Here is a 144,179-nt window from a genome sequence, read left to right on the forward strand (position 1 = left end):
TAGCTGGTAGCCCAGGTACCGTGTCTCAGTGAGGGTCCACTCGCACTTCTGGATGTTAAGTGTCAAGCTGGCGGGTGCAGTCTTCTTCAGGGCATCCTCAAGATGCTTCAGGTGGTCCTCCCAGCTGGTGCTGAAGATGACCACATCTTCCAGATAGGCTGCACAATGCTTCTTGCATCCCCTCAGTACACAGTCAATTAGCCATTGGAAGGTCCCTGGGGCTCCATGCAGCCTGAACGGCATGACAGTGAAATGAAAGAGTCTAAGGGGAGTGCTGAATACAGTGTACTCGCGAGAGTCCTTTGCTAGCGGGATCCGCCAATAACCTTTGCAGAGGTGAAGTGTTGTTATAAACATGGCATGGCCCAAACTTTCCAGTAGCTCATCGATCCATGACATGGGGTTGGCATCGAACTTGGAGAATGCATTGATTTTTCAGATCTCAATGCAACTCAGGGACCCATCAAGTCTTTGCACTTTTCCCACCCGACACTAAGTAAAACACTTTGCACTAACATGCTGTTGTGCCTTTCCACCTGTTTTTTTTTCAACTGGTGACCCTTGTTGGGTAAGCTTACCCACACCTGATAGAAGGGTATGACAACACCTTAAGGTCTCTGCACTTTAATACTGCTTATGTCCTTACCATTAACTCTACATGTTTCAACAAATTTTGACACCCCATAGTCCATTACCTGATGCTTGTCATTTGTCCACACTCCCAGGACAATGATTTCATTTTCTAATGCAGCATTTAATCCTTTTAAGATACTGTATGTCGCATAAGTTTGAAACCTCAGATCCATCCCAGCCTTTGAGATCAACCTCCCCAAGTTCATTCCTTGAACTCTTGAGCCACTGATAACCAGGTCTCACCCTCCAACTGTCCCTTCTCCCATAGCCCTTGAACCTCCTTCAAACATCCCATTGCTTTTCCCAAAGCTTTGTGTATCTGATTATATCTTCTCTTCCCAATAACTGATGCTCCTCCTAACCTCTCTAAGGTCATAGCCCATACCATCATCTACTTTCTTTCTGTATGTCAAGCTTTATATTTAACACAAGCCTCTGACCCGGTATTCTCCAAATGACTACAATAGACAGCCCAATTTCCTTATCTCTACCCCATCCTTACCTCTTCACTTTCTTATATCCAGTCTTATGTCTGTTCCTTGTACCCTAGATTTCTCATTTAGATACCACAACTCCCACCCTCAACCCTCAGTTGCTACTGTTCTTACAAACCTCTCAGCTGCAATGCACATCTGGGAGAATACCTTGAGCATACTGGAGTTCTTGGTCACATTCTCAGAAGTACACTTAAGAACAGGGAACTGTGGACCCGTCTTTGCATCAACTGCACACTATGATTACAATAACAGCCACCATTATTCCTTCTCACCAGTAATAAACCATAGCTCCAGCATCTTATTAACTGTGGTATTTGAATTAACTGGAGTTGGACGTGGCTTCTGTTCATTAAGATTTTTTTTGGATGGTCTTCTTTAATGACAACAGTAGATGCCACAGAAAAACACCAGTGCATGTGTGTATTATGGTCAGACTTGGTGGCTGGACATTGCAGCATGACACAGCCGTGACTAAATGCGAAAAAAGCAAGAAAATCTGAGAAACATGATAACTTGTCAAATAAAATAAAACATGGTGAAATTATATTAATATATGCTGTCTAAAGAAATCCCCCGCCATTAATTGCCATTTTAGTTCTAAATCTCAAGCTCCAGACCTCTGTCATGAAGAAGGATGAGGACAGCAGGTGCATTGACCAGCATCTCCTGCAGGCTGCCTCCATGTCATACATCATCTAGACTCAGGGAATTTTAACCCTATTCATTCATCATCACTGAGCCCAAATTCTGGAACTCAGCACTCAAGAACAATTAAGTAAGGAAAATAAATGCTGGTCTAGTCAACATTGTCAAGAATTCTGGAAAAAGAAACGAAATAAAAAATGAAACAAAATCCATATTTATATACACATTTGTAGAAGTGTAAATGTTTGTGGCTTTCTGCTGTTGTAACCCATCCTACTTCAAGGTTATCGGTCCAGAGGTACTCTTCTGCATGTCACTGTTATAATGTGTGGTTAATTGAGTTACTGTTGCCTTTCCATCAGCTTGAACCAGTCTGGCCATTCTCCTCTGACCTCTCTCATTAACAAGGCATTTTTTGCCCACAGAACTGCCACTCACTGGATGTTTTTTTTATTTGTTTTTGCACCATTCTCTGTAAATCCTAGAGACCGTTGTGCATGAAAATACCAGAAGATAGATCAGCAGTTTGACATACTCAACACCGCCCCCCTCCCCCATCTGGCACCAACAATCATTCCACGGTCAAAGTCATTTAGTGTAGTAGCAAAGAAATAGATTCAAAATCAAGCAAAACAATTGCCACCTGCCTGTGACCGTACAGACTTGTGATTATCGCATGGCTTGAACGCCGCTCCAAAGAGTTGAATCCTTATTTCAATCCATTATTGGCAATTAGCAAACATACAATTAAGCATTATTGAGCATTATCTCAGCAGTCAGCAATAATATGACCCATTCTGATGCTTGGTCTGAACAACAACTGAACCTCTTGACCATGTCTGTGTGCTTTTATGCCTTGTGTTGCTGCCACACATTCAGCTGATTAGATAATTGCATTAATGACTAGATGTACAGGTGTACCTATTAGAGTGTATATTAGCATAAATTCATGTGTATTTTTATGAATGAATGATGGGAGATACATTGTTTGATATTGGTGATACATGATTCACTACTAACATAAGATTAGAAAAAAAAACAGAAAGAATACATATTTTGACAATGGTTTGTAAAACATGCAATTCATGAAAAATATAGTACTGTCACAATTACGCCTGTGCTCCTGATAATTTTTTTTAAAATCTGTTTTTAAGTGTATTTACAGTTTTGGGGGTTTGAATGTCCTGATTTATATTCTCTATATTGTGTTTGGGTTGGTCTGGATTTTTTTTTGTTGCGGGGCTTGGGGAGGATACTAATTTTACATGTCTTCAATTTGGGTACTTTCTCAATTATCTTTTTTGTATTATATTATTATTGTATGTTTATTTTTGCACTGTATTAATTTTCTTCATTTTGATTTGGGTTTTTTTTCCCTATCTGTAGCGATGTAGAAAATGCAAAAAAAAACTAATAAAAATATAAATTTAAAATGCTTTCTGAAATTTTGGCATAGGTCTTTGTCTTTGGGGACTTGTAACCTGTGGAAAGTGCTTTCTATTTTAAGTGCAGTTAGCTGCAGGCATTAAATTTAAGGAATTAAATCAGGTGACTTATGTAGGTGAAGTCAGGCAGACAGCATGGATTTTAGAATGCCGACTGACCAAGCAGATGTAAGACTGAAATATTGATGTACCACACAATGGCTGAGAACTCCAGTAAGTGTTGGGTTCTTTGATACAGAATTTTAATACCAATTTGCGTTCAGCACAATTAGAATTCCTATAAGCTTTTGTGTTAGTTTAAAAATCACCATGATAGAAGGCGACAGCATTACGACAAACCTGAAATTAATTAATTAAGATCAGAGATCAAAAAGCATGCATAAAATGCTGAATAGCTGAGCCACTTTACCCCAGTTTAACCAGTAAGCAGTTCAGTATTTTCCAAATAGCTTTTTATAGCATTTATAATTGTATTCTTTGTAGCTTTTGGTGATAAAGCATACTTTCAAAGTTACTAATGATATTTTAACAGGCACACTGGGAATGCGCTCTCAGATTTCTCAAACCTGTTTCGTCTGCTTTGTTCAGTATCGTGAATGGTTCCAATTCCTCTTTAGGGCGGCCTTTCAATTACAGCTCAGTCTTGTTGCAAAGCTCGACTCCTTTCCATCCATATTGTAATTGCAGCACCAATACCTGCATATACTGCATAGTCAAAGTTCAAAATAAGTTTCTTATCAACGCATGTATGCTATTCACAAATTTGAGATTTGTCTCCTTACCGGAAGTCACAAAACAAAGAGACCCAATAGAACCTAGTAAAAGAAAATTGTCAAACTCCTAATCTACAGAAAAAAAAACCAAATCATGCAAAGAATAAAAGTAAGCAAGTCTTTATCTACCTTCCAGATTATATTGTTATAAAATCATTACAGAATTATTTCAGAGTATTATTAAACAAAAGCTTTCTATTCAAAACTTTCTTCTTCAACTCAAAGTTATACAATAAATTTGAAATTGTGGTTGTCAGGGCATACACGGAACAAAGAGAAATAGGAACTGTAGAAAAGATGCATAGTAAGGAGAATTGTAAAATGGAATAAAAAAGCAGAAGTTGGAAACCTGAAATAAAAATCAAAAATGCTGGAAGCACTCTCATTCCTGATGTGCCTTTGACCTAAGCTTTGACCGTGCTCTCTCCGGTCCTGTTCACCCTGTACACATCAGACTTCCAATATAACTCGGAATCCTGCCATGTGCAGAAGTTCGCTGACGACACGGCCATAGTGGGGTGTGTCAGGAATGGACAGGAGGAGGAGTATAGGAAACTGATACAGGACTTTGTGATATGGTGCAACTTAAACTACCTGCGTCTCAATATCACCAAGACCAAGGAGATGGTGGTGGACTTTAGGAGATCTAGGCCTCATATGGAGCCAGTGATCATTAATGGAGAATGTGTGGAGCAGGTTAAGACCTACAAGTATCTGGGAGTACAGTTAGATGAGAAGCTAGACTGGACTGCCAACACAGATGCCTTGTGCAGGAAGGCACAGAGTCAACTGTACTTCCTTAGAAGGTTGGCATCATTCAATGTCTGTAGTGAGATGCTGAAGATGTTCTATAGGTCAGTTGTGGAGAGCTCCCTCTTCTTTGTGGTGGCGTGTTGGGGAGGCAGCATTAAGAAGAGGGACGCCTCACGTCTTAATAAGCTGGTAAGGAAGGCGGGCTCTGTCGTGTGCAAAGTACTGGAGAGTATAACATCGGTAGCTGAGCGAAGGGCGCTGAGTAGGCTACGGTCAATTATGGAAAACCCAGAACATCCTCTACATAGCACCATCCAGAGACAGAGAAGCAGTTTCAGCGACAGGTTGCTATCGATGCAATGCTCCTCAGACAGGATGAAGAGGTCAATACTCCCCAATGCCATTAGGCTTTACAATTCAACCGCCAGGAGTAAGATATGTTAAAGTGCCGGGGTTGATTGTATTTAATGTATTTAAGTAAACTACTTAAGAACTTTTTAAAAGCTATTATTAATGCTTTTTGAGAGAGTGATTTAGATGCATATCATATTTTTACTGAGTTAAGTATTGTATGTAATTAGTTTTGCTACAACAAGTGTATGGGACATTGGAAAAAATGTTGAATTTCCCCATGGGGATGAATAAAGTATCTATCTATCTATCTATCAGATGCTGCTTGACCTGTAATCTTTCTTTGGGGGTGACAATTTGTATTCTCTGTTTTTTGGTGCATTCCTGGAAAGTGGAGCCTCGGGTGGTGATAGAGGCAGGTAGAATAAAGGCATTCAAGAAGCTCTTTGAAAGCATGTGTATGCAGAGAGTAGAGGGAAATAGACCTTATGCAGAAAAAAAAGGATTGGGTGTCATTATTTTACTTCACTCAGCACAACAACATGGACCAAATGGCCTGATACTGTGCTGCATTCTTTTATATTTTCATACTGGAAATTATGGGAGTAGTCCAAGCTCTCTAGCTTGGGAGCTTAAAATGTTTTCAGCTTACAAATCCTAGTGCCAATACAAAACCTAGCTGTATAAATTTTGCTTTGAGCTACCTCCCTAAGAAATTCAGAATTTCTGAACCAATGTGCAAATTCCGGTCATATATGTACAGTATTTTTCAAAAATGCACTCTGATCTTGGCCTCCTTGTGAAGCCCGGAGGTAGAGAGAAACATTGCTGCAATGCTCCAGCACCTGCATTATGGAATCTGCTGAAACAACCTACAACAGTTTGGACCTGGTGTCAGAAAAGGCTTTGTAGAGAAAGAAACAGGGTTAATTTTTTTCAGGACAATGATCTTCTTTCAGAATTATAGATAAAAAAAAACTTTAAATTACAGATGTAATGCCCTGGTTAAGATTTTCACTGCTATGCTGCAGGTATTTCATTTTAGCAGTTCTGTAAGAGCGGTCTGTTCTGCTTGGAGCCTGTTTTGGTTTGAGCTAAGATAAGGGGCTTTGCTGTTCAATTTAGGAATGTGGTGTCAGCCAATCAGGATAGTGGAATTGGGAAAAGCTTCTGGTGAATGCTGGGCGGAGAGGTTTTTGGAATGACGCTGGTGTGGCTTGAGGTCTTTTTTGGCGGGAGCTGGGGAAAGGCAGGAGGGAAGATAGCAGAGAATGCCGTTCCTGTTGCACAGAGTTCTTAGTACAGATGAATGGCTTCAAGGAGGAAGGACGAATTCTCCTGTGGGAGATCCTGTTTGTTTGAGACGGATTTCGAGTTACATTTGGAAGGTGATGTGTGCTTTCACACAGGCCGAGGGCCATTGTGAGACTTACAGACAACTTGAAGATGTTGAAGGTCTGTGGATCACTTCCCCAAGATCTGTGTGCTTAGAACTGCTAGTTCAAAGTTCTGTAATTGAAAATTACTTTTTTTTTGTTTTCCTGAGAGTCAACTGTGACAATGTCCTTTGTTCTGATATTTTGCATCATTAGATATTCAGTACGGCAATTCCTTTGCAATTATTTTCCATGTAGTAATGCACACATTAATGTCAACTTTTTGTCCAGCCCTTCTTTTGGAGCATTGAGAATCACTATTGGTAATGAGCACCTCTTTAATGTGTATGATTAGAATGCCCTGGCTTCAAGGAGGAAGGAGCAATACTCCCGTGGGGAGCCTGCTTATTTGAGGTGGATTTCAAGGAATGTTCGGAAGGTGGTGTGTATTTTCACGCAGACTGTGAGCCCAGCGCGTGAGTTAAAGACAACTTCAAGATGAGCTCTAACCTACGTCCACATATGAACTGGGTTAACTGTAACGGGCCCCTCTAATTTTTCTTTTCCTTTTCCTGCTAACTGTTTGACAAAGCTGAGATCTGTAAATATACTTTCCTTATATACAGAGTACGACCTGTTATTTCTTGCCGATGGCTCATTGCATGGGGGTAGTACTTACACAGTCTTCTCACAGTTCACGGTTTGGGTGGCTGAGACGTCCCTATTTTGGTGGGACCTGGGTCATACGGAGCCTAGATATATGGATTTGAGTAAGATAATTTTTTCACTACTGAGTTCAGTGGCTGTCAACGAGGGGCGAACGGCATGCATTGCTAGAGAAACCCGGTAAAAAGGAGTTTCATGATATTTCTCTGACCACTGTTAGAAAAATACTTTATTTTGAAAAGTTAATACATCCACTGAAATGATTTTTGAATGTTCCCCACTGTTCTGCTATTATCCCCCCCCTTTGAAAAATTCTCCTCAGGTACGTTCCCCCTCGATTCTGCATTGAACTTGGGTCTTTTTCACGATTCTTCATTGTCTTTTTTCATGTTGAACCTAGCTGCATTAAAGTTAATAATTCCTTAGCAGGTCCCTAGATTTAATTCCAATATTCCCTACTAAATCTTTCAACAGACTGTGTGACAATGAGTTGATACATTATACTATTAAATAGCGAGCTTCAGTGTAGTAAATTAGGCCTTTGGGGCCCAACAGCCATATTCCTTTCCTCCTTTCAAACTCGTTGGCATCCCCAAGGGACATAAGGCTCTCTTATACACAAAGAAAAGAAACTTCTGCATTCTCAAAAAAATAATGCTGAATGTTAAATGTCAAAGCACAGCTGCTGGGCATAGATAGGTGACCTACAAGGATAATTGCCTTTGCATATATCTGTAGGTTTGATGCCTTTTAAAGAATTTGGAAATCCTTTGAATGGAAACTGACATTTAATCTGACGTTGAATATTTTCAGCACACAAAATTAGCAGATTTTAAATGCCCTAATTTACATCATTTATGCATGTGGAAAACTCTTTTACAAGCATGTACCTTACATAGGTTTGAAAGTTGGTATATTATTATGTTTGGTAGGCATCTTTATAAGACTAGTAGAAGTAAATGTTCAAAATTTTATAAAACTAACAAGGGCTCTTCATCCTCTGCCATTTCTGCTGTCTCTATTGCAAATGAATACATCTTACTCCTTTCCCTATTGTGAAGATACAATTCCTTCTGCAGAAGCCTGATCCCTCTCACATTAAACACGGGCAATGAAACCTTCCTGCCAATGGACCTTTCTCAGCTGAAGAATCAGTGCTTGCCCAAGAATGTTTGGAAGATGCTCTGAAAGCAGAATGTACTCTGGGTGGAAAATTTTAATGTTCATCATCAAGACTGGTTTGACTAAATTGTGTGAGTCTAGAAGAACTGGGTCTGTGGCAGGTAATGATTAAGCATTGAGGAGGAAGAAATCTACTTGATCCCATTCTCTTCAATGTACTTTTTGCAGGTGCATCTGTCCATGAGGTGCTATTAATTGTCAACAACAGCACAAATATGCTCCACTACAACCTGTAACTTAATGGTTTATCATATTCTTCACACATCGCTACCAAGCCAACAGAATAATCCTTGTTTAATGAGGGACATACTGAGAGCAATATTGGACATGCCTCATTATAATCAGGTGCCAGCCAAGTGACTATGTTCATGCTAAGGAGTAAGGAGTAGGCAGTCAACAGAACTAAACAATTTAACAATCAATGGATTAGATCAAGAAGTCCACCACACCTGGTCATCATTTTGTGGTGAACAAATGAAATAATATGAGGAGATGCTCCAGAAATATTCCACTCCTTGATAACGATGGGGTTCATAATGTCAGTGTTAAAGATGAGGATGAAACATTCACAACCATAGTCACCCAGAACTCTTATCACCAAAGCTAATCTTCATCCAGTTTGCCCCGTTCCACATGATATCAGGAATCAGGTGAGAGTATTGGGTACAGCAAAGGTCTGGGAGCAGGTGACATCTTAGTTGTTGTACTAAGAATATGCAGCCCAGTTCTTCCTTGGGTAAACTGTCCCAGAATAGTTAGTTGGCTATGTCTAGATATAACCTATTCATAAAATGCAAGACAAATTCAATACAGCATTTCTTGCTCAGTCAGTCTACTCTCAGTCAATGTTCTACCACCAGCACATAATGGCTGCATATGCGCCCTCTAAAAACACATTGCATTTACTTAACTAGACTACTCCAGCCGCATCTTGCAAACCTGCAACCTGTGAAAACTAAGGAGGATCAGGGTACATCTCCTGTAGATTCTCCTGAAGACAGGACAGCTTCCTGTCTTGGAAATGGCTATTCATTATTGCTGTATCTAGGCACAGGAACTCTGTATCTAGCTTCAATGTGGGAATACTTTTACCAGGACACTATTGAGTCAAGAACGGCAATTAGGGATGGTCAATGGCCTTGCCAATGAGGACCGGGTTATGAAAAGTGAACCAACTAAATGAAAACAAAAAAAAAGATCCAACTATTTCCTGTACATCTCAGGGCACCAAAGACTCCATCAAAGTGAATAAGCAATTCTTCAGTTCTCTTAGTTTAATGTAAGATATTTGCTCTTTGTGATGCACTCTAGTACATTTAGAGAGCAAATGTATAATGGCCGATTGTATTGTCTTCAAATATGACCCTAACTAAACTTCTGGCCTAATGGCATTTTAGCCATCTACATGGTTACTGTAGAATTCCATGGGAGCTCTGGATTCAATACTTTGTTCATCATTTAAAAAACTTCTCTTCTTCTGGATATCAACGATTAATTTATATTAATGAGATTTTAGAGGACTAGCAACTGGCCTCATTGGGACACATATGATTCTGAGAAGGATTGACATTGTAGTTACCAAAAGGTTCTTTGATTCCAATGGTGAGCACAGTGTTAGTCTCAGTTCAAGGATTTGGTCTTAGGTCTGAGGTGATGGGCAATTTATTTTTCCAAGGATTGTAAAACTTTGGAGCTCTGTCCCTTAGAGAATGGTGAATCCTCAAAGTTTCAATATACTCCAGAGTGAAATCAATCCATATTTCGATAGCTGAGGGACTAAAGATTTTGGGGATTAGCCAGGCAGATGAGCCACACATGCATCTGTCATGATCTCCTTTAGCGGTGGAACAGATGATGGTCTAGTTCTGTCGCAAATTCTGAAGTCTGTATGTTCTTGTAATTCAACAATTTTATTTGCTTAAAGTGGAGGAACTAAGTATTAATAACAACTCTGCAGGCAACTTTTATCTTTTTGTATCCTATTACCATTCCTTTTTGCTTATTTCATCACCTCTTTTAATAGCTCTGATCAAACCCGCGAAAGGCAATCTCATTTATTCTCCTCCCCTGCCTTGCTTTGAAACAGGCACATTTCCAACTTTTTGTATTTCTGATGATAGGTCGTCAGCTTGAAATGCTAAGTACTTTTCTGTCTCCATGGGTGTCCTGTGATGAGCTAAGCAGATCCAGTGTTTTTCTTTTTTCTTCAGAAATGCATTGAGCTAATTCCCCGTTGGATCATAGGAATGTAACTCCCTTGGTGGTTTTAATCATGCAAAGTGGTAACTCAATGTGAAAGAGACTAACAAAACCACACATTAAGTGAAATTTTACAGCTCATAACTTTGTTTCCAGGCTTTAGAACGGCTCATAAGTTGTTTGGACTATTGACAGCTTTTGTGAACCCAGAAGAGAAAGTGGAAGAAGAGGCAAAAATGGGAAGAGATGAGATAATGATTGTTCGAGATAATTTTGGAGTTATGAAATTATGGATTATATAATTATGGATTGATTAATCTTTAGGAAATAAAACCTGTGCACAATTTAGCTTTCTACAGATACTTTGTGGCTAGTGAACCCTGTCAATGGATGATATGGACATTCTTCCACACAGTAACAAAAGGGATATATCCTGAGAGTCTAGAGTTTGTACTCAAAGCCTGTCTTTGTATTGAAGAATTACAGGAGGTACCTAATAAAGTGGCCCCTGAGTGTATTTCACACAAAATGCTGGTAGAACGCAGCAGGCCAAGAAGCACTGTCGACGTTTCGGGCTAAGACCCTTTGTCCTGACGAAGGGCTGAAACGTCGACAGAGCTTCTTCCTATAGATGCTGCCTGGCCTGCTGCGTTCCACCAGCATTTTGTGTGTGTTGCTTGAATTTCCAGCATCTGCAGATTTCCTCATAACTGAGTGTATTTCTGTATGTTTGTGGTCTTCTGCTGTTGTAGCCCATCCACTTCAAGGTCGATATGTTGTGCATTCAGAGATGCTCTTCTGCACTCCACTGTTGTAACACGTGGTTACTTGAGTTACTCTCCCCTTCCTGTCAGCTTCAACCATTCTCCTCTGCTCTCTCTCTCATTAACAACACATTTTCTCCCACAAAATTGCTGCTTGCTGGATGTTTTTAATTTATTTTTCACACCATTCTTTGTAAACTAGACACAGTTATGCATAGAAATCCCAGGATATTAGCAGTTTCTGAGATACTCAAACCAGCCTATCTGGCACCAAAAATATTCCACGGTCAAAATGATTTAGATTAAGTTTCTTCTCATTCTGCATTTTGGTCTGAACAACAAATGAACTTCTTGACCATGCCTGCATGCTTTTATGTATTGAGTTGCTGCCACGACTGGCTGATTAGATATTTGCATTACAAAGGTTTTAAAGGTTTCAAAGGTACATTTAATGTCAGAGAAATATATACAATATACATCCTGAAATGCTTTTTCTTCACAACCATCCATGAAAACAGAGGGGTGCCCCAAAGAATGAACGACAGTCAAATGCTAGAACTCCAAAGTACCCCCCAGCTCCCCCCTCCCAAGTGTAAGCGGCAGCAAGCAATAATCCCCCCCTTCCCCCCACCGGCAAAAAAAAGCAGCATCGGCTACCGAGCACTCAAGCATGTGAAAGCAACAGTAAAGTCACAGACTGGCAGTTAGCCCGAAGACTGCATTGTTCGCCCAGCATTTGACACACCACACGCTCTCTCCTTAATAAGGGAGAAAGAGGTCTCTCCATTTTCACAACGAGTGAGGAGACATAACAAACAACTCGCTGGTTTACAATGTTAAAAGTCCAGCACATCGCTTTTATTGAGCTCAGTGCCCAAAGGTCACGAGTCTCTGCGCACATAGCCGCAGATATTCTGACTCCCCCGACGACACACGGGTCTCCTGTCGTGATACCGACCTTCAATCCACCCGTCTACAGAGCCCCGGGATCCTAGGCTTCCAAAGCCAAGTCGAATACTTAGGCCGAGCCCTTGGTGTGTCAAACAATGGCCAGTTATGAAACCCCAAGAGTGGGTCCGATTCCCGCAAAAAACTGTAGTCAGTATGTAACTCCAGGTCAGGATCTTCAAAAGGACCCTGAAAGGGAAAAATCGAGATATTAAAGATGTAAATAGAGCTGTTTCGAAGATGCGAGCAAAGGAAGCGCCGTTTTGTGCCATTATCGAGTAAATGTACAGGTGTAGCTAATACTGTGACCATGGAGTGTATGAACCATTGTGCCAGGTGGGTGAAATTCTCTTTGATTTGTTTGGAGTCTTTTTTCTGAAAGTTTACTGTGTAAATGAATACTTTTATATTTCCCAGTTAGAGCTTCTGTGTAGTTCAGTTTTAGATAGTCAGAACACTGGGGCTTAGCCAGGATTCACTGTGGTCGCATTCATCTGTTTTAATGCTCACTTGGACTCATTACTGTGCACATGCCTTGTTTAATTGAATTTAAGGAAAGGATTTATGTACACTTGGAGGGGTGGGGATTGATCTGGAGTAGTCATCTCTCCTGCAGCTTGTGTTAACAGCTTGTGCCTTGGAAGTTATAAGTGTGGGCTAATCATTGTGTCAGATAGTGAGCCCCTTCTTCAGGGTGGACAGTAGCACCAGCAAGTGACACTGAATCAGATGCATCTGCCCTTTAAATTGGGTTGAATGATATTCAACATAAGGACTGCAAAGTTAATGTGCATGAAGGAAACTAGTCAAAGAAATTCATGTGTCCAGTACAGAAGTTATGACTGGTCAATAAAAACGGACCATGCTTTGTGAATGCCCTAAGGAAAAAGAGAAGAAGTCATGGTCTTCTTAAGAATTCTCTTGGGCATGCAATTATTTGGATTCTGAGGTGGCTGATGAAGCAAAGAAAAGACCCACAGCTTCTGCCGTGGACTCTCAGGAAAGGTAGAGTGGGACAGGTGAGTGGGCAGTTTTGAAACAAAGAGCAATGAACCTGGTCATGTCATCTTGATGTGGTAAAAAGAACACCATATATTACCATATAACAATTACAGCATGGAAACAGCCCATCTCGGCCCTTCTAGTCCGTGCCGAACGCTTACTCTCGCCAATCCCACCGACCTGCACTCAGCCCATAACCTTTCTGTCCATATACCTATCCAATTTTTTTTAGGGTTCTCTCACCTCTTATCCTCCTGCTCTTCACATACTTATAGAATGCCTTAATCCTGTCTGTCAAGGCCTTCTCGTGGCCCCTTCTGGCTCTCCTAATTTCTTTCTTAAGCTCCTTTCTGCTAGCATTATAATCTAGGTTGACTTGGTATTGAAATCAGATGGAAGAGAGCACGGATTTGATAAGTTAGTATAGCTCACCGACAATCAACTCAGAATGACCATCTGCAGTGAATGTGGGGCTTCCTATCCACTTTGTGTAAATGAGGCATATTGATGGCCACATATTCAATGTAAACATGTCTTCAGTTGAACAGAAAGTTGTTTTTTTACTGACCTAATAAAGTCATAAATCAAGATTTTTTCAATGTTGCTGTTATCCAAATAAATTTCAGGATCAAGCTAGTGAGGCAGAAAAGAAAGTATGACAATACATCATATTTCAGAAATGTGCCAGCAATCAGTGGGTGTATATTATGTTCAGATTCTAAAGTGAAAATTATTCACAACATATGTATTCTGCTATTATAATTGCAATTAGCAAAAACTGTTACAGTTGTAATTTGATTTCAGCAGTGTAAGCCATCAGCAATCCAATCATTTCACTTCAGCTACAGTCTATCGGATTGTTTAGTTTAAATCTGACAGCTCCATCACGTATATTGTTCTTCTGGGATTCACCGGCAGATGTTCTTTTCCTTGGCACGTATAACTTAACTCCAGGATGAGTAGGGAGCATTTATGATAGCAGAGAGCACGAAGTTTAACAGCTTGATTCATTCCAATCTATCCATGCCTAGGGGTGCACTATTACATCGGCACTTACTGGAATTGATAAAGATTAGCTTTATTTGTCACCGGTGCAGTGAAATGTGTCATTTGCATCAATGACCAACATATTCTGAGGATTTGCAGAAGGCTGCCTGTAAGAGTCACTGTGCTTGTGGCACCAGTGTGGTAAACCCACAATTTATTAACCCTAACTTGTACAGCTTTGAGAATGTAGGAGGAAACCAGAAGACCCTGTGCCATGAAGCCACTTGATGAACATACCACCTTTTTACAGATAGTGGTGGGAACTAATTAATGTAGCAATACAGCACAGAGTAGACCCCATGACCTCACAACCCCAATTAACCCTAACCTTATCACAGGACAATTTAAAATGGCCAATACCTGCCCAGTATGTCTTTGAACTGTGGGAGGAAACTGAAGCGGCCAGGGAAGATGTACAGCAACTCCTTACAGAATGGTGCTGGGATTGAACTCTGAGCTTTGGAACACCACAAGCTATAATAGTGTCATCCTCACCACTCCGCTACCATGATGCCAAGGGTATTGAACCCTGATCTTCCAATCACTGGCTCCATAGAGTGTTATGCTGACTAATATGCCTCCATGCTGTCCACACAGAGTACATGCTACACACAGAGCCCTAAGTTCTACTTTTGGGAAGTATATAACTTTGGATGAACATTTATAATTTATAACATTTATAAAAAGAGGATGACAAAAGGGCAGAATACATGGAGAGCGGTTGAATTCACTCTGTTTTGATGCACTGAACCATTACATTGATATCTGGTGTCTATTGCTTTCTCTGCAGTAACTAATGAATAGAGCAAAATGGATCTTAAAAGGCAGTTGAGGTGTCCTGCACCTAAAACCATGAAATGAAACAGGACATGCTGGATTCTCAATGAGCCCAGGCAATGTTGCTGCTCTATATTGGTAACACAGTTCTAATCAGTGGGTGGGAAATGATTGAATCTGGAATTATGCAAAGTTACTCTTTCTCCTAAGTTTTTGAGTTTTGACGAGTCCAGGAAGGTAGCGGAGATAATAGATGTTACAATCCAGGCAATGAAAGTGCTAAGTCAAAACCTCCCTGCACACGGATGATATTGGCACCTTCTTCCTGGAACCACTGTTGGTCTGCAAGTTGTAGTACATCAGTGACATGTTTGAATTTGTCCCTAGGGCGGGGCTTGTCTCAGCACAAGTGAGGATTTTGTTTGACAGCTGAACTAACCATTCCTTTGTATCCTTCAGGGGATATCCAGCTCCAGGTGCCAGTAACATGGCTGAGAAGAACCAGATAGGTACCAGGTACTTGGTGAAGCATGTTGCCATTGTGAAACAGAATCTGAAAGAGCGCCAATGCCAATCTCTATCCATTGTGGGAAAGAACCTGTTCCTCAAGAGCCAGGTGCTATCAAAATGGTAATGGGCCATTCTCGTGTCCTGCAATACAGCCTCCATCCAATCCATTCTCCAGGTCCTTCAGAATCTTGCTGTTTTGTTCTGTGTTCGAGCACCCTTAGTCTCTTGTGTCTCCATTCCCCAGATGATCTGGACATTAAAGGTATGTGCACAAATTTCTAGATTAAGGATGGGGTGGAGGCGAGGTTGGGTTGGGGTGGGGATACATTTTCTGTGTGGCTGCATCAAGCTGTGCAAAGAACCAGGGCACACAAATGCCAAGTACTCACTGCCAGCATCCTATTGTCCTCGCTCTTTGTGTAGGCTCGGTCAGACCATATTGCCACAAAACCTACCTTCTCTCCACTGCGCCATACTCCACGGACTTTGTAGAAATATTCTGCAAAATAACACTCTTGACCTTAAGTCAATCACATAGTGGCACCCACAAAAGTTCCCAGAGGCTCTACAGTAAAAGGAGATTGTGAATCCTATTGAATTGTTTCCTGATTTTACTGCAAAGATTATATATATCGCTACAGTCTTCAAGCAAGCATCTCAGCCATGTCTGGCTGGTGGTGAGAAGGTTTATCAGATCACTCCTGAACATCTGTGTCTCAGCACTGCAGCATCCTACCCTCAAGGTGGCTGGGTTGGAGAGGTAACTGTCAACCAGCTATATCTCAAAAGCTCATTTTCTGAGAAAATTTGGAAAGAGATAAAACTCTCTCTCTCTCAAAGCACATTGAAAATAGCTGTGGAAGACCACGTTCTGTGTTCCATGAGCATGCACTGAGACAAACACCAGCTGTTTCTGGGCTGTTATTGTCGTCACCACAAAGGGCTTCCTAATCTGGGGTCCATGGCATAAAAATGGTTGGGAACCCCTGCTGCAGGGGGAAGAGCCACAGTTTAAAGGTCTCTCCAAATTGCACACTTAAGGACAGGAAAGAAAAAAATCTCACAATGTATTCTCAAGGAAGGATGCAAAATAAAATTGTTCAGTCGAGATAATCTGCAGATGCTGGAAATCCAAGCAACATGCACAAAAAGTTGGAGGAACTTAGCACACCAGGCAGCATCCATGGACAGAAGTAAACAGTCGAAGTTTTGGGCCGAAACCTTTCATCAGGGCTGGAAAAAAAAAGATGAGAAGTTAGAGGAAGAAAGTAGAGAGAGGGAAGGAAGTAGTAGGTGAGAACCGGGAGAGGGGGATGGGTGAAGTAAAGAGCTGGAAGCTGATTGGTGAAACAGATAAAGGACTGGAGAAGGGTGAACCTAATTGGAGAGGGGAGAAGACCATGGAAGAAAGGGAAGGGGAGGAGCACCAGAGGGAGATGATGGGCAGGTAAGGAGATAAGGTGAGAAAGGGAAATGGGAATGGGAGAATGGTGAAGGGTTGGGGGAGCATTAGCAAAGCTTGCGAAATTGACATTCATGCCATCCGGTTGGAGGCTACCCAGATGGAATATAAGGTGTTGTTCCTCCAAGTTGAGTGTGGATTCATTGTGGCAGCAGAGGAGGCCAGACACTGGCAATGGGAAGTAGAATTAAAATGGGTGGCCACTGGGAGATCCTGCTTTTTCTGGTAGGTGCTCGGCGAAGCGCTTTCCCAAGTTATGTCAGGTCTCACCGATATGCAGGAGGCCACACCGGAAGCACTGGATGTAGCAGATGAACCCAACAGACTCACAGGTGAGTGTCGCCTCACCTGGAAGGACTGTTTGGGACCCACCCATTTCAATTCTTCTGATTCCCACTCTGACATGTCAGTCCAAGTTCTCCTCTACTGTTGCAATGAGGCCACACTCAAGTTGGAGGAGCAACACGTTATATTCTGTCTGGGTAGCGTCCAACCTGAAGGCATGAACATTGATTTTCCGAACTTCCAGATTTGCTATATGTGCCCGCAGAAATAGAATTTCAGGGTTGTATGTGGTGACAAGTACATCAACTTCCCAGCTCTTTACTGCACCCTTCCCCCTCTCCTGGTTTCACCTATCGTCTACCACCTTGTATTTCTTCCTCCCCTCTCCTAACCCAACTTCTTGCTCTAATTTCTCATCTTCCAGTCCTGATGAAGGGTCTCGGCCCGAAACATCAGCTGTTTATTCATTTCCATAGATGCTACCTGACATGCTGAGTTTCTCCAGCAGTTTGTGTGTACGTTGCTTTGGATTTCCAGCATCGGCAGAATCTCTTGTGTTTAAAATTGATCTGTTGTTGATGTTAAATAAGTAGACTGATGAGGCTTAAATTGAAAATGACCTAACAATTCTGGTTTATTTAATTTAAATACAGTTATTAACAAGTTTAACAGTTTTGAAATAAACGTATTATAACCTGAAGAAATTAATCAAAGTAATTAACAGAAAATAAAATTTTTGGTTTTTTTTTCCATTTCAAATTCTTCTTGTATTCGGAAAAAAAATCCAAATGGCTCATCATTTAGAAGAGAAAAGCCATACCTATAGGCCAGCTGGTCAGCTCGAGACATTGTTGGTAGAGAGTTTTGTGCTCTGTTTCACAATGCGTATCAATTTGACATGACTGCAATCTGACGTTGAGAAAGATTGTTATGCATTGGCATGTATATTCCACTGCTACCCAGTAGATTTACAATGTTAAGACAAAGGTTCATTACAGTTTTGAGTACAGACTTAATGTTATGTGACTTCTTTAAATGTATGTGTCAATCACAGTAATAACTATGAACCTGCACTTTGAAACTGTTTATAAAATGTCCTGAAGATACTTAGAATTATTGTTATCAACTCCCTCTAGTGGGTAGCCGATGACAAAATAAAATGGCTTCCCAAATATACACACTCAATGACAAATTGCTGTATGTCAGTGTCTCTTACCTGATACTCCTGACAATGATTGATGAAATGATAATAGTTTTCTCATTAAAGTTTGATACATAATGATAGTGTCTCATCAGAATTAATTTAGAGAATATGATACATCAGAAAAGAACACTAAATGTGAAACTATTTACAGTTAAGTGATATGTAAATTGCCGATGGAGGTCAGGGACTGGAAGATGACATACCCCAAAAGCAAATAGAGAAATGGTTTACAAATCTGGTTGTCAAGAATGCAATAAAATCTGCATTTGATGATTATATTAATGTTATGTTGGATAAATTGTTAATAAACTAAATAATTCTTTTGAAATGTATACAGTTTTCCTTGATTAGGCCATTTGGCCCATCAAGTCTGCACCAGCATTTCATCATGGCTGATCCAATTTTCCTTTCAGCCCCAATCTCCTGCCTTCTCCTGATATCTCTTCATGCCCTGACCAATCAAGAATCTATCAACCTCTGCCTTAAGTATACATAAAGACTTTGCTTCCACAGCTGCCTGGGGCAAAGAATTCCACAGATTCAAAACCCTCTGGCTAAAGAAATTCCTCACCTCTGTTCTAAAAAGATGCCCCTCCATTCTGAGGCTATGTCCTCTGGTCTTAGACTCTCCCACCCTAGGAAACATCCTCTCCACGGCCACTCTTTCACCATTTTATAGGTTTCAATGAGATCACCACTGATTCTTCGGAATTCCAGTAAATACAGACCAGAGCCATCAAATGCTCTGCATATGACTAGACATTCAATTCTGGAATCATTTTTGTGAAGCTATTTTGAACCCTCTCCAGTTTCAGCACATCCTTTCTAAGATACGGGGCCCAAACCTGCTCACAATACTCCAAGTGAGGACTCACCAGTGTTTTATAAAGTCTCAACATTACATCCCTGCTTTTATATTCTAGTCCTCTTGAAATGAATGCTCATATTGCATTTGCCTTCCTTACCATAGGCTCAACCTGCAAATTAACATTTAGGGAATCCTGCACAAGGACTCCCAAGTCCATTTGCACCTCAGTTTTTTTTTTGTATTTTCTCTCCATTTAGAAAATAGTGAACCCTTTCAATTATTCTAGCAAAGTGCATGACTATATAGTTCCCGATGCTGTATTCCATCTGCCACTTCCTTGTCCATTCTCCTAATCTCTCTAAGTCCTTGTGTAGCCTCTCTACTTCCTCACAACTATCTGCCCTTTCATCTTTCTTCATATCCTCTGCAAATTTTGCAACAAAGCCAACAATTCCATCATCCAAATCAATGACATTTAATGTAAAAAGAATCAGTTTCAACACAGACCCCTGTGGAACATCAGTTGTGATTGGCAGCCATCTGAAAAGGCTCCTTTTGTTACCACTCCTTGCCTCCTGCCAATCAGCCACTACTTTATGCATGCTAGAATCTTTCCTGAAATACCATGGGTTTGTAGCTTGTTAGGCACCCTCATGTGTGATACCTTGGCCAAGGCCTTCTAAAAATCCAACACACAACATCAACTGATTCCCTTTTGTTTATCCTGTTATTTATTTCATCAAAGAATTCCAACAGATTTGTCAGGCAAGATTTTCCCTTGAGGAAACCATGCTGACTACAGCCTATTTTATCATGTGCCTTCAAGTACCCTGAGACCTCATCTTTAATAATGGACTCCGACATTTTCCTCATCACTGAAGGCAAACTAACTGGCCTATAGTTTTGTTTCTTCTGCCTCTCTCCCTTCTTGAAGAATAGAGTAACATTTGCAATTTACAAATCTTCTGGAACCATTCCAGAATCTAGTGATTCTTGGAAGATCATTAACAATGCCTCCACAATCTTTCCAACCACCTCTTTCAGAACCCAGGTGTGTACGGAATCTGGTTTAGGTGACTTATCTACCTTCAGAATTTTCAGTTTCCTAAGAACATTCTCTCTACTTATGGTAACTTCACACACTTCATGACCCCTGACACCTGGGACTTGCACCATACAGCTAGTGTCTTCCACAGTGAAGATGGGCCCAAAATACTTTTTCAGTTCATCCATCACTTAGTTTTCCCCCATTACTATCTTTCCAGCATCGTTTTTCAGTGGTCCAATATCAACTCTCACCTCTCTTTTACACTTTATGTATCTGAACAAACTTTAGGTATCCTCTTTAATATTATTGGCTAGCTTACTTTCATATTCCATCTTTTCCTTCTTAATGTCTTTTTAGTTGCCTTATGTTGGTTTTAAAAGCTTTCCAATCCATTAACTTCTCACTATTTTTTGCTGTATTATGTACCCTCTTTTATGTTGGCTTTGACTTCTCTTGTTAGTAACGGTTGTGTCAACTTACCTTTTCTGGAATAAAGTACTGGAGGAGCTGACCTAGCACAACTGAAAGTTGTCCCATGGTTCTGAAGAGCCTTGGTATGTCTTGGATTTCTGCTTAAGCAGATAAGAAGTCCAACGTGACCTAAAGGGCTGGGTTAATCAGACCTAACAATTCGAGTGTCGGGGAAATGTGGTAGTACGTATACAAGCACAACAACGTATCTTAAGCCTAATTTATTATCAGAAATTAAATAGCACAAATAAACCACATAAAATATTACGTAGCAAATCACAAGGATTTCTGGGCTCCCAATTCCTTCAGCACTCAATTGTTGCTGTTAGGGGAATTCCAAATTCCGACTCACTTGTGAAACTACTCCTGGGTCCAAAGTGCCCACTTTGTTTTTCAGCCCCAGTTGAAATCTAATGAAAATCTTCAAAAGCAGGTAAATACTTGGATAGGTTTCACAAATTCAGTCATCACGAGGCAGACAGACTCTTTGATATTTTGTTCTCATGCCTTCTTGCCCAAGCACACAACATTCCTTGGACTTACATTAAAGTTTACCTTAAAGTTTACCCTAATCCAGACAGACATTGGCATTTTAATGGTTACTTTTTGCTATTTTGTTCATTCATGTCCAGGCACATTACATTCCTTGGGCTTTCAAAATTCATCACAGCCTACGTACAAGCAATAAGCCTGAATCCACACAGACATTCTCAGTGTTTAACAGACTTAGAGTTTCAGAAAGAGTTCAGTTGTCATTGAACTGACAGACATTCATTCAATGTATTTATAAGATCTAACGTGAATGGAACAGAGTAGCTGAGGTTAGATGCTGGCACTATTGATTTTTGCACTCCATGTAAAGTGGAACAGACTTTGAGTATCATAAAACATAGAACAATAGCAAGTAGACTTTAAGTGTCATATCCTGAGAACCTACCTCTTGAACACAATGCTCTATGGTAATATACTACTATCAAAATTTTAACTTTAAAGAGTAACTTTAAACTTTAAATGCATTTCTTTAAAACACCTTCAAATATTAATGAATAATTAATAAATTCAAATGAAATGAAATACCTTAAGTACTTGCGTGTACTTCCTGTAGCATCTGCAATCTTATTCATACAGTTAACAGCCATTATGCGAATCTGAAGAACTGAATGTGAAGAGCATCTGAACCCTCTCTTTTGTGAGTCACTGCTCCACTATTACGGACAATGGTGAGTTCAATAACAGATTGCGAGACAGCATTTCCCAACATTTGATGAGATTATGATGTTCTAATATTTTTTTTCTCTCATTGATACCATTGGTGATATAAAGCTACATCTTGAAAACTTTAATAGCTCCAACACTTCTCCCCCCATGCAGAAATATTTATTGCTTATCAGAGTAGACTATAAAGTCTTACTGAATGAATGAATGAATAAACTGGATCAAATACATCAGCATCTGCTGACAATCCAAATATATATATTTTATAATTTCAGTAATTTAATTTTGAAAACCAAAGCTGTTCTGTTTCAGATAATGACTCATTTCCTTGGTACCTGGCAGTAATAGTAGTTCCACAAACAGGTCTGTAAACTGTGGCTCAGCATGGAATACAAATGTCATTCCATTTCTGAATGTTTTCCCGGGGGTGTAGTATGCTGGATAATTGAATATCAGGGATACTGTGCTCATAAGGGAACTTGCCCACTTTTACATCCATTAATTTTAAAGGACAGGTTTTAAGACATGTACCTATAAAAACTAGCTACAGAGACGTACCAGAATTCCGGAATAAAAATAGAAATACTTCTGCAAATGTTAACTGGCTGAACATCTGTGGAGTGAGAAAATGTTTCAAATCAAATGCTCAGTTGAGATGAAGTCATTGATCTAAGAAAATAAATCTCTTCCTCATTTAGCCAATAATACCTGATCCTCTGAATATAGCCGGTACTTTTTTTTTGTTTTCAGTGTAAACTACTTATTGGAGTGACTTCCTCTCCAACTACATTATTCTTCAGGGAGAAAGGCATATGGAGGTTGGAGTGTTAAGAGAGGAATACAGGGTTATTCTGGAGCACATCTGTATCAGGAAGGAGTAGATGTTTGAAATATTGGTGCACATTAGGATGGGTAAATCACCAGGCCAAGTCGGGATCTATCCCAAAATACTGAAAGAAGCAAGGGAGCATATGGCTAGATATCTGATAGGGATGTTTCCGTCATTGTTAACCATGAGTGAAGTTCCAGGGGTCTGAGGGTGTAGCAAATGCTGTTCTCTTCTTAAAGGATACTAGAGATACATTTGGAAACCACATGCTACTGAGCTTGTGTGAATGGTAGGGTCAATATTGGAAAAGATTCTAAGATACAGGATTTATGTTTTCTTTGGAAAGGCAGGTGGAGATTAGAAGGAGTCAGCATGGCTTGATGCAGAGGAAATCAAGCCTCAAGAATCTGGTTAAGAATTTGGAGGAGGTAAGCAAAGAAATTTATGAAGGCAGGGTGATAGATGACTATATGGTCCCTAGTAAGGCTTTTGCCAAAGCCTTACGTGGTAGGCTGGCCAGAATATTAAGGAATAAGGTGTCTAGTTTGTGTGGTGAATTGGACCCAAGGTTGGCTGGGTTTAGGACACAATGGTGGATGGATACATATCTGATGGGAGATCTGTAACAGGTGGTGTATCACAAGGAGTGCTGTTGGAACTTTGCATAATACTGTGGATTTGGGTTAATTGGGACACATCGGGACTAGTACATTTTGGCCCAATTAAGCAGTGATAGTGGCCACAATTAGCAAAAGTTTCATGGAAATTGTTAAAAAGTATAAAAAGACAAACTAACAAATTATGTCATTAAATGAAATACAGAGCAACTTAGAAAACTACAAATAGTACTACAGTACTATAAATCTCTGTATCAACTCCTAATAGTTATCAATGGTGTTTACATTGTCGTGTCCTTTTGATTGACCGTAAATGAACAAACTCATGCAGACACCTTGTACAACTAATGAACTGCCTTCATGCAATGCTATCGAAATGTCATCCTTCAAATCTTTATTTTCATTATAATATTCATGATGATTGTCAATACCTTCAAATTCTTTGTAGTTCCTAACTTGCTGAAGTATTGAAATTGTTCTGCTTTCAATCCCAACCATTTCAGGCATCTCCAAGCTTGAATGCTGAAACCGCATTCAGCTGATCAGTTCTGAATTGTCTTACTGCTTCTTATTTCTCGTCAACCATCAGTGACAAAAATCACTGATTTTTGAACACATACACAAGCAACTGACTCTACGTAAAAAACTGCTTGCTCTAAGCACGGTGTAGCGTCTAACGGCGATACAAGTTCATGTAACTGATGCTATTTGGAACCTGTTTGGCTACAGCTGCCTGTCCCAATTAAGCAGCATAGTGTCCCATATAAACAAAGGGAATCCCAGCAATTTTTTGGATTAGTTTTTGCTCTTTAAGTGTTGCCTCAAAATGAGTGGCTGCCCCGATTTACTGATGGCCCAATTAAATGGAATCCACTGCATATACAAAATACTTGGATGAGAATATATGGGGTGTGACAAGTAAGTCTGCAGTGAATACAGCATTTAAAAACAATGTAAGAAATATATTAGTTGGAAAGTTAGACTAAATGGCGGCAGATGAAACTTAATCCAGACAAGTGCAAAGTGATACATGTTGGACGGTCATTATTGGGTAGGACACGTAGAATAAATGGCAGAGATCTTAGGAGTGTTGATATACAGAGATCTTGAAGTACAAGTCCATAGTTCTCTCAAAGCAGCATCACAGGTGAATAGGGCAGTAATAAAGACCATTTCATATGCAGATACAATGAGTATTAGAGTTGGGATGTCACCTTTAAGTTCTAACATTGGTTAGACAATAGTGAGAGGGTAAATGAGATTCACCAGGATGTTGTCTGGAATGGAAGACTGTACTCATAATGAGAGATTATAAGTTGAAATAATGAGAGATTTTGTTGGGTTTGCTCTCGCTTGAATATAGGAGGCTGAGCAGTGACCTTATAGAGAATGACAAAATTTTAAGGGTCATAGATAAGATAGATAATCAAAATGTTTTTCTGTAAGTGCAGGGGACCCTAAAACTAGAGAGCACAGGTTTAACATAAGAGGAGAACAATTTAAAAGAGATCTGAGGCATAGTTTTTTCAGTCAAAGAGTGGTGAATATTTGAAACAAGCTGCCAGAGGAGATGGTGGAGGTAGGCACTATTACAACATTTAAAATACATTTGGACATATAGTTAGATATAAAAGGACAATAGGCAATAGACAATAAACAATAGGTGAAGAAGTAGACCATTCGGCCCTTAGAGCCTGCACCGCCATTCTGAGATCATGGCTACTATCAATACCCGGTTCCTGCCTTGTCCCCATATCCCTTGATTCCCCTATCCATAAGACACCTATCTAGCTCCTTCTTGAAAGCATCCAGAGAATTGGCCTCCACTGCCTTCCGAGGCAGTGCATTCCACACCCCCACAACTCTCTGGGAGAAGAAGTTTTTCCTTAACTCTGTCCTAAATGACCTACCCCTTATTCTCAAACCATGCCCTCTGGTACTGGACTCTCCCAGCATCTGGAACATATTTCCTGCCTCTATCTTGTCCAATCCCTTAATAATCTTATATGTTGCAATCAGATCCCCTCTCAATCTCCTTAATTCCAGCGTGTACAAGCCCAGTCTCTCTAACCTCTCTGTGTAAGACAGTCCGGACATCCCAGGAATTAACCTCGTGAATCTACGCTGCACTTCCTCTATAGCCAGGATGTCCTTCCTTAACCCTGGAGACCAAAACTGTACACAATACTCCAGGTGTGGTCTCACCAGGGGCCTGTACAAATGCAAAAGAATTTCCTTGTTCTTGTACTCAATTCCCTTTGTAATAAAGGCCAACATTCCATTAGCCTTCTTCACTGCCTGCTGCACTTGCTCATTCACCTTCAATGACTGATGAACAAGGACTCCTAGATCTCTTTGTATTTCTCCCTTACCTAACTCTACACCATTCAGATAATAATCTGCCTTCCTGTTCTTACTTCCAAAGTGGATAACCTCATACTTATTCACATTAAACATCATCTGCCAAGTATCTGCCCACTCACTCAGCCTATCCAAGTCACCCTGAATTCTCCTAACATCCTCATCACATGTCACACTGCCACCCAGCTTAGTATCATCAGCAAATTTGCTGATGTTATTCTCAATGCCTTCATCTAAATCGTTAACGTAAATGGTAAACAGCTGTGGTCCCAATACCGAGCCCTGCGGCACCCCACTAGTCACTACCTGCCATTCCGAGAAACACCCATTCACCGCTACCCTTTGCTTTCTATTTGCCAACCAGTTTTCTATCCATGTCAATGTCTTCCCCCCAATGCCATGAGCTCTGATTTTACCCACCAATCTCCTATGTGGGACCTTATCAAATGCCTTCTGAAAATCGAGGTACACTACATCCACTGGATCTCCCTTGTCTAACTTCCTGGTTACATCCTCGAAAAACTCCAATAGATTAGTCAAGCATGATTTGCCCTTGGTAAATCCATACTGGCTCGGCCCAATCCTATCACTGCTATCTAGATATGCCACTATTTCATCTTTAATAATGGGCTCTAGCATCTTCCCCACTACTGATGTTAGGCTGACAGGATGATAGTTCTCTGTTTTCTCCCTCCCTCCTTTCTTAAAAAGTGGGATAACATTAGCTATTCTCCAATCCTCAGGAACTGATCCTGAATCTCAGGAACATTGGAAAATGATTACCAATGCATCCGCAATTTCCAGGGCCAACTCCTTTAGTACCCTAGGATGCAGACCATCTGGACCCGGGGATTTGTCAGCCTTCAGTCCCATCAGTCTACTCATCACCATTTCCTTCCTACTGTCAATCTATTTCATTTCCTCTGTTACCCTATGTCCTTGGCCCATCCATACATCTGGGAGATTGCTTGTGTCTTCCCTAGTGAAGACAGATCTAAAGTACTTATTAAATTCTTCTGCCATTTCTCTGTTTCCCATAACAATTTCACCCAATTCATTCTTCAAGGGCCCAACATTGTTCTTAACTATCTTCTTTCTCTTCACATACCTAAAAAAGCTTTTGCTATCCTCCTTTATATTCTTGGCTAGCTTGCGTTCGTACCTCATTTTTTCTCCCCATATTGCCTTTTTAGTTAAGTTCTGTTGTTCCTTAAAAATTTCCCAATCATCTGCCCTCCCATTCACCTTAGCTCTGTCATACTTCCTTTTTTAATGCTATGCAATCTCTGACTTCCTTTGTCAACCACTGTGGCCCCTTTCCCCCCTTTGAATCCTTCCTTCTCCGGGGGATGAACTGATTTTGCACCTTGTGCATTATTCCCAAGAATACCTGCCATTGCTGTTCCACTGTCTTTTCTGCTAGGATATCTGTCCAGTTAACTTTGGCCAGCTCCTCCCTCATGGCTTTATAGTCTCCTTTGTTCAACTGCAACACTGACACCTCTGATCTGCTCTTGTCCTTCTCAAATTGCAGATAAAAACTTATCATATTATGGTCACTACCTCCTAATGGCTCCTTTACTTCAAGATCGCTTATCAAATCCTGTTCATTACACAAGACTAAATCCAGAATAGCCTTGTCCCTGGTCGGTTCTCGTACAAGCTGTTCCAAGAATGCATCCTGTAGGCACTCTACAAACTCCCTATCCTGGGGTCCAGCACCAACCTGATTCTACCAATTCACCTGCATATTGAAATCCCCCATAACTACTGCGACATTACCTTTGCCACATGCCAATGTTAACTCCCTATTCAACTTGCACCCAATATCCATGCTACTGTTTGGTGGCTGGTAGACAACACCCATTAGGGTCTTTTTGCCCTTACTGTTCCTCAGTTCTATCCACACAGACTCTACTTCTCCTGATCCTATGTCCCCCCTTGCAAAGGACTGAATCTCATTCCTCACCAACAGGGCCACCCTACCCCCTCTGCTCACATTTCTGTCCCTACGATAGCACGTATACCCTTGTACATTCATTTCCCAGGTCTGATCTCCCTGCAGCCATGTCTCCGTTATCCCAACAACATCATAGTTACCCATTCGCACCTGAGCTTCAAGCTCATCCGACTTATTTCTGACACTTCGTGCATTCAGATATAGAATTTTTAGCCCATTTCTCCTCTCTTTGTTTAAATCGCTGCCTATTGTGCTTAACCCAGCTTCCCAAACTTCCATCGGGCTATACGCCCCTTGAATTTTGTTGTCCTTCCTACATTTACTTATTCTTTCTGCACATTTAACTCCATGTTCCATCAGACCATCCCTCTGTACATGTGTCCTCCTTATCACTTGTTCTGCCTCACCTTTCTCTACTACACACTTAATATTCCAGAACCGTGTAGTCCCCACCTGTCCTTTATTCTTCATCTTGCTATCCTCTCTTGCATTCTGGATCCCTGCCCCCTACAAAATTTAGTTTAAACCCCCCCGAGAAGCACTAGCGAACTTTCCTGCAAGAATGTTAGTACCGCTCCAGTTCAGGTGTAAACCGTCCCGTCGGAACAGATCTCACCTTCCCTGGAACAAAGCCCAATTATCTAAAAACCTGAAGCCCTCCCTCCTGCACCATCCTCTCAGCCACGTATTAATCTGTATAATCCTTCTGTTCCTTGCCTCACTCGCACGTGGCACAGGTAACAATCCTGAGATTGTTACCCTGGAGGTCCTGCCCTTCAGCTTCGCACCTAACTCCCTGAACTCACTATGCAGGACCTCCTCACTCATCCTACCCACGTCGTTGGTCCCTACATGGACCACAACATCTGGGTTCTTGCCCTCCCTCTCGAGAATAACCTGCACCCGATCTGAGATGTCCCGGACCCCTGCACCAGGGAGGCAACATACCATCCGAGACTCCCGATCTTCCCCACAAAATCTCCTATCCGCCCCCCTGACTATAGAATCCCCTAACACTACCACTCTCTTCTCTTCCCTCCTCCCCTTCCTAGTCAAGGGTCCATCCTCAGTGCCAGGAGTAGAGGGAGAAGGGCCTAATGTGGGAAAATGGGACTGTATAGATAGACAGTACAGTCAACATGGATGAGCTGGGCTATAGGATCCCATTTCTGTGCAGTACATTTCTGCAATTCTATTTTCAAAAGTTCAGAGTTCAAAATAAATTTCGTAATCAAAATATCAAAATACAACCCTGAGATTTGTATTCTTGCAGGTGAGCACAAAACGAAGAGGCTCAATAGAATCCATGAAAAACCACACATGACAAAGACCAACAAATATCTACTGTACAAAAGAGGACAATTCATGCAAAAATTTAAAAATAAACCACTATGCTGTATAGAATGTAAACTGCAGAATTCTCAAAAGTGAGTCTCGAGGCTGTGAAGCCAGTCCAGAAGCCCTGGGTGCAGGGCAACAACTGCTCCAGAGCCTGCCAGTGACTCCTGCACCTCTTGCCAGATGGTAGTAGTGAGAAGAGAGGAAGATGAGTCAAACACGAGCAGATGAGACGGGCTCAGATGGGGGATGTTGGCTGGCCCAGAGCAATGGGCTAAATACCAGTTCATTTTTTGCTGCTGGGCCTCAGCACTTAAACCTGGCTCAGCACTTTAATTGGCATGAATTAGCGAGGCTGAACACTGGTTCATTTTCCACTCTCGGGCCTTGGTGCTTTAAACTGGCTCAGTGCTTTATTTGCACTTGGGCAGACCAATGTGCATGGGCATAGATTCTAAAAAGTGACCTTATGATCTGTTGGACCATGAATGGGAATTGAGAGTATAATTAGATTGCTGGCATTTTCAATACTTAATGGGCTGCAGCTGTATGACCATGATAAAAATAGGAAGAGCTGGATATTTTCAGGTTCTGATTAACCTGAACCATTAACTCACTTGAGCCTTCACTTGTGCTTCCCTCCCTGCTGTCTGTTTTCAACATTGCATTTATTTCAAATTTCTAGCAATTCCATTTTTTTAAAACTTTTACATCAGTTACATCAGTGAGCTAATACCTGTAAACAGAGATATTAAGCCCAACAATTACAGAGGAGATTTTCATAATTGTGCTTTACTACACTCATGAGTCTTTGTGTATGATAATTAACCAATATATTAGTTGATTATTTACACTCTTTCTCACAGCTACAACAATTAGTGAGGAACATAGTCATATAATACAATGGGATGTACAGTAGATCAATTGGAAATATGGGTGGAGAAGTGTCAGGTGGAAGTTAGTCCAGAAAAATGCAAGCCTTTGCAGTTAGGGAGGTCAAATACAAAAGGAGAATATATAATTCAGAGAAGGATTCTTGGGAACATTGGCATACAATTCAATAGCTCTTTGAAAGTGTAATACTACTGGATAAGGTGGTAAAAGAAACATGGCTCGTGCCTTCATTAGCTGGGACATGAAGTATAAAGTACGGAAAACCATGTTGTAGCTGTGAAAAAGAATGTAGAGGTGTGCCTTTTTCTCATAGAACCATTGAACCATAGAACATTACAGCACAGAAACAGGCCCCTCAGCCCTTCTTGGCTGTGCCAAACCATTTTTCTGCCTAGTCCCACTGACCTGCACCTGGACCATATCCCTCCATACACCTCTCATCCATGTACCCGTCCAAGTTTTTCTTAAATGTTAAAAGTGAGCCCGCATTTACCACTTCATCTGGCAGCTCATTCCACACTCCCACCACTCTCTGGGTGAAGAAGTCCCCCTTAATGTTCCCTTTAAACTTTCCCCCCTTCACCCTTAATCCATGTCCTCTGTGTTATTTCTCCCCTAGCCTCAGTGGAAAAAGCCTGCTTGCATTCACTCTATCTATACCATGTTTTGCAAAGCTTTCTTTCAAAACACAGCAGCTGCCATGTGTACGATCAAACAGGTATAAGTAAAAGTACAACTCTATCTATTGTTTTACTCTGGTCATGAGTGGGAGTCAGTCTTCAGTCCTTAAAATATATAATAAATAGAAAGCAGTAATCTGCTTGAAGTTAAAAACATAGCTGTGCAAACAAGCCCATGATGGACAAGAAGTAAGATGTAGCTCACTGTACCTGATTTTTTTTTTTGCTCAGAGTGCAGTATAAGACAATTGGTTATTTAATTTAGCTTGTTTCAACATTGATAAAGCTAAGTTACTTAGTTCAAGGAAGCTTGCAGACCAGATGGATTATCAATTAGCATAATAAGTAATTGTTGTTTTTATAGTTGGGAGTTCGATCTACTCAAGGAAGTTAGCTTTACAGCACTAAGTGTCTAGTATGTCTCCAGAAAAGTTTTTAGACCTTTTGTGTTAAGAGGGTATTTAGGAAATGCCACAAATTTGTGAAGTCATTCAAGTGGGAGAGAAACTGTATAAATCTAGAAAGCAGTTCAGGTTTATTGAACTGGGATAAGGAATATTAAGAAACATGGAAGAAACACAGAGTGAACTAAAATCCATTCCTATGCTTCATTTTCTGCAATGGATGACTTGTTTAGCTGCATCATTGGTATGTCTTTTTAGTTTATAGGAATTCTATCTGTGCATCGGACATCCTTTGTCCTTCGTGATTTAGAAATACTTTGTGTTTGAGAATGCTTTGCAAGTTGAAAATGTTTAAGATAGAAAACTTCTGTGAGTTTTAAATGTGGTTGAAGAATATTGTTGAATTTAAACTGGTATCACTGAATATAAATGAACTATGTTTTAAACTGCTTTGTTAGCTGAAAGTACCTTCTCCTTCATATGGAGAGGGGACCCATTGCTAGAATAGTGGGTATAGCAGCTAAACTCACCATGAAGAATAAACGTGAGGTGAACTAGACTCTGAAAATTGGATAACTACAGTATAGTCTCCCTATAATCAGAGTACTTGTGGCTTAACCCAGGCAACCTGTTCATATTCTATATCTTCACAGTATGGTCCAGGTCAATTTTGACCCAGCCCAAGAATACCCTAGTAACAAGTGTCTATACCAAATTTGGAACCACAGATCTATTTAGAATTTATAAATAGCCTATCTGACATTAATAAATGAGTAATTAATCCTTAATTAATGTTTCAGAGATCTAAAATCCATTTCAATACATATGAGTCAAATTTGACTCACCAATACATCCTCAATGTACAAAAATTTGTAGCACCTGTACAAAAGTATAACATTTTTAAATATTTTTATTTTTGTGCATTTTGGCTCTCTTTAGGAAAAGTCATCACATTTTGGCTAAAAAAAAATGGCATTTAGGGTGTTTTTACTGCCGTCAAATGTCAAAACGGGTCAAATTTGACCCGAACAGTATGTAACGGTTAAGGCCTTCATTTGAGTTTATAACTTTGTGGTCAGCAAACCCAGTGGCATCACAGTGGTGCCCCACATGGTCATCTTATACCAAAAGTATTATTTTAAAAGGAACTGTTAATTAGCAGTTGCTAAACTCAGAGATCTCTTGACAAATGCCGTGGCACCTCACCTAGAACTATAAAATGGTTGATAGCCTGGTTTTCAGTAGTTGCGCAGGCAAATGCTGGTTGACATTACGAAAGTGTTAATAATACTCCAACTGTTCCTCAAATTGAACATGATGAATATTTTATTCTTCAAGTTGGAGACTGAAATGGTTAAGGCATAGGATAAAGAGTAGGATACAGATTAGACAGACCAAACCACACTATATGACCATCTCAGACCATCACCATTACTATTTGATCCCAACAATGCAGCAATAATTTGTGTCCGGAAACAACAAATTGCCCCCTTTACTTAGAAAGAAACCAAGCAACCGGGTGGGGACCGCCTGCTTATGTGATCGAACCTGCTGACCATACCTTACTCCCGATGCATGGGGATATGGTGTATTCCTATCAGGCACTCATGAGGTAGCGCCCACATCCGTAAACTCCAGAGGTGCTAACGAAGCCTGGAGAACAGATGCTTGGCAACATGCAGCAGATTGTACTAAAAGGATTGACTATAGCCAGTAAACGAAGAATACAGGGATAGGTTTCTGGCAGATTCCCAGTACAAACTTCCCATAAAGTTTTTGGACCTATAACTGTTTAGAGTTTGAACCACACCTCCATTTGATGTTGAAGGAATTCTGAAGGGGCCAATCATGCTCCCAAACATATTCATCAATTCTTATTAATGTTATTTCTCATAGCCTTGGTACCACCTCCACAAGAATATGGAAATCTGTATATGTGTGGACTTATGAACAAATAAATGGTGGCGGTGCTCATGAAGCTAAGATAAAACAAAATGGTTTCTTCCTTTATTAACTGAAACACATAAATACATATATTCAATTGGGGTTTTTTTTTAAGCAATTTTAGTCCTGTAGATTATTTATTGTATATATCCAGATTTCCTATTTGCCCTTAAACAGTTATGAATAGTTCATGCTGTGGTATGAATAATATTTTACAATGAAAATTAGTTCAGAATTATTGGTTTCCTTCCAAATACAATTATATTTCAGATAGACTTCAACTCCAAGTTGAAAGTGGGGTAACAAGTCTATGACAAATTTTATTGTTAGAGACCAATTGATAATGCCAAATTTTGGAGTTACACAAATAGCATTTCTTCCTGAGTAGACAATGCTACATACACAGACAAGCCTTCAATTATTGCTGTGTATTGGTCACATGGTGCTATCATCAAGAGTGAGAAAAAGAATAAATTGGCCCTGAACAATTTTCATAATTTTATATATATTAGAGGAAAACTGCTTTCCCGCCGTGCCTTGACAGTGCTCACTCTCCTTTGGTTCACTTGGAAGGTGGGAATTTCTGAAGACAGAACTCGTTCAGTCATACTGCTCTCCGAGGATCAACCACTTTTTAATTTTTACACAGGAAATAGCTCTTTGGGTCATTTGTTGTTTTAATCTCTGTTGTGTATCTCAAGACAGAAATGTAAGTCCAGTTTTAATGAAGGATTTATGACAGATACATCAAAAGAATATTCTAGAAGGACTTGATATTCTTCAACATTGGCTGGAAGAAACTCAGTCAAACTAAAAGAATATTTCTCTATACGTTACAAAAGTAACTGAACTGACACAATCAGATGAGTAAGACACTTCTCCTGCAAATTTCCTTTACTAAGCCCCTGAGCTGAAACGATAGCCAAGGCTTTTCCAGCTGTGGCAAATTTACAACGTTTATAGCTTCCACAGCAGTGAATGCAGTTTCTGCATGGATTGACACTACTATAAATTAGGCTGAAGATTTCCTTTTGCAGTTTTTCAATGGACAATTCCCCTAGCCATGTATTATTGTTTGTAGTGTCCTTGAATCCTGCAAGTTTGGAAATCTGACTTCTGCCTTTTGTATAATGGCTCCGTTCCTAAGACTGTTAACTCTGGTACCTAACCTACCTTACTATGGATTATTTCTCATATACTGTTTTGCCTCATATTCACCTCTTTACCTATACCTCTTCATCTTTAATTCTGGAAGAGTGAAGAACAGGGACTACCTTGATCACATTATCTTTGCTCCTCTCCTTCTCCTAATCCTGATTCTAATGTTGCATGTTCTCAGAGTTGGGGAGTATCTGTTGCAAATAATTGGTCTAATACCAGAATCCCATGGTAAAAAGAGCTGACAAATATTAATTTTAATTACCTATTTGGGATATTACATATTTACTTTCTAACATGGGTAACTTTGTAATGATGGCATTATACTATCATGGTTTACTCCTTTGACTTGTAAAACCATCTATCTTACTATATTTTGAGTATTACGTTGAGTATTGAGTTAAAAAGACTTAACAGGAGAATGAAGCTACCTCTGAGGAATGCTATAGTCCTGATAACCTTTTAGCCTATTCTGTTGCAACTTCTTCAGAAATAGTGATGTAACCCTAGAGCTGTCGAGGTTGACGAAGTGTTGTATGATCACAACGAAGAACTATTTGAACGTGTTTTACTTGCTATTTGGGTACAAGCATTTACTGTGTAAGTGGTAATCTTACAATACAACAAGTAGGACCATTAGGCCTATCAATATTGCTAGTCAATGTTATATTTAATGTTACTGGAACAATTTGTATATTTGGTTGATAAAATCCCATGATTTGACAGAACTGACTGACTCAGCAAAAGATTTCTAGAAAAACACATAAGTTGGGAAGATGCCTCAATTCTTCTCAGTTAAGTTCACTACATAACAAAGTAAAGGGGGAAGAGCTGAACAATTATACCCAGAGCATGTTCATTCCCATGTGAGGGACATATGCAAGTAACTCCTATGTTCTGGCATCTTTTTCTGGGAGCTTGGAATCAAAGGTATAGAGAGAATTCTCAACAGGACAATGATGATCTTCCTTATTTTTGTAAATGTTTCATTTTTATGTATATTATTATATTGTGAAATCATGTAACTGATTGATATAATTTTCTATAACTAAAATATGACACTACTAATCCTTAGGCAAAAGAAAACAGCAATACATAATTGGTGATTTGTTGACAGGATTCATTTTCCGAAAGCCGGAGTGAAGTTACGCACCACATTGAAAGCAATGTGAAAGAGATGAACTACCTTTGGTTTACAGAAAGACATTGCCAGCTGACCTGATGAACTAACAGTGACAGAGGTAGTGATTTAAACTTGCATCAAGAAAATGGAAAGGACCTTTTTCTGGGGAGGATTATCTTAATGATAGGTTAATATGGGGGTGGCTGCAGTTTTGTACATGCTTATGGAAAAGTATAATGGTTACATTTCTTTGAAGTTTTGGGAAATGTATGCAGCTGTGATTGAGGAACTGAATGCTCTAAGTTGGGAAGTACTTGATGAGTGCTTTAAACATTAAATCAAAGAGAGCCATTCTAGCACTGGCAACCTACGGGAACAATTGGAGGAGTGATAACCTGCTTCCAGGAGCTTGCTTTCTAAACACAATAGCTGCCACTTGTAAGATCAAAGAGATATTAGTAAACTTCCAACTATATGTATTGTTTTACTGATCATAAATGAGAGCTAATCTTCAGTTCTTAAAATGTAAATGGAAAGCAGTAATCAGCTTGAAGTTATAAACATAGCTTCACAAACAAGCTTTGTATTTAGGAGGCACTCTGTGACAGGTAAAGTGTAGCTCACTGTACCTGTTTTTTTGCTGCTCAAAGTGCAGCATAAGACAATGGCCAATTTATTTGGCTTGTTTCAAAACAAATAACACTGACTAAGTTATTTAGTTCAAGGAAGCTTTCACACCAGATGGATACAATCATTTACTATATTAGGTAACTGATGTGTTTATCATTGTGAGTTTTGTGACCTCCAGGAAGTTAGTTTTACAGTATTAGGTGAGATTTATGCCTCAAAAAAACCTTTTGGACATTTTGTGCTTAAAGGGTATTTGAGGAAATATCATATACTTGTGAACTCACGCAAGTGAAAGAGAAACTGTATGGATGTAGACAGCAGTTCAGCCTTATTAGGAATTGGATAAGAAACATCAAATAATTGTGGAAGAAACATGAGGTGATCTAGAATCCATTCTCCTGGCTTTGATTTCTGTAAGGGACAACTTGTTTGTCTGTATCATTGGTATGTCTTTTTAGTTTTTCAGGAATTGTATCTGTGTTTTGGAAATTGTCTATCTCTTTTGTTTTAGAATGATTTGTACTTTTACATAGTTCTTTCCTTTTGCTTGTTTTTTCTTTCCACTCTTTTCTATTACCACTCAGACAAATACTTTGTGGAAATTTGTGATATATATGATTATATGATATATATGTACAATGTCTGAAATACATCTTATGGAAATGTTTGTTTGATGATGAACTTCAATATAAAAAAAGGGAAAAGTTTAAGATAAAAATCCTCTGTGAGTTTTAAATGTGTTTTAAGAATGTTGTTTGAAATAAAATGTGCATCGCCAAAAATAAGTGAGCTGTGTTTTAAAGTACTGTCATAGCTGGAAGAATCTTTTCCTTGGTAGGGAGAAGAGACTCACCACTCAAATAGTGGGTATAGGTAGCTAAACTCATCATGGAGAATAAACAGAGAAGTAAGCTAGTCTTTGACGATTGGGTAGGTACAGCTAATCTCATATAGTGAGAGTACTTGTGGCTATTTATATCCCATAGGGATTATGGTCTTTGTTTGAGTTTAGAACTGCAAGCTCAGCAAACCCAATACCACCACAGAGGATTTGGAGAAGGTTCAGGAGATGTTAGTCAGGTTGTTGCCTGGATCAGAGAGTATTAGTTTTATAAGGATAGGGTTGACAAACTTAGATTGCTTTCTCTCGAGCAATGGAGTCGTATTAATGATTTGACAGATATATTTATGGGAAGCATAGATTCTATTTCCCAAAGTGAAATCTCAAATATTATTGGGCATAACTTAAAGATGAGAGGAGCAATGTTTAAAGGAGATTTACAAGACAAGTTTTTTCATAAACTGGCAGGTGCTGGAAGTGGTGGCTGCAGATACAATAACAATATTTGAGAGCTATTGAGGGTGACACATGAACAGGTAAAGAATAGAAGAATATAAGAAGAATTTATGTAGGCAGATGGGATTTATTTATTTTGACATTAGGGTTGGCACAGACTTCATTGGCTGAAGGGCCTGTTCTTCTTCTGTGCTGTCCAATATTCTATTTAGTAATTTTAAGAGTGAATATTTTATTAGTGAAGTGACTGAGATTATATGTGTATGGTTCTCTAAATAAAATCTGATGAAAGTGAAGCAGCCTGGTCTTTGCCAGTGTAGGCCGAGTTGTGTCTAAGCTACATTCAATTGTATAGTAACACTTTACCACAGATTAGAGCTATTAATGTTTAGTGTACTATTATTTTCTGTTAATTCATTTGTCGGCAGGATGTGGGTATTGATAAAAACGTCAGGATGTATTGTTTATTGCTAATGGTCTTTGAACAAAGGAGGTAGTTAAGAGTCAGCAACATTGATTTTTCTGTAGACCAGACTAGGCAGATAAGGAGAGCAGACATTCATTCCTTCTGGATGTTAATGAACCAGATGCATCTTAACCACAATCCAGCAGTTTCGCGGTTATATTTAATAGGGTTAGCTTGCTTTAAAGTTCTTGATGTATTTAATTAATCAAATTTAAAATGTTTCTTTGAATTCAATCTTGTATCAACAAATCACTTTGCTGTTACAGTTGCTATTTCACTGTAATAATCCCTATTCTACTGTTTTCCCCAAACCTGTCACTTAATATAGTGCATGAGATTTTGAGGTTTTTCTTATTTTAAAGTTAGAACCATGGGGCAGGGATGTAAACCATTAAGGTTGAAGATTTATTGTAACTCCAGATTACCGATGGAGAATTATGGCACTGGAATTCACTAGCCAGGAGAAAGCCATATAAGTCCATTCTTACATCAAGAGAATATAGGCAAGAAGTAGCATTTCTTATGTGATTTTATTTAGTGTAGATTCTGTTTATAAAGTGCCTTCGACCCACACATCCCTGTGCACTTTTATAGTAGTCTATACATCACATGGAATTATTGTACTTCATAAAGTATCATTTCCAAGGCAGATTCACATCTATTTGTTAAAAAAGTCTCTTTGAAAGTTTAGAAATTTGACAATTATCTATCTATTTTGTTCCTTATTTCCATCAATTGATGAATGGCTAGAAATAAAAAAAATAGTTACTTTCTAATTGTTGAATTTCTAACTGCTTTTTAAATAATTTTAATCTAAAGTTTGAACAGAATTGTAAAATAATAATAATAATAATAAGCAGTTTATTGATCCCGAGTGGGAAATTATTTCCTAACAGCAGCAGAATCAGGCTTGCATTAGTCATACTTGCATTTTCCTTAAAGATGTTCTATTTTCCTATGTTTCTGTTTTTGTGACAACCACCATTGTTATTTTTCATATACTTAAATTATGAATGGAATAATTTCTTTCCTGATATAGATTACCTTTAAACCATCAATATTGGGCATTGACAGAGCACTCATAATGTGCAGAGACGTGCCAAAAAGTGTTTTGAAAGAACACCAGGAGAGTTGAGGAGAAATTCTGGAGCAAGTCAGTAGGTCAGGCAGAAGGTTAGAGTGCCACAATAGTTGCCAGGTTACCAAAAGTTTGGTTCAAGAGGTGAGTCTTAAGTATGCTAAAGAAGGAGAGCCAGAGAGGAGATTTTCAGAGCCAATGAGATTGATGCACCATCAATAACTCTCAGAGACGTGAGGCGAGATATAGGCTTTTATTGGCTGGAAGAAAGAACAAGCAGCAATTGATCACCACACTCTACATCCTGGAGACTGAGGCCGGGGCTGTGTCTCCAATCGCCTTTATACCGGGGTCCGTGGGAGGAGCCACAGGAGCAGTCAGCAGGAGGGGGCGTGTCCAGACAGGTATATGTAGATCACCACAGAGACCAAGAAAACAAATGGTAGTTGTAGAATGACTAAACCATGCCTTTAATCCAAGGATGCTGATATTAGTTTAATGCTTCAACCAAAATTTTAGCTCAGTTCAGAAAATTCAGGAGAGATCAAGAATAGATGTGAAGCTTTTTTTTATTACATGACTACTCATCTAAGAAAAGATGTGCTGGCACTGGAGAGGGGGTTCACAAGGATGATTCCGGGAATGACAGGGTCTTCACACAATGAATGAAAGGGTTTAATGGCTCTGGGTCTGTACTCGCTGGAATTGAAAAGATGGGGGGGGGGGGGGGGTGGGAATCTCATTGAAACCTTTCAAATGTTGAAAAGCCTAGACAGTGTAGATGTGGAAAGGGTGTGTTCCATGGTGGAGGAATCTGGAATAAGAGGGCACAGCCTCGGGATAGGGGGCATCCATTTAAAGCAGAGATGCACAGGTATTTATTTAGCCAGAGGGGGGTAAATTTGTGAAATTTATTACCATAGGCAGCTGTGGAGGCCAGGTCGTTGGGTATATTTAAGGCAGAGCTTCATAGGTTCTTAATTGGACACCGTGTCAATGGTTACAGGGAGAAGGCCGGGGAGTGGGGCAGAGGAGGGGAGAAAAGGATCAGCCGTGATTGAATGACAGAGCACACTTGATAGGTCAAATGGCCTAATTCTGCTCCTATGTCTAATGGTTTTATGTGCTATGGACTCAGTTTCTACTGGATAAAATCACTAAATCATTGACAAAGGCCAAAAATTCCAAGTTCAATCAACATTATTTGCCGAGTTACCTCAGAGGCATCTCAAGAGTTCCATGCTCAAGGGAAGATTGGGCTTTTGTTTTTAATCTTGTTTCAGTATGCATAGTAAAAACTGTTTGTCTGGACATTGATGCAGAACTGGGTTTTACTTAATCATGATATATATTCATTGCCACTGTAAATAACGTGTTAGCTTGTGGATATCCAATTACCTTAAAACTAGGCACAGATACTTAGTCACTAATTGAAATAGTGGAAATAAAAAAATGGACCAATACTTTCAATATAAATGATAAAGGAAATAGGATTGATAATAAAGGATGAATAGTAAAATCTGAAATCAGATTTGCATTTTTGAGTGAAAATATGTGGCTGTTGTTCAAATTACTGCACTTGCATTCAAATAGTTATATTATGTCTGAGGCAGAGGGTGAGCCAGGATTAGAGCAGGGATATATTTTAAAATGAATTGTATTATAATGAGGATTATTTTTATGAAATTCTATAGATATATTCCTTACTCTATCAGGCAAGCATGATCAATTTAATAAATTCTGATGGATTCTGTTTTGATCAGGTTCCTATTGTGGTACCTGATGTTCTAATAGAGAGCAAGTTAGTAATGTCCTTGCTAAATCAACCTGTCACAAAGTCATTTATGAAGTCTGTTGTACAGTAAAGAAACTGCAGTCATTTAAATTTTATATGCAATATCTTTAACTCTGTAGTCTGTGAACCCAGCGATAACAGTGCTAAGTGGAACAGAGAGCTGAAATACTGCTTTACTGTAGTGAAGCCATTGTCATAGCGGCTTCACATACAAAAGGAGCCCTGAACAAGAGCATGCTTGGGTGGATGAGTGGCATACTACTTAGAGCTATTATCTTCCAGCCACAGTCATGTGGTTCATTCCAGTCCTTTGGTGCTGTCAGGGTGAAGTTTGTACATTCTCTCTGATTGCATGGGTCTCTCCATGGAACTCCAGTTTCCTCTCACTTTCCAAAGTCAGGAGGTCACCTTAAATTACCCCTAGTGTAGGTGGTTGGTAGGAGAATTAGATACTTAGCAGTCATGTGAAAGAGAGAATAGGTTAAAGGAAAATAAGTGTAGAAGGGAATTGACGTTTAACAGCAACTCTGAAAACTGGCGTTGACTTGCCGAGTCAAATGACCTGATTCTATATCTTAAGAACATATGGAAATAAGTGAAGTAGTATGCTTACCAAATCCCTAAATCCATTGACAGTATAAATAAACCAACATTAGAGTTCTCTCCCAAAACAGCAGTCTCATTACAGAGACCTCATATGCCTGACTCCAGATTACTGGAGAGTCTGCAGTTCCCACATTCATTGGTCTCATTGATCACCTCAGAATCCACTGAACTGGAGTGGAAGAGGTGACCAAAACTGCGCATAATATTCCAGATGTGGTCTCACCAATGTTTTATAAAGCTGTACCATACATCCTTGCTCTTATATTATATGCCCCTGCTGATGAAGGCTAGTATCAAGTGCCTTCTTTTCCATCTAGCTGTGCTGCCAACTCCAGAGATCATTGGAATTTTGCACCAAGATACATTTTTTCCTTACTATTCCTTGGGGTCTGGGACTTCAGGTATCTGTACCTCCTGCCTGATGGTAGCTGTGAAAAGTTGGCATGGCCTGGACGTTGGGCCTTTTGGACAGATACTGCCTTCTTAAGGCAGCAACTCCGATAGACACTACCAGTGGTGGGGAGGGTTGTACCTGTGATGTGTTGGTTAGAGTCCACTACGCTCTGCAGTTTCTAGACCTCCTGTGCATTTGAATTGCTGTACCAGACCATGATGCAACCAGGTAGGCTACCTTCAACAGTAATCTCTCTTCCTTCTGCCCATTACGCCGCTGGTGTTTAGGGTAGCAATGAAGATCCTCCAACTCTGACAGTGTTCAGGGCTTCCTTCATTGTGTCAGTAGCTTAGTTTTCACTCCAGTCAGTCATGTGAGTTCCAGATGGAAACACAGGAATACCGTCTCACTCAGATGTAGAAGGATTCTCCATTGCTGTTTCCGTAACAGTTTTGTTTCACCAGTCAGAGTCATTATCTCTGAGTGAACCCCTGAACCGGGAGGGCTGGAGAACCACTCTTAGTCTGGCCTCTACTCTTTAGTCTGTATGGCATGGGTCACCTTACCAGGAGCTAAAGCATAAGGCTCCAACATAGCTTTCCAGGTCATTGAGGCAGGCAAGCCTCCAAACCCTACAGTTGTGGTCCTCTTGGAGGAGTACATCATTAGGAGCTGGCTAAATATTCGATGGTAAGCTGAACCTTCTTAACCTCCTGAGAAGTTTCATTTTGATTGCATCTGAGCTGGGCTCAAGAAGAGATCATGCAAAATGTTAATGCCAGAGAATCTCAGGCTGCTGACTTTCTCCCCTGATAACTCTCCAAAGTAGATTGACACACACTCGCCCTCCTGCCCCTTCTTGAAGTCAATCATCAACTCTTTAGTTTTGCTGCCGCTGAGTGAGAGGTTGTTTTTGTGGCACCACTCAAACTGTTGACCCATCTTGCTCCAAAGTATTGCCTAGGTTAGAGTTCTCAGTGATGAAAAGAGACAAGATAATCTGGATTTGTTTTCCTAGGGGTGGAGGAGGGTAAGGGAGTGGACGTAATAGAGGTGAACAAAATGATGAATGGCATAGATAAGATAAACTGCAATGAAATTTTTCTGCTAGAAGAAAATATATGTTTTTATAGTAAGGAGTAAGAGGTTTAAGTAGGATATAGCAAATAATTATTTTTATCAGAAGGTGGTTGGGTGTTAGGAATGCAGCTTTTGAGGATGATGCAGGCTAAGACTCTGACAACATTTAAGAAGCGCTGGTCCTTCCCATGTTGTGTCAGGGAGCAATTCCTGTGAACTGTTTGTAAACTGGGCAGCTCATTAGTTAGAAATACATCTGCAAACTGAGGTCCCAGGCAGCCGAAGATACCTACACCCCTGCAGCAACTAGCATATCCATCATGTTGGTATCCCAAATGCTTGTGTCTGTATAGGTTGTACAGAACTTGGGTAGGACCTATAGCTGGGTGAGGATGGAAATCGATAAAGCCTGTTAACTACGGACCAAGTGCCAGTAGATAGGATTCTTATAGATGGGCACTTGATGGTTGGCAGGAAATGGTGGCCCATAGCATCTGTTTTCGTGCTATTTGACTTAGGGACTGCTTGGAATTCTTCTCCTCGAAGAGAGATGGTAGTGGAATTTTTAACATCTTCCAAATAAGATAATGTTAGGTTTTTAATAAACAAGGGAATGAAAAGTAACCGGGGAAGACTGGAATGTCGCATTGATGTTGGCCTTCATCAATGCGATGAAGTGCTCCTTTCGTGCTCCTTCTCCTAATTCATACGTTTCTGTAAGAGATAATACAGAACACTGAAAGGAAAGAAGATAATAGACTCCAGACCTCCCATCAGGAGTGATTTATATTAGTTCTGCTCTTTAGCCAAATGAGTTGAATTACATAGGAGTAGAATATGATAATGATTTTATTTTGTGTTTATGCAGGCACAATTAAATAGATTATGTATTTAGGTAATTGTTTCATTATACACATGAATTTGGTAAGATGCTTAAAGATCTGAATGCAAATCTGTAATTTACTGCTGCTGTGCCAGTGCAAGTGTCAGTAGGAGATTTTCAGTAACGTGTGTGTGTGTGTGTGTGTCGGTGTGGGTGTGTGGATATGGTGCGAGTGTATGGGTGTGGGTGCGTGGTTTGGTCCTGTTTAAGAATATCTCTGGTGATTAATGGTAGAAGTTCAGAACTGATGTGCTGTTGAAATGTAGCAAGGTAGTAAGTTGACTTTTTTTTCCATTTTTGGAGATGGAAATTAGCAGTTCTATATATGGCGTAAATTAATATTTCCACTTGGTGAGTATAAGTGTTTGAATCTTAAGAAGAACAACTGACAAAAACAAATGATGACAATACTCAGCAGCTGTGCTGAGAACAGATGGATTAATAGTTCATGGATAGGAACTCAAACAAAGCTGGAAGCAGCTCCAACAGTAATCTGGTGATGTTTAATTAGCTCAAGTATTTTAATGTGAGACAATGGGAAGCATAGTTATGGAAGTATGAGGTATTTAAGTTATGTAGAAGAATATCTTGAGTTTCTCACATTTCCTTAATTGTACTTCCTGTGTTAGATGTAACAATTGATTAAGAAAGGCAAGGAAAATTACAAAGAAAGACAGTCTCAATTACTTCAGAAGCCCGCAAATACCTCCAGCAGCTGATCTACGCAATATCTGTGAACAAGGTTGGGGACACTATCCAGTTTCAATTGCTTTTTCACATCTCTCTCTCTCACATAGATGGGGCCAAGGTGAAAAACACAGTAACTACAGTCAAACATAGCACATTTAATTATGACAGCTGAAAACTATACAGTTACAAAAAGTAATATGTAAAAAGCAATAATATAGCCCAAGACCCTGAGTGTCATGGCCTGTAGATCGAGGATGCATGGATGTCGTCCTAAAGCCATGTTTCTGAAAAAACAAGCCTGCAGCAGTTCCTTATCTCGTGCAAGTACAGCCGTAGAACAATGCAACCCAGCTTGTCTTCTATTGAGCAAACACTGGAGGGCAGCACTGCTGGGAGGAGGCAGCCCACATCCCAGTATGGAATCCAGCAGCACATAGCTATCTCCGCTGTCTACTTCCACGGCAGCCACAACAGGCACCCTCGAGGTGTGAGGATCTTGTCTGTGCAACAACAGAGGCAATGCAGCTCTCCCACCATCAGTTTAGCCAATGAACTAGTGAATTGGACTCATAGTATTTTACATTACCAATGTCCACCAGGGTCTTACGATCACAAAAAAAATTGTCCAAGACAGTTAATTTACTTAGAGATGCTACACAGAATAGACCCTTAAGGCCCTTTGATCCACACTGCCCTGCAACCCCAATCTAACCCTAACTTAATCACGGGACAAACTATAACCTACCCGGTACACCTTTGGACTGTGGGAGGAAACCAGAGGAGTTTTATGGGGAGGATGCACTGAGACTCCTTACAGAAGAGGCTGGGGCTGAACTCCAAACTCCGATGCTCTGAGCTGTAATAGCATCACTCTAACCGTTACACTATTGTGGCGCCCATCACCCACACCCTCCTACAGACTCTGCACTGTCTCTGAAGATCTCTTCCCTGGGTGACTGTAGTAGGCCGCAGTATGGTGCACAGCCAATCCAGCTCCGCCGCTAGCGGGGTAAGCCTGAGTACTTGGTGTTATTAATATCCAGCAGTGTCTTGAGATTGTAAAAATGACATGAAGGATGACCAATTACATCTTTTGTTGGACCAGAGAGGTCACTGCGTCCCACCTATAGAGTACCATGGTCGCATAGTGGTTAGTGCAAAGTTATTATAGTTCAGGGTGTTGGAGGTTGGAGTTCAAACCCAGCACTGTCTACAAGGAGTTTATACATTCTCCCCGTGACCACATGAGCTTCTTCTGCGTGCTCCAGTTTCTTCCCCGGTCCAAAGATGTACCAGTTAGGAGGTTAATTGGTCATTGTAAACTGTCCTGTGATTTGGCTAGGGTTAAATTGGAGGTTAAAATAGGTGGGTTGCTGGGCAGCACAGATCTTCGGCCAGAAGGGCCTGTTCTGTGCTGTGTCTCTAAATAAATAAATATTAGGCATATTTGTAAATGAGTTCATATTTCCAAGTATATACTCATGTTCTAGTAAACACAATGTACACTGTAGATGCTGTGGTCAAATCAACACGTACAAAAGCTGGATGAACTCAGCAGGCCAGGAAGCATCCGTTGAAAGGAGCAGTCACCGTTTCAGGCCGAGACTCTTCGTCAGGACTGAAGAAGGAGGGGGCAGGGGCCCTATAAAGAAGGTGGGGGAGGGTGGAAGGTGCCAGGTGAAAAACCAATCAGAGGAAAAATCAAGGGATGGGGGAGGGGAAGCAAGGAGGGGATAGGCAGGAGAGGTGAAGAAGGAATGTAAGGGGAAAGCACTATGGGTAGTAGAAGAAGGCAGAATCATAAGAGAGGTGATAGGCAGCTAGAAGAGGAGGCACAGTGAAAGTGGGATGGGGGAAGGGAGAGGGAGGGAATTACCGGAAGTTGGAGAATTTGATGTTCATACCAAGGGGCTGGAGACTAACCAGACGGTATATGAGGTGTTGTTTCTCCAACCTGAGTTTGGCCTCATCATGGCAGTAGAGGAGGTCATGTATGGACATATCCGATTGGGAATGTGAAGCAGAGTTGAAGTGGGTGGCAACTGGGAGATCCTGTCTGTTGTGGCGGACGGAGTGTAGGTGCTCGACAAAGCGGTCCCCCAATCTGCGTCGGTCTCGACGACCTAGAGGAGGCCACACCTGGAGCACTAGATGCAATAGATTACCCCAACCGACTCCCTGACTTGCTGAGTGTTTGTAGCAGTTTGACAGCATGCCCAAACCATTTTAAATGTAAACGGAGATTAAGCTATTTTATTAACTGCCCATGTATTTCCATGAAAGTACATGAACATTTTTAGTTTTTAGAAATTATTAGTTCACTGCATCCTCTTCAGCTTTTCTGTCATTTATCTTGACAGGAGATGAGCAGATTTATCCAGGAAATAGTGGAATCCAAAGGGGCAATTCAGAGAAAGTATGAGTTTATGTTATAAATAAAGATGAATATAATTGTGTCAAATTGCAAAATACTTGCACATTTCCTCTCCAGAATTTTGTGCTGCTTGAAAGCATTTTTGATTCTTCATGTTTTATTGCCTTGGCAGCTGTTGCACGGTGAAGCAACCCATATTGGAAAATGCTTTCTCCATGATCTGTCCCCAGTGTACCAAATCAAACCCGTTACCCCCACTTCCCAACACCCCTGACATTCACAAGTGGAGAGAGTGAGTTGCATCTTAGCAGAGAATGTTTTTTTTAAAGAGAAATAACACTGACTATTATGGGAAATTGACTAAATTGTGGAAGGGCCAGGAATGTTCTAAGGTTGGAAGTGGTGATTTAAAGAGCATGGAATTATCGCATGCCTTATCGCATGCCTCATTCCGTCAGAAATTGTGACCTACTTGAATTCAATTCAATCAGGCAAGATGCAATATATTCCAGTCAAAATTACTATCTCAGAACACATCATCATCCAAATGCGCTCTATCCCACGTATTGAATTTTGTACCCTATATCCTTCATATTTACAAATGAGATCCAGATTCAGTGCTCAGTTTTGGGGAAGTCAGTGAAAATGTTTAAACAATGCTGAGATATTCAATAGATGCAGCTCACAATTTTAACTTTGTGGATTAAAGCTAAAAAGCCAACGCAGTGATTAAGTTTGAATCTTCTTTTAGTTGTGCTGAACTGTGTATGTCTGAAATCTAATTAATAATACATTAGACTACTCACAGAATGCATTATCGATGTATTATTCATGTCCATTTGGCTATTAGGATCACTTGTTGAATTATCATCTGATTTACGTTCAATATAGGCCCAAGCAGAAAAATAATTAACACTAATCATGTGCAGGAAAATAGATTAGACTTGGGAGCAAGCCTAATATTATGCTCAGCACAAAGCATACTGTACCAAATGAACAGAACATCATGAAAATAAGATTTTTTACTTGTTTCTAGCAATTCTTCCTATTGTGAATCTAATGTCAACTTTTACCAAAGCAATTCAATGAAGAGCAATTATGCTGTTGTATTGATTCTAGGCTTCTGCAACATAGTTGATGTTTTAGTTTTGTAGATAATCTATTTCCTTTCTTTAGTTAGGGTTTCCATTGTTGATTACATGTGACATAGCTATCAATAAATAATAGCCTTAATCAGTATGAGTCATTTTAAAATGGAGTAGATATTAAGTTATTATTTTATGATGAACCTGTTCATTCCCTGAGTTTTACAAAAAAAAAAGTAGCTAGCTCTTTGTGTTAAGTCTGTTAAGTGCTTTTTCTTTTATCATAATTCAGTTGGGAGAGAAACAGATTTACCCAGAAAATGCTAACGAACAGGAACCTATTTCTTTGAGATTCTAACAAGCATCAGTAATTTTTGCACATACATCCACTGGTGGCAGTGGTGACGATATATCAAAAATAATTTGTTGGCAGCAGAGAACTTCAAGATATTTCGAGATTTTTCGAGAATATTAAAAGTTCTATGCAAATACAAGAGTGTTTTTTTTAAACCAGATTATTGATTGTAAATTGATTGGCATCTAAAATGCTGTAGAAAGAAAACAAAAACAATCTGATTCAGGTTGAAGTGCCTTCGTCAGAGCAGAGAAGCAAGTAGCCAAGTTGGTTCATGTTGGGGAAGGTAGAAAAGGGATGGATAAGACAAAGGGGATGTCAGGGATAGGCGGATGCCAGAATTCCAATGGGGATAAACTGAAGTGATAGCAGTTAATTGGAGAGAACACAAACCGAGGATCATACAAGTTGTGAAATGAGGAAGTCCAAGGGAGAGAAAGGAAAAATGTGAAAGCTGTAATAGGAGAAGAGTGTGGAATATCTAGCAATTCAGGCCATGCTAAAGGAAAGAGGAAATCTGCCAACATTATAGATGGATGACCTACAGAGATTAGCCTGTTCTGACACAAACAGGAAAAAATGGTTCCCTATAAACAATTATATTTGTGAAGTGAGTGTTCCTTCCACTGACTGTATAAGCATGTAGATACCACTGATGCCCAACCTTGAGGCTCTATAATTGCTTGAGTGTTTCTTCTCCACTGAGAAGTGCAAAGGTTTTGAGGAATAAATAAAAAAAACCTTTCCACTCGCAGATTTTGATCATATCATTGAATGCTTTCATCTATCTGTATGCAATTTTGTTTCCATCACAGGTTGAAATAGAATGCCTACTTTGGAAATTTATTGAACAACATGGCTTGTTCAAAGGAGCTAAACAATGTATAACAAGAGCCTTCAAAGAGGAGGCCAACATTGGTTCCTCAATTTCTCCAGTGAATTTGGAAGATATAGTGGAGATAATTTTGATGGTGACTATTCGTAGCTTTCTTCTAAACAGCAGATGCCTAGCACTAATGACACAGTTATTACCCACCACTTTCAGTCCCATTCTAGATGTTGACCTGTCGTCAGTGGGCTGGCATTAGTTATTTCAGTGTTAGAGGAACTGTGAATTTTTTTTTACACATTGAAATCACTTATAAGCAGCTAGTTATTTTATCTTACTTAGTTTTTAACTTACTCACAATTCACCAGATGTAGCAAATGAATTTGATATGATGGAATAAACCTCATTTATTTTGAGGTATCAGTTCAGCAGGAGTACTTCTGATTAGTTAGTTAGTTTGGGGTGATTTTGTTGTCTGTTAGTAATTTGTTGAATGGTATTAGTCCTGAAATTAATGATAAATGAATAACTTACAAAACAAACCAATAACTCTCTTCATTCTTTTATTGGTTCATAAATCTTACATTGACTACAAATCTAATTACTTTTGCTTCTGACCTGTCTAGCATCAATAAGCCATGACTGAACTTGTGGTATTCAAGAAGATGGGATTAATTTGAACAAAGTTGTAAAGCAATGCTATACTCTAAATGTTTTGTGAAATACAACACTTCTTAAGCACAAGAGACTTATAAATAAGATAATGATGCACGGAGTCGGAGGAAGTGTATTGGCATGGATAGTGGATTGGTTAACTGATAGTAGACTGAGAGTTGGTATAAATGGGTGTTTCTCCGGTTGGCAGTTGGTGGTGAGTGGGGTGCCGCAGGGGTCAGTGCTAGGCCCACAGCTGTTTACCATTTACAATGATGATTTGGAAGACGGGATTGAATGTAGCGTAGCAAAATTAGCTGATGACACTAAACTAAGTGGAAAAGCAAATTGTACAGAGGATGTTGAGAGTCTGCAGAGGGATATAGATAGGTTAAGTGAGTGGACCAAGGTCTGGCAGATGAAATACAACATTGGTAAATGCGAGATCATCCACTTTGGAAGGAATAATAGAAGAGCAGATTATTATTTAAATGGTAAAAGATTGCGGTATGCTGTTGTGCAGAGGGACTTGGGAGTGCTTGTTCATGAATCACAAGAAGCTGGCTTGCAGGTATAACAGGAATGTTGGCCATTGCTAGAGGGATTGAATTCAAGAGCAGGGAGGTCATGCTGCAACTGTACAGGGTACTGGTGAGGCCACACCTGGAGTACTGTGGGCAGTTCTGGTCTCCATACTTGAGGAAGGATATACTGGCTTTGGAGGCAGTGCGGAGGAGGTTCACCAGGTTGATTCCAGAGATGAAGTGGTTAACCTCTGAGGACAGATTGAGTCGCCTGGGACTATACTCTCTGGAATTCAGAAGAATGAGAGGGGATCTCATAGAAACATACAAAATTTTGAAAGGGATAGATAAGATAGAAAGAGAAAAGTTATTTCCATTGGTAGGTGAGACTAGAAATAGGGGACATTGCCTTAAGATTCAAGGGAGAATATTTAGAATGGAGATGAGGAGAAGCTGTTTTTCCCAAAGAGTGGTGAGTCTGTGGAATTCTCTGCCCAGGAAAGCAGTTGAGGCTTCTTCACTAAATATATTTAAGATACAGTTAGATAGATTTTTACATTGTAGGGGAATTAAAGGTAATGGGGAAAAGGCAGGTATACGGACAGATCAGCCATGATCTTATTGAATGGCGGGACTGGCTCGATGGGCCAGATGGCCTACTCCTGCTGCTGTCTCTTATGTTCTTATGTTATGAAACATCAGAAGCTATATAAAAGAATTATTTTACTGCATAGCAAATGACTCCCAAGGTAACATGAATGCCATGAGTCTAATAGTTCATTGTATTTAAGCAATATATTAAAGCAAATTGTTTTGTTTTGCTTATTAAAGAGGTTGCTGTGATCTATCAGAATTCTCAAAAACAGTAGAAACCAGCATTTTTTGAACTCAACTGCAATTGCAGAGGCACATGAATTGGCCTTCTGCTTACAAATTCAGCACAACCTTAGCCCCAAGAGTTGGACAATATTGAAACAGCCTTGTTTAAAGTATGCTTTTTTCATATTTCATCTTGGCCAAGGCCAAGATCTGTCTGGAGTGAAATTGGTCAGGTAAAATGTAATGGGTTAGGTGGGGGTTGAGTTTGTGGGAAGGAAATGGGACTATAACATTGGAGTGACAGTATGCCCTGTGCTAGGTTGGCACACATGTTAGAGAATTCTATGCCAGGTAAGAGGAGATGCAACTAGTTTTTTTTTCCCTTGGCTTGAATTGAATAAAATAACTGTGAGAGACTTGGGTAAATCGATTAATTAACTAGACAATAAATACTCAATTTTCTTCTCCCAAAGTGTGTGGTGTCGGCTTAGTTAAAATTGTTAATGTTTAGATTTATTCATTATGGGTATTGAAAACATCTTTCATTGATCAATAGAATTATGAACGGATTAGCTAGGATCTAATAGATGTCTGAACAGACTTGAGTTGGAACAATGTATTTCCATTTTGCATGTTAGTATTACACTTGCACAAGTCACCTTGTGTGTTAAATGAAATTACAGCCACATTTATGGGTGCTTCAAGTATGCATGAATGACATGAGAAATGGAAGACACCGAGAACTGCAACACTAAACATGTCCATTCAATCCAAAGAGTGATCAAATAGGCAATGATTTTAATCTAGATGCCAAAGTGGCAGAGCATTCATAGATGTGATAATGATCAAACTTTACAGAATTCTAGGTACTTCCCACCTTTATGTTAGATGCAATTACTTTGGTTAAGACCCTGACTGAATAAGTAAGGAACTTCTGAGTGAAAGACACATTAAAGCTGCTGAATAAAGCAGTAAATTTGTCGTTTGATTTGCAGAAAATATAATCAAAATCAATTACCCATCCATGGGACATCACAGCAATAAAAACAAAGCTATTGAATGCTAATGGAGCTATTACTGTTTTCTGCAAAGTCAGTCCTTAGCAGCTTGATCAATGTGATCATAGTCTTCTTTAATAAATAAGATTGCCTTGAGAAAACGGACTTGGCTACAACAATAGTTAGACCAGATTGGCTTGACTATGGTAAGGGTAGAGAATTGAAATGATTTTCACCTTTCTCTCCAAAGAAATAGCTCTATATCTTATAATTTCTCTCTATCTCAGCCCTAATTAGTCAATCCCTAAACTGAGATCATGCCCACCAGCCCAGAATTCTAGACTTGATTGAGATGTATTCCGCTTTTCCAGTTCTTCTCTGTGTATGAATTTGTTATCCTTCTAAATGCCATTAAGGGTCGGCATTTGTGGTATTGGGTTTGCTGACCGTAAAGTCCTAAACTCAGCAAAGACCTCAAACCCTATCAGATGCATAGTAAGTAGCCATGAGTACTGTCACTAAGGGGAGATTATACTGTAACTAACCAATCTTCAAAGACGGTTTATTCACCCTGGAGAGTTTAGCTGCCAAAACCCATCATTTAAGTAGTGGGCTCCCCCTCCCTAAGGAGAAGATACCACCAGCTAACAAAGTAGTTTAAAACACAGTTCATTTAATTTCAGTGATGCACATTTAAATCTAAACAGCATTCTTAAAACACATTTAAAACTCACAGAGGATTTCAATATTAACTTTTCCAAATTAGAAACTATTTCTAAAACACAAAGGATTTCCAAAACACAGATATAATTCCTATAAATTAAAAAAACCTACCAACGATGCAGACGAGCAAATCTTCTGTTGCAGAAACTGAAGCCAAAGGAATAGTTTCATTCGTTCCATGTAATGTCAGAGAAATGAACACAATATACATCCTAAAATTCTTGTTCTTCGTAGACATTCATGAAAACTGAAGAGTGCTCCAAAGATTTAGTGACGGTAAAAAAATTAGAATCTCAAAGCCCCCTCAACACCCCCAAGCACAAGTAGTAGCAAAGTAATGACCCTCCCTCACCCCCGATTACTTCCACAAAAATGCATCAGCACCCTCCACCCACCAAACAAGCAACAGCAAAGCCCACTAGAAAGATTGTGATCTTATGATCTGCGATTTAACAAGAACACCAAAGAATTCGACATACCACAGACTCTCTCTCCCCCCCCAAATAAAGGCAAGAGAGGTGTCCCCTTTCACAGCGAGAGAATAGGCATAACAAAACAACTCACTGATTTGCAATAATGAAACCTGTCACATTGTTTTTTTTCCCTCGAATTCTCCGACTGGAGAACCAACAACAAACTCTCCTCCACTATCGAGAGAGCGAGAGAGTAATTAGCCAAGTACAGAGCCTCTGACAGCTACTCTGTTGATCCCAATGTTCCATTTTCTCCTGCAATGCTCCATCGTAGAATCAGCTTGTCGACAGGGCCGCGCATCCTTTGCACCCTGAAGGTGCGCTTGTCTCTTAGGTTGCGTCCTTGAGAGTTTGAAAAGAGGCCAGTCTTGAGCCCTGGGGAGTGGGTCCCACCACCGCCAAGAATCAAAATCTGAGTGTACCTCCAGGTCACTGTCTCCAACAGAACCTCATCCACCCTGAAAAGGAAAAAGAGAGACATCAAAGGTACAAATGAAACAGTTTCTGCAAATGAGCTTGAAGGAGTCGCTGTTTTCCATTGTAGCTCCACCCCATGTTCCTTTTATGCTTCTTGATGTTTCTTGTAATAAGCCTGGCCTGCTCTCTACATTTATACCCTGTTTCTTTCACTTGGGAGACTTCACACGTTTATGATATTTCCTCAGACACCCTTTTTATACAAACACTCTAAAAGCTTGCTGGAGACACGGATCCCAGCTACCTCATTTAGTGCTGAAATGCTAATTCCCTTGAGCGCATAAAACTTGAACATTAATAGAACAGCTTTTAGATATACTAAATGGTATTATCCATCTGGTCTGCACCCTTCCTTGAACTAAGCAACTTAGTTAGCATTGCCTATTTTGAAACAAGCCAAATTAAATTGTCTTACACTGCACTTGTTCAGTAGTTAGCCTCTTGTTATGAGCCAGCAAGACTGAGGTAGCATACGGAGCTTGTTTGCAAAGCTGCTCCATAGACAGTACGTTGTTTAAATTTCAAACTGATTACACTTGCAATTTACTTTATAAGAACTGAAGACTGGCTCCTGTTTATGACCAGAAGCTAGATAAATATGTTTGGAAGTTCATTTACATCTGTTTGATCATACAAGTGGCAGCTACTGTGTTTAAAAAGCAAACTCGGCAAAACCTGAGATCCTATGGCCTAGGAAGTGAATATCCATCACAAGATCATTGCAACTCAGTCCCTCCCCTCTGAAGGTAAGGCCTTTATATCAAGGATAATACTTAGTACCTTAGATTTTATTCACTTCAAAACCAATATATCTCTTAAATATGTTGGCCTGAAGGTTAACTGCCAGTAGTTCATGACTCAGATGGTTTGATCTTGCATAGGAGTTCATTACCAGGAACAACAGGAATCTAGATTGCTCGGTGACACACAGTGGTGGGAGCATGAAATTTATCATCCCTAGGCGAAACTGATTCGTATCCCTCCAGAATCTTTGAAACCCTAACCGGTGGATGGCAAAACTTGGCCAATTAATTTGTGTGTAGTTGGATTGCTGGAGTGTATTTGCTGATTCAAAACCCCAATCAATTGTGGAAATGAATCGGCCATTGTCACTTTGCAGCTTCCAGTACGGTACTGTTGTAATGACGGAGCTCTTACTTCTGCAACAATGTAAGGTGTGACCTCTGCCCCAAGTCAGTCTGTCATGGTAGAATGTATAAACATTAACGTGGTGCTGGCTACCATTTTCAAACTGGAGAGGACATGCAGAGGCCTGCTCAGTGTTGGAACCAAATGGATGGGCTGGATTATGTGTGGCCAGAAACACTTCGAAGTGCAGTGTTGGTATAAACTGAGACATTTTCCCAGCACAGGGCAGCCTGTTTTAATTGTTTATGGACACTTTTGTTTTCCTGTTTCACAATTTTGGTGATAATACTGAATCTGTCATTACTCTTGTATTGGCAGAGCAAGTTCGCCTTCACTTAATTATCTCTGTTAAATTTAGAACAGTTGTACCATTTTCATAGTTCCAGCATCACTCCTCTACCATATTATATAATATTCAACTGAGGGCTAACACACATTTTGTTAGCAATTTAGCATCACTATCTCGTTTCTATTTTTAATGCCTTAGTACATTTCGCCTAGGATCCACTGAATTTTCTCAGTTCATTCACTTCCCCCATTCCTCTAAATGTCCTGGTATTGATGCTCAAGATCCTTCTGCTCCTCCACTTGGTTGAGACTCTCCACTTGGTGAAAACTGGGTGGCGTGTGGGTACCAAAGGTGGATGAGCTGCCCCTGGGTGGAACATGACAAGCCCACCACTAGAGGTTCTACCCCTCCCTGGGCACCCTACACACCCAACCTGGGGGGTGGGGGGGTGTATCCTATGAATATGAAACAGATCAACTGACTGTCTTGATGGTTTTCTGGCAATTACCAGTGTTTAAACAAAACCCTATTCTACTATCAATAAATCGAGCTACTTTTAAAAAAGGAGCTAATTACAAATATTGAAAAAATAATTGTCTCAAGCACATTATTTAAAAACAATGATTTGAGCAATGCTTCCAAAATGCTGGAGGAACTCAGCAGACCTGGCGGCCTCTAAGGAAATACGTAGTTGATGTTTCATAGAAACATAGAAAACCTACAGCACAATACAGGTCCTTCGGCCCACAAAGTTGTGCCAAACATGTCCCTACCTTAGAAATTACTAGGTTTACCTATCGCCCTGTATTTTACTAAGCTCCATGTACCTATCTAAAAGTCTCTTAAAAGACCCTATCGTATGCGTTTCCACCACTGTTGATGGCAGCCCATTCCACGCACTCACCACTCTCTGAGTAAACAATTTACCCTTGACATCTCCTCTGTACCTACTCCCCAAGCACCTTAAACCTATGTCCTCTTGTGGCAACCATTTCAGCCCTGGGAAAAAGCCTCTGATTATCCACAAGATCAATGCCTCTCATCATCTTATACACCTCTATCAGGTCACCTCTCATCCTCCGTCATTCCAAGGAGAAAAGGCCGAGTTCACTCAACCTATTCTCATAAGGCATGCTCCCCAATCCAGGCAACATCCTTGTAAATCTCCTCTGCACCCTTCCTATGGCTTCCATATCCTTCCTGTAGTGAGGTGACCAGAACTGAGCAGAGTATTCCAAGTTTCAAGTCAAGAGCTTTCATCAAAACTGGAAAGGAAGGAGGTGGATGCCAGTATAAGAAGGAAAAGGAAAAGAGAACAAGCTAGAAGGTGACAGGTGAAGCCAGGTGAGTGGGGGAATTGGGGATGAAGTAAGAAGCTGGGGGGTGATAGGTGGAAAATGTAAAGAGCTGGTGAAAAAGGACTCTACTAAGAAAGGAGAGTGGGCCATGGGAGTAAGGGAAGTAGGAGGGGAACCAGAGGGAGGAGATGGGCAGGTGAGGAGAAGAGGTAAGTGGCCAGAGTGGGGAATTGAAGTAAAATAAAGGGGGATTGGAATAAAATGACTGGAAGTTGGAGAAATCCATGTTCATGTATCAGTTTAGAGGCTACCGAGACGGAATACTTTAATTATTTGTTTATTGAGATACAGTGTGGAGTAGGCCATTCCGGTTCTTTGAGCCACGCTACCCAGAAACCCCCAATTTAACCCAGCCTAATCACGGGACAACTCACAATGACCAAATTAAACTACCAGCTGGCACACCTTTGGACTGGGGGAAGAAACGGGAGTATCAGGATGAAAGCCACCGGAGGAAGTTCAAACTCCTTACAGACAGCAGTGGGAATCGAACTGGTGTCACCTGCACTGTAAAGTAACTACTAGGCTACAGTGCCGTTCTCTACGCTAAAGCGCCACTCCACCGTTCAACCGTGCGGTATGAAATGTTACTCCCTCAACCTGAGAGTAGCCTCATCGTGGCAGGAGAGGGTGCCAAGGACCAACATGTCAGAATGGGAAAGGGGATTGGAAACAAATCGGCCACTGGGAATTCCTAATTTTACAGATGGTGCAGAGGCGAGTCTATCTCATATCCCACCAATGTAGAAAAGGCTGCCTCAGACACACCAGATACAGCAGACGGCCCTATCAGAATCATAGGTGAAGTGTTGCCTCACCTGGAAGAACTATTGGGGGCTCTGAATGAAAGTGAGGGAGGAGGTGAGTGGGCAGGGGTAGCACTTCCGTGTTTATAGGAATATGCATCAGGAGGGAGGTTGTTGGTGATGGATGAATAGCCAAGGGTATGACAGAGGGAGAAATCCCTGTGGAAAGCGGAGAGTAGGGGGCGAGGTAGAGACATATTTGGTGGTAGGGTACTGTGGAAGGTGGCAGAAGTTGCAGAGAATGATGTGATCGATCCGAAGGCTCATGCGGTGTTAGGTGAGGACAAGAGGAACTTTATCCTTGCTAAGGTGGCGGGAAGTTGTGGTGAGTGCAGATGTTCAGGAAGTGGACTAGATGTGAGTGAGGGCAACATCATTGGTGGAGTAACCGAAGCCCCATTCTTTGAAGAAGAGCATCTCTGATGTCTTTGAAAGAAAAGCTACATCCTGGGAACAGATGCGGTGGAGTCAAAGGAACTGAGAAAGGAGAATGGCATTTTTACAGGAGACAGACTGGGAAGAGGTATAGTCAAGGTAGCTGTGGGAATTGTTAGGTTTATAAAAAATATCGTTAGGTAGTTTGTCTCCAAAGATGGAGACAGAGAGATCGTAATGGGGAGAGAGGTGTCAGAAATGAACTAAGTATATTTAAGGGAAGGGAGAAATTGGAGGCAAAGTTGATGAAAATGACAAGCTCAACAAAGGAGCATGAAGCAGCACCAGTGTAGTTGTCAATGTAGAACAAATAAGTTCAGAAGCATTTCCAGGGAATTGAGTCATAGTCATAGAACATTCCAGTGTAGAAACAGATCCTTTGGCCCATCTAGCTGGGAAAGGACTGAACCAAGGAGGATAAAATGGAGTTAGGGTATGTAGATACAAGTTCAGTGAGCCAGGGTCAGGTAGAAACAAGAATAAAATGGTGCCGGTGAACCATGGTGACCTTCTTCAGGCTACGTAAAATCTTTCTGAATATACCTCTTTTGAATTTCTCTCACTGCAATTTGTAACATGTAGTTCCCTTTAGGAAAGATACATTTAAATTGACATCATGATCTACAGATGTCACTCAGCAGACAGCTCTCAAGCAAGCTAGTACGGCAACTTTAAGTGGACAAAGATTCATCACCATCACTGGAAGTGAGTCAGCAGGGGGGAACTCCAAACCAGGCTAAAACACAAAAGGATGAGGCCCCTCTACCCAGCATCTTGTTAGCAAATGTGCAGGCACTGGAGAACAAAATTGAGGACCTGAGGGCAAGATTGCTGTATTGGAGGGAAATGAGAGCTTGTCGTGTTCTATGTTTGACCAAGATGTGGCTTATTCACAGCACACCATATACGGTGATCTGACCCAAAGGCTTCTTGTTTCACAACATAGACTGAACTGTTGATTCATTAAAGGCAAAAGTTGGAGGTATGTGTTTGATGGTAAACTATCTGTAATGCTCCAATGTGGCAGTTTTGTCAAACTCGTATTCCACTGATCTTGAACACTTAACAGTCAAATGTCGTCAGTTCTATTTACTTAGGGATATCTCCTCCATAATCTTGACCGCAGTTTATATACCAGAGTGCCAGACTATATTTAAGACCCTGCAATACTGCCTGATTCTGTCTTCAAACAAAAGCAATCCACCCTGATGATTTTTAAATCACATCGTGATCTTCAATCAGGCTTGTTTGAAGAAAACCCTATCCAATTACAATCAGCATATAACCTGTAGCACCAGCACATTAGACCACCATTATACTAAAATAAGGAATGCCTACCATTCCATACCCAGGCCAGATTTCGTTAAATCTGATTACTTGCTTTCCTTTTCCTACCTGCGTATAGGCCGAGGTTAAAGAGCAAATCTACAGAGATTAGTACAAAAAAGAAGTGGCTGCAGGATGTAGGGAAGAATTGTTTTGAGTCGGTTGACTGGGCCGTGTTCAAAGTTTCAATGATCTCAATGAATGCACCATGGTTGTCATGGACTTCATTAAAACAGTTCTGGATGAGTGTATCCCCACAAACTATTCAGCGTCTTCCCCAACCAGGACTGCTGGTCTCTGCTGCTCCTTTGGATTCATCAGTTGCATGGAGAGGGGGAGCCTGCTACATGGGTAACAGCTTGTTCTCCATATCGTACTGCCCTGCCTTCTGTATCACAGAGACAGTTTGGATGCAACATCCATTGTTGACCCCGACTTACCAAGGGCCTCAATTTCTGCAATTGTTGCATCACCATAATTGGCTTCATTCACACAGATTCCTGTCCACCATCTTGCTATGACTTGTATGAACTAAACAGTCCACATCAAACTTAGAAGCTGGATAATAACTCATCAGTAGTTACAGTGAGTACAATTTTGCACATTACTGGATAACTGCACATTACGTAATTTGCAGCAATCACTACTTCAGTTTCTTCTTTAATCTGTGCATCTTTTCTTTGAGGTGGCCTTGAATCCCAATTCCCAGTCAGGCTCAATGCAATCACTTGACCTTTCCTTTTTTTCACAGTCAATTTGAAGGCACAATGCCACTGCCTCTGATTTTCACCTTCTGGTTCATCTCCAAGGCTTTCAATTCTGACGTTTCAATTTCTTTTCAACTTATATTGGGCTGAAATTAGCAAGCAAGAATATGTAGAGAGCAACATGATTCTCTGTACGCCCAGTCAAGGTTATACTTCTTTCATTTTAACATTGAAATGGCAGAATAGTCATTGAACTATTACTTTCAGTAGCCTTCTCATTTGGGCTGCTCTCTGTAATCCTTTTCTGCTCTGTCAGACATAGAACTGTACAATGCAGGAACAGGTCTTTCAGCCTCAATGCTGTGTTGATCTAATTGAATTAGTAATCAAAATCCAACTAAACTAATTCCTACTACAATGTCCACCCTGCATATTCATGTGCCTATCTATGAGCCTATTGAATGTCTCTATTGTATTTACCTCCACACCACCCCAGACAATAGTTAAAAAATAACAGTGTACTTTTTTCTTTACTTTTGATCTCCCAAGGTGCAACACTTCACGTTTGGCTGGGTTAAACTCCATCAGCCATTTCTTTGCCTGTATACGTAATTGAACTAAATCCTGTTGTAACCTTTGAGAGTCCTGTACCCCACCAATGCTCATACCATCGGCAAATTTACTAATCCACCCATCTATGTTTTCATCCAAATCACTTATATATATCACAAGCAACAGAGTCTCAGTACGGACTCTGTGGAACACTGATGTTCACTGACATACACCCAGAATAACTCCCATGGACAATTACCCTCTCTCTTCCATGGACAAGCCAATTCTACAAGGATCCAATGCATCTTAATCTTCTGGATGAGCCTCCCATGAGGGACCTTACTAAAATCTCTATAGACAATATCTACAGCTCTATCTTCATCAATCACCTTCATTACCTCTTTGAAAATTCTAATTAAAATTGTATGACAGGACTTGTCCCACACAAAGCCATGCTGGCTGACCATAATTAGGCCATGGTTTTCCAAATGCCCATAAATCCTCTTCCTAAAAATCTTCTCCAGTAACATTTCCTACCACTGCTGTGACCTCTTCTGTTAGCTGGAGACACGTTGAGGTTTCATAAGTTCACCTGACTATTCCAGCCTGAAATGGGAGTGGTTCCTGGATTTATTCAACCCACTCCAAGTGACCTAATGCAGACTGCTCCTTTGATTGCAGATGCATATTCATAATCCATAACTATGATAAACAACTGTTGCACTTCTCACATTGCTTACAAGGTTTCACCACTGTTTTCACCTCATTGGAAAATGTCAGATAAATGTCCATAAGACCTTAAGATATAGAAGCAGAATTAGGCCATTCAGCCATTGAGTCTGCACCATCATTCAGTTATGAGAGCAAACACGAGGAAATCTGCAGATGCTGGAAATTCAAACAACAACACACACAAAATGCAGGTAGAACACAGCAGGCCAGGCAGCATCGATAGGGAGAAGCACTGTCGACGTTTCGGGCCGAGACCCTTCGTCAGGACTCAATTATGACTTTCCTTTCTCAACCCCATTCTTACCTTTTCTGCTGAACCTTTGACGCCCCTACTAATCAAGAACCATCAAGTTCCACTTTAAATATACCCATTTTCTTGGCCTCCACAGCTGACTGTGTCAATGAATTCCATGAATTTACCACCCTGTGGCTAAAGAAATTCCTCCTCATTTCGGTTCTAAAGGGATATCCTTATGTTTTGAGGTTGTGCCCTCTGGTCATATACTCTCCCACTATTGGAAATATCCTCTCTATGTCCATCCACTCTGTCTAGGCCTTGAATATTCAATTGGTTTCAATGAAATCCCCCTCATTCTTCTAAACTTCAGTGAGTACAGGCCCAAGGTCATTAAACACTTCTTGTATGCTAACCCTTTCATTCCCAGGATCATTCCCATGGACCTCCTCTGGACCAAAGTTAGCACATCCTTTTTAAAATACGGGATCAATAACTGCTCACAAATGCTTTCTAAAACCTCATCAATAAAACCAAAACAATGTCTTGTTTTTATATTCCAGTCCTCCTGAAATGCATGCTAACAATTTAATTGCCTTTCCCATCATGAACTCGGCCTGCAAATTGACCTTTCGGAAATCCTGGACTTGGGAGCCCTTTGCAACTCTTGTTTTCTGGCCTACAAAACACCGATTCTGCAGTGCTGATGCAAATCATTGTAGACCGTTCCTCAGTCAACAAGTGCTGTCCTTATCATTTCTGCAAGTGTGCAATAAGTAACATTAAATAAATCTACTTTCACCCTCTCATTTTCTGTCTCTCACTAGTTCATTCTCCTGTTACTCTTTCATGCAGCAAAATCTCAAACCCAATACAGTATTTCAAACATCTCAACATCTCAAACCCAATACAAATATAATATTTCAAATCTATTTTGTTTGTTGTGAATTGAAAAATGAAAAAAAAACAAAGGTAGATATTTCAACAGAATGTTCTTCATTAAAGATAATAAATTGAAAGGCTTGATACAGCAATATTAGTGGGAACAAGATTTTTCAGAGAAACCTTGGGTATGTTTTCCTCATTTTTGTACAGAACCAAAATATTTAGCCATATTAGTGAAATATGAATTAGTGAATTCATATAAGTGAATTACTTTGCTTCCTAAGATGTACTTTGCATTTCTCTTCCTCTTAATATCATAGTTGAAAAATCATCTACATATATTTGAGGTTTACAATCTTATTAAATAATCATCAATCTTCAGGGTTAAATATGTTCCTCTCTCCACAGAAACTGGCTGACTTGCTAAGCAGTTAAGGCATTTACTGTTTTTATTCAAGGATCTCAATAAATGCTTTCAGTGAATAAAACTCCCTGGACTACTGAATATTTGGAGAATTACCACTAGAATCTTTAATTACATTTCCTTCATAAACGTGAAAATGAAATTAATACAGGCTACATTAAGTTTCAATGAGTTGTTGTGAAGTACTTAATTCAATTGTTGTGAAGTGATTATCCTGATAAGATGCTTCCCCTCTACCATAAATATATTTCAGATATTATGTGATTTTGTGGTTACAGCAGACATAAATGTTAAAAAAAGCTGACCTGGGACACAGGATGGTTGGCATTTACATAAATACAGAAAAAATAAATATCAGCCAGATGGGGTGCTCGATGGAAACCCACATCAAGAAGCAATCGGGTGTATCTGTTTGGGTTACCCAGAGAAATCAGCGGTAGCAAAACATTGCATTCGCTATGGTCAGAGGATTGACTTCGGCAGCATAAAACTACTATGCCATGCAAATGGCTTTCGGGACTGTCCGGTGAATGAAGCCATTGAAATAAAACTCGAGAAAAAGGACTTTGACAAAGACAAAGGTCTCGCTCTAAGTAAGAACCGGAATTCAATCAGGAGGGATGGACGACGGAGGTAGAACTAGACTCGTCCAGGCATAATTTCTTATGAAGAATGCAGAGCTTGCCATTGAAACAACGATTAAAATCAATACCTGTACCTGGCAAGAAGCCCAAGAAGTGTTTATGTGTCAACATAAATCTGTTTATTGACATATACTAATAATGAGAAGGGCCTCACTTTTGCCTAAATGCTGCTGTTTTGTTAAAGGCAAGAAGGAATATTTCTTCTCTTGTCAGGCAGAGGAATCTCATCTTCAATGAGTGATAATGTTATAACACTCATAGTCCTTTTAATTTATTGTGTCATCTACACTGATGACATTATAGATAATTTAACTGATTGATCACTTAAATTTAAAAGTTTGAAATTTCTAACTTTTATTTCTAAAAGTTTTAGTGATCTAAAGGCTCATACAACTTGGAAAATCTAATGGTGAAATGTTGCGCATTCTACCTGCAGTGGGAGTACACTTGAGCTATCCTGATTGTAGTCTACATCCCACTCCAGGCAGATATGAAGGCTGCATTCAATGACCTATATTCAGTGATCAACAGCCTTGAAGTGGGGTACCCTGCAGCTTTCTTCATCAAAGGTAACTTCATCCAAGCTAACTTCAAGAGCATGTTACCAGAATACTTTAGCATGTTCACTCTCCCAACAGGAGCTCAAACACTATTGGCCATCACTGCTCTACCATCAAAGATACCTACTGAGCTATCCACACCTGCAATTTGGTACATCATTGCAGTAGGTTGTGCTCCTTCTCCCTGCATACACACACAGAAGCTCAAATGCAGGGAGAAGGAGTTCAGAAAGCCATGCAGTGCTGGGTTGAGGGAATAGATGAACTTCTTTGTGACTGTTTTGACTTAGCAGCTTCGGGATAGATGAGCATCATTTAAAACAGAGATGCAGAGAAATTCCTTTAGCCAGAGAGTGGTGAATTTGTGGAATTTATTACCACAGGCAGCTGTGGAGGTCAGGTCATTGGGTGTATCTAAGGCAGAGCTTGATAGGTTTTTTGATTGGACGTGGCATCAAAGGTTACGGGGTTGAGGAAAATAGGATCAGCCATAATTGAATGGTGCAGCAGACTTGATGGGCCAAATGGCCTAATTTTGCTGCTATGTCTCATGGTCTATCTACACTGCACTTTTTCTGTAACTGTGACACATTATTCTGCATTGTGTTTTTGTCGTACCTTGTATAATGGATTGATCTATGTACAAACAGTATGCAAGACAAGATTTTCACCGTACCTCAGCACATATGGCAATGATAAACCATTTCACCAACATTAATATCAAATCCCAACAGAGGTGTATACTTAAATACCTATGCATAACAACACTGAATTCATTCTGGCTTGAAACAAGTTGAAACAAAAACAAGAAAATGGGATTAACATTAATTGTCAGGATAAAAGTTATTGCTGCTCCATAATTCCTCTGTAATCTTTGTCCAGGTTTCTTGATTTCAAGGGAGTTGAACTAATCCTTCTGAAAATAAATATTTTATTCATTTGTTTTCTGCTCTTTTTTAATTAATCATTAATTCATTTTCCATTTAACATTAACACTTTGACTTATTAAATAGTCTCACAATAGCATGCACTTTAATTGCTTTTTTCCAGTATCAGTCTTGAAATCTGAGTCTTCTATTTTCTGATACTGCACCAACAGAAAATATACCTCTTCATATTCAATGTAAATTAAAGATCACTTCTGCTAACCATTTTGATGAACAAAGGTTATTTTTTAATATTCTGCTCAGTATAACGCATATCTTACAGCATTTACAAAGTATCAAACAATGCAGATGGACCTATGGTATCTATAGCAGCTCTTTAGTTGAGTTATTTAAAAACGGTGTTGTCAATAGACAATGAACTGGGGGTGGGGCTGAGTCTACACCTGGCATTGCAGCAAACAATTGATTGCACTGCAAAGTCAATTCACTTTATGCAGTCACCCAATCATAGAACACCACAACAGAGAAACAGGCTCTTTGGCTCATCTAGTCCAGGCCAAACCGTTTTAGTCCCATCAAATCGAGTCACAGAACAATCAATCCTATTTTAGTCCCATCAAATTTAATCCCATCAATTTTAATCAATTAATCAATTTGAGTCCCATCAAATCGAGTCACAGAACAATCAATCCTTCTAAAATTGATTTATTAGACATCGAGTCAATCCTTATCATGGCACCTCACTAACATTTAAAACATGTGTCCTGGTAGGGAATGTCGGAAAAATGAAAACCATGCAACTGATCACAGTGAATAGACAGTCAACAACCTTAAGTAATGCTTTTGCTGCCTGCATTTAAAGGAGTTGCCTTGGGAAAGACTGAGGATCTGACGGCTCTTTGTTGTGAGGTCTGGTTGAGGCCTGGGACAAGATCAGCCATGAATTTATTGAATGACGGAGCAAACTTGAGGGGGCAGGTACCTATTCCTCTCCTACGCTCCTGCATAAAAGCGTAGTGTAGGATTCTACTTCGTATTCTCAAGTAATGCTCAGTATACCTCTATACAACAAGATGTGAACAATGCTTGGAAATAGGCTGAAAGGTAGTAAGTAGCCCCAGGCTAATACTGGACAATAGCCATCACCTTCCCTACTATCAACATTTCTGTGGACAGAATTGACTCTCAACTGATCTAATAAATTGAGATTCCATTCTTAGGTTCCAGTGAGCTTCACAAGCGTGTGCAATAGTTTTGCCATCAGACTGAGGCTGTCCCTTTAAGAGGCAGTAAATATTGTGTTAATTGGTACTGTCTGACTTTAATCCAAAGGGCTTGTCCCTCAAGGATTTGCTAATGCAATGTATAGCACAATTGGCACTGACCACAAACTGAAAATCAAGATAATGAGATGGAAAAATGAATTTTATTTGCGACCTGATCAAGTTCAAATGAAACAAAGATTAATCATGCATCACAATTTCTGCATACACAGGCCCAATTTGAGAAAATTCCTTTCCACTTCCTTGAATCTTCTTTATTGCTTACTGATTTAAATTCTCGGATCACTGGCAAACTTCAAAATTCTTCAAGAAAGATATACTGGCCTTAATTAATTACAGTATTTTTATTTATTCAGATGCAACGTGGAATCAGCTCTTCGAGCCACACCATCCAGCTACCCCCAATTTAACCCTAACCTAATCATGGGACAATTTACAATGACCATTTAACCTACTAGTTACTACATCTCAGGCTGTGGGGAGCAAACCCACACTCACAGGGAGAACGTACAAACTCCTACAGACAGTGGCGGGAATTGAACCTGAGTTGCCTGTATTGTAAAGCGTTGTACTATCCACTATGCTACAGTGCCAGCCAAATATTATCCTCTGAGGTTCATGACTGCATGCCTCACTCCTATTTGAACTGTTTTTTTGCTGTTTTTGTAAGGTCGATTTTGTATCCATATCTCAATGTTGCTTTTATTCCCAGGGATTTTAATATTGCTAATAAATCTATTAGGATGAGGTTTCAGGGTACTTGGAGGCACACGATAAAATAGGCTGAAGTCAGCATGATTTACTTAAGGGGAAATCCTTCTTGACAATTCTTTTGGAATTCTTTGAGGAAATAACAGGCAGGATAGAGAAAGGAGAGCCAGTGGATGTTGCTTACTTGGATTTTCAGAAGGCCTTTGTCAAGGTGCAGGCTGGTGGCGTAGTGGCATCTGTGCTGAACTTGGGAGCCAATGTCCAAATCCAGCTGGCTCCCTTGCATGCTTTCCATTTGTGCTGGGTTGCTGAGGCTAGCAATTTGGCCTCGGAAAAATAAGAAAGCCTGCTAAGAAAAAATGCCGTCGTGACGGCATCCCGATGACTCCACTTGGAGTTAAGGGCTTTCTTCTTCTTCTTTGTCAAAGTGAGGCTGCTAAACAAAATATGCTAGCACAGGCAGAGATTAGCTGACTGGCTGAAGACAAAGATTGGAAATAAAGGGAGCATTTTTTTAGTTAGTTGTCAGTGACTAGTGGTGTTTTACAGGGGTCTGTGTTAAGTCACAATTTCTTTTCTACTCTGTCAATGTTTTGTCAAAACACAGAACTCCTGCTACCAGTCCACATACTGACAATTCCAATGCACTAGGTTTGTAACTCATTCACTATTATTGTCACCAAATCACTTGTAATGGCAACTTAATACCTTCTCTGTAAGCATCATTAGCTGGTAGATAGATGGAGGGGCAGGAAGTGTTGAGGAAGCAGGGAGTCTGTAGAAGAACTTGGACAGATTAGCAGAATGGGTAAAGAGGTTGCAGATGGAGTACAGTGTAGGGAAGAATATTATCATATACCTTGGTAGAAGGAGATGGTGTGTCCAGTGGTGTGAGAGTCTAGGACAAGAGGGCACAGCCTCAGAAAACAAGGACATCCCTATAGAATAGGGATGAAGAGGAATTTCTTTAGTCAGAGGATGCTGAATCTGCAGAATTCATTACCATGGATGGTGGAGGAGACCCAATCATTGAGTATATTTAAATTGGAGGTTGATAGGTTCTTGATTAGTCAGGGCATCAAGGTTTACAGGGAGAAGGCAGGAGAGTGGGGTTGAGAGAGAAAATAAATCAGCCATGATAGAATGGTGTAGCAGACTCAATGGACCATATGGACAAATTCTATTCTTATGTCTTATAGTCTTATGGCATATAATGCTGTATTTTGCCAAATTCTCAAATGCACCAACCTCATTGCTAATTAATGGAAAGGATCGATCTAATTAGATACTTATAGGAATGGTCTTTAATAAATTATTTATTGTGTATTTATTAGCACATTCATTTCCAAATCCTGATTAATTTTGCCATTAATTGTTGAAGTTAAATATTTTCCACCACTGTTCTTGTGCTTGCCAGCTCTCAACCCAACATATCTTTAAATATATGTAAAATATTTCCACTCCTCCAGTCTTCTGCTACTACCCTACAACCAGAGAATATTCGAAGATTGTAGATAGAGCTTCTGTAGTTTCTCTCTACAACTTGGGTTCATAGTTGTCTAAAGGTGGATTTGAATTTCTAGGCATGTGGTCAGTCTTCCTGACAATGCCTGCTCATGAAAATGGGAACTTTATTCCAGATCTCAAAGTGAGGATATCATTTCACAGAACACGTAATGGTGTCCACTGCATCCTACAACTCTGACCATAATCCATTTAAGATGTGCATCAATGAGCACAAGGAAATAATTTTTGCTTGTGCAAACACAAATATCTGTACACATTGAAATAATAGAGTTAACAACTATTATGGTGGTGATCTGCCATAACTATCACCCATTAGCACTTTACATCCACAGAGTTTCAAGAGGTTTGTAACCCAGATTAATTAAACCCAAAGATGTAATGTTAGAAAGCTCCACCTGTAGAGGAATGAAGACGAGGTTTACCGATTTTTCTTTTGGGGGAGGGGCTGATGCAGGCACGGGACAAGGGAGAGAAATGCAACAAACTTAAAAACTAAAGAAATATAAACTGTTAAAAGTAGAATTAGTAGTGAGTAGCTCTACCCTACTTACTTGAACACTTCAGGGTGAAATCCCTGAAGGAAAAATGATAGCGAGCAAAGATCTATTGAAGCTACTGCTATAACAAGCAGCAGCTATAACGAGACAGTGGGGACGAGTGTCCAAGGCCTCTACTGTGTAACTGGGAATTATTTTTGTTAAAACACACCAAGGGATTTGGTGAGTTAAAACTTTTACTGTTCCAAGTGTATAATTTGTGTGTGTATTATGTTCAGTAGTGTTGTAACAGAGAAGTGTTTGGAAATGACAATATAATATTCTTGAGTTATTTTGAAATAGAAAATAGAATGTGTACAAAAACTTATGGATTGTAATCCTGGTGTGTACATAGAGCATAGAAAATCTACAGCACAATACAGGCCCTTTGGCCCACAAAGCTGTGTCAAACATGTACTTACTTTGGAAATTACCTTGGGTTACCCATAGCCATCTATTTTGCTAAGCTCCATGTACCTATCCAGGAGTAAACTCTATCGTATCCACCTTCACCACCATCGCTGGCAGCCCACTCCACGCATTTACTACTCTCTGTGTAAAAAACTTAACCCCGACATCTCCTCTGTACCTACTTCCAAGCACCTTAAAACTGTGCCCTCTCATAATAGCCACTTCAGCCCTGGGAAAGGCCAGGTTTTTACGGGTCAGGTGTTTTTTTATAAGTTTGTGAATCGACTTTCCATGGCTGATCAACTACTTCATCCAAAGAAACAAGAAACAAGATGGCAAGCCACTCAAGGTCGAAGAACCAGCACAGGACAAAATGCTTAATGACATATAGGTTTCAATATAATTAAATGTATAAGTTTATTTTCATTCGAAGGATCTGAATTTGATTTTCTCAAAGAACTGTTTATTTTTGCAAAGATTTTGATAAGTTACTGAATAACATTTACTTTGTTTAAAAGTCGTGTTGATGGAGAATTTTCCATGAAAGGAGTTCAGCCATATAATTTTTGAATTTGTAGATAGACTGGCTGGAACTGAAACGGAAGTTAACCGTAGTACTTAAGAATAGAAATTCAATTAGTTTTATAACTAACTGGAGATAAATAAAAAGGAAATGTTAGTCTGTAAACATTTAAATAGGGAATAACACTAGATCTAATTAGTTGGAGAAATTGAAGTAATAGAGGTTATTCTAATGGATCTCACTGATTCTAATTAAAAAGGAATTTTGTTTTTTGTTTGATATCTGAGATTTGGAATCTAAACAGAATGTTGGAATTTGAATTGTTCTTACTCATGTATATATTTTGTATATATTGCTATTTTTATAAACAAACTTACTTCTAGAAGTGTGTGTTTTCTATTCACTGCCTCCTTCCAATACTATGTCATTTGATCTTCTCATAAAGAGTGTCACACAAGATTAGACCAACTCTACACAGGCGCAACATATCTGCTCCTGAGAAATGTTTTAGATCTCTCCATTCTCCCTACTGGAGCAACTGGTTCATAGCAGATGCCACCTCATTGGCTCTTCATTCAACCCTGGAACATCTGGACAGGAAAGATGCATATTTCAGGATGCTTTTTTAAGAACTGCAGCTCAGTATTCAACTCCAACACCACCTGAAAACTAATCAATAAGCTTCAAGTCCTTGGCCACATTATCTCCTTGTGCAATTGGATCCTGGATTTCCTCACTTGCAGACACTAGTCAGTTTGGATTGGCAACAACATCTCCTCCACAATCTCCATCAGTACAGGTGCATCATAATGCCCTGTGCTCAGCCCCCTGCTCTGCTCACTTTACACTTATGACTGTGAGCCTAAGCACAGCTCCAATGCCATGTTCAAATTTGCTGATGACACCACTCTTCTAAGCCACATCAAAGATGGGGATGAATCAGCATACAGGAAGGAGTTTGAAAATCCAGCTGAATGGAATCGTACCAACAACCTCTTACTCAATGTCAGCAAGACCAAGGAGCTGATTAGAGACTTCAGGAGTATGAAACCAGGAGTCCATGAGCCAGTCCCTCTCCTTCCTCTCTTTGGAGATTCAGAGATGGAGAGGGTTAGCATCTTTAAAATTCTTACGTATTATCATTTCAGCAGACCTATCCTGGGCCCAGCATGTAAGTAAGTGCAATTATGGAGAAAGCACAGCAGCACCTCTACTTCTTTAGGAGTTTGCAGAGGTTTGGCATGACATCTAAAACACTGACAAACTTCGGTAGATGTGTGGTGGAGTGTATATTGACTGGCTATTTCGCAGCCTGGTACAGAAACACCAGTGCCCTTGAATGAAAAATCCTACAATAAGTAATGGATATGGCCCAGTCCATCATGAGTAAAAACCTCCCAACCGCTGAGCACATCTACATGAAAACTGTTGCAGGAAAGCAGCATATATCATCAGGGGCTCCCACCGCACAGGACATATTTTCTTCTTGCTGCTGCCATCAGGAAGAAGATACAGGAGCCTCAGGACTCATATCACCATGTTCAGGAACAGTTATTACCCCTCAACCATCATGCCCTTGAACCAAAGGGGATAGCTTCACTCAACTTCACTCGCCCAATCATTGAAATGTTTCCACAACCAATGGACTCACTTTCAAGGATTCTTCATCTCATGTTCTTAATATTTATTGCTTGCTTGCTTGCTTGTTTGTTTGTTTGTTTGTTTGTTTGTTTGTTTGTTTGTTTGTTTGTTTGTTTGTTTATTTATTTATTTATTTATTATTTCTTCTTTTGTATTTGCAGAGTTTGTTATCTTCTGCACTCTTGTGGAATGCCCTGGTGCGGTGGGCTTTCATTGATTCTGTTATGGTTATTATTCTGTAGATTTATTGAATATGCCCACAAGAAGATGAATCTCAGGGTTGTATCTGGTGACACATATATATACTTTGATGCATTACGCAAGAAGTTTATACATAGTCACAACTTTCTTCTCCTCTTTGTCAATGTTTGGTTAAAACACAAAACTCCTGACAATGCTCCACTTTGTTGACCATTTCAATGTACTAGGCATGTAACTCATTCACAATTATTATCTCCAAAACACTGGGAATTTTAATTTCATGCTTATACCTTAAGCGTCATTGGCTGGTTGATAGTTCAGCCTTATGATTACACAATGCTGTAGTACTTACTTTCTTTTGGACACTTATCTAGACTGGTGCATCTTCTTAAAATATGTTTATAGATAATCTTTACTACTCCATCTTGCTGAATTGCCTATGTAATTGCAATGGCTGATACTGCTAAATTTTTGACTATAAGTTGCAATGTTAAAATTGAATTTTCACTACCAGTGTCTGGTGATTCATATGCTAATCTATACTACGCATTAACTTGAACAGTAAACACTCAGCCCAATCAATATCCGATTTTGCTAACCAGCTTTTGACTCATGTCACTGATCAAGAGTACAACTATGTGTACATGTAACATGAGGCTTCAAGGTCCAATATGAACAACATAATCTGATATATAACATTAGATTCCCAACCATTGTCTGCAAGGGAATCTGCTGGAACATCCTTGACTTTTATAGAAACTGGCTGATTTCCTTTCCAGTGAAATAAACATTCTGCAAAAAGATTTGATTTGGATTGGTTTGCCAGATCACTGGCCAGTCTTGAAAAATGACGATCTTTCCCTTTTTTTGTAAATAAGTATAGCCAAACTTGTAACCTTTTGATAGGGATGATTCTCTCTGTTTTTTGCATAATTTACAACACTGCATATTATTGTCTGCAATTAGGATCTAGAGAAAACATTTTAATCAATATATATATATATATAAAACACTTTATCATCAAGAAGATGAGAAATCTCAAGGAAAATGTGGACAGCTGGTGCTGTTCTTTGTACAAATGTACTTTGAACTTTGTGGTCCATATTCAAGGTCAGAGGCACACATAATTCACTAGAATTTGTCTAAACCTTTCTTTCCTGCACTAGTACCATTTATACATGCAGTTGAACTGAATCATGATACAGACAAGTGGAATAAGTGAGGGAATATTTCTACTTTAGATTCTTTGTATTACAGACTACCAATAGATTTACATTGCTGGTCTTGGTCCTAGTTTAGGGATTACTTAAAAGCATCAAATTGAAAATTTAGGTATTTGTTCTGTTTATAAAAATTTTAAAATGGCAAACAAGTTTGCACATTCAAATGCTTCACATTTCTGCACATATACTGATGGAAATATTTATGCATTATTATTAGTAAGGAAGATATTAGATTTTTCCAGAACACAACATTTTATACAGATGCAGTCTTTGACGAGATTAACAATAGCTGATTGGCTTTTGATAGAGAAAAGGAAAGATGTAATTACTGCTCATTACATGCTGGATTTACAAAGGTCAGCTCAATCTCTGCCCATTATCATTCCATCTGCAGCCTCATAAAATGTGATTGTGTGGCTCTGAAAGTTCATTGATCCCACATTCCTAATTTGATTTAACAATTTGTGTGATTTATAATTCCCCATTTTAGTTAACTAAATAAGTTGGCAAGTAGGTCTCTCAGCAAATTTCTCAAATTAAATTAATTGCTGCATAAAGTAGGTGTGTTTAATTAAATACTGAATTTGTAAATTTTACAACCTTATCAACATTCCTGGGTACTTCATAATGAAAACATGCTGCATTTCTTTTGCAAATAACTGGGCCCAATCATGTAAACTAATTAACAGCAGTTGCAGTGGAAGTCTTGCATGCACTTGTATACTTGGCCAAACTTGGGAGTCCAGGCATCACATCTGGGCACAACTGACTGTTTTGTTGTTGGTTTCACTATTGAGCCCAGTAATGGAGCACTGACTCTTTGAATGAGGTCCAGATACACAGTATATTCCAAATGGGACCCAGATTCCTGACAGGACTGCTGGATTAGGAATGCTAACTCCATTCTTTTGAATGAAATCACTAACCCTATCAGGGAAGATGTCAAGTACTTTAGTTATTTTACCTTATTTTGATATTTAAAGTTATTTGTGAGGCTTTAATATGCTATTCAAGTATAATTTTTCATATGAATAACACATTAGCTTCCTGTCACTGTATAGTGGAGTACCCTGACTTGATACGTCGAAGAAACATATCTCTGTTTTGTCACCTCTGACCTAGAGTGCAGTGTTGCTAAGTTAACCACATGACCCAGATTCTTAAGGTGACAGTGACACAATGATCTAACGGAATAGATATACTGTATAAAATAAGTACAGCTTACAAGCCATAAACCAATATTAATGTGTCATAATGATTTTCTTTACCTTTTAAACATTTGATTAGCTTCTAAATGTCTCAATCTGAATATCATTTAAATTGACAAATTATCAGAGGGAGTTCAAAACAAAATTAACAGTTACTTTTTAGAACCTTGTCAACCTTTTGAAAAACCTTTTTATAAGTTTAGTTATTGTATTTTAAGACCCATTTGTTGAGGCCTGCTTGCAGTACTGAGCCAGATATATAAAGTAGGATGCTGGGCTATGGTGTGGGTACTGGAGCTGTGTAGTGGTGGTGTAGATAGTTCTGGAACAATGTTCTTGATAGTTCTTGATCAGCCATGATCTCAAAATGGCGGTGTAGGCTCGAAGGGCCGAATGGTCTACCTCTGCACCTATTGTCTATAATGTCATTGTTGGGGGTCATGGGAATCAAGTGTGACCTGCTGGGTTCCTACAGCATTTTGGATATGTTACCCCAGCATGATAATTCCTGACTGTGATTGAGTTAAATATTCAAAATATTGAATTCTGGCATGATTTTGTTGAAAGGTCCATGGAAGATCCTGAAGACTAGCTTAAATCCTGTCTGTCAAGATTTTCAGCTCTACTATAAATACTTTATAAAATTATGAAGGATAAATGGGAGAATTTAAATGGTAATTCAGCATTAAAACTCAGATTACATTTGCTGAAAGGTTATGACCCTGCCATGAACTCTTCTGACCAGCGTGAGGCATTAGAGAGCGTCAAGCTTTGATGCACCAACATACCTGAACATCATTGATTTGTTTTAACTAAAACTCTTTCTGTGACTGGTTTAGTCATTAAGTTTTCCTTGTGGTTTTTTTTTTGTACCACTTGTTTATTGAATGCAGGTACCTCGTGCATCTTGTTTTTAGTTTATTGAGTTTTGATTTTGATATGAATGGCGTTTCCATGCTGCATATTTGGGCCCTGAGTGAATTAACATTCTGAGTACTCTAGCCCTCTTGAATAAGTATGCTCTGAGTTATTTGTTATTCCTGTTCTTCAAATAAACCCTTGTCATTACTTTCTACCTTTAAGTCTTGAATTTACTTTGTGCCAGCGTTCATTTTCCTCAAGATCTCATTACAGCTCCATCGTGGGAAAGTGTTTCATGTTCCACAGATCTTAAGAGATCACCCTTCTTCTCTCATTTAGTTCCATGAAGAATAAAGGCAAATCAATTAATTCTGACATGCCTTAGAAGAAATAGCACAGACAGTGTGATGAATTATATTATGTTGTTTGTTTTAGGCTGTTCCTCAGAGTTGAGAGTCACTTACTTCCTCTCTCATTTTAAGGATTTTGATATAGCTGATGAGACCAATGTAGGATCATGGGCACTACCACAAAATGGCAGAAAGTATATGATGAGACAGTGGATGGATAGCATAAAAGGCGAAGCTCTCTTTACTCGCCTTGTGCAGGGCTTCTGTGTGCTCCGGATTCACCACGTTGATGTTCTTGATGCTCTTCCTCCATTAAATATGGTTATGAACCTGAGGTACCACGGTGTCTGTGCTGATATTGCATTTCTAAAGAGCCTTTGAGCATATCTTTGAAACATTTTCCCTCATAAGACAGAGTGTTTGTTACAGGGCTCTGGTTTTGGCCATATCAATTATGTGACTGACTTAAGACCAATGACTGAGAGTAACTAGGCATCATTGTTGTGGTTATTGGCATATTGCACTTGCATGAAGATCCAATGTATTGATCTGTTAACAATCATTGTGAACTGATTTGTAGATATAAGTAATAGAACCAAACCCATTTTCCTAATTGAGGTGGTGGCAAATAATGTAACAAAGCATGGCAATGAGAAGTTTTGTAATGAGGGATTCCTATTAAGACACTAAGGTCTTTCTCCTGTTCTTCGACCTGCAAATAGTCTAACCTTGATGTAGGAATTTTTTAAACTGTACATGTTTCAGTTTGGTTGAACACCATTTGGGCACATTGCATTTCTATCATTTCTGCTCTGGATAATATATTTTTTAATACTTGCAAGGTCTACTTTGTAGTGGTAGTTACTAGTGTTATTCCAAAGCAACTCAGTGGCCACTCCCACAAGGGAGGAGTTCACATACTGTACAAGCAGGGTTGTCAAAGTTCGGTTCAGTATCCTGCATGCTGGCATTCTGGTGTGCTCTATACTAACTCTCAATAACAAGCAGAACATCGAACCATTGAACATTACAGCACAGAAACAGGCCTTTTGGCCCTTCTTGGCTGTGCCAAACCATTTTTCTGCCTAGTCCCTCTGACCTGCACCTGGCCCATATCCCTCCATACACCTCTCATCCATGTATCTGCCCAAGATTTTCTTAAATGTTAAAAGTGAGCCCGCAGTTACCATTTCATCTGGCAGCTCATTCCACACTCCCACCACTCTCTGTGTGAAGAAGCCGCCCCCCCCAATGTTCCCATTAAACTTTTCCCCCTTCACCCTTAACCCATGTCCTCTGTTTTTTTTCTCCGCTAGCTTCTGTGGAAAAAGCCTGCTTGCATTCACCCTATCTATACCCATCATAATTTTATATATCTCTATCAAGTCTCCCCTCATTCTTCTATGCTCCAGGGAACAAAGTCCTAACCTATTCAACCTTTCTCTGTAGCTCAGTTTCTCAAGTCCCAGCAACATCCTTGTAAACCTTCTCTGCACTCTTTCAACCTTATTAATATCCTTCCTGTAATTCAGTGACCAAAACTGCGCACAATACTCAAAATTCGGCTTCACCAATGCCTTATACAACCTCACCATAACATTCCGACTCTTATACTCAATACTTTGATTTACAAAGGCCAATGTACCAAAAGTTCTCTTTACTACCTTATCTACCTGTGATGCCACTTTTAGGAAATTTTATATCTGTGTTCCTAGATCCCTCTGTTCTACTGCGCTCCTCAGTGCCCTACCATTTACCTTGTATGTTCTACCTTGGCTTTTCCTTCCAAAGTGCAATACCTCACATTTGTCTGTATTAAACTCCATCTGCCATTTTTCAGCCCGTTTTTCCAGCTGGTCCAGATCCTGCTGCAAGCTTTGAAAACCTTGCTCACTGTCCACTACACCTCCAATCTTTGTATCATCAGCAAATGTGCTGATCCAATTTACCACATTATCATCCAGATCATTGATACAGATGACAAATACCAATGGACCAAGCACTGATCCCTGTGGCACACCACTAGTCACAGGCCTCCACTCAGAGAAGCAATCCTCCACTTCCACTCTCTGACTTCTCCCATTGAGCCAATGTCTAATCCAATTTACTACCTCACCATGTATACCAAGCGACTGAATCTTCTGAACTAACCTCCCATGCAGGACCTTGTCAAAGGCCATACTGAAGTCCATGTAGACAACATCCACTGCCTTCCCTCCATCCACTTTCTTAGTAACCTCCTTGAAAAACTCTAATAGATTTGTTAAACATGACCTACCACACACAAAACCGTGTTGACTCTCCCGATTAAGTCCTTGTCTATCTAGATACTTGTAGATCCTATCTCTTAGTACTCCTTCCAATAATCTACCTACTACCGATGTCAAATTTACCGGCCTATAATTTCCTGGATTACTTTTAGAGCCTTTTTTAAACAAAGGAACAACATGAGCTATCCTCCAATCCTCTGGCACCTCACCCGTAGATACCAACATTTTAAATATATCTGCCAGGGCCCCTGCAATTTCAACACTAGGCTCCTTCAAGGTCTGAGGGAATACCCTGTCAGGTCCTGGGGATTTATCTCCTCTGATTTGCCTCAAGACAGCAAGCACCTCCTCCTCTTCAATCTGTATAGGTTCCATGATCTCACTACTTGTTTGCCTTATTTCCATTGACTCCATGCCAATTTCCTTAGTAAATACAGATGCAACAAAATCACTTAAGATCTCCCCCATTTCTTTTAGTTCCATACATAGCTGACCACTCTGATCTTCAAGAGGACCAATTTTATCCCTTACTATCCTTTCGCTATTAATATACCCATAGAAGCTGTATCAATTATCCTTCACCTTGACTGCCAAAGCTACCTCATGTCTTCTTTTAGCCCTCTTGATTTCTTTCTTAAGTATTTTTTTGCACTTTTTATACTCCTCAAGTACCTTATTTGTTCCCTGTTTCCTATACATGTCATACATCTCTCTCTTCTTCTTTATCAGAGTTCCAATATCACTTGAGAACCAAGGTTCCTTATTCTTATTCACTTTGCCTTTAAGCCTGACAGGATTATACAAACTCTGTACTCTCAAAATTTCTCCTTTGAGGGCCTCCCACGTACCAACGACATCCTTGCCAGAGAACAACCTGTCCGAATCCACACTTTTTAGATCCTTTCTCGTTTCTTCAAGTTCGGCATTTTTTCCAGTTTAGAACCTCGACCTGAGGACCAGATCTATCTTTATCCATGATCAAGTTGAAACTAATGGTGTTATGATCACTGGAACCAAAGTGTTCCCCTACACACACTTCTGTCACCTGTCCTAACTCATTTCCTAATAGCAGATCTAATATTGCATCCTCTCTAGTTGGTACCTCTATATATTGATCTAGAAAACTTTCCTGAACACATTTTACAAACTATAACCCATCTAGACCTTTAACAGTATGGGAGTCCCAATCAATATGTGGAAAATTAAAATCCCCTACTATCACAACTTTATGTTTCCTGCAGTTGTCTGCTATCTCTCTGCAGATCTGCTCCTCCAATTCTTGCTGACTATTGGGTGGTCTATAATACAACCCCATTAATGTGGTCATACCTTTCCTGTTTCTCAGCTCCACCCATATGGCCTTGGTAGACAAGCCCTCTAATCTGTCCTACCTGAGCACTGCTGTAACATTTTCCCTGACTAGAAATGCCACGCCTCCCCCCCCACCATTCACCCCTCTGCCTCCTTCACGTCTGAAACATCAGAACCCTGGAACATTAAGCTGCCAGTCCTGCCCCTCCTGTAGTCAAATTTCACTAATGGCTACAATGTCATAATTCCACTTGTCAACCCATGCCCTCAGCTTGTCAGCCTTCCCCACAATACTCCTCACATTGAAATAGACATATCTCAGAAGATTATTACCACCACACACAACCCTTCTATTTGTGACTTCGCATGAACCTTTAACATAATTGATTTTCACCCCTGCTCCACTATCTACTCTGGGACACTGGTTCCCATTCCCCTGCAAATCTAGTTTAACCCCCACCCCCCCATAGCACTAACAAACCTCCCTGCAAGGATATTGGTCCCCCTGTAGTTCAGGTGTGACCCGTCTCTCTTGAACAGGTCCCACCTGCCCCAGATGAGGTCCCAATGATCCTGAAATCTGAAACCCTGCCCCCTACACCACACACAAAATGCTGGTGGAACACAGCAGGCCAGGCAGCATCTATAAGGAGAAGCACTGTTGGCGTTTCGGGCCGAGACCCTTCGTCAGGATTAACTGAAGGGAAAGATACTAAAAGATTTGAAAGTAGTGGGGAGAGGGGGAAATGCGAAATGATAAGAGAAAACCGGAGGGGGTGGGATGAAGTTAAGAGCTGGAAAGGTGATTGGGGAAAGTGATACAGAGCTGGAGAAGGGAAAGGATCATCGGACGGGAGGCCTCGGGAGAAAGAAAGGGGGAGGGGGGGAGCACCAGAGGGAGATGGAGAACAGGCAGAGTGATGGGTAGAGAGAGATAAAAACAAACAACTAAATATGTCAGGGATGGGGTAAGAAGGGGAGGAGGGGCATTAATGGAAGTTAGAGAAGTCAATGTTCATACCATTAGGTTGGAGGCTACCCAGCCGGTATATAAGGTGTTGTTCCTCCAACCTGAGTGTGGCTTCATCTTGATAGTAGAGGAGGCCATGGATAGACATATCAGAATGGGAATGGGACGTGGAATTAAAATGTGTGGCCACTGGGAGATCCTGCTTTCTCTGGCAGACCGAGCGTAGGTGTTCAGCGAAACGGTCTCCCAGTCTGCGTCGGGTCTCACCAATATATAAAAGGCCACACCTGGAGCACCGGACGCAGTATACCACACCAGCTGACTCACAGGTGAAGTGTCGCCTCACCTGGAAGGACTGTCTGGGGCCCTGAATGGTGGTGAGGGAGGAAGTGTAAGAGCAGGTGTAGCACTTGTTCCGCTTACAAGGATAAGTGCCAGGAGGGAGATCGGTGGGAAGGGTTGGGGGGGGGGGGGGTACGAGTGGACAAGGGAGTTGTGTAGGGAGCGATCCCTGCGGAAAGCAGAAAGGTTGGGGGAGGGAAAGATGTGCTTGGTAGTGGGATCCCGTTGGAGGTGGTGGAAATTACGGAGAATTATACGTTGGACCTGGAAGCTAGTGGGGTGGTAGGTGAGCACAAGGGGAACCTTATCCCGAGTGGGGTGGCGGGCGGATGGAGTGAGGGCAGATGTGCGGGAAATGGGAAAGATATGTTTGAGAGCAGAGTTGATGGTGGAAGAAGGGAAGCCCCTTTGTTTAAAAAAGGAAGACATCTCCTTCGTCCTGGAATGAAAAGCCTCATCCTGAGAGCAGATGTGGCGGAGTCGGAGGAATTGTGAGAAGGGGATAGCATTTTTGCAAGAGACAGGGTGGGAAAGGGAATAGTCCAGGTAGCTGTGAGAGTCCGTAGGCTTATAGTAGATATCAGTAGATAAGCCGTCTCCAGAAATGGAGACAGAAAGATCAAAAAAGGGGAGGGAGGTGTCGGAAATGGACCAGGTAAATTTGAGGGCAGGGTGAAAGTTGGAGGCAAAGATCTCCCAGTGGCCACACATTTTAATTTCACGTCCCATTCCCATTCTGATATGTCTATCCATGGCCTCCTCTACTATCAAGATGAAGCCACACTCAGGTTGGAGAAACAACACCTTATATACTGGCTGGGTAGCCTCCAACCTGATGGTATGAACATTGACTTCACTAACTTCCATTAATGCCCCTCCTCCCCTTCTTACCCCATCCCTGACATATTTAGTTGTTTGTTTTTTTCTCTCTCTCTGCCCATCACTCTGCCTGTTCTCCATCTCCCTCTGGTGCTCCCCCCCTCCCCCTTTATTTCTTCTGAGGCCTCCCGTCCCATGATCCTTTCCCTTCTCCAGCTCTGTATCACTTTCACCAATCTCCTTTCCAGCTCTTAGCTTCATCCCACCCCCTCTGGTCTTCTCCTATCATTTCACATTTCCCCCTCCCCTCACTAGTTTCAAATCTCTTAGTATCTTTACCTTCAGTTAGTCCTGACAAAGGGTCTCAGCCTGAAACATCGACAGTGCTTCTCCTTATAGATGCTGCCTGACCTGCTGTGTTCCACCAGCATTTTGTGTGTGTTGTTTGAATTTCCAGCCTCTGCAGATTTCCTCGTGTTTGCCCTTACACCAGTTCCTCAGCCACATGTTCATCCTCCAGAGCATCCTATTCTTACCCTCACTGGCACATGGTACAGGTAGCAATCCTGAGATTACTACCCTCAAGGTCCTGCTTTTTAACTTCCTACCAAGCTCTCTATACTCACTGTTCAGGACCTCCTCAATTTCTTCCTACACCATTAGTACCGATGTGTACCATGACATCTGGCTGCTCACCCTCCCACTTCAGAATGCTGTGCACGCGATCAGAGACATCTCTGACCCTGGCACCTGGGAGGCAACAAACCATCCTGGTGTCGCGACCACAGAACCTCCTGTCTGTACCTCTAACTATCGAGTCCCCTATCACTACCACTCTCCTCTTCTTCCCCCCTCCCTTCTGCACTGCAGAACCAGACTCAGTGCCAGAGATCCGGCTGCCGCAGCTTGTCCCAGGTAAGTCATCTCCCCCCCCACCAACAGTGGTATACTTGCTGTTGAAGGGAATGGCCACAGGGGAGCCCTGCTCTGCCTGCCCTTTCCCCTTCTTCACCTGACGGTAACCCAATTACCCGTGCGCTGCTCCTTTGGCGTAATTGCCTTCCTGTAGCTACTATCTATAAACTCCTCATTCTCCCGAATGATCCGGAGGTCATCCAGCTCCTGCTCCAGTTCCCTAACGCTTTTTGTTAGGAGCTGCAGCTGGATGCATTTCTTGCAGGTGTTGTTGTCAGGGACACCGGAGATCTCCCTGACTTCCTACATCCTGCAAGAGGAGCATTCCAACATCCTGCCTGGCATTCTCTCTACTCTAAACAAACAAAACAGAACTTATCAGAACCTATCCTCACCTCTGCCTGTTCACGCCGAAGCCTGCTGAGCCAAAGCCGTCCCACTCTGACTCAGTCCACTCCGACGATGGCTGCTGTATATGGCGGTCTTTTTTTAAAAACTTTGGTTTAAAAAAGGTCTCTGGATAGTGTCAGAAGTGGCTGATTGTTGATGAATTGATGCTTCAGACCAAGTGAGATCCCCAACAAGGAAGAATTTACAGTAAGACTGGTCTTGCTCACATATATCTATTAAAAATACCCAGAGACTTTTCAACCCAAACTACCTATGCTAGTTGCTAATTGTATGCAAATGAAGCATGAGCTGGGAAAGGGCTAGGGTTGCTAGACAATGCATACAAGCTATACTCAAAAGTGAATACATTGTAATAATCTGTGGCCACTAGCTTGGGGAAACGCAGAGACATAGATGCAGCAGAGAAGTCAGTCAAACACTCAAAGCGGAAAGAAGACCTTTGTAGTCCAAATAAATAATGTGATAAATAAACAAACAAACAAACAGTAGAATGGAGCAAATTCCTGCAGTACCTGTATCTACTTGCCAAAAAAAGCACCCCGAGACATTTGATTTTGTTAAAGCAAGGGACTTAAAGAGTTGGTTCGGATGATTTGAGAGATTTAGGGTTGCAAGCAATCGGAAGAGCATCAGTAAGCACGCTGATACACTGCATGGGTGACAATGCAGATGACATCATAGAGAGTGACTGATGCTCAGAAAATTGAGTACATAACTGTGCAGGACAAATTCAAATAATATTTACAGGAAATCAAAATGTGTTATATGAGACAGCAAGGTTCAACTCCAGAAAGGAGGAGCCAGATGAAATTGTAAATGACTAAATTGCAGCATTCTATGCCCTGTCAGACAATTGTGCATATGGGAATCTGAGTGATGAGCTCATTAGAGACAGGATTATTGTCAGGCTACAAGGCACCAAATTGTCAGAGAGAATTCAGTTGCAGACAAATTTTACAATAAAGACAGTTATTACTATAGTCTGGCAGAGTAAGAATATTTGGCAGTGACTCAGGTATGAAAACAATGCTGAGGTAAAGCTAGAGGCTGTACAAAAAGAAGGGTACAAACGAGGTGCTATGAGGAAGACAACAGAAAGAGGTGACACTGGAGCTCAGCTCAAACAAAACAGACAAGCAAAATAAAGAGCAGGTAAAATGTCCAACTGCAGGAGATGTGGCAGGTCTCCATTCCACATCAAAGAGCTCTGTCCCACAAAAGAGGACAAGGGCCACCAATGCAATGGATTTGGCCATTATAAAAGCCAGTTGTCACTCAAAAACTGTTCTACAGGAGGTCAAAGAAGACCATGATTCAGATGAAGGAAGAGTCTTCTTTGGTGCTCTAGATTCAAATAGACAAGGCTGATGGTTCAGTTGCAAAATGAGGCTGCAACATTCAAAATGGACCCTGTGGCAGATGCCACAGCCATCCCTGAATGTCTGTTGAAGAAAACAGGCATTATGCTGGACCCAACAAAGGAAGTGCTCATGGGGCTAAGGAAACTTGAGTTCAATGTGAAAGGAATGTTTACTACTTTCACCAGTAACAATGAGAAACAGTTAAAAGAGGATGTCCATGTCATTCAGAATCTCTTCTCAGAACTGCTGGCATGACTTGCATCGAGAAGCGGAACCTTATTGCAAGCTTGGATTCGCTAAGCAATGTTCAGTGGCAGAATAACCAGAGTTGTTCGCAGGCCAGGGGATACTGAAAGAAGAATACCTTATCCAGCTGAGGCCAGCAATGACGCCCTACTCTTTGACCACAGTGAAGCATATTTCATTCCCATTGATGAACAAAGTCAAATCTGAACTTGGGAGAATGGAGGTGAATGGAGTGAATGGACTGGTGAGCGGGCAATGTTGCTATTCCTAACACAGTGAGGATCTGTGTTGATCTAACAAAACTGAATAATGCAGTGAGGCAAGAGAGGTTTACTTTCCTCTCATTTGAGCACACATTGAGTATGCTGGGTGGAGCAAATTTCTTCACCAGAATGCAAATGCAGGATTCTAGAAGACCTCTTCGGTTCCTGAGTAACAGAAACTCGCAAACCTTATCACATCATATGGATGCTATGCCTTCAAGGGACTCCCTTTTGACACCTCATCAGCCTCTGAACTCTTTCAGATGAGGATGAACCAAATTTTGGAGGGACTGGAAGAAGTAGTCTGCCACATAGATGGTATACACATCTTCAGAGGCTCAAGTGAGGAATATGACAGAGGAGTGGACGCTGCCTTGGAGAAACTGAAACAGGCAGAATTCACCTTGAACAAAAAGAAATACGAATGTGTCAAGTTGGAGCTGAAGTTCTTAGGCCACCAACCATTCTCAGAAGGAGTGCAACCAGATTCAGACAACCTACAGGAGTTCAGAACATGGAACAACCTACGACTGTATCAGAGATCCGCAGTTTCCTGGGCATGTTAAACCAGCTGGGAAACTTCATTCTAGATTTGGCTGAGAAAACAAAGCCACCACATGACCTCCTCTCTCAGAGAAACATTCAAACCTGGGACACACCACAGGAGAAGTCATTTTCATCATTTGAAGCAGAGCTTGTCTCTTCACCAACATTGGTGTTCTTTTTGATCCAAATAAAGCAACTAAGGTCTCAGCAGATGTCTCTTCCTTTTGCCTAGGGAGAGTGCTCATGTAATTGTGCAATGGCGTAAGGAAACCGATGGCATATGCATCAAGAGCACTGCCTCTTATTGAACAGCATTACACCCAAATTGAAAAGGAGATGTGGCTCTCAGGCAGACTTGTGAATGCATCTGCTGCTTGATAGGCACTAAATTCCTACTTGAAACAGACCACAACTACCTATCAGCTTCAGCTCAAAACATTTGGATGACATACCTCCATATCTGCAAAGATTCAGAATGATGTTTATTTGATACTGTTATGACATCGAACTTGCCCCCGGCAAATCTTTCACTACACCAGACACTCTGTTGGTGCAGCCATGCAAAAGTGGGTGGATGGAATCTGACTCTGCCCTCGTGGAAGATATCATCATCAGTCTAGCTGAGATATATGAAACATTTCCTGCATCACAGAGTAAACCGGATGAAATTCATGCGGGGAGCCGAGAAAGGACCAAATCTGCGGCAAAATCATGCAATAGTGTGAGGATGAATAGCCAGCTGTTCCAAAAGGAGCTGTTCACAAACTCGGACCTTACTGGCTTGAAAGAGCCACACTCACCATTCTTGACGGTTTGCTATTGAAGGTCCCCAGACTCATAATGCTTGTATCTATGCATGCCAAACCATCAGTCAAATCCATCAAGTTTATCAAGGCATCGAAAAATATTGCCTCAGAATAAGGCAATCAGTGTGGTGGCCTGGTCTAGGCACACAGCTGGGAGATTATGTAAAGCCGTGTGAAGCCTGCAGAAAACTGCACAAAAATCAAGCTGAATGTTTCTGTCCCGCAGGATTCCTGGATTTCCCATGGCAAATTGCAGACACAGACATTTTGGAGCTAAAAAGAGACACATACCTTCTCACTGTGAATTACTACTCAAGGAATGTTGAGGTGTTCCAGCTGCCCTCCACATCCTAAGTAGCAGTTATACAGCACCTGAAAGTTCACTTTCCAAGGAATAGCAGAGACACGTGTGTCAGACAATGGTCCACAATTCAGCTACTCAGAATTCAAAACCTTTGCTAGGGTCTGAGTTCAAACACCAGATAAGCAGTCCACAGTACCCACAGGCAAATGGAGAAGCAGAAAGAGCAGTGCAAACTATTAAGAGCCTCCTACTAAAGGCAAAAGATTCTTCAAAGCGCTGTAGCTTATCGCTCCACACCTCTTGCAAAAGGCTACAGTCCATCAGAGCTGACGATGTGCTGGAGACTGAGAACAAGCCTGCCCATTCTTCCTTTCCTTCTCCTACCTCACTTACCAGGCCTAAACAAATGAGTAATTCTGAGGGTGTGAGAAACTGAAGAGCATGCATGATCTCAGGCACAGAGCAAAATCTTTGTCACTGCTCAGGAGTGGTGAAGATGTCTGGTTTCAGAGCAATTCAGCAAAGGAACAATAGTCCAGCAGCATGCACCACAATCATTTCTGATCAGAACATCACGAGGTAAAATCAGGTGGAACAGGTATGTGTTCATACACCTTCAAACTTCAAGGTACAGAAAGAAATGTAGTGGCCTGATCCTTATGATGAGGATTACTTATCTGAGGTGGACACACCTCTTCAAGAATCTCCATCCACTCCAACACTTTCAAGAACCTATACCAGATATGGTCATTTATCAGTCCCACCACAGAGATATACTTCATAATCTAAAAGGTTAGGGCAAGTGACTAAAGAGGCAGAGTAATCCTTTCACTTTGCTGGAGTGTTCAGACAGTCTTCCCTGATCTCCATTAGACTTATTGTTCTTTTTCAAAGAGTTCTAATGTTGAAAACATTTCACAAAATGAGACTGTTCTTGAGAAAAAGGAATTGGTGAAAAAAGGAGGAAATCAAAGAGAGAGAGATCACCAAAAACAAAGAGAAACACAGTTATAATGTTGGCAATTCTTTCTATGTTTACGTAAGGAGCATAAGTTCCATGCTATGGGTAAAGTGAACTGAATTGTTCAGTGACCATAATTTCAATGTAGTTCTACGGGCAAGAAGTCCATATCAAGTTTTTCTTTTCTTTCAAGAAGGGGAAAAGTAGAGGTAGTTAATAATGTTATTCTATGCTAATCAGTTAGTTTCTTCCACATAGGAGGAATTCATATTTTTCTTGCATGCTGGCATCCTGGTGTGCTCTGCACTATCCCTCAATAATGAACTGAACACTTACATTTACAAAGCTGCTTTTATTTCTCATTTCTACATGAAGAATCTTTCCCATGGTACAAGGAAGGTAAAATAATCATAAATTTCCTTCTAAAATGTGAATTTAAAAACATACTTAGAGGGACATTTCTCTGGCTACCTTTTGAAAATATATGGCCAGTTGTAGTTTAGTTACACATGACCATGTTTGCAGTTTTTCTCAGCATTTCAGGTGAGCATGAAAGTATACAGTCAGCCCTCCTTATCCATGGGGGATTGGTACCGTGACCCCCCCCCCCCCCCATAGATACCAAGAAACGTGGATGCTCAAGTTCCTTATTTAACCTGTCTCAGTGCTGTGGACTTTAGGATCTGGCAGAGCTCTGACTCTGCAGTGTTTCTGTTCACAAAAATAATCACGATCACGATCGAAAATAAAGTGGAAATAATAAAGCGATCGGAAACAGGTGAAATGCCATCGGTCATTGGAAAAGCGTTAGGCTACAGTCGGTCAACAATTGGTACAATTTTAAAGGATCAAGTGAGAAAGGCCCTGCCCCGATGAAAGCTACAATTATTACTAAGCAACGCATTGGTTTAATTATTAAAACACATACGTTTCTTAAGTGTTTTATATGCATAGAAAGGTAAAATATATACTATATATTAAGACAAATGTTTGACTAACTGACACTAAATAATACCGGATGTACCTGTTCTGACTTACTTAGTAAGAGAACTTCCAGTTTTTGTTTGATCCCAATCCGAGGTAACCTACGCACATCCTCCTGTATACTGTACTTTAAATCATCTCTAGATTACTTATAATACCTAATACAATGTAAATGCTATGTAAATAGTTGTAATACTGCATTTTTAAAAATAATTTTTTAAATTGAAGTTCATCATCAAACAAACATTTCCATAGGATGTATTTCAGACATTGTACCTATATATCATATAATCATATATATCACAAATCTCCACAAAGTATTTATCTGAGGTATACACTTATAGAAAAGAGTGGAAAGAAAAAACAAGCAAAAGGAAAGAACTATGTGCAAGTAGGGAGTGATCTTTTTTTTTACAACAGATTCATTGATTTGTGAGAATAAAATCAGGCCTATGAGGCATTATGTAGTTAACCCATTTTCCCCAGTATGAATCAAATTGTTCAAATTGAATAAAATTCTCTTACATTTGATTGGATTTAATAGCCCATTGACATTAAAAGAAATGAATTTTACCTTGTCCTTAGCCATCTGTATTTATCTATCAATGTATCATTGAAATTAGAATAAAACTTAATCGATCTACTCCCTGAAAAAACTAAGAACCAAGAAACGCAAATAATAACAAAAATGGCAATAAACGTGTGATTCCAAGGCTGAGGTCTCTAGTAGATGACCCTGTGTTGAGCTAGAGGAAATGTCCAGTTGTGGGGGATAACCCCTCCTACTTGTGAGTTGAGGGCCCCCATTGCAGTATTCATAAAAGTCAGTGAACAAATCCATTACACAGAAAAGATTTCCCTGTGTACGCCTCCTATATATATATATATATATATATATATATATATATATATATATACACACACACACACACACATATATATATATATATATATATATATATATATATACACACACACACATACACTACATATATACATATTCTCATTTTGGTGGGGAAAAAGGAGTAAGTGAGCGAGTAAAGAATAACAACTAAGTAATGTAAGATCCACATTATAATAAGTTTTTCTTGAGATAGGTATATCACCGTGTACTTTTGCTTCCGTTTAGCTTCTCAACATTTCTAAAGTTAGCCAATCCTTATGGCTCTTCTGAAGGGGGTGAGGACTGTCTTTAGGAAACTCCCAGTCTCTTCCTGATATATTTCTCTCGACCTCCTCCCGTCTCCTGCCTTCTTGATTCTCGCACTATTTCCCAAGCGGAGTGGGTTATTTCCTCAGTCAGGCTTTCCTTCGTTTTGGTCACACTGACGGGCAACCCTCTGGCCTTCATGTCTGTAGTCGCCTCTTCCACTGTCTGGTACAACTGCGTCCCATCGTCATAAAACCGTCATCGCAGTGGGCTCTTTCGACTTCCAGCTTCATAGCCAAGGGAATATCCAGCGCGCCCCGCAGTAACTTTCCGACAAACTCCGTCCTAGACGAGCCCTCCGCCCCTTCGGGAAAGTTGTAGATTCTGATATTTTTTTGCCGTGATCTTCCCTCCAGATCAAGCAGTTTACCTTCTTGGTGATGTAATACTTTTATTGTCTTACTCAGTATCCATTCCACGTTTTGAATGCGATCTTCCACCTTCGCAATTCGAGTCTCTGCCACCGGTATTTTTTGATTAACGCTGGCAAGCTCTTCCTTAATATCATGGAGCTGCTGCTTTTTTCTTTCTGGACCTCCATTATTTCTTTCAGGATTTCAAAGATATTCGCCGCTTTCCCTGAGCGAGGCTCAGCAGCCGCCTCGCTAGCACGTGATTGGGTTGGCGAGCCGCTCGCTGCACTCCTCTCAGATGCAGGCTCTGCACAGTTGCTTTTTTTTATTTCCGTTCTTTTTCCCCATTCTTGCCCCTCTTTTCTGTTCAAATATTTTTCGAAAGATATTATATTTGATTGGATAACGGGGCTTAATACGCGTTTTTTCAGAGGAGCTAGTGACTTAAGCTGCCATTCTCAACAATGACGTCATTGTTTAGGAAATAATGACTAGAAAAGAAGTCTGTACATGCTCAAACAAGTGCTAGAGAGGGAACTTCCAGGTTTTCCCGATCTGCGGATGCGCGCATGCAGAACCCGCAGATAAGGAGGGCCGACTGTACAATATTTTGAAGAATTAGATCTGCACATGCACATAGTGGTCAGTTTTGTTTGGGTACAGCTGTACACAAGCTTGTTAATGCTAATATCTAATTAGCCAATCATGTGGTAGCATTAAAGCATATTCAAGAGGTTCAATTGCTCTCCAAACCAGACATCAGAATGTGGAAGAAATCCGATGTAAGTAGCTTTAATGATGGAATGATTCTTGATGTCAGGTGGCGTGGTTTCAGTATTTCAATACCTACTGATCTTGTGCGACTTCCATGCATAACAGACATTAGAGTTTACAGAGAATTGTGTGAAAAACAAAATAAAAGCATCCAATGAGTGGCAGTTCTGTGGGTTAATGAGAGAAGGCAGAGGAGAACAGCCAGACTGGTTCAAGCTGACAGGAAGGTAACTGAAATAACCACATGTTATAACATTGGTTAAAATACAGAAGAGCATCTCTGAATGCTCAGCATGTCAGACATTGAAGTGGATGGACTACAGCAACAGAAGACCACAAACAGACACTTGGTGATCATCTTATTAGATGCAGGAGTATATATTTGAAACAGAAATCTTTGGGTTCCTTTTCCCTATATATCATGTAAAGCTCTAAAACACATTGTATAAGAAGCATCATGTAATTACTTTACAAGTAATATAACTTAATTAGTTTCCAAATGCTTTATAGACATCGTAAATAACTTTGCAGAGGAGTTTAAAATGAGTCTAAAATCAGCACTGATGTTGGGCTGCAGCAGAGGAAAACAACATGTCTTGTGTTTACTTTGATATTAAATCTAGGCTGCGTCACACCCTGTGGCTTGTACTTGGAATGAAATCTGCACTTCACAATAAAACCCATTCAGCTCTGAAAACGGCACTGTCGATTGCAGCAGACTGCTGATTGAGTCTGGAGGGTCCAGCCACTTTGTTTTGTCTACAATCCAACAACAAGAATATTGACAGCACTGGGAGAACCTTCCCACCAAGAGTGGACTGAGTAGCTGCAGATAACCTGAACATTGGAAATAGAAAATGAATCAGGTCATGTGTTGTGTGAGAAGGAGGAAATGAACTGAATATCTATAAATGGAATGATTTCAAATTTATGTTTTCTCTCAATACAAATTTCAGACAATGGTCCTTTTAAAGTTCAAAGTAAATGTATTATCAAAGTACATATATGTCATCATATGCAACCGTGAGATTAATTTTCAAGATAGTGATGGTGAACCACAAAAGCATTCTGCAGGCTACATACGATACTTCTAACTATACCTGTAGATTATAACTAAGTTAGGATTTACAGACTTCAGATAGTTTAGTAAAAAATCCGGACATAATTTGTTAATATTTTTATATAATAAAACAGATTTTCTCCCACTTAATTGTTAAATGTGGAAATTATACAACAGTTAATGCTCTATACAATTATAATTGTAGCCCAAAGTATTCACTGTTCTGAAGTTTTGAGACATTTAATGTTGTGATGTAGTTCTGTTCAATTGAATGTATGCTTTTCTTGTTTCTAATTATTTGAAACTGAACTTCACTCAGCGAGATAGCTTCAATTTAGATTAGCAATGTCTTTTGTTTCAGTCATTTAATCAAAGAAATGTATACAATATACATCCTGAAATTCATTTTCTTCGCAAACATCCATGAAAACAGAGGAGTGCCCCAAAGAAGGAATTGCAGTTAAATGTTAGAATCCCAAAGCTCCCCCCTCCCATGCGTAAGCAGTGACAAGGTAATGACTCAATAGTTCCCCAAGCTAGAGAGACAGACAATTCTAATCCCGACGTACTTGAAGGTGGTTTTATTATTCAGCAATGTATTACAGTATACAAGGAGCTGGTATTAAAAAAATAGTATTTCTCAGTGTTCTGATGAAATGTAGATTAAACACTGATCAAAACTCTCTTGTCTTCCAAAAAAAATGCTTCTCACTGACTGAAATGCATGAACAATATAAAATGGCCAACCTGATTATGAAAGCTAATTGCTTAACAATGTGATAATGAGCAATTAACAATAGTTGTGAAGCCACAGGTAAGCAGTAAGATCAAGTCATTAGAAATTCTTCAGGAAAGACAGAACAATTGTAGGTTTTAAATATTGAATCTTGACACAAAGTCACATATGTATACGATGCCCACTTTATTAAGTATATGGGCACACTGGCTCGTTACTGCAAATACCTAATCAGCCAATCATGTGGTAACAACTCAATGCTAAAAACATGCAGACATGGTCAAAAGTTTCTGAAGTTATGTCTGAAATACAATTGAATGGGGAAGAAATGTGATTTAAGTGACTTTGACCATGGATTGATTGTTAGTGCCAGACAGGGTGGTTTGAGTATCTCAGCAAATGCCAATCTCCTGGAATTTTCATGCACAATAGTCCCTAGAGTTTACAGAGAATGTTGTGGAAAAACAAAAAAAACAAACATCCAGTGAGTGATAGTTCTGTGAGTGAAAGATCCTTGTTAATAAAATAGAATTATATTTCTTACATCCATCTCACAGCATTAGGGAGTTATAATCTTTATGTTGTGTTTCTGTCGCTATGCGTAATCAATAAAGGAAACGTGGGAGGATATTGCCCAAACATTAAGATTGTATACATAAACACAAAATACTCTGCAGATGCTGGGGTCAAAGCAACATGCACAACACGCTAGACTGGATCTTAGCAGGTCAGGCAGCATCGGTGGAAACGAACAGTCAATGTTTTGGGCCGAGATCCTTCGTCAGGACTGAAGAGGGAGGGGGCAGGGGCCCTATAAAGAAGGTGGGGGGAGGGTGGGAAGGAGAAGGCCGGTAGGTGCCAGGTGAAAAACCAGTAAGGGGAAAGATCAACGGGTGGGGGAGGGGAAGTGGGGGGGGGGCGGATAGCAGGAAAGGTGAAGAAGGAATGTAAGGGGAAAGCACTATGGGTAGTAGAAGGAGGTGGAACCATGAGGGAGGTGATAGGTAGCTGGAGGAGGAGGCAGAGTGAAACTGGGATGGGGGAAGGGAGAAGGAGGGAATTACCGGAAGTTGGAGAATTCAATGTTCATGCCAAGGGGCTGGAGACTACCCAGACGGTAGATGAGGTGTTGCTCTTCCAACCTGAGTTTGGCCTCATCATGGCAGTAGAGGAGGCCATGTACGGACATATCTGAATGGGAATGTGAAGCAGAGTTGAAGTGGGTGGCAACCAGGAGATCCTGTCTGTTGTGGCGGACGGAGTGGAGGTGCTCGACGAAGCAGTCCCCCAATCTGTGTCGGGTCTCGCTGATGTAGAGGAGGCTGCACCGGGAGCACCGGATGCAATAGATGACCCCAACAGACTCACAAGTGAAGTGTTGCCTCACCTGGAAGGACTGTTTGAGGCCCTGAATGCTGGTAAGAGAGGAGGTATAGGGACAGGTGTAGCACTTACGGTTGCAGGGATAGGTGCCAGGTGGGAGGGATGTGTGGACCAGGGAGTCGCGGAGGGAATGATTCCTCTGGAAAGTGGAGAGGGGTAGAGAGGGAAAGATGTGCTTAGTGGTGGGGTCCTGTTGAAGGTGGCGGAAGTTCCGGAGGATAATGTGCTGGATCCGGAGGCTGGTGGAGTGGTAAGTGAGGATAAGGGGAACTCCGTCCCTGTTGAGGTGATGCGAGGATGGGGTGAGGGCTGAAGTGTGGGAAATGGAGGAGTTGAGGGTGAGGGCATCATTGATGACGGCAGAAAGGAAACCATGATCCTTAAAGAAAGAGGACATTGAGATGTCCTGGAATGGAAAGCCTCATCCTGGGAGCAGATGTAGCGGAGACGGAGGAACTGGGAATAGGAAATAGCATTTTTGCATGTGGCAGAGAGGGAAGAGGTATAGTCGAGGTAGTTATGAGAGTCAGTGGGTTTATAGGAGATGTCAGTGGACAGTCTGTCTCCAGAGATGGAGACTGAGAGATTGAGGAAGGAGCGAGAAGTGTCCAAGATGGACCAAGTGAATTTGAGGGCTGGATGGAAGTTAGAGGCAAAGTCGATGAAATTGACGAGCTCAGCATGGGTGCAGGAAGCAGCACCACTGTAGTTGTCAGTGTAGCGAAGGAAAAGTTGGGGAGCAGTACCAGTATAGGTTTGGAGCATAGACTGTTCCACATAACTAATGAAGAGGCAGGCATAGCTGGGGCCCATGCGAGTGCCCATAGCTACACCCTTGGTCTGAAGAAAGTGGGAAGAGCCAGAAAAGAAGTTATTAAGTGTAAGTAGCAGTTCCGCCAACTGGAGGAGGGTGGTGGTGGTGGGGAACTGGTGAGGTCCATTGACAAGAAAATAGCGGAGGGCTTTGAGACCTTCTTGATGGGGAATGGAAGTGTATAAGGATTGGATATCCATAGTGAAAATGAAATGGTCAGGACCGGGGAACTGGAAGTTATTGAAGAGGTGGAGGGCATGGGATATATCCTGGATGTAGGTGGGGAGGGACTGAACTATGGGGGACAAAATGGAGGCCAGGTAGGCTGATACAAGTTCAGTGGGGCAAGATTGTATACATAATTGTTTTGTACAGTCAGATACAATGTATGGTCAGATATTCAGTCAGATCAGGACAGTTCCTTTTTATGCACCTGTTGCTGTAACTGTCCTGAATAGAGGAAGTTCACATCCATAGGTGTGCTTGGGTGTCCACACCATTCTCTTCAGTTCCTGTACCAGGCAGTTGCACAGCCAGTCAGGATACTCTCGATAGTGCCCCTGTAGAAAGTCCTGAGGATTTGGGGACTCGTGCCAATCTTCTTCAGCCGTCCAAGGTGAAAGAGTCACTGTTGTGCTTTTTTTCCACCAAACAGCCAGTATATACAGTCCAGGTGAGATCCTGGATTAGAGAGGTCAGAGGAGAATGGCCACCAAACTGACGGGATTGTGACAGTAACTCAAATAACCACATGGTATGCAGAATAGCATCTCTGAATGCACAACACACAAACCTTAAAGTGGGTAGGCTACAGCAGAAGACGGCCACGATGGTATACACAGTGGCCACTTTATTATGTACAGGAGGTATTAAAGAAAGTGGCCACTGATTGTATCTATACACAGTAAATCCTGCAACTAATTGCAATTTTTCCTCAGATTCTTTTATTAGTATAGTTCTTATAGTTACTCTTTATTGCTTTTTTATTTCTTGTACTATTTAATTGGATTCTTCTATTAACTGTATCATTCCTCCTCTCACCATTAATTATCACGGTTACCTTTTCGGCTAATGCACCGTCATCATTCCATTTCTTTTTCTGAGCTTCTAGGATGAAAATTCATGTAATAATTACATCTGTCTCTCAGCAACAGTAGAACAAGAAAACAAAGGTCCATTGTCTTGCCTTGCAATCAATATGATCATGTCTGATTATTTATCTCAATGTTACCTTCCTGTAATAAACCCTTATCCTTTGTGATTTCTTTAATATATAAATTTTATTGATCTCTGTCTTAAGTATATTCAGAAAATCATTCTCCATGGTCTTCTTTGGGTTGACGATTCTAAAATTTGTAAACAGTTAATTGGAGAAGTTTCTTTTCCATCATTTTCCTGAATGCTGATCGCTTATTGTGAGCGATGCTTTGCTCTGGGCACTCTGGCAGGGGAAGTGTCAACACTACATCTTCTCTGTCAGTCCTCATAAGAATTCAGTACATTTTCGTAAGGTTGCCTCACATTATGCTAAACTGCAGAGCGTGCAGGCTCAGGCCGCTTAATTACTCCCAAAAGGATAATCTCATTCCAGGAATCAATTGAGTGGACTTTACTGCATTTCCTCTATTGCAATTATATCCTTCCTTAGATAGGTAAACCAAACTGATACATAGATTTGTAATACTTGGTTAGTCTGGCACCCTTGGGACTTTGGTAATGTGGGATCATTAGATTTTGCAGATTATTAGATGTTACTTCTATTAAAATCCAAACACACTTTTATTCCACTGTTTTTGTATGTTACACAGTGGTATCATAAATCTCCCAATAAATCCAGTGAATTTAGAAAGAGCAGGAAATGTATAAGCCCTTTAGACACGAGCTTCAGCCCAAACCTACGCACATACCTGACCTTGATGCCTAGGACACTAACACTGGACCCAGCCATGTTCCGAGCCTGCAGTCTGAGCCCCAACACCAGTCTGAGCCCCAACACCAGCTGTCCTGTTTTGGCCACACATCTTGCTTACACTCTGGTTCATAATCTGAACTAATGAGTGATCTAGATGCTGTACCATCAGGATTTCCAGTCAGTGGATAAGAGATCCTGCTCCTTTACTTTTTCTAATTGTGGTCTCAAAGGGATCCTACATAATTGGAGCAAGTTGTCTCTTCGCTCTAATTCAATTTCTCTTGCAGCAAATGCCAACACAATACTTGTTTTCATAATTGTTTGCTGCTTGTTAACTTACAGTGACTTGTGTTCAAAGTTGTCCAAGTTCTTATAAACACCAGTCACTTCCATTTTCTCACCATTTAAGAATATACCTTTCTCTTTTTTCTCTGTCAAATTTACTAAATTAGGGGATGGTTATTAAAAATTGAGCCGTGAAGGAACTTCCTTTGCAAAGGCTGCTGATGAATCACTGGAGCTCTTTGCTCTTGGAGGCTATGGGTACTTGAAGTATAAGCAGGAAATCTTTTGAAAATTAGTGAGTCGAGAAATGGTGAACTAGCACTAAATGAGGAGCTAAGGCTGTCAGCAGATCGGCTCTGAACATGGTAATTGGAGGAGCAGACTTTCAGACCCAGATAGTCTATCCCTGCTCCATTTTTCTCATGTTCTTTTGGATAACTTCATATCTTCCTAGATTACAGGTCGTCACCCATTCACCTAACTTGTTTATATCATAGAACATTACAGCACATTATAGGCCTTTCGGCCCATGATGTTGTGCTAATCTTTTAGCCTGTTCTAAAATCAATCTAATCCCTCCCTCCTAAATAGCTCTCCATCCACCTACATATCTAAGAGCTTTTTAAGTGCCTCTAATATATCTGGCTCTACCACCACCCCAGCAGGTTATTCCATCTACCCATCACCCTCTGTGTGAAGAACTTACTGCTGATATGTCTCCTGTACTTTCCTCCAATCACCTTAAAAACTCTACCCTATCTGCCCTGGGAAAAAGACTGGCTATTCACTTTGTCTATGCCTCTTATTATTTTGTACACCTCTCAAGTCATCTCTCACCCTCCTTCACTCCAAAGATAAAAGCCCAAGCTTGCTCTAACTATCTTCATAAGACTTGCTCTCTAATCCAAACAACATCATGGTAAGTATCCTCTGCACCCACACTAAAGCTTCCTCATTCTTCCTATAATGAGGTAACCTGAACTGAACACAATACTACATGTGTTATCTGATCAGAGTTTTATAGAACTGCAAAAGTACCTTGAGGTTCTTGAAATCAATCCCCCAAATAATGAAGGCCAACACACCATGTGCCTTTTTAAGCACCCTATCAACTTGCACAGGAACTTCAAGGGGTCTATGGACATTGTCCCTCTGTTCCTCCACACTGTTAACAATCCTGCCATTAAGACCATAAGACAAAAGAGCAGAAGTCAGCCATTCGGCTCATCGAGTCTGCTCCACCATTTTATCATCTGCTGATCCATTCTCCCATTTAGTCCCACTGCCCTGCCTTATCACCATAACCTTTGATGCCCTGGCTACTCAGATACCTATCAATCTCTGCCTTAAATACACCCAATGACTTGGCCTCCACTGCTGCCCATGGCAACAAATTCCACAAATTCACCACCCTCTAGATGAAGAAATTGCTTTGCATCTCTTTTCTGAATGGGCGCCATTCATTCCTTAAGTCATGTTCTCTCGTACTAGACTCCCCAACTCCCCACCATGGGAAACAACTTTGCCACATCCACTCTGTCCATGCCTTTCAACATTCAAAATGTTTCTATGAGGTCCCCCCTCATTCTTCTAAACTCCAAGGAGTACAGTCCAAGAGCGGTCAAACGTCCCTCATATGTTAACCCTCTCATTCCCGGAATCATTCTAGTGATTCTTCTCTGAACCCTCTCCAATGTCAGCACATCCTTTCTTAAATAAGGAGCCCAAAACTGCACACAGTACTCCAAGTGAGGTCTTACCAGTGCCTTATAGAGCCACAACATCACACCCCTGGTCCTATACTCTATTCCTCTAGAAATGAATGCCAACATTGTATTCACCTTCTTCACCTCCGACTCAACCTGGAGGTTAACCTTAAGGGTATCCTGCACGAGGTCACCCAAATCCCGTTGCATTTCAGAACTTTGAATTCCCTCCCCATTTAAATAATAGTCTGCCCATTTATTTCTTCTACCAAAGTGCATGACCATACACTTTCCAACATTGTATTTCATTTGCCACTTCTTTGCCCATTCCCCCAAACTATCCAAGTCTCTCTGCAGACTCTCAGTTTCCTCAGCATTACCAGACCCTCCACCTATCTTTGTGTCATCAGCAAACTTAGCCACAAAGCCATCTATTCCATAACCCAAATCGTTGACATACAACGTAAAAAGAAGCGGCCCCAACACGGACCCCTGTGGAACACCACTGGTAGCCAGCAGCCAACCAGAATGGGATCCCTTTATTTCCACTCTCTGTTTCCTGCCAATCAGCCAACGCTCTATCCACGTATGTAACTTACCTGTAATTCCATGCGCTCTTATCTTGTTTAGCAGCCTCATGTGCGGCACCTTGTCAAAGGCCTTCTGAAAATCCAAGTACACACACAACATCCACTGCATCTCCCTTGTCTAGCTTACTTGTAATTTCCTCAAAAAATTGCACTAGGTTTGTCAGGCAGGATTTTCCTTTAAGGAGACCATGCTGAGTTTTGCCTATCTTGTCATATGCCTCCAGGTACTCCATAACCTCATCCTTGACAATCAACTCCAATAACTTCCCAACCACCGATGTCAAGCTAACAGGTCTATAATTTCCTTTTTGCTTCCTTGCCCCCTTCTTAAGTAGCGGTGTGATATTTGCAATCTTCCTGTCCTCCGGAACCATGCCAGAATCTATTGACTTTTGAAAGATCATTGCTAATAATCTCCGCAATCTCCACAGCTACTTCCTTCAGAACACTAGGGTGCATTCCATCTGGTCCAGGAGATTTATCTATCCTTAGCCTATTCAGCTTCCTGAGTACTTTCTCTGTCATAATTGTGACTGTGCACACTTCTCTTCCCTGACACCCTTGAGTGTCCGGTATACTGTTGATGTCTTCCTCAGTGAAGACTGATGCAAAATACTCATTCAGTTCCTCCACCATCTCCTTATCTCCCATTACAATTTCTCCAACATCATTTTCTATTGGTCCTATATCTACTCTCATTTGTCTTTTACTCTTTATATACTTCAAAAAGCTTTTAGTATCCTCTTTGATAATATTTGCTAGCTTCCTTTCATAGTTCATCTTTTCCCACTTAATGGCTTCCTTAGTTTCCTTTTGTAAGCTTTTAAAAACTTCCCAATCCTCTGTCTTCCCACTAATTTTTGCTTCCTTGTATGTCCTCTCCTTTGGTTTAATCTTGGCTTTGACTTCTCTTGTCAGCCATGGTTGCATTGTTTTTCCATTCGAAAATTTCTTCTTCTTGGAATATATCTGTGTTGCACCTTCCTCACTTCTTGCATAAACTCCAGCCACTGCTCCTCTGCTGTCTTTCCTGCTAGTGTCCCTTTCCAGTCAACCTTGGCCAATTCCTCTCTCATGCCACTGTAATTTCCTTTACTCCACTGAAATACTGACACATTGGATTTCAGCTTCTCTTTTTCAAATTTCACAGTGAACTCAATCAATTTATGATCACTGTCTCCTAAGGGTTCCTTCACCTCAATCTCTCTAATCACCTCTGGTTCATTACACAATACCCAAACCAGTACAGCCGATCCCCTAGTGGGCTCAATAACAAGCTGTTCTAAAAAGCCATCCCTTAGACAGTCTACAAATTCTCTCTCTTGAGATTCAATGCCGACCTGATTTTCCCAATCGACTCACATGTTAAAATTCCCCACAGTTATCATAACAGTGCCCTTCTGGCAAGCCTTTTCTATTTCCTGTTGTAATTCGTAGTCCACATCACTGCAGCTGTTAGGAGGCCTGTATATAACTGCCATAAGGGTCCTTTTACCCCTGCGATTTCTTAGCTCAACCCATAAAGATTCTGCACCTTCCGATCCTATGTCACCTCTTTCTAACGATTTAGTATCATTTCTTACCAATAAAACCACGCCGCCCCCTCTGCCTACCTGCCTATCCTTCTGATACATCGTGTATCCTTGGACGTTCAGCTCCCAGAGACATGCATCCTTTAGCTACCTTTCAGTGATGGCCACAATATCATACCTGCCAATCTGTAACTGTACAACAAGATCATCCACCTTATTCCTTATGCTGCGTGCATTTACTGGACCTTAAGTCCAGTATTTGGTACTTTTTGCTTTGATTGCACTAAAACTTTATTGCCCTGCAACTCATCCCAATGGCTGCAATTTTGCCCCTTCACCTGCCTATCCTCCTTAACATCTTTACTGCTCACTATCTTAGATTTATTCCTGTTTTCTCCCTCCTCCGCTCTATCATTCTGGTTCCCACCCCCCCTGTCAAATTAGTTTAAACCCTCCCTAACAGCTCTATTAAACCTTCCTGCCAGGATATTGGTCCCCTTCGGGTTCAGGTGTAACCCGTCCTTTTTGAACAGGTAATACTTCCCCGGAAGAGATCCCAGTGATACAAGAATCTGAAGCCCTGCCCCCTGCACCAGTCTCTCAGCCAAGCATTCATCTGCCTGTTCTTTCTATTCTTGCCCTCGCTAGCACATGGCACAGGTAGCAATCCTGAGATTACTACCCTGAAGGTCCTGCTTCTCAGCTTCCTTCCTAACTCCCGGAAATCTCTCTTCAGGACCTCCTTCCTTTTCCTCTCTATGTCATTGGTACCAATATGTACCAAGACAGCTGGCTGCTCGCCCTCTCCCTTCAGAATATTCTGGACCTGATCCGAGACATCCCGTACCCTGGCACCTGGGAGGCAACACACCATGTGGGTACCTCTATCAGGCTCACAGAATCTCCTGTCTTTTCCCCTGACCATGGAATCCCCTGTGACTACTGCACTCCTCTTCACCTTCCTTCCCCCCTGCACAACAGCGACAGGCTCGGTGCCAGAGACCCGGTCACTGTGGCCGGCGCCTGTCAGGTCATCCCCCTCAACAGCATTTAATTTCACGTCTCTTGTCCCTGATCCTTCTTGGCATTAAAATAGATGCATTTCAACAATCCAATCATGCCCTTTCCACTGCCTATCCTTCCTCTAGTTTCTATAAACAGTGCATCTACCATTACATCAATTGCCCCAACCTCTAACCAATTACTTAGTTTTCCGTCCCCTATCAAACCAGTTTAAGTCCTCCTTAACAGCTCTAGCAAACCTGCCGAAAAGGCTAGCTATTGTCCCTCTTTGAGTTCAGATGTAACTCATCACTTTTCTCCAGAGGAGATCCCAATGATCCACAATTCCGGCATCCTACCTCCCATGCCAATTCTTCAACCACACATTCAACTACCAAATCATCCTGTTCTTACCTTCACTGGCATGTGGCAAGGGCAACAATCCAGAGATTATTACTTTGGAGGTACTGCTATTCAGCTTCCTATCTAGCTCCCTATCCTCCCTTTTCAGGACTTCATCCCTTTTCCTTCCTATGTCTTTGTTTTCCAACATGTACCATGACTTCTAGCTGCTCGTGTTCCTCCTTAAGAATGCTGTGGATGTGATCTGAGTTAATAGAAACAGCTACAAAAAGAGTATCGGTTCCTTTCTTGTATTAGAGAAAAGTAATCTTGAGCTTTGATAAAGTAAAAATATGAAATAACATTTACCAATGTCAGAAGAATAGATTATTCATGGACTGTAGGTGATTGGCAAAGAATCAAAGGCTGCAACAGGGAAAGTGTTGTGGATCATTATGATCTGGAGTTCACTGTTAGTAATTAGATTAGATTCAACTTTATTGTCATTGTTTCAGCGACAGGTTACTGTCGATGCAATGCTCCTCAGACAGGATGAAGAGGTCAATACTCCCCAATGCCATTAGGCTTTACAATTCAACTGCCAGGACTTAAGAACTTTTTTTAAAGCTATTATTAATGCTTTTTGAGTTAGTGATTTAGATGCATATCATATTATTACTGAGTTAAGTATTGTATGTAATGAGTTTTTGCTACAACAAGTGTATGGGACATTGGAAAAAAAGTTGAATTTCCCCATGGGGATGAATAAAGTATCTATCTATCTATCTATCTATCTATTGTGCCGATAACAGATACAAAGCCAAATGAAATGCAGTTAGCATCTAACCAGAAATGCAAAGAATAGTGTTATTCACAAAATAACTGCAAATGAAAAGTAAGTGCTACAGCACACAAATATAGAAGAACTGAGACAGTACTATATGGGTGCAATACTGCTTAGCGCTGTGATGTGAGGTTCAGCAGGGTCACAGCCTCAGGGAAGAAGCTCTTCCTGAGCCTGCTGGTGTGGGAGTGGAGGCTCCTGTAGCACCTACTGGATGGGCGGAGAGTAAAAAGTCCATGGTTAGAATGAGATGCATCCTTGATAATGCTTTTCACCCTGCCCAGGCAGCGTTTATGGTAGATGTTCTCAATAGTGGGCAATTGGGTGCCGATAATCCACTGGGCGGTTTTCACTACACGCTGGAGTGCTTTGCGGTCTGATATGGGATGATTGCCATACCACACTGAGATACAGTTGGTGAGTATGCTTTCAGTGTTACAGTGGTAAAGGTCCATCAATATCCTGGGACAGAGGTGAACTTTTTTGATACTCCACAAGAAATAAAGGGGCTGTTGTGCCTTTTCCATCAGGATGGAGGAGTTCAGGGACCAGGTGAGATCCTCGGAAATGTGGACACCAAGGAATTTGAAGCTTGATACATGCTCCACTACAGCTCCATTGATGTAGATGGGGACGTGAGTGTGGCTCCTAGCGTGCCTGAAGTTCACAATGATCTCCTTGGTCTTCTGGGTGTTAAGGGCCAGGTTGTTGTTGGTACACCATGCAACCAGGGGCTGGACCTTGTCCCTGTAGGCCGTCTCGTCATCCCCTCTGATTATGCCAACCACCATGGTGTCATCTGCGAACTTGATGATGGAGTTAGAAGCATGTACAGGAACGCAGTCATAGGTGAAAAGGGAGTACAGAAGAGGGCTCAGCACACAGCCTTGAGGCACGGTGTTCAGGGTGAGAATGGAGGAGGAGAGGTTGTCTAATTTAACAGGTTAGTAATGGTGACTGGATGAGATTATTAAGCCTTCAAAGAGAATTGTGAAGAGGTGGAGAATTCCAATTAGGTCTTTGTTCAAAGCTGTGGCACAGTTACAATGGGAATTTTTCCTTGTTTGTTCCAATTTATGATTCTGTGAGATTATGGTCTGCATCCTGCTGATAAAAGTAAGTGATTTGAAAGTATGAAAATCTAAGTACTGGGAGCATATATTTCAAAATGTATAATCTTGGCACATGCCAGAATTGCAAATATGGAAAATCTTCAATTTAATACCATCCATTGAGCAAGTAGAAACTCAACTAGAAACCAATTGAACTGCATTCATTTAATCAGTTTAGTACATTTGCTAATCCAGCCAATTTTCACTATATTGATCTTGCTTGTGTCAGCCCCTGGGGAAGTAAAGCACTGATACTTCTAGTCTTGAATCAATAGAACTGTGAGGGACTGTAATTATTCCCTACGTAGGCTGTATCATAAAAACAATCCCACATCAATGTAGAAAATTGGCAGGGAATGGAAAACAAACAATTTGTGTCAAACTGATATAAATAGATGATCTAAATTGCTAGTGGAGGAGGAGAGCTCACAATGATGTAGCAGGCATGATGGCACAATTTGAAAATGACCTGTGAACTCTTTGAGCTCACAGCCTACTTCCTCTGCTCCCCATAGGCCTGTACTCTGAAAATAGATTTTCTGGTTATCTATATTCTTTGCTGTTTGCAAGAAACTCTTTGAGTATAAATTAGTCTAGATTTATTTATCACATGTACATTAAAATATCCAGTGGAATATGCTGTTTACTTTAGTAACCTACAGAACTAAGGATGTGCTGGGGGCAGCTCACATGTATTGCCCCACATTCTAGTGCCAACATAGCAATCCCACATGTAATATAGAACAAATCTCAGCCAGCATAGTGGCAACAACAGCAGCAAACAAGCCCAGTTACCAAACTCCCACACACACAGGCGGTTAGGCCTCCAACCAAGGACAGGTTGCACTTGAACCTCCAACCTCCAGTTGTTGATCCAAGCCCTGGACACACAGACTAGCAGACATCGGACCTTTGAACTCTGGACTCGTTGACCTAAGAGCTTCTATGGATTCGCCCATCTTTAACTTCAAACGTTGGGCTTCAATCCCCAACCTTCGGACTCGACGACCTTTGGGCTTCAACCCCAGGACTCGCCAATCACAGTCTTCAACCTGCTGACACTGGAACTTTGACCTTTGGACTTGACAGCTGCAGTGTTATAATCTCAGGACGTGCTGATCACAGGCCTCTGATCTCTGGACTCACCGATCTCTAAGTTTTGACGCCAAGTTACACTGAGCATGGTCCTCCAACCTCAGCACCTGCTGAGGGACCTTGAGCATCCAAACCCAGAGCTTTCCAACCTCAGAAGTTATGAACCCTCGTTCTCAGGGCTTACTGAACTCATACCTCCATCCTCAAGATTTGCTGGCCTTAATCTAGGAGAGCTACCATCCTGACAGTTTAGCCACCAATCTATGATAGTGCAAAGGCCTTTAATTGATTGTTATGAATTCTGGAGTTTGTAAAAGATGCAAAATAAATTGGAAGATTTTGTGAACTACTTAGACTCTGTTGCTAACCAATTACATCATTAGCTGGAATAATTCTGCATTTAATATACATGGACTCAATAGACTGAAGAATTTAACGAGTGGCAGAGTTGTTATATTTGTATTTTGTTCTGTGTTAGTAATCAATAGGTTTGATCTGTGCTCCTACGTGCTTTTTCCTTGTGACAGTAGTGCTGATGCAATTTGTCATTGGCTTAATTAGAGCAATGTTTAGTTCACGCAGAGGAAAACAATTATGAGAACTTTATGGATTAAATTGCTATCTGATTTTTAAGAATGAAGAGTGTCTGAAGCGTTTAATATTGTGTCTAGTGAGCCTACTTACAACCTTGACAGATATTCACAAAACACTTGTCAGTTCGTGCAGATCATAATGTCATACGTGATATATGTGCCAATGTTTCCAGGCTGAGCCACTGTTATATAAACACAGCTAGCCAAATGTTAGTGATAAAAGTCATAGCACAGACAGGAGCCCTTCAGCCCATCTAGTCTATGCCAAAGTGATATTTTGCCTGGCCTGTCGACCTGTACCTGGACATAGCCCTACATAGCCCTCCCATCCAAGTACTTGTAGAACATAGAAATTTACAACATGTTACAGGCCCTTTGGCCCACAATATTGTGCCGACCATGTAACCTAGTCAAGAGACTGCCTAGAATTTCCCTAGCACATAGTTTTCTATTTTTCTAAATTCTCTTAAATGTTTCACTTGAATCCACATCCACCATCTCCAATAGCAGCATATTCCACATTCATACCACCCTCTGAGTGAAGAAATTTCCACCTTATGTCTCCCTTAAATATTTCTCATTTCATCCTTAAACTACGAGCTCTAATTCTAGTCTCACTCAACCTGTAGACTCACCCCTCCTAATTTTGTATACCTCTATAAAATCTCTCCTCATGCTCCTACACTGCAGGGAATAAAATGCTAACCTTTTCAATCTTTCCCTGTCACTCACGTCCTCAAAGTTCTGGCAACATCCTTGTAAATTTTCTCTCTACTCTTTCAATCTTACTGATATATTTTCTGTAGTTAGGTGACCAGAACTGTACACACTACACTAAATTTAGCCTCATCGATTTCTTACATAACTTCAAAATAGCATCATAACTCCTGTATTCAATACTCTGATTTATGAAGCTGAAGTACTAAAAGTTTAGTTTATAGCCTTGCCTATCTGTGGCTCTACTTTCAAAGAACTATGGGTCTGGATTCCCAAATCCCTTTGTTCTATCATACTCCAAAAGAAACCTGTTGCCCACCACGTAAGTCATTTCCTGGCTTGTCCTCTCAGACTGCAACACTTCACATTTGTCAGCACTAAGTTCCATCTGCCATTTTGCAGACCATTTGTCAAGCCAGTCCAGATTGCTCTGAAACGCTTTGAACTTATTTGGCAAGTGCGAGAAACTTATTTCACTGGCACCGACAAAAATGACGACAGCGTGCAAAGTAGTAGTAAAAGTTTCCACTGCAGCACTCGGATGTGTGCCGGACTGGATGCTAATATATTGGCCGTTCGACCATATAACATAGTAGCAGATTGAAGCTATTCAGTCCATCTTCTCTGTCATTCCAACATGGCTGATATATTATTTTTCTCAATCCTATTCTTCTTCCTTCTCCCTAACACGTTTGACATCCTGACTAACGAGGAATCTACCAACCTCCACATTAACTATGTTCAATGACTTGGCACCCTCAGCTGTCTGTAGATATGAATTCCACATATTCGCCACTATCTGGCTGAAGAAATTCCTTCTCCTCTCTCTTCTAAATGGACAGAACTCTGTTCTGAGGCTATGCTTACTTATTCTAGACATGCCCACTAGAGGAAACATCCTCTCCGCATCCACTCCATCTATGCCTTTCAATATTCAATAGGTTTCAATAAGATCGCGCCCCCCCCCCCCCAATTCCTCTAAACTCCAGTGAGTTCAGGCTGAGAAATGCTCCTTATATGTTAACCGTTTCATTCCCAGAATCATTCTTATGAACCGTATTTGGATCCTTTCCAATGCCAGCTCATATTTTCTTAGGTAAGAGGCTCAGAACTACTCACAATACTCCAAAAGCAAACACGTGGAAATCTGCAGATGCTGGAAATTCAAGCAACACACACAGAATGCTGGTGGAACACAGCGGGCCAGGCAGCATCTATAGGAAGAAGCACTGTCAACGATTCGGACCGAGACCCTTCGTCATAATACTCCAAGTACAGTCTAACTAATCCCTTATAATGCTTCAGCAGGACATCATTGCTTTTATCTGCTAATCCTCTTGAAATGAATGCTAACATTGCATTTGCCTTCCTTACCACCATCAGGACAAGCACGGAGCCCAAGTCTGCAACTGTGTTGACGAAGGTGCAACCATCTCCATTCTTGAAAGGAAGAGTTACAAGCTCCGCATAAATCCTGCACCATCATCGTGCCAGACCTCTTTATAACCACCTATATGGCAGTCTTCCCAATGTGCCAGAAATTCTGGTGTGATTGCCATCAGCTTTCTTCTGGATCCAGGCTCCTCAACGTCAATGCGTGACAGGTCAATGCGTGTGTTGTGAGCTGGCAACTGTTCCTTACTGTTTCCTTTCCAGTTGCATTCCACATGACCAGTATCTCAGCACCTGTGGGTCTCACCAACATGACATCTTCAAAATTATGTACAATATCAATATCTATGTACAAGAGATTCTGAAGATGCTGGAAATCCAGAGCAATGCACACAATATGTTGGAGGAACTCAGCAGGTCAGACAGCATCTATGGAGAGCAAGAAGCAGTCAATGTTTAGGGCTGAAACCCTTTACCAGGACCTGCGAGTGAGAGTGAGTGACAATGTTCTACATCCTTTTGTTCTCCTTCCCATTCATTCACTGGCTTCCAATAACCTAGCTGTGGAGTACTTTAAATGGATAAGTAAGAAAGCTAAGGTTCTGAAGCAAATTGAGAGGGTATTAGAGGAGTATGGGTATGTAATGTGCAAATAGAGGTTCAGGAGGGACTAAAAGAGAAGTGGCATTTTTATAGGAGATAATAGAATGACAATGCAATCATTTGATTGATGACAGCCTTAGCTCAATAGAAATCTTAATAATGGCCCTATTGACAGCAGCCAACGCTCTCTCCTCTGCTGGAGATGGGTCATGCACATTTGCCTCACCCTTCGCAATTTGTTACAGTAGCCAATTGTGTACCAATTCTACCGTGAGGGTGTCAGTAGTGTTCTACCATTTATACAGGTGGCAGGGATGAATGGCTGGTAGTGTGCACAAGATGTGGAGTCTGAGAGGGCTGCTAGAAACAGGTGTTGAGGAATTGAGTGCTTTAAGTGGCATTGGGAACACGCACCCATGGGCATTGTCTAATTGTGCTAGAATATAAGACCTCAGTACTGTGTCTCACCTTTGGAGCTAACTGCTGACCTTTGTCATTGTGGCTAATTGTGTTTCCAACTTTTTATGTTTCTACCTCACATCACGTGTCTGCAGGGCTTTCTCCACTAACTACAGAGAAAAACCTTCTTACTCTGAACAGGACTTGCAATATAGCACTGACACATGACCACTGGTCAACCACTTCTCTTTCTTCCTCCGCATCATGACGGACAACGTGAACACTGCCAGCAATCACAATACATCTTTCCTTTAGGAATGTAGACCTGCAAAGTGTGGACCAGCTTCCAGTAACGCTACCAAGTAACCAGGAAATGGGTCCCTCGCTGATGTGTGAAACCAGTATCCAATATAATCTGGTTAACATTGTCTGCTTTCAACTGTCTGGATAAAAAGCAGTGCGCTCAGGATATCTCTGTTGCATTGACTGCACATGGGCTAACCATTCATTGTGATTCCATGCACATTTGTTTTGTTCTTGAGGGTTAGCTCTAATTTAGCCTTTGCACTAACGGTGTGAAATAAAAAAAAAACACAAAGCACTGTGCAGAACATCTGGGAATAAATGGAATCTGAAGTGAATTATAAACAGACTTTAAATAATAAAAGGAAGGGAATTCTTCCTTCAATCAATAGCATTAAAAATAGCCTAAAGGGCAGAATCAGACTGTGATGCCAGCACCATGCACTCACACACTAATGAAACCATGTGCAATTCAATCTTTGCTTTGGCATGTTTGATACAGAAACAAAATATATCAAACAAAAAGAGTCTTGTTTTTTTTCCATTTTGCCCTGCTTCACTGGATTAGATGAGTAATTTTAGTCTGAATTCTGATGAGGTTCCTTTCCCTCCTGGGAAATGAAATGTTCAGACACATCCAGTAATAAACATGGAGACAGATAAGGCTCAGAAGGAGGAGGACAAAGAATTTCTCGGACTGAACCTGAGGCCAAGCTATCAAAGCAAACGGAGGCATGAACTGCATGCAGAATGTAAGCATTAGCCCTTTTGTCAGAATTTGTTGGAAGACTGGGTTCGCTGACCCCCCAGCTTTGGGTTCATTTCCATATTGGAGAGAAGCTGCTTGGCTCTCAGCTTTGGGTCACGCTGAGGAACGATATCTGTTTTGATGCTGCAAGCTGAGTGAGTCTGAGAAAGCTACTGAATTTCTTCTTGGGCTTGAGCCAAGAAGCAAAACTTGCTGAGTGCTGAAGTGACACGGGTTCCAAGTAGGGTTACCCCATTAGGAAATACAAGCTATCCTATATTCTGTATTCAATAAATCATTTGCCCCATACTGTACTGCATGCATCCATGGAAGTACGGATATGCTGGATAATACAAAGAATCTGACAAAATAAATCGGGCCTCTTCCTCTCCTGGGAAGAGGAGATCTTTATTATACACTGAAATGGTACATGGACAAATTCATGAAGATTATAACCTGTGAGGCTGCAGAACTGGAACTCCATGTAAAAGTCAATTTATTATCAAAGTACATGTATGTTATGATATGCTACTGTGAGATTCATTTTCTTCCAGGCATTTACAGGAAAATAAGAAGTACAATAGAATTTATGAAAAATAATGACTGACAAACAGCTAATGTGCAAAAGAAGTTAAATTATGCAAATAAAAAATAAATAATACTGAGAACTTGAGGTGCAGAGCCCTTGAAGGTCAGTTTGTAGAGTATGGAATCAGTTCAAAGTTGTGGTGGGTGGAGTTATACATGTTGGTTCAGGAGCCTGATTGTTGTAGGGTAATAACTGCTCCTGAACTAAGGACTTAACTCAGAAAATATCGCTGAGGACCTAATCTGAAAGCAACATATTGATACAACCATCAAGAAGGCTAGTCAGCAGCTGTAGTTCATTAGGAGTTCGAGGGGATTTGGTTTGTCATAAAAACACTCGAACTTCTACATATGTACCATAGAGAGCATGCTGACTGCCTGCATCGCTATCTGATATGGGGTGGGTGGGGGGAGGGGTTTGCTATGGCGCATGATTGAAATAGGTAGTAGAAACTTGTAAAATTAATGAGTTCTATCATGAGTACCAGTCTCAGTAGTATCCAAGATGTCTTCAAGGGGTGGTGCCTTAGGAAGGTGTCATCCATCATTAAGGACCTCCACCACCTGGGACATGTACTCTTCACACTGTCACCATCAAGAAGTAGGTACAGAAGCCTAAAGGAAACTGCTTAGCAATTCAGAATCATCTTCCCCTCTGTCATCTGATTTCTAAATGGATATTGAACCCGTGAACACTACAGCACTAATTTTTTATTTCTGTTACTTTGCACCACTTATTTCAACTTAACTATTTATTAGACATATATATACTTAACGTAACTCAGTTGTTTTCCTCTAGAGTTATGGTTCATGTATTTCATTGTACCACTGCCGTAAAGTTAACAAATTTCACGACGTATCCTGGTGATATTAAATCTGATTATGATTCTGAGCCTGTTGGCATGTTACCTAAGGCTCCTGTACTTCCTGACTGATGGTAGTAGCGAAAAAAGATGGTGGATTGAATGGTGATGATGGATGCCGCTTTCTTGTGGCAGCGCTCCACGTAAAAGAGCTCAATGGTTCGGAAGATTTTTTTCCTTTGTTGGACTTTTAATGTAGACTTTTCCCATTGTTGGGCATGGAGTTTCCATACGAGGCTAGGAGTTGGATGAAGCTAGGAGCTTGATGTGTTGTCATAAAGTGCTGAATGACTTCCATTTAGTTCATGTATTATTCCATGCCTCTACAACTTTGGAAATTGTCACAGTTTTAAATCTTCCCGTTCAATTAAATTTATAATGAACTTAATCACAAGTCTGCATGTTTGAGTGCATAGTGGCTAAAGGTAGACTGATAAAATAAGATATTTTAAATCACTCTTATCAGATTAAGGAAAGTATTGCGACTCAGATAAATGTTGACAATTATGAAAGTGAAGAGTAGGCTCATTAGCATTGGAAGTTAAATGTTAAGTTTACTGCAGAGTTCATATCTGAAAAGTTCTGAATTTGTCTCTCTACTTTCAATTGGACGGATCAGTCGTGTGTTTCCAATATTTTTCATTTTTGCTAATAAGAATATTATCTGACTGAAATAGCCCAATGCCTGAGCGAATAGGGTAAACTTATTGAGCATTTTCGAGTGTATTTGGAGTCTTAGATGATTTGATTTTCTAAGGCATCCTTAATATTTTTTTATTATCAGGAACATGCTTCTTTTGCATCTTAACTGGTGTCTTTCAAAACTGCTGGTTGCTTAATGGCATTACAAACAATTTAATGGTCCCTCAAGTGTGAATTTAAAACCCATGCTGCTGGAATGATGCAATGTTTTAGTTCATTGATTCCATCTGTCCAAAGGCAGCAAGATCTCCACTTGATGTTGTGGTCCACATAATCAGCATACAATTTTACAGAACATTTCCTTTTATCTGAGGGAGGGAATCACTCATTCACTACCCCTTGCATATTTCACATGTTTACATTTTGCTTAGTCAAATACTTTTTTTCCCTTTAGTTTTGCATCCTGGTTTCAATCCAGCACTGCTTCTCGGAGATCTTAAATAAAACCTGCTAATCCCTGCCTGTTTCTTTTCATTAATAATCTTGAACTCTTTTTACTGTCTCATGATGAAGAACTTCATAGCTCATTATGATTTTTGTGGTGGAGTCATCAACTTGTCGAACAGTAAAAAGTAGCGTTTTCTGTCTTCTCACACTAGAACGTTTCCTACTTTTGAGCACCTGAATTATTTGGCTACTGAATATAATCCCATTTTGTTTTATTTTTTCATAGCAAAGGCATCTCACTGCTGAGAACACTTTGTCAAGATGATCTTGTATTCTTTTTATGGCATTGCCCTATTTTATAATGTAGTTTATGCAAAAATATGCATACTATACTACTTACAGTTTAACCAATGATTTGTGTAGTTTTAGCAATATCTTTGTTGTTATTTACATTTTGGGCACACATTCATAGACTTAAAATCTCATAGGATTTTTTTCAGCTTTGTCAACCTTTCCTAATGATTATAAGAAATTTGCTGTTTAATATGTTGCTTTGTGTTTGGGGTTTCCATGATTCATCTGACATATTTAAAGTAAATATTCTGCTTTAGCTTGCTTGCAGGGAGCAAATAAATCTGACCTTTTGCTTACTGTTGAATGCATTGATACTTGATAACTTAGCATTGAATTTTCACACTAATTCTGGCCAAAAGTAGCAAACAGTATATTTTCCTACAGTGAATTATTCATGTGTAAAATTGTCTGCTGCACGTCTGCTGCTGATCAGCAGTAAAACACTTTAGACAACAACTGAAATCTTCAGTATCATTAGCTGCAATACTTGTAAAAAAATAAAATATCCAACATTTAATATTATCAGATACAAATCGGAGTTCATCTGCCTTGAATACGCTAAATGGACATTTCACAGGTTGATAGAAACCATGAAATTGGTGAAAAAAGTAGCCACAAATCATACGTGAACTTGACCTGTGTTCTTACCATCTGGAACATGCCCTCTGTGCATGACTACTATCAGAGAAGAGGTACAGGAGCCTGGAGACTCTCACTCAGCATTTTAAGAACAGATTCTTCTCCTCTGCCATCAGATTTCTGAATAGCCTATAAACTGATCAAAACTACCTCTTTTGCACTCTTTAAGTTAATTTTGTAACTTAACGTAATTCTTATGTCTTGCTCTGTGTTGCTGCTGCAAAAACAGATTTTGTGTTCTGTAATTCCAGAATCTAATTGAAAGAAAAACACTGGGGCCGGGATATTTGTCTACTTAGTTTTCCTTTCATTTAGTGAGACGCTCACATATGACGTGTTTGATGTGTGCCATTCAGGTGGTACTTATATATAGCCCAGAATAAGTTATGTTAACAAACACAGAATGCTTAATCAAATATCTACAATATTACTGAAAAATTAAATAAACTGCATTCCTCCCTGCTAAGCTATAAACTCCAACAATATAAAATATAATTCAACTCAAATATGTAATGTGTAATGTATTGCTATCCTATATACAGTATAAACTCTATATTGTGTATGTGCTCCTATACAGACATCCACAACATAGCAAATTTTAAATTGTCCCATTCAACCTAAAGTCTTAATCACTCTGGCAGACGTCTTACTCTTGTGGGGTAATGTGTTGCCTGACAAAGGGGATCAGTCTGCTCGGCAGGTGAGATTTGTGGCTGTGAAAGGATCTCAGGGTCTGGAGCCTCCACTGTGGTGGTGGAAGGAGTTCACTCTAGGACTGCAGGAAGTGGTTCTGACAGCTCAAGATGGCTTTCTTCTCTGACAATTGGCTCCTCAACAGATCAATGTGTTATCCCCAGATGACATCAGAAACAATCTCCGCTGTGTAGGAGAGTGGTCCAGTTCTGTTCTTAATCTTTCCAAGTACCCATTTTTGATCATCTCTGTAGACCCTCACCAGGACTGCTTGGCCTGGAATGAAATGTTGAACCTCCTTGCTTGAGGAGGCCTCAATTTGCCTCAGCTGTTTATCCTGTATACTCCGTCTATGATTGGGTTTGAGGAGATCAATGCGTGAGTGCAAGGGATGACCCAGGAACAGCATAGCTGGTGAGTTGTGCAATGTGCTGCATTAGAAAAACCAAAGATGAAAATGGCAAACTTCTTATTCATTGTAGTTTGTTCTGCTGACATTTCCTGCAGTGCATTCTGAATAAAGCTATTTGTAGATGGGTAGTATGGTGCAGATATAATATGTTTTATTTCATTCCTTTTCAGGAATGACTGAAAATAACATATGACATAATGCACCTATGTCATCAGGTGAGGCATCGCAGGTAAGCTTCACTGAACAACGTAGATCATAATGTGTCGGTACACTGTCTGCAATCCTCTCAATCTCATTTTGTAGAATAACTGAAACAGCTGAGCCAGTGTCCAATTCCATTTTCATTAATTTGTCATTTACTTCTGAGATAAACCATACTGATTGTTTCTTGTTAGTTTTCACATTATAAATCTCAAGGCTACATTCCTGTGTCACTATAATCATTATCAGATTCTTCATGAGCGACATGGGAATTAGTGCTCTTTTTTGGAACTGCAAATTGACTTTTTATCTTTTTCTCTTCCCTGCTTCCCTGTGCAGTCCATTTATTATTTTGCCTACCTGACATGCTCCTTGAATGTGTCATAATTTGTTGCATTTTTGCAGGTTTCCATTTTAAACTTGCATTGGCCTGGTGTATGCGATTCCCTGCCACAACAGTAACACAATTTGTCTGCCAGGTAGGTTTCTGTTTAGATGGTGCATTTTTGTTCACATTCATTTTCATTCCTGACTGCAACTCAATTGCATCTTTAAGCTGTTGTTTCTATTGATACGGTGATTTCAACTGTTCTTTTAAATGTGAGCTTTGCTTCAGTTATGAGCTGTGAATGCATTATTGTAAGATTCCACAAATTAAACGATCTCTCAATGCATCATTAAGCACATCACTGAACAGACAATGCTTGGACGATTCCTTCAATTCAGCCATGTAAGCTGAAATTGACTCCCCTTCCTTTTGATTCCATTGATGAAATCTAAAGCTTTCTGAAATCAACAATGGTTGCAGTTCTAAATGTTCCAGCATTATGTTCATGATATCAGCAAAGCTCATCTTGGCTGGTTTGGTAGGAGTAGTTAAATTTCTAAGCAACCTGTTCATTTTTTCACCCACTGCACACAGGAACACTTGCTCTAATTTTTATTCAGTTATTTCATTTGCTTGAAAATACTGCGCAATTCATTCAATATTAGTCATCCAGTTGTCTGGTGTGCCATCAAACACATCTCTCTTTCTGAGTTAGTCAGCCATTTCTGCTTTTTAAAAAATGTATTATCACCTGGTACTCACTGTTTATGAACCCATTGCCATACTTGTGCTTGTGAATCTCCTCCATTTTCTGCCTTTTTTAAAACTCAGATGTTTTTCTCCCCTTCCAAAGATAACTGCACTGCACTTCAAAAGCAAAATATTGATATCTCTGGTAGGACATTTTTTAAAATCATTTTAACAACTTTGTGTGGAGTTTAATTCTCATTTTATCAAAAATTATAAATGCTGATTTCAATTTGCATCTTTAACTGCTTGCTATGCAGAACTTGCATTTTCCTTGGCATTATGGGGGCTACAAAGAGAAGAGCCATCATGACTATCACAGAGACTGCTGAGCATGCCTCCAGATCGTTAAGGAACAAGAGGTGAGTCCCTTGAACCAATGCTGCTGAGACTCAAGCCAAGACTTGATCAATCATAGCTGGATTGCTCGATTGAGAGTGTCTGATGTTGAAAGATCCAAAACAACTAACGACCCCAGGTTACATCACTGATGATGTGTCCCAGTGCATTCCAACATGTACCTCTATCACTAAATGATGCTTCCTAGATTATGTCATTTTGTAATGGTCACTAATTGGCCTAGAAGAGTTTGCTGGTGATTTAACATGCATTTAATTGAATCAACAATGCATCTAAAACAGGGGAAATTGGGTTCAATTTTTGGGCTTCCTTATACACAGTATATGCACATGTATTTGCTGGGATTGAATTGGAAATCAACAACTTGCATTTTTAGGGTATTTTAATATGACAGGTTATTTCAATATATGTTGCCACAGATGCACACGCCATTGTGAAGTGTGACAAAGCCTTTTCCAACAAAGGAATACTTATGCATTCTGCTTCTGATGCATGGGCTGAATTATTGGAAAGCTCATCTTTTTATACATTTTCAGATCCCTTTCTCCAGTGATACAAAATTGAAAAGCATGTGCAAAGCTCAGAAGATGTCAATCTGCAACCAATTATCTTAAATAGATGGTAAATAGGTGAATCTACACGAGTATCAAACTCTGCCTTGTAGCTAGTTTATGTGAAACATGCATGGGAAGCTGATTTTCAAGAACTGTAGTGCCATAGAGTCAGTTATAGCTTTTGCATTGGAAAATAAGTTAAAGTCAGTTGGATCATGTTGGTCTAAGCGTATTGGAACAACAATTGCAGGAACAGAAAACGGTGACCAGGAAACATCAAGCAGTTACTCAAAAGGCTCTTTTAACAATGACATATGCATTTCTTGTATTTCTAGAGACAGCATTTTATCAGCTGTAGGTTTTGAATCTGCTAGTACAGTACAGAGGGTTCAGTCAGTTTGACAAACTGACATGCTTGCTATAGTCAAAATGAGATTTTCTTCATCACCAGATATGTTTCAAAGGTAAGATAGACATGGTTCATATTGTCTCTCTGGAGAAAACAAAGGAGAAGATTCCACTGGGGGAGAAATATTGTAGAAAGCAGTTGTGGATCATTTATACAGGTATACAGGTTTCCATGCTAACTTTCCACATAACAAACCCAAGGTAAAGAATGGACCCAGAGGGCCAGGCTTTTCACATGGAGGGTGGAGGGTATATGGAATAAACTGCCAAAGGAGAGGAAGTGGCAAGTACAATTTCGATATTTAAATCACATTTGGATGTTCATGAGTAAAATGGTTCAGAGGGATATAGACCAAATTCAGGCAAATGGAACAGCTCATGAGGCAGCTTGTTCAGCACGAATGAGTTAGGCTGAAAGACCTGTTTCCCTCATGTATAACACTATGACTATTTGCAACAGTATTGGAAAGTGTGAGTTCACAAAAGGAGGAGGAATCTCAGCTGGTTGAAGTAGATTCCAATCCTAGTCTATAGGAAATAGAAATACGCATCTGCATGACCTTTACTGGGTCTTGGTGTAATGCTGCGGAAAGAATATCTGTTCTTCTTTGTCATTCTATCAGAGTCATTTTGTTTTTCCATTCACTTTACTTGAGCAAATCTGGATTTTTAATTTTGATTCAAATAAACTATAAAGTTAGAGATGGCTGAACTTTGGCACCAATGGCCCTTTCACCAAATTTGTCCAAAGTCAAAGTAAATTAATTATCAAAGTATATAAAGGTCACCATATGCAACCATGAGATTAATTTTCTAATGGGCATACACAACAAATACATTATAAAATAATAACCATAATAGAATCAATGAAAGACTGTACCAATGTGCAAAAGACAACAAACTGCAAATTCAAAAAGAAAGAAGTGATGGTAGTAATAAACAAATAAACAATAAATATTGAGAACATGAGTTGAAGAGTCCATGAAGGTGAGTCCGTAGGTTGTGGAATCGTTTTAGTGATGGGGCAAATGAAGATGAGCGAAGTGATCCTCTTTGGTTCAAGAGCCAGACGGTGGAGGGATAATAACTGTTTCTGAATCTGGAGGTGTGAGTACCGAGGCTCCTGTACCACCTTTCTGATGGAAGCAGTAGAAAGAAAGCATGGTCTGGGTGGTGGTTGTCCCTGATGACAGATGCTGCTTTCCCACAACAACACACCGTGTAGGTGTGCTCAATGGTGGGGAGGGCTTTACCATATTGGACTGAGCTGTATTAACTACTTTTTGTAGGATTTTCCATTCAAGGACATTGGTATTTCCATACCAGGCTGTGATGTAGCCACTCAATATACTCTCCACTGCATATCTATAGAAGTTTGTCAAAGTTTGGAATGTCATGCTGAATCTTTGTGAATTCCTAGGTAGTAGAGGCACTGCCATGCTTTCTTCATAATTGCACTTACATACTGGGCCAGGGCAGGTCCTCTGAAATGATAACACTGAGGAAATTAAAACTGCTGCTCCTCTTCACCTCAGTCCTCCGATGAGGACTGCCTGATGGACTTCTGGTTTCTTCCTCCCAAAGTCAACCATGCGCTCCTTGGTCTTGCTGACACTGAGAAATAGGTTGCTGTTGTTGTGGCACCACTCAGCAAAATGTTCAAACTACCTCCTATATGCTGTTTCATCAGCACCTTTGATTTAGCCTACGACAGTGATGTTGTCAGCAAACTCGAATATGGCATTGGAGCTGTGCTTAGCCACACATTCATAACGCAAGTAGAGCAGGGGACTAAGCACACAGCTTTGTGATGGACCTGTGATGATGGGGATTGTGGAGGAGATGTCATTGCCAATCTAAACTGATTGGAGTCTGTAAGTGAGGAAATTGAAGATTCGATTGGGCCATTGGGCAGGAATGTTTGCAGCCAAGTTCTTGAAGCATATTGATTAGTCTTGCGGGGATGTCAGAAAGTCAGAAGGCATGGGATCCAGGGAAGTTTGGCCAGGTGGATTCAGAATTGGCTTGCCTGCAGAAGGCAGAGGGTCATAGTGGAGGGAGTACATTCGATTTGGAGGGTTGTAACTAGTGGTGTCCCACAAGGATCTGTTCTGGGACCTCTACTTTTTGTGATTTTTATTAATGACCTGGATGTGGGGGTAGCAGGGTCGGTTGGCAAGTTTGTAGACAACACAAAAGTTGGTGGTGTTGTAGATAGTGTAGAGGATTGTCGAAGATTGCAGAGAGACATTGATAGGATGTAGAAGTGGGCTGAGAAGTGGCAGATGGAGTTCAACCCAGAGAAGTGTGAGGTGGTACACTTTGGAAGGACAAACTCCAAGGCAGAGTACAAAGTAAATGGCAGAATACTTGGTAGTGTGGAGGAGCAGAGGGATCTAGGGGTACATGTTCACAGATCCCTGAAAGTTGCCTCACAGGTAGATAGGGTAGTTAAGAAAGCTTATAGGGTGTTAGCTTTCATAAGTCGAGGGATAGAGTTTAAGAGTCGCGATGTAATGATGCAGCTGTATAAAACTCTAGTTAGGCCACACTTAGAGTACTGTGTCCAGTTCTGGTTGCCTCACTATAGGAAGGATGTGGAAGCATTGGAAAAGGTACAGAGGAGATTTACCAGGATGCTGCCTGGTTTAGAGAGTATGGATTATGATCAGAGATTAAGGGAGCTAGGGCTTTACTCTTTGGAGAGAAGGAGGATGAGAGGAGACATGATAGAGGTGTACAAGATATTAAGAGGAATAGACAGAGTGGACAGCCAGCACCTCTTCCCCAGGGCACCACAGCTCAGTACAAGAAGACATGGCTTTAAAGTAAGGGGAGGGAAGTTCAAGGGGGATATCAGAGGAAGGTTTTTCACTCAGAGAGTGGTTGGTGCGTGGAATGCACTGCCTGAGTCAGTGGTGGAGGCAGATACACTAGTGAAGTTTAAGAGACTACTAGACAGGTATATGGAGGAATTTAAGGTGGGGGTGTTATATGGGAGGCAGGGTTTGAGGGTCAGCACAACATTGTGTGCCGAAGGGCCTGTAATGTGCTGTACTATTCTATGTTCTATGTTCTATGATGGTATTGAATGCCAAGCTGTAGTGGATAAAGAACACCCTGATGTATGTATCTTTGTTGTCCAGATGTACCAGAACTGAGTGAAGAGCCAATGAGATAGCATCTTTGAGAACCCATTGCACTGGTAGGCAAATTGGAGCAGTTCCAAGTTGTCTCTCAGACAGGAGTTGATATGTTTCATCTACAACCTCTTAAAACACTTCATGACAGTGTGTGTAAGTGCTTCTGGATGATAGTCATTGAAACAGGTTACCATGCTTGCTTCTTTTAGGCACCGGTATAGGTGAAGGCTGCTTGAAGCAGGTGGGTAAACCAGACTGCCAAAGCGAGAAATTAAAGATCTCAGTGAACACTCCAGCCAGTTGGCTAGTAGAGGTCTTTAATACTTGTTAGGTACCTCCTCTGGGCCAAACCCTTTGCATAGATTTACCCTCCTAAAGGCTGCTCACATATCGGCCGCAGTGTCTGAAACCACAGGATCAATAGGGCTGTGGAATTTTGTGATGATTCCTCCATCATGATAAATGAGGCTGGTTTCTCACTAAATTGAACTTAGAATTATGCCACAAAGTGCAAGTAGCATTTTGTTCTTTTACATTTTACAATCCTTTAGTAAATTTATAGCAGATTTTTCTTCAAATTACATAATGATTGTTGATCTGATATACTAAAATTCTTTTTCATCTTTAAATGGGGTGGACGCTGTAGATGATGCCAACTTTTGCTGTGTATCTTTAATTATAAGATCATAAGATATTGGAGCAGTGTTAGGCTATTTGATGCATCGCGTCTGCTCTGCCATTTCATCATGGCTGATCCATTTCCCTCTCTGTCCCAGTCTCCTACCCTCTGCCCATAACTATTCATGCCCTGACTAATCAAGAATCTATCACCCTCTACCTTAAATATATCCAATGACTAGGCCTCTCAGCCACCTGTGGCAATTAATTCCACAGATTTACCACTCTCTGGCTAAAGAAATTCCTCTTCATCTATGTTCTAAATGGAAGTCTCTCTATTCTGATACTGTCCCCTCTGGTCCTAGACTCCACCACCATTGGAACCATCCTCTCTACATCCACTCTGTCGAGGCTTTCAACATTTGATAGGTTTCAATGAAATCCCCCCTCATTCTTCTGAATTATTGTGAGTAAAGGCCCAGAGCCATCGAACACCCCTCATATAAGCCTTTCAATCCCAGAATTATATTTGTGCAGCTTCTCTGAACCCTTTCCAATGTCAGCACATCCTTTCTTGGACAAAGGGCCCAAAATTGCTGATAATACTTCAAAAGAGGCCACACCAGTGCCTTATAATGCCTCAACATTACATCTGTAATGCCCTGGTTAAGATTTCTACTGGTATGCTATGGGTATTTCAGTGTGTCCTGCTGGTAGAATGTTTTTGTTTTTGTTTCGGCTACAGATAAGGAGGCATGTTGTTCAATTTAAGAATATGGTGTCAGCCAATCAGGACAGTAAAACTGGGAGAAGGCTCTAGGGAGCTGGGCGAGAGAGATTACTGATGGACACCGGTGCGATTTGTGGTCTTTTGGCGGTAGATGCAGAGAAGAGAAGATCTGGAGAGATGGCCGTAGGCTTTGATCTGACAGGAAGACACGATTGCAAGGAGTGTTTCGCGAGATGAAGGAGTCCAAGATAAAAAGCTCTATTGTTGGTTGGTGATGAGAATTCTGCACCGTGAGTAATGGTTATATCCAAGCTTTGGAAAAGACGAGCTCCAATGCTCATGTGTTTATGGTAGGCTGGTTTAACTGTAACGGGCTGTTTTATTTGTCTTTTTTTCCTTTTTTTCTCTTACTAACTGTTTGATAAAGCTGAAATTAGTAAATATTTGTTTATAATTTTATGAAGTGTACAATCAGTTATTTTTTGCAGGGTGATAATTGTGTATGGGCAGTATTTACACTGCATTTACTCAAATTGAAGTTTCTTTAATCAGAACATCATGACATTCCTGTTTCATTGAACCTCAAATCATACTGATCCTAAATGTATATTGTTTATGAAAGGTTGTCTTCTCACTGCTGAGACATATGGCTGTAAGCAGATTTCACTATCAAGCTAAGTTTGCATATGAGCCCAGTGATGGGGTGTATACATCCTTGCTTTTATAATCTAATCTTCTCGAATAAAAAATGCTAACATTGCATTTGCCTTTCTCATCATGGACTCAAACAGCGAATTAACCTTTAGGGAATCCTGCACAAGGACTCCCGTCCCGTTGTACTTTGGATTTTTGACTTTTCTCTTTTATTTCTTCTACCAAGCTGCATGACCATACACTTCTGGACATTGTATTCCATATGCCACTTCTTTGTGCGATCTTATAATCTTTCTAAGTCCTTCTGTAGCCTCCCAGCTTCCTCAACGCTACCAGACTCTCTGCCTAGGTATGTGAATAGCAAAAAAATAGTTAACACCAAAATTGGGCCATTGAAGACAGAAACGGGTGAATTTATTATGGGGAACAAGGAAATGGCAGATGAGTTGAACAGGTACTTTGGATCTGTCTTCACTAGGGAAGACACAAACAATCTCCCAGATGTAATAGTGGCCAAAGGAACTAGGGTAAAGGATGAACTGAAGGAAATTTATATTAGGCAAGAAACGGTGTTGGATAGACTGTTGAGTCTGAAGGCTAATAAGTCCCCGGGACCTTATGGTCTGCATCCCAGAGTACTTAAAGAGGTGGCTCTAGAAATCGTGGACGCATTGGTAATCATTTTCCAATGTTCTATAGATTCACGAACAGTTCCTGCTGATTGGAGGGTGGCTAATGTTTTCCCACTTTTCAAGAAAGGAGGGAGAGAGAAAACAGGGAATTATAGACCGGTTAGCCTGACGTCAGTGGTGGGAAAGATGCTGGAGTCAATTATAAAAGAGGAAATTACGACACATTTGGATAGCAGTAGAAGGATCAGTCCGAGTCAGCATGGATTTATGAAGGGAAAATCATGCTTGACTAATCTTCCGGAGTTTTTTGAGGATGTAACTATGAAAATGGACAAGGGAGAGCCAGTGGATGTAGTGTACCTGGACTTCCAGAAAGCTTTTGATAAAGTCCCACATAGGAGATTAGTGGGCAAAATTAGGGCACATGGTATTGGGGGCAGAGTACTGACATGGATTGAAAATTGGCTGGCTGACAGGAAACAAAGAGTAGCGATTAACGGGTCCCTTTCGGAATGGCAGGCAGTGACCATTGGGGTACCGCAAGGTTCGGTGCTGGGACCGCAGCTGTTTACAATATACGTTAACGATTTAGATGAAGGGATTAAAAGTAACATTAGCAAATTTGCCGATAACACAAAGCTGGGTGGCAGTGTGAAATGTCAGGAGGATGTTATGAGAATGCAGGGTGACTTGGACAGGTTGGGTGAGTGGATAAATGTATGGCAGATGCAGTTTAAAATGGATAAATGTGAGATTATCCACTTTGGTGGCAAGAACAAGAAGGCAGATTACTATCTAAATGAAGTCAAGTTAGGAAAAAGGGAAGTACAACGAGATCTAGGTGTTCTTGTACATCAGTCAATGAAAGCAAGCAGGCAGTGAAGAAAGCTGGCCTTTATAACAAGAAGAATTGAGTATAGGAGTAAAGAGGTCCTTCTGCAGCTGTACAGGGCCCTGGTGAGACCACACCTTGAGTATTGTGTGCAGTTTTGGTCTCCAAATTTGAGGAAGGACATTCTTGCTATTGAGGGAGTGCAGTGTAGGTTCACAAGGTTAATTCCCGGAATGGCGGGACTGTCATATGTTGAAAGATTGGAGCGACTGGTCTTGTATACACTGGAATTTAGAAGGGTGAGAGGGGATCTGATTGAAACATATAAGATTATTAAGGGATTGGACACGCTGGAGGCAGGAAGCATGTTCCCGCTGATGGGTGAGTCCAGAACTAGAAGCCACAGTTTAAGAATAAGGGTTAGGCCATTTAGAACAGAGATGCAGAAAAACTTTTTCACCCAGAGAGTGGTGGATATGTGGAATGCTCTGCCCCAGTAGGCAGTGGAGGCCGTCTCTGGATGCATTCAAGAGAGAGTTAGATAGAGCTCTTATAGATAGCAGGATCAAGGGATATGGGGAGAAGGCAGGAACGGGGTACTGATTGTGTATGATCAGCCATGATCACAGTGAATGGTGGTGCTGGCTAGAAGGGCCGAATGGCCTACTCCTGCACCTACTGTCTATTGTCTACCTTCGTATCATCTGCAAACTTGTTCCACAATAACATTAATTCTGTCATCCAAATCATTGACTTATAATGTAAAAAATAAGTGGTCCCAACAGAAGCCCCTTTGGAACACTACTAGTCACCAGCAGCCAGCCAGAAAAGGCTCCCTTTATTCCCACTCTTTGCCTCCTGTCAATCAGCCAATGACTTATCCATACTAGTATCTTTCCCGTAAAACTATAGGCTCTTAACTTGTTAAGCAGCCTCATGTGTGGTACCTTGTCAAAGGTTTTCTGAAAATCCAAGTACACAACATCCATCTCTTTTGTTTGTCCTAATTGTTATTTCTTCAAAGAATTCCTGCAGATCAGTCAGGCAAAATTTTCCCTCATGGAAACCATGCTGTCTTTGGCCTATTTAATCATGTGCCTCCAAGTAGCCCAAAACCACATCCTTAACAATCAACTCCAGCATCTTGTGGGCTGTATCAAAGATGGTGATGAACCAGAATACAGGAGAGAGGTTGAAAATTTGTCAGTGTTGTAATAACAACAACCTCTCACTCAATGTCAATAGACTAAGGGACTGATTGTAGACCAGGAGAGGAAAACCAGAGGCCCATAGGCAGTAATCATCAAATGATCAGAGGTGGGGAGGTTAGTAGCTTGAAATTCATGTGTGCCACCATCTTTGAGGACCTGTCCTGCACCCATCATATAAATATAATTGTGAAGAAAGTACGACAATTCCGCTACTTCCACAGGTGTCTGCAGAGGTTCAAGATGTCATCAGAAACCTTGACTAACACTTGTGGATATGTGGTGAAAAGTGTGCTGAGTGGTGCCATTATGGCCTGGTATGGGAACACCAATGCCTTTGAGCAGAAGATCCTACAAAAGGTAGTGGATTTGACCCAGTACATCATGAGTAAAACCCTCGCAACTATTGAGCACATCTACATGAAACATTGCTGTAGAAAAGCAGCATCCATCATCAAAGATCCTCACCACCCAGGCCGTGCTCTTTTTTTGCTTCTGCCATCAGTTAGAAAGTACAGGTGCCTCAGGACTCTCACCACCTTCAAGAACAGTTACTACCCCTCAACCATCAGGCTCTTGAACAAAAGGGGATAACTATCTTATTTTAGGGCTCCTTTATCTTGTTATTCCATTCTCATTACCTATTGCCTCTTCTGCCATTTCTTTCAGAATCCTGGGGTGTCGACCTGGTCCAGGTAATTTATCTATCTTCAGACCTTTCAATTTCCCAAGCACCTTCTCCCTATTATTGGCAACATCATTCACTTCTGCCCCCGTCACTCTTGAACTTCCGGCCTACTGCTGGTGCCTTCCACAGTGAAAACTGATGCAAAATACTTGTTCATTTTGTCCTCCGTTTCTTGTCCCCCGTTACTACCTCTCCAGCATGATTTTTCTGCAGTCTGATATTTACTCTCACCTCACTTTTACTCTTTATCTGAAGCAATTTTGGTATCCTCTTTAATTTTATTAGCCAGCCTACCTCCATATTCCATCTTCTCTCTCTTTATGACTTCTTTTTAAAGTAACCCAGAATCACGATTAAGCAGGTAGGCTCAAAATTGCATTTAGTAAATGGGTAAATAAAGATGGTAATAAATTTACACAAAAATCTTAAAGAATTTGGAGGGAAGAAAGGAGACAATACTTCACACATTTATGATTCAAAATGATGAAAGACTGAAAAGCAAATGTATTTAAAGAGTATTACTATGGGGCAGCGGGGAGACGTGTTTTATTTGGACAATTGTCACAGGTACATTGGTCTGAACAGCCATAACTTGTGCTGAAGTTCAATGGTTCTAGGACTTTGGAGAATCTTATTGAGGTTAATTGTCAGTTGTGCAATTAAACTTTATGCCCAGGAAATTCGTGGTAAGTCAGTACTGAAATTGCTGTTTGCAAATGGTAGTGCTTTATATGTTATGTTTAGAATACAGTTGCACTGACTTCAATGTCCACCTTTAGCTTTGTGTGAAGTACTACATACTTGGGGAAAAATATTGGTTTGGCTTATGCTCGTTACTCTCCCAAACTTGAAAAGGCATTATTTGAGGCATGCTGCTGTCTTGTTTCACACCTTCTGAGGCAGCTTATCTACTATTGAGGATGAAGCCCTATTTCTCAGTTAAATGTAGGAAAATGTGAATGGTAAACTAAGGGGTTTGTGGTTAGCACTGGCTGCTGCTGATAGAGGTGATATAGATAAAGCAGATCTCTTTCTCATCGCTCCACAGTCTGGGAGGTTAAAAATTTAACTTTTAAATCTTTTATTGTGTAACATTCAATAATTAATTTGCTATTAAGCTAGAACATACAAGTGAGATGCTTTTCCTAATTTCTAATGAATTTTATAGAAAAAAGGTGCACTATTTTCTTTAAAGCTTTGCTTTTATCCAGTGCTTATTTTTGTATTTGGGGTATCAAAGAAACAATGTGCAGGAGCGACGCCTTTGCCACAGACTGGTCACAAGAGATGTTCTGTTCTTATTATGCTGATGACCTTCTGAAATACATATCCGTTTCTGCACCCCCCCCCTTCCCAATAAAGCAAAAAAAAAATCCTTGCTTCTCAGCTGCTGCCTGTAAATCACTTCCACAATGCCTAATTAGATGGAAGATTTGTAACCTAAAGTTTAATGAGTTTAATGTTTTGCTTTGCATGAGGATACTTTATCACAATAAACGATGTCTAAAACAAGATCTAACCACATCAGTTGTATTAAACCGCATGCACTTAAATCAAGCTTGCAAAAAGAATAAACAAATTATAACATTTAAAAATAGAGCTTGAACAGTCAATTCCATTTGTAACCAAAGCTGTCAGATAGTTTTTTTTTCAATTACTTCATTGCTGGATTTTGCTATGTATGTCTTGTCTCCTTGGAGTAAGCTATGCAAATATAATTTCTTGCTGGTATCTACACCTGGAAGTATAGTAAAAGTAAAATACTGGTATTAGATCCAGGGATGTCTTGTCTAACATCATCACTGATGGGAGAAAGGTATTCCTTTAGAAAAGATTGTTGGCAGGTTCTTAAGTTAAAAACGCTGACACTTCTGAGATGAGTGGAGTTTTTGCAAATATGGAGAAAACACGAGACAAAAACAAACGTAACATGAAAAGCACAAAAGAAAACTGCAGGCCCTGGAAATCTAAACCAAAAAAATGCGGCTCCTCAGGGAATCTGGGAAAAAAACCCAGAAAATGCTGTAACTACTCAGCTGGTCAGGTAATATCTCATAATATCATGTAATTATGCAGCACAAAAACAGGTCATTCGGTTCACCATGTGTATGACAGCCATCAAGTACCTTCCTGTAATGGCCTCCTATGTCATGTTATCTGAAATGGTTGTTTAATTATTTCTTAATCTTTGTACCTGCCTCTGCCTCCTCCCCAGGCAATGAGATCCAAATTTCTAGATGACAAAATACCTTCCTCAAATTCCCTCTGTATCTTCTCACCCTTACTTTAAAACCTTCTGTTTAAGGGGACCACTCCTCAGGGGACAATTCTAACACACCATCAACCATATCTATGTCCCCATAACACTGTACTCCTCAATCATGTCACTTCTCTACTGTTAAGATAAATAACATGGAATATTTAGATTCTCCTCACATTTGAAACATTCTGAATATGCTCTGCACTCTGTCCAGTGCATTTACATCCTTCCTTTTTCATGTCAACTGGACTTGTACATAATAGCTGATATCAACACCACATTTCCTTTTCTTCCTAATACCTAGGAAGTCCTATCATTTATGATTGTATTCTGGAGTTATAAGTAATCTCAAATCATAATACCTCATGTTTTCAGGATTAAATTCCTCATTTCTTTGCCCATCTTACCAATTGATTAATATTGTTCCAGAATTGAAGACTACCTCATTATCTACAACATCACCAGTCACCTGCCAGCATTTAACCCATACTTGCTCCATTCATATCCGGGATATTTATGTATATTGATAGATATCGGTGGTGTCAACACCAATCATTGAGGTACACTACTGATTATAGGATTCAGATTTCAGTATCAATCTTCAATAATTATCCTCTGCTTCCTATCACCAAGCAATTTCTCAAATTGACTCATTCCATGGGTTCTTTGCTTTCAAATCAGTTTCCCATGTATCATCTTATCAGTATCGATCTATGCTGTATCAAACTCAATGCCCTTATCAATATATGTACATTCAGTGGCCACTTTTATTAGGTACATCTGTACACCTGCTCTTTATTGCAAATACTTAATCAGCCAATCACATGGCAGCAACTCAATCACAAAAGCATGCAGCCATTATTAAGACATTCAATTGTTGTTTAGAATAAATGTCAGAATGAGGAAGAAATGTGCTCTGAGTGACTGACTGCGGAATGCTTGTTGATGTCATACCAAGAGAAAGGCGCACATAGTTGAGGAGGAAATGGAGGAAGTCTTTGTTGATTCTCTGCAATCTGCTGGTAAAACAGAATGGATTTTTCCAGTGGCTGTGAATTAAACAGTAGTTCCATTCAAACCTGACACCAGAGCCCTAGTGAGCCTGTCTTCTCCATGGATTGTCACCTTGCCGTGGTGGAGAAGCTTGTGTGGTCCTGAGATCCCGGGAGCGATGCTGCCTGGAGCTGTGCTTCTGGTAGGGTCACCCATGATGGTAAGGTCGAGGGTGAGGTCCCAGACAAAGAAAAATCCAATCAAGACCTCAATGGTGGAACAGGCAGATGAAGTTACTTCAAACTCAATGGCTGTGAAGGTGGATGAAGGCTGCAACAAATCCATCAGCTCCGATCGTCGTGGTTTCCATGCCATTGGATTCAGTTGGTGGATTTGTGAAGTATCGTTTGCTTCTTGGAGTGCAACATCAAGCACATCCCTTGACTACCTACAGTGTCAGCACCACTCGGGTCACTCATTGAGCGGTGAAATGAGTGGATTTGGTCTCAGAAAAAGGAGTATTTTCAGAGGCTGAAAAGTGTCCGAAAGCTGAAGTCTTGTGATCTGGAAAGGTGTACTGGGATCTCAGCTGATGCCTTGGAGCAGCACTACTGCAGCAGTATGATGAACCTGTGGCCTATGCGGCAAAGGTTTTAACAAGGCGGAAGCAAACTATGCACAAGTAGAGAAAGAGCTTCTCATTTGCATATGCACGTGAAAGGTTCCATCAGTACATCTGTGGACAAGCTTTCGAAGTGGAGACGGACCATAAACTACTGATCTCAATTACGTCCACACGGCTGAATGACTGTCCCATGAGGATACAGCACACGTTGATAAGGCTGCAGAAATATGACTTCGGGAAAATGTATGTTTGCTGCTGAGGTGTTGTCTTGAGCAGTCAGCAAGAAAGAAAGTAGTGACAAGGAGATTAACACTGATACACAGGCCTATGTTGACATGATTGTTGCCTCCATTCCAGAATTTCAGATGGAACAGAGAAGATTAGGACAGTAGCAGGGACACATGAAACAATGAAAGTACTCACAGTGACAATACAGAAAGGTTGGATAGCAACTAAAAATGAATGTCCAATGTGTATTTGGGATCATTGGGCATGTGGAGCTCAACCGTCAGTAGTGGAAGATGTGGTTTTCAAAGGGAGCAGATTTTGTGATTGTAGTGTTGCTACGCAGCAAAGTACTCCAGGAGAAACATGAAGGGCATATTTGTGAGGAGAAATGTAAACAAAGAGCTCATGAAGTGATGTACTATCTAAGAATAAACCAAGACATCAGCCAGACCATTGCTTCAGGTGAGATATGTCTGACCTATGGACCAAAGCAGAACTGTTTACACCACACTCTTTACCAGACAAGACGCACTTCAAAGTTGGCGTGGATTTGTTTGAATGTGATGGAAAGAGTCACTGTTGTAACAGACTACTTTTCCAATTACACAGAGGTTGCAACACTGCAATCAACGTCCAGCAAAGTGGTTCATCATCTTCCTCAAAGCTGTGTTTGTGAGGCATGGAATTCTATGTCAGGTTGTAATGTCCGGCAAGCGAGGGAGAAAACACTGATTGTGAATAAGTATATTAATCATTTATTTACAAACAGTAAAAATTCAACAAAACGTTCAAGTTCTCCATGTTACAGACACTACAAAGCTAAATATTCAACAAATATGCATACATACTTAGCTAAAAGCACATGCAGACCATACCTTCCCAATGGCTATGTGCACCATTTGCTCTCTATATATCCAGGATATTTTATATTGGACACCAGGCAGCTAAACAATGGAAAAAAATGCTGCAGTTTCTAAGCTAACCAATCACATCTCAAGCGACTTTTGACAGGCAGAAGAAGGCACGCCCCCCCCCCCCCCCCCCCCCCACAGGACACTCCACTCCTCCAATCCTCAGAATAGTATAACTCTGGTAAACTCCCCAAGTTACATATAAAACATGAAGTACAATACCCAGTACTGTAAAGCTGTAGTCAACTCCCAGTATACTACAGTATTCTACCAGGCACCCTGTGCCCCAAAAAGCCACCAGCCCCATCCTGGAGTGGAATAGCTAATGAACATGCCGAGAAAGGTGTTCATTCAAAACTTCCTCCTTTTGTAATAGCCCTTTTACCATCCAGCATGGACAAGGTGCTTGTCTAGGGTAGTGGGTGACATACATATCAACTGCACCACCCTGTGGGAACCACAGGGTAGTCCCAGGAACTACACACCCGGTAAGTGCCCACCTTCACAACACCATTTGGCATAGACACAGCCATCCCAGGATACTGTTCATTCACTTGCCATCCACCTTGCACCTTCTACCAGTGCTCAACATATGACCTACACCAACAATCCCTCAGGTGGGGGAATCATTTTAAGAGTCAGGACCTTCGTATTAAGCAAGTGGCATGTAGGAAAATGCCAGCCCTTAAAGCACTCACTCCACAGGGCTATTAAGGCTCAAGTCCCTTAAGGCTGTTATCATACTCTGGGTAGTGGTTGGTTGGAAGACTACTTCCTCCCAGATCCCCCAAATCAGTGTGTCAAAACCCAAGAATCCAGATAATTCCCAAAAGTCTTTTCCTTGTCCAAGGGATCAATATCAGTGGCTTCCCCTCTGTGATGTCGTATGGAGTCTTCATACAAATCCAGCAATCTAACCCATTGCTCCAGTGTGCAATTTCAAATACCATCCCAGGGAATGTATCACAGGACCTTCCACCACACGCGAGCATCCACCCCTTTGCCATTCTGTAATTCAGGGAGATACAAATGCATTTGCTCCTGATTAATCACTGGGAAAAAAATACAAAAAAAAACACAAACTTCTAGAATCACTCCCCAAATGCTCAATTCCCTCCGACATGTGGGCATCTCACATCCAGAATAAAGTTGCCCAAATTTCTACCCCACCAACTCAGATTTCATATGGCCAGTATGAAATGGGTCATTCCTAAAACCGATTGCATGGGACACAAGTAACAAAGTAAAAGATTAACACACAATAAACACGTAACAGATTAAGAAAACAAGAAACAAACTAACTGGCTAAATGAACACAAGAAACAAAGTAACAGATTAGAACACAAAACACAAAGCCCAGCCTGTACTCCTCTTCTTTTAAAACTTCATATGGAACTGCAAAAACTCAAAATAGACAGTTAACTTTTCACAAGAAAAAACAGCACCCTTACCAGAGAATAACTCAGAATGAAAAAGCACCTGGGCTAGGACCAACACATTCGCACAATCTCTTAAAGGCAACATCCACACATACTGTACACACAAGCTGATGCACTATCAATAACTCTCTGAGACGTGAGGCGAGATATAGGCTTTTATTGGCTGGAAGAAAAAACAAGCAGCAATTGACCACTATACTACATCCTGGAGACTGAGGCCAGGGCTCAGGCTTCAATCGCCTTTATACCGGGGTCTGTGGGAGGAGCCACAGGAGCAGTCAGCGGGGTGGGGGGGGGGGGGGGCGTGTCCAGACAGGTATATGTAGTTCACCACACAAGCAGATTGACGCATCTGTCCACTCTTCACAGTCCTCCACATTCATATCATTCACACGCTATTTACAGGGAAGAGGGATAATCACAAATATGCTAAATGCCCCCTATTTCCATTGCTGGCCAAGGTCAGGCACAACCAGTTGTAATGCCTTCAGTGCAGGACAAAGGGAATCTGGCAGAGGATAAAAGGTGACCTTTTCTGCAGAAGGCTTGAAGAGTGACCCTTCCCCCTCAGCAGCCTCCCTAACCTGCTTCACCGGATGGTACTTCCTCAACATTGCATGGAGATTTTGGTGGGGGGGGGGGGGGGGAACCCTATTTACCTGCTCATCTGGGACTCCAGCTTTGAGCAATACAAACAAAAATTATTTACAGGATGTGCAGGCCCCCCCCCCCCCACTCCCTGCCTGCTTATCTAATTTCCGTACCTGGCTACACGCACCCTCTTCTACATTCTCTACCCCTTGTAATAATTGAATCACTGTATTTATAGGATGAACAACAACTGGTGCTACTAAAGATGACCCCACCCCTTTTTATTGGAAATACCACCTCCATAACCATGTTTCCTACCATTCCAGAAATTAACTCAATATCCTTTGGTGGGATATCACTATCGTGTATAACTCTGTGATAAAAGCCCACTGGTGTAGAACTTTAGTGCCCCTCTCTACTGAGATCCATTCCAGTTGGAGTTATAAATTCCATACAGTTAAAGAATGGTTCTTAAGTTTACCTGCTGCCACTCCCTGATCCCACTGGAATGTATTATGCTCAGGCGAAACAAGCATTGTTCTCAAGGTGTTATTGATCACCTATTGGGATGATAGGCTCCCTAAAGCACACGTATCTCTGTTAGATAGGATCGCTCTGGTACCCCTGTCATCCCATATCTTCAATAACCATGTGACGAAAGATTCCCAGCCTTTTGATTGCACCTTTCTCCTAAGCTTGCTAATTCCTCTATTGTCTCAAAGGTGCCCGTTGTACTACCCCCTACGCATTCTGGGTCCTCCTCCTCTTCCCCCTATTGAGAAGGAGAAGCCATAGTCCAATGCTCCCCATGGTGGGTGTGGGAATGTGTGATCACTGGCCTGGACAGTGAAGTTTCAGAGATGTAGGAGAGAGGGCGATCATCTCAAGGATTAAACCAAGGAGTTCACACTACTGTCTCTCCTTCGTTTTCATTATCCAGCCAGACATCCACATCCCCTTGCCCACCTCATCACTCAGTTCATCATGGCTCGAACCATACCAAGGTCGGCTGCCAATCTGCTCAGCGTGCGGCTTCTGAGTGCTGTAGCTTCCTTAGCTGACCAGACATCTCTATATTCTTATCCTCTAACATTGTAACCCTACCTTGAGCCATCAATAGTGATTCTCTCAGAATAATACAGCGCTGACTGAGATTTTTCAATTCATTCTTAAGACTCACTATCATTTTGTACTGATGCCTTACAATTGCTGCAAATAGCCAGAAAGAATCTCACCAGCTATCCTATCTCCTGGGAAATCCCAATGCTTTAAGTATGGAAAAATGTAATGTCCCATTTCAACCCTGATGAAATCAAATTGTTTTGACCAATCTACCAGCATTCTATAACCCATCAGTAGGTTTAGAAGACTTGCAAAGCCCGTGCTATTACCTGTCCAACCTGGGACTCTACATCTCTCATACAAAAGGTCCACTCTTTTAAATGACCTTTTATAGAAATGCATTTCTGTTCAAAAGCCAGACCCTGCTTGCTGCATCAAAGTGTAATATTGAATCGGGTTTACGAGTCTGGTAAATAAGACAGAAAACATTGATTGTGAGTAAGTATATTAATCATTTATTTACAAACTGTAAAAAATCTACCAAACTTTCATGTTCCCCAAGTTACAGACACTATGAAGTTGAATATTCAACATGCATATATACATTCAACAAACACAAGTGTGTGCAGACCATACCTTCCCAGTGGCTATGTGCACCGCCTGTCTTAAACAAAGGAAAAGAGAAAGTAACTTCCACACGTGCTCTCTTTATATCCAGGATATTTGAAGTTGTACATCCGACACCTAGCCAATGGGAAAACCAGCTGCAGTTTCTAAATGAACCAATCATGACAAAAGCAATTTTTGACAGGCAGAATAAGTCACGCCCCCATAGGACTGAGGTAGTATCAAACTATGGTCCACAACATTTGAGCTGTGACTGTGAGCCCTTTGCCAATGACTGTGCATTTCAACATTTAACTTCAAGCTCACATCACTCAAAATCTAATGGCCTAGCAGAGAGTTTGGTCAAGGTAGTGAAGGGTCTCATGAAGAAGGCACAAGTTGGATGAAAGAACTTACAAAAAAGTCTGATGAAGTGTGCCACTGCAGAATAGCCTTTCTCCAGTCCAAATGCTGATGGGTCGATGCAGGCACTCTAATCTTTCAGTACACAAAGCCTATTGACACCTAAAGGAGCACACAGAGTCAAACTGTCTAAGGAGAAAGGGAAAGAAAAACAGAAACAGTATCACGACAAGACTGAAAAAAACCTACCAGTCCTGAAACGTAGAGATCAAGTGTGAATCCGAGATCGCAATTCCAGGACATGGTCCATGCAAGGATATATCCAAGAGGAGGTAGCACCACATTCCTAATAACTCCAGACAGATTGATGAACACCTCCGAGAAGGAACCATGTGGATCTACGATCACAAGGTCCAACCCATAGCCATGGCACGTCACCTGTCAGTACACCAAAGGAGCCAGCCAATGTAAAAAATAATTCTGTTGTTCAGAATTCTCAAAAAGACTTTAATATTAACACAGCAATTGAGAGCAATACATCTGTAGAGACAAACAGCAGGCCAAGAAGAATCATCAAACCACCTCAGAGACTGATTAAGAGTTGTAGAGTGAATAAAGGACTGTATTACCTCACTCCAATTGAAGTTAATCTACATATCTTTGTTGGAAAGCATTATTGTGTCTTCTAGGTGTTACCCTCAAGTTCAGTCAGCGTGTGTTCATCTAAGGGAAGACAACTGCTGGCCCCGCCAAACTGAGAAATCTTGTTTGTGTGGATGCTGCTTGGTGTGTTGCCCAATTACAAATCCGCACCGCAAAATATCAGACTGTACACCATATGCAACTAAATGTTTGAACGTTATAAATCTTAATCTGAATACAGGGTTAGTAAAGAAACTAAAAAAAAAAAGGTCCCATTTTAAGAAAAAAGTCAAAAGTGCACGTTGGAGCTCACTGATACGGCCATTCATCAACCATCGACCTCCTCCAGGCGTCACTGACCTTCGGACCCCTGCTCCCAGTCCACTCCATCCAATGGTCTAACAGCTCTCTCCACGCGCGTTTTCCTTCTTCTCTCGCTGACAGAAGACCACAAAAATCTCTCTTCCAGTCCCACAATAAAACGGCATTCCTCTCATTGGATAGCCCCACATTCCAAAGCCCTGTTATCTCTAGTAATAACCCAAACATTTCTGCTACAGAGAAACCATTACTTTTGCAGTGAAACCTTACAGTGTGTTACACAGTTTTATGAGGACATACTATTGTGATAGTTTTCTTTAAAGGGGGAGGATGTGTTATTATGTCTGTACATGATAAAGAATTGCAGTTCCAAGTGTGCAATGCGGGTGGTTCGTCCAGAGCTAGAAGTTACACTGGTGAACTAATCACACATGCTTATGGTGCGCTGAAGATTCCAAGTAAAATGTGGTCGAGCTGAAGCTATGACAGTAAATAATAAATGTGCTAGATTTTTTTTTTACCCGTGCAAGTTTGTCTTGCTAAAGCTCAAACAATTCAACAGTGAAAATCAATAAAAACATTCAGTGAGCAGCAGTTCTGTGGGCAACAACCCCTTGGTAATGAGAGAGGTGAAAGGAAAATGGCCAGACCTGTTCAATCAGACAGAATGGCAACAGTAACTCAGATAAACATGTTACAACAGTGGTGTGCAGTGAATGGGCTACAGAAGCAGCAGATCATGAACATACACTCAGTGGCCAATTTATCAGGAATAGGAGGTACTTAATAAAGTGGCATGAGTGTATTATGTTACCACTTAGAAAAACTCAATCAAATTGATCAGATAAGTCCTCTTGTAGATAGTCCTATTCTTCAGAAGAGCAGCCTGGGAGGCAAAAGATGAGATATCCTTGGAGCAAGCATCTCTAAGTGGAAGCAGTTCAATGTCATGTATGCAATATTCCAGATCAAGAAGCCAGAATAATGTGATAGAAAAGATATCTATCCAGACTCTCTTTATTTGCAGTGTAGAGAGCGAGAAATAGTTTATTAGCTACCTTCTTGACATAGATGCAACCTTAATAGATTGGGAATTAATCCAAACTTACTCAGTGAATCCAGTCAGAAATTAGGCACTAAATGGCTAGAAACCTGAATTCAGAGATAATGTCCTTTTCAGGTAAATTGATTGATTGTCCAGTATCTAGTGTAAGTGCATATTTTGTTTATAGTTAATGCCAACTGTATCCACTAAGTGGAAACTTTATTAGGTGCTACTTGTGGCTAATAAAGTGGCCTCTAAGTGCATGTTTTTGGTCTTTGGCTGCTGTTGCCCATCCACCTCAAGGTTCAACGTGTTGTGTGTTCAGAGATGTTCTTCTGCACACCATTGTTGTAACATGTGGTCATCCGAGCTACTGTCACCTTTCTGTCAGCTTAAACCAATCTGACCATTCTCCTCTGACCCTTTTCATTAACAAGGCATTTTTGCCAATAGAACTGCTACACTGGATGTTTTTTGTTTCTTGCACCGTACTCTGTAAACCCTAAAGACAGTGGTGCATAAAAAATCCCAGGAGATCAGCAGTTTCTGAGATATGCAAACCACCCCATCTGGCACCAAAAATCATTCCACAGTTAAAGTCATTTAGCTAATATTTTTTCTGCATTCAGTGGAACAACTGAACCTCTCAACCATGTCTGCATGCTATTATGCATTGAGTTGCTGCCACTTGATTGGTTGGTTTGATACTTACGTGAACAAATTTGTGTACAGGTGTACTGTACCTAAAAAACAGTGTCCTCTGAGTGTATCTTGTTTAGTCTGCTGGGATTTGTTTATATTGTTGTTACAATCCACCCAAGTTTTCTTTCAGTTCTATCTCTCCATCTCTTAAGAACGGCTTTTTTTAACATTAAGCTTCCTGCAATAGTGATGAAAATTATAATAGTTCTCCCTTTATTACAAACATTGTACTATATAAAAACATAATGAAAAAAGCAAAGGAACACATCCAAAATGCTGGAGGAACTCAACAGGCCAGGCAGCATCTAGAAAAAGAGTACAGCCGATGTTTTGGGCCGAAACCCTTCAGCAGGACACCTGGATTCAGTCCAAAACATCGACTTCACTCTTTTCCTTGATGCTGCCTGGCCCGCTGAATTCCTTCAGCATTTTGTGTGTGTTGTTCAGATTCCCAGCATCTGCAGGTTTTCTCTTGTTTGTGGAAAAAAAAACTAAATGTTATTTGAAAAGATGATATTTATTCTTGTCAGATAGCACCTGGTTAGTTTTTTTTTCCAGATGCTTCTGGTTCAAACCACAGCAGAAATTTTGGAATAAAATGAGAACCAATGAAAATACTACTACCAGCACTGCAGAGAAAATACTATAAAAAGCATTGTTCTCAAGAGATGGAGAATAAGAAAAATGATTGTGATGAATCCTGTACTAAAACAAAAGGCTAAGCATTCAAATGTATAGTGGCTAATAAAAACACAAAATGCTGGCAGAACTCAGCAGGCCAGGCAGCATCTATGGGAGGAGGTAGTGACGACGTTTCGGGCCGAAACCCTTCATCAGGAGTGAAGTAACATGGGATGATGGGAGGTATCCCCTCTCCACCATCCCATGTTACTTCACTCCTGATGAAGTGTTTCGGCCCGAAACGTCGTCACTACCTTCTCCCATAGATGCTGTCTGGCTGCTGAGTTCTGCCAGCATTTTGTGTTTTTATTTATTTCCTGCATCTGCAGATTCACTCGTGTGCCTATGTATAGTGGCCATTGTTTCAGAGTAATGGCAAATCAATGAAGCCACTTTGTTTCAAAATGTCATTTGCAGTGTGTATATATTTCAGATAGGTGTCACATACAAAAAAATAAATGGATACCAACTAAGTTGCTGAGTGTTCTATGCATCTTCTAATTATTATACAGATAGCATTTTCTGACTGTTGATAAAGGCCTTAGTCCAAACTGTCGACTGTTTATTTCCTTCCATGGTGCTGCCTGACCTGCTGAGTCCTTCTGGTGTGTTGCTCAAGATTTATGGCATTTACAGAACCTCTTGTGTCTCAGCATCTTATATTTTATCCCATATCTCCTGCATCCAGAGTAGTTTGCTAGAAGGGAGAGAATAGACAGGATATAGATCAGCACAGGATACTAGGAAAAAGAAGGGTGAAGAATGGAATTTAGAAAAAAAGACCACATTACAAATTCTGTAAAGTGACCATATCCACCCAAACAATTCTCCTAGCTAAACAACAATGATAAGCAATACATGATTAATGTTTGAATAAATCTGCACTGAAATCTACCTTCTGCAGTTCATCTTCAGAGTAAGACATTGCCAATGGCTATCTGTGACATTATTCAGGACTTCTGTTACTCCTTGTGAGATGTGAGAATATTTACAACATTTCAGATTTCTCTCCATTTTTTTTATATAAAGATGATAGAACGTTTGGTGATAGCCCAAGTGCAGAGGGAGAGACACAGCAGTGGAATGAACTGATCCCTAAGTTTTATTAAGAATTGTGCGGTACAAAAGGAAAATGACAAACGCTAGTCCAGCAGGACCACTAACTAAAACTTTCCAACTAAAATCTAACACCATCACTGCAGCTCAGGAGCAGTAACTAAAGCCTGAATTAATACCACTTCTTTTCAGTGTCAATCAAATTGCAATCCTCTTTCCCAGAACGTTGACTGAGGTAAGCAGGGAGCATTGCCTTCGCTATGCTTCAGTCACGACTTGATAAAACTGAAATGAAAGGAAGGGAGTTAAATACAACCACAAATAAACTCTAATTGGCCAGAATGTGCATTCTCACAAACACAATTGCTGACCCCTTTCAGCTACCCGCCTGAGATGGACACCCAGACTGCCTAGTAGAGTGTATGGCCCCTTTCCCTAGGCGCATCTCCCAAGGTACCGGAGACCTGTGTCCACCGGATGTCCTGGATGAGAGTCTTGTCCAGGCTGTTACAAGCCAGAACCCAAGAATGTTCCTCTGGGCTATACGCCTCCCAGTCCACGAGGAACTAGATCGTGCTCTGCACCTGTCAAATGCCAGGAGGTGTCGCATGAACTAGACCAGTGACCCACCCACCATGGGGGAAGAGAGGAAGGGTGGGGTTACTGAAGCAAGGGGGTTGCTGTCGCCAGCTTGAACTAGGAAAATATGGAACAGTGGGTGAATCTTCATAGATGATGGTAGGTGCATACTGTAGGGGTCTATGTTGATAGCCTTCTCCACCTTGAATGGTCCCACGTAGGTGGACTTTCTTCGCTGGCTTGAACAGCCTCACCTAATCAGCCTGCCAGGCATATCGTGTCTGATTGTGCTGCAGAGAAGCCCTGGCTCGTCTCCACTTGTGCTTGTAGCGTTGGACCAGTTGTTCAGCAGGAACTCCTACTTCAGTCTTTTGGTCGGAGAAAATAGGTGTCTGGAATCCCTGCTGGCATTCAAAGGGACATGGTAGTGGAGGAAAATTGGAGGTAATCTCTTCCCAAACGGACTGGGAGCTTCAGTTTGTGGGGTTGTCAGAGACAAGGCGGTGCATGGCTGTCTCCAGCGGCTGATTCATTCTCTCGGCCTGGCTGTTAGATAGGGTGCAGAAGCCTGAAGAGCAGCTGGCTGTGGCTCCCAAAAGAGAACAGAAAGCCTTCTAAAAATGGGATGTGAACTCTGTTAGACACTACGTCCTAAGGAAAACCGTGCTGAACCATGAGGGTGGCAGTTCCACAAGCTGATAGGAGGTTAGGGAGAGCAATAAAGTGGCAGCTCTGGAAAACCAGTCCAAAACTACCAGAATGGGAGTGTGCCCATCCGATGGAGGCATTCCAGCGATGAAATCCACCAAGAGGGACCAGGGACAGTGAGGCACGGGCAGCAGGCAGAACGAATCAGCAGGGTGCTGATGTGACGTCTTGTTCTGGGCTCAAGTTGGACAGCCAGAGACAAAATCATGGACAACCTGGGACATAGACAGCCACAAAAATCATCTCTTAACAAATTCCAGGGTCCATTAAATCCACAGATTACCAACCAGATGGGAAAAGAGTCAACACTCTGACTCTCTGGTACACACAATGGCAGTGACAAGCAGCCATTTGGAAGGTCCCCCACCTGCGTCTGCATCCAACTGTTGGGCAACTCTCACCTCTCTTTCTACTCCGCAAATCACCATGAGCAAGGAGGGATGGGCTGTGGATTGGCGTTCTCCTCAGAGATGTCAAACTGCCTGGAGAGAGCAATAGCCTTGATGTTCTTGCTGCCAGGGCAGTAGGAGAGGATGAAATTAAACCAGATGAAGGAGAAGGCCAACATGCTTGACAGAAGTTGCGTCACTTGCTGACCTGAATGTAAGAGAGATTCCTGTGATCAGTCCATACCAGAAAGGGGTGCTCTGCACCCTCCAAAGGGTGTCACCGTGCTTCCAGGCCCCCTTGACAGCCAGAAGTTCTCTGTTTCCAGCATCCTACTTGTGCTCTGCAGCAGTCAAGTGACAGTAAAGAAAAGCACAGGGGTGCAGCAGGTTATCTACAGAAGAGCATATTGACCAAGTAAGGTTCAGGCAGTCACAGAGTGGCACAGAACATCCATGGTCAAACAGTACGGGGTCAGGATGCTGCCCACTGACTCCTGGACCTTTGCCAAGGGAAAGGGACAGTTCAGTCGAATCAGTTTATTAATTGTAAATTTGGATGACATTCTCATCTATTCCTGCTCTCATCAGCATGTGTGGAAGATTCTCAGACAGCTCTCTGAGAAGAAACTTTACGTCAAGGCAGAGAGCCTTTCACAAATGTCTTCCACAAAGAACAGGTGTCATTCTTGGGCTACATCCTCACCCTTTCTATTGCTCAAGTGGACTCATGTAAAGTTCAGGCAGTCACAGGGTGGCCCAAACAGGTATGGTGCTTCATGGGGTTTGGAAACTTCTATCGCCACTTCATCAGAATCTTCAGTTCCATTGCAGCTCCCATAAATGCACTCACCAAGAAGACCTCTGCAGGATTCCAGCTCCAATGCAGACATCAGATCTATCAACTCCGGAGATGAATGGATGAGATGGGTCTGAATCCTGCTGCACTAGGGCAGTGGTGAAGCATCACTTTAGCTCTGAGCATGCTTGATCTTCTTCAATTGTCCATTGAATCCTGCAGAGATCTTCTTGATGAGAGCATTTATGGGAGCCGACTGCTGTCAAGATGTTTTAATTCACTGCCATCTCTGAGCAAATACAGCAATCAAAAATGGTTACAGGCTGAAATGAGTTGCACACTCACCACAAATTTGTCTTTTGTGCACAATCTCCACGTACTTGTGCATGATTTACACTATGAAAATATGCTTTCACAGAATTTGTGATTGAGCAGACTTGCGTTGACTGGGTCATTCCTCCTGCACCTGGCGTAGTGAGAAGATTATATCCATAGTGGATATGCCTGCCCTCAAACCACACTGTGACTCCGGGTAGACACATTGAGCTAAGATCTGCAGTCGTGCCGAAACAACTCGGGCAAAGGTCTTTCCCATGATGATGAGGAGGTAGTTGTTACAGTCATCTCGATTGCCCTTCTTCTTATACAAGGTGACAATGTTGGCATCTTGCATGTCTTGTGCTTTGTAGCCTTTCCCCCAGCAGACACAGAGGAGCCCGTGCAGATGGTGCAGCAATGCTGGTTTGCAGCTCTCCAAAACTTCTGAAGGATCAGAGTCATTTCCAGGGGCCTTCACGCAAGCAAGATAGTCAATGGCTTTGCTGAGTTCTTCCGGTGTTGGCAGTGCATCTTGCTCCTCCATGCCTCGAGTGCAGCACCTGTGACCACATTCTGGGCTGAGTACAACTCTACATAGTACTCAACCGACCGTTGAATCTGCTTGCCTTGATCAGATATGATTTCTCCAGTCTTAGACTTCAAAGGGGCAGTCTTGGTGATTACAGGATCTGCAGCCTTTTTGATGCCTTCATACAGGTCTTGTACATCTCCTGTGTCTGCAGCAGTCTGATACTGTTGCACAAGTTCAGCCAGTAGTTGCTGATGCAGTGACGAGCAAATTTCTGGGCTTTGTTTCTCACGGTCTTAAGAGCGTCTCGAGTGCTGGGGTTTGGGACCATTCTTATAGACAAGAGGGGCTCTTCTTTTGACTACAGTGACTGGTTCCATTTCTTTCCATTTTCTTTATAACAGTCTGCCTGTGTGCATTTTCTCTGACCGAACGCAGCAGAGTTGCAGATGGCATCACAGAGACGAAATCTCTTGCACTCGATTAAGTTTTCGTCATAGGTGGAGGCTGCCACAGCATCCTTAAAGCAGTCAATAACCATCTGCATTCCTCCGGCATTGTAAGGAGCAATGTGTGGTCAACCCTTTGTCTTAAAGTGGTCAGCTTCTTTGGTGCAATCCTCACTTTGCTGGCTACTAGGGTATGGTCAGTGTCACGGAATGTGCTGTGATAAGTTGCGGGTGATATCAATACTTCTGAGGTCTACATGCATGGCGATGACAATTCAGGCTGATGCCAGTGATGAGATCATGGGTGTCTCCATGAGACATTGTGAAGCTTGTTGGTCATGCACAGTCCATGGTAACAGCTCAGTTCTAGCAGCCTCTACACATTGGCTCATTTTTCCCACTCCAAGTGGGCCAAGCAGCTGGGCCTGGCCTCAGTGTGGGCTTCTTCTGTAGCATTGACATCCCCTACCAGGTACAACTCTTCAGTGCCAGTTATCTTGGACAGTGCTTCATCCAGTGCCATGTCAAGAGATTGTTACCTTCACGGGTTAATGCCGAGAGTGGGGGCATAGTTGCTAATGAATTTGACTGGCCAGATGATGTTGACAGTGAGGATTCTGTCTGTCCCTCCCAACAGGGGAGCAACAGCTGAGGTGAGTGTATTCCTCTCCACAGAACTGACACTACACAGTCCTGGCTCATCCTAACACTTCCCTTCCCAGAGGAAGGTGTAGTTCGACTCTTGATAGAGCTGCCAGATAAGACTCCTGAAGGCAGACAATGCCTATATTCAGTCCGCAGAGTTCTATCTATGATGACAGTCTCACGTGCTTCATTGACCGGTTGAATGTTATTTATGAGCCCAGGACACATGGTCCTTCCATCCCAACTTGCTATACAAAGAGCTGGAGTCTTCCTGGTTCGTCTGGATAAGCCTGGTGTGGAATTTCACCCTGCTTGTTGAGGTGAGTCTCTAAGCCCCACACACCCAGTGAGGCAGGCAAGCTGGGACAGGACAGCACTTTACTGGCGGGAGCTGCCCAGCTTGAGGCAGGCGCTAGCTGTCCAATGAGATGCAATGATCTCTCCCACTGTCAGAAATTACCTCTGGCACTCACTCCTATGCAGTTGCAGTGTGCTTAGAACTGGTAACTGACACTGCCCATATTGTACCAAAATCTTGCAATGTCACTGGAGTGACTTCTCCAGGATGCTCCAGGTTGGTGATATGGAGGCCTTGGGTCGCCTGGTTGACAAGATCTACCTCTTAGCCTTCCTGATATAATCCGCTGGGGGGAAGCACAATATGCCATCCAGCTGCCTTAGGGGATCCGCTCCGGATTTGCTGTCAGGGTTTACGTCCTTAGCCTTCGTCTCTTCCAAGACTGATCTGCAAGGCAGGGGGCCATTTTCCAAAGGCTGGAGCACAGTTAATAGATGCTAAAGTCATGTCCGTAGTCTCAGGTCAAGACTGTCCATCACACCTTGACACTTTGAGGATTTGGAATCAGAGTTTTTCTTCTCCTGGATGAAATGTCTACCAAGTCTAACAATCTCTGTCTGCCCAGGTTTCCATCAGAGTTGTCCTCCTTCACTGGCTGCCGGCCAAGCCTGATGAGCCCAGTCTGCCTTCCAGACTGCATCTTATAACGCAGTGCCTGAGACCGTCTTCTAGGCCAAGGCACCGTGGCCACTGACCCATGGCACTGCCACAGGGGCTAAAACCACCCCTGGACTCCTAAAGGAGGACTAGACATTGGTGGAGGGCAACAACAAGCCGGCAGCCCGTGGTAATAATTTGAGAGGTGACTTGATAGAATTGTACAAGATGATAAGAGGCATCGATGGATTGAAATGCCAGAGGCTTTTCCCCAGGGCAGAAATGACTAATACAAGCAGGCATGATATCTTGAGCAGTGACTTGAGACTGGCTGGAGATTGGTTTTGGTAAATGTTAGGATCTCATGAGACGGCCAAAGTGAATTATCTATTCAGCACTTCTAGCTCAATGTGGTCGGGCTGATATAACATTGAATTTCACTGCAACATGGCTAATAAAACCCTAGAG

This window comes from Hemitrygon akajei, chromosome 27 (assembly GCF_048418815.1).
Source record: "Hemitrygon akajei chromosome 27, sHemAka1.3, whole genome shotgun sequence".
NCBI classification, from domain to species: domain Eukaryota; kingdom Metazoa; phylum Chordata; class Chondrichthyes; order Myliobatiformes; family Dasyatidae; genus Hemitrygon; species Hemitrygon akajei.